The sequence below is a fragment of the Dermochelys coriacea genome, chromosome 1 (genome assembly GCF_009764565.3).
Source record: "Dermochelys coriacea isolate rDerCor1 chromosome 1, rDerCor1.pri.v4, whole genome shotgun sequence".
Lineage (NCBI taxonomy): Eukaryota > Metazoa > Chordata > Testudines > Dermochelyidae > Dermochelys > Dermochelys coriacea.
Window position 1 is genome coordinate 257,689,705 of NC_050068.2, and position 121,927 is coordinate 257,811,631.

General features: G+C 46.6%; 3 protein-coding genes across 8 annotated transcripts in view; all 3 read right to left on the bottom strand.

Annotated features, from left to right (window-relative positions):
* The window catches only part of FOXRED2 (FAD dependent oxidoreductase domain containing 2), an 11,699-nt gene extending 8,363 nt beyond the window's left edge, over positions 1-3,336 (bottom strand). Inside the window, exons 1-3 of one of the 4 annotated variants that reach the window (XM_038380520.2) lie at positions 3,102-3,336; positions 1,951-2,508; positions 656-907 (exon numbers count right to left, since the gene is read on the bottom strand). In XM_038380520.2, coding sequence (XP_038236448.1) covers positions 656-907; positions 1,951-2,489 — 791 coding nt within the window. In that variant the 5' untranslated portion in view covers positions 2,490-2,508; positions 3,102-3,336. The other 3 variants (XM_043520152.1, XM_038380528.2, XM_043520158.1) reach the window with 3 other exon arrangements.
* A 4,118-nt stretch (positions 3,337-7,454) lies between these two features.
* Positions 7,455-18,015, bottom strand: EIF3D (eukaryotic translation initiation factor 3 subunit D). 2 transcript variants are annotated; one of them, XM_038384249.2, is made up of 15 exons: positions 17,634-18,015; positions 16,470-16,603; positions 15,984-16,029; positions 15,423-15,559; positions 15,236-15,321; positions 14,688-14,760; positions 14,375-14,487; positions 14,019-14,151; positions 13,113-13,260; positions 12,737-12,867; positions 11,690-11,775; positions 11,258-11,387; positions 10,649-10,791; positions 8,713-8,993; positions 7,455-7,611 (listed from the first exon to the last, which is right to left on the bottom strand). In XM_038384249.2, exons 2-15 carry the CDS (start codon positions 16,590-16,592, stop codon positions 7,598-7,600), a joined length of 1,644 nt encoding a protein of 547 aa, XP_038240177.1. In that variant the 5' UTR covers positions 16,593-16,603; positions 17,634-18,015; the 3' UTR covers positions 7,455-7,597. The 2 variants fall into 2 exon arrangements, with proteins under 2 accessions (XP_038240177.1, XP_038240161.1); XM_038384233.2 differs by having other exon boundaries at positions 14,375-14,490; positions 17,634-17,964.
* Positions 18,016-44,757: 26,742 nt separating this feature from the next.
* CACNG2 (calcium voltage-gated channel auxiliary subunit gamma 2) lies at positions 44,758-107,155 on the bottom strand. Of its 2 annotated transcripts, XM_038422148.2 has the most exons (5): positions 105,788-107,154; positions 105,117-105,262; positions 51,566-51,649; positions 47,146-47,286; positions 45,456-46,244 (listed from the first exon to the last, which is right to left on the bottom strand). In XM_038422148.2, the coding sequence occupies exons 2-5, from the start codon at positions 105,256-105,258 to the stop codon at positions 45,709-45,711; spliced, it is 903 nt and encodes a 300-aa protein (XP_038278076.1). In that variant the 5' UTR covers positions 105,259-105,262; positions 105,788-107,154; the 3' UTR covers positions 45,456-45,708. The 2 variants fall into 2 exon arrangements, with proteins under 2 accessions (XP_038278067.1, XP_038278076.1); XM_038422139.2 differs by having other exon boundaries at positions 44,758-46,244; positions 105,117-107,155.
* Positions 107,156-121,927: the final 14,772 nt, after the last annotated feature.

Below are 121,927 nucleotides of genomic sequence, written 5' to 3' on the forward strand. Positions count from 1 at the left end.
ATGTACCACCCAAGCAGGTACAACGTAGATAGTGGCAATACACGTTTCCTCCATACTGCCTCACCAGTACACCTCACAACAGTAAAAGGAGAGCTCAGTCTCCATTCTATCTATGGTTCCCACTCCCAGAGTATCTGAGTGTTTCATGGTCATTAACGTGTTCATCGTCCCAACACCCTTGTGAAGTAGGGCAGTGATATTATCCCCATTTTACAGATGGGGAAGCGAGGCACAGACTAAACTTGCTCAAGGTCACACAGAGCATCTGTGGCAGAGCAAGAAATTGAACCCGGATCTCCTGAGCTAGGGCCCTAACCACTGGACTATACTTCCATGGTCCAGTCAATCCTGGGCCTCCCTTCTGAGATAGCAAGCAAGGGGCCAATTAGTGATTGTAATGATGACAAATTTTATGATTGTCAGAGACTCTCCCTACCAACTCATTTCACAGCCATGAAATAGACAATTTTCAGTAACTGCAAACCTGGGCTGGATTAAAACATAGGCCTACAAGGTAAAAGGGCCCATATCCCATTACTCATCCTCCAAGCCATTAGTCTGCTATACCAGTCCGGCCAGTCTCATCAGACAATGGCAATTTCACTTGGTTAATATTCAATTCACATTAAAACCATGAAGGAGAGCAGCCTCATACCTTAAATCTCCAACATAGTGGGTGGCCCAAGAGAGGCGAACACGGGAGCGGCTCACCATGTGTATGAAATTGGTGACGCCCAGAATGTTCTCGGCAGTCTCAAAGGCAGAGTTCCCCCGACCCAAGATCAACACAGTCTGGCCAGCAAAGTCCTCTGGGTTGATGGATACAGATTCATAGCCCTCAACATATTCCGAGCCAGGGAAGTTTACCACATTGGGAACCCATGTTCCAGTGGCTACCAACAATAGGCTGTAAAGAGACATGATAAAAAAAGCACCGTCAACATTAGGGAATATAGGAATTGCCACATAAGATCTCATCCACCATCCCACCTCCTGTAGTACAGGATTACACTACTGCTACTTGGTTCAGTGTAATGTTTTGCAGCCTGCCATACTGAACCAGCTGTTTAATGCATGTTCACTGCTCAGTACTACACAGCATGGGTGGAAACATCTTCCCTACTTCAGTTAGTGGTCTGCTTATTCTCCATACCAGGAGGGTCAATAACCCTTGTAATTTTATCCTAGCAAAGGCCATTGCAGATGTTATATGCAAGTGTCTAATCTTCTTCAGCTCTCCCTAAGCATTCTGTATTAAAAAAAAAGCTAACCTGTGAAATTCACTGACATTAACTATATGGTGCATGAAAAGTATTTACTTCTACACATTTTAAATGTGTTGCCTTTTAATACAGTATATGGAGTGCTCCTTGTCATTTTATTATGGGACAGAAAATATCTCAATTAAAAAAAAAGATAAGGTAAGCAGAATCATCTCACAGGCCATCTGTTCCAACTGTTATTTAATGTTAGGGCAACATCTAGGAGTTGGAAAGGAATATCAGGTAATCCTGACTGGCAACACTATCTGCTGTTCCAGTTCTGAGCTGTCCACATAACCCTATGACAGCACCTCTTCCTAACTGGCAGCACCCCATTATTCCAGTTCTGCCCAAATCCATCCTTCAGACAATGCACCTCAGACCTGACCTGCTAGTCCAGTTCTGGGCTCCTAAAGAGCATCTGGAAACATATAATAGGGTTTAGAATACAATCATCTCAGACTCAAAACTTTCATGGCTTTATGCCCAAATGGTTGTTTACTGAAACTGCTTTACCATGGGAATAGAAATAACACCCGTCAGCACTTCAAACTTCTGGAGTGTGATGTTGCTCAAGGAAGGCGGCACTTTTTCAAAAATAATGTCATGTCACCTACAACCCAACAGGTAGCTACGTACTAGGGTCGTGGAAAGCTGCATAGCCGACCAGGCTCACTTTGCTGGTTACCTGCATCTGTAGTCCTGGCTGTTATGGTCTGTAAGAATGAAGTAATGGCCATTCCATGCCTGTGAGTCCCTCTCCAGTCTCACATGGATGATGGCAGTGTTGTATTGAACCCGGAGCTCCAACATGGAAGCAAAGTCTTCAAGGTAATGCACCATGGTGTCAGCCTCAGGGAAGAAGTCATGAGAGTAGTGTCGGAAAAGCAGTCGGCTGTCATGGCTGAGAAGGGAGTTCCAGTCATGGCGAAGATTGAACTCGCTGTTGGACTTGCCAGTGTGTCGTTTGTTAATGCTGATGAGCTTGCGATGGCGTGGATAAAGGGCAAAGAAGCTGCCAGGTGCATGGCTACGCTCAAAGACCACATAGTCCCGGCCTGCACGTTGGAGGAAATAGGCCATCTGCAAGCCTGAGGGGCCAGCACCAATGATGCAATAGTCATAGAGTGGAAGGGCGGAGGCACTGTCAGTGCAGGAAGAGCCCAAGCAGAAGGCAAAGGTTAGGAGCAGGCCCCATGGACACTGGGCAGCAGGCAGGGACATCATGGGAACAGCAAGGCCAGCTCTGTTCAAAACAAAATCCAGTCACAAGATACTTGCAAGAGCCCAGTGGGGCTACAGGTAAATCACTCCAGTGCTCAGCTTTAGGGTGAATCCACCTTGGTACCAGCACTGCAGACCCACCAGGCGCTGCTGTGGATGCATCTAGTCCACCTCCTTGCCCAGTCTCTGGCGCTAAACCCTCTCTCCTCCCTGGCACTCCTCCCACTTGGTAGATCCCACATGAGTGGGGGTCACAGCCCCAAAAATAGGGAACAGGGACACAGACCCTAAGTGAACTCCCCCCAACTCAAAGGGAAAAGGGGGTGTCACACACACACACTGTCCCACTCCACCTCAGCCAGTGGGGAACAGTGATGTGAAGCCTCCAGTCAATGGGGTGAGTCACCCCCTTGCCCCATTCCATCCCAGCCAATGGGAAGTGGGGTGCCACTGCTCTGCTAAGCTCCCTCAATGGGGAAAGGTGACGTGACCCGACCCTACCCTCACCCCTGGCCAATAGACACGACCCCACTGACCCTCCCCCATTCCCACCCAATAAGGAAAGAGGCGTGACCAGCGTCTGTGTGATGCGCCACATGTGACGTATTGACGCACCCAACACGTCAGGCTGTAGCGAATCGATCCAGGCAGGTCCCGTCTGGCTGCCCCGTAAACACCAGACTTGGACTATAGAGTCCCGGTGGCTGCGGTCCTCCTGCGGCGGATAGACTATACCCCACCAACGAGAGAAGTTGCAAGAGCGCCTATTCCTCCCGAGGGAGAGGCGGGCCCTGAGATAGGATCGGCGCTATAGCTGCCCGGCGGAGCCGTGTCACGTGATGTAGGAGACGCGCTCCCTGTCAGCCGGGCTGTCACACCTGTATCACGTGTCGGGGGTGAAGCTGCCCAGCCGGAGTCTTAAAGGGACAGGCCCAGATGAATTCCCCCTGCTGGCTGGGAGCTGAGCCAGGCCAGGCAGAGCCCAGGGTGGGGGATGAGCCCCAGGGCCAGGAGGTGCCCGTGTGAGCGCCAGCCTGGGGCACTGACACCTTGGGTTTCTGTCACAGGGCTGAGCCACCCCAGGGCAGCGAGCCCCCCATGACCTTTCCCCTGAAACAGCTGCAGTTCTCAGGGCCTTTCGCTGCCACCACCCAGCGTGGTGATGGGAAACCCCCTCATCTGACAGGCTTCCGCCCCCTCTGCACGGTGGGTGGCGTGCGGGTCCCCGTACAGCTACCTAGGGCGGGGGAAGGCTCCGGCAGCTGTGCACTGTAGGGGGGAAAGGCCCCGGCAGGGGAGGCAGTGGGGCACTAAAGCACTGTCAAAAACAGCAGTGTAGACATGGGAGGCACAGCTTGGGTGTGCAGAGAGCCATTTAGGGTATATACTCTGGGGTTCAGGTGTGTAGGGCACTCTACTCTCCTAAGCCGCGCTTCACTGTCCGCAGTGCTCTTTGTATCTGTGCAAGCTGGCTGTGCAGTATCTCTACTGTACATGCCACTGTAAGCGTGAACCTACCTCTAGCTGCTGTTAGACATAAGAACATAAGAATGGCCATACTGGGTCAGACCAAAGGTCCATCAAGCCCAGTATCTGTCTGCCGACAGTGGCCAGTGCCACGTGCCCCAGTGGGAGTGAACCTAACAAGTAATGATCAACTGATCTCTTGCCTGCCATCCATTTCCACCCTCTGACACACAGAGGCTAGGGAAACCATTCCTTACCCATCCTGGCTAGTAGCCATTGATGGACTTAACCTCCATGAATTTATCTAGTTCTCTTTTAAAGCCTGTTATAGTCCTAGCCTTCACAACCTCCTCAAGCAAGGATTTCCACAGGTTGACTATGCGCTGTGTGAAGAACAACTTCCTTTCATTTGTTTTAAACCTGGTGGCCCCTAGTTCTTCTGTTATGGGAACAAGTAAATAACTTTTCCTTATTCACTTTCTCCACACCACTCATGATTTTATATACCTCTATCATGTCCCCCCTTAGTGTCCTCTTTTCCAAGCTGAAAAGTCCTAGCCTCTTTAATCTCTCCTCATATGAGACCTGTTCCAAACCCCTAATCATTTTAGTTGCCCTTCTCTGAACTTTTTCTAATGCCAATATATCTTTTTTGAGATGAGGAGACCACATCTGTAAGCAATATTCAAGATGTGAGCATACCATGGATTTATATAAGGGCAATAAGATATTCTCTATCCTCTTTTTAATGATTCCTAACATCCTGTTTGCTTTTTTGACATGGTAATAAGTGTCCTTTTTGGGGAAATGGAAAAGAGTTGAGATGAGCTGGAGCTGTTGCTGAAGTCTGATTCCGTTTCCTTTAAGACCAAATAAGACCACCGCACACATGGGGAGAATAGCAGCACAAATAAGGGAATGCAGCTTCTGTCTCTGGTGCCAACTTTCCCTTGCAACCTTACTGCTGCAGAAGAACAGGCACAGCACAGTGTCATCAACAATGGTGAGACTGGCTTTTAAGACATTGCTTTTAGTTGCCTTTCTAGTCACAGGGTTGCAACAGTGTTGCAAAAGATGGAATTGCCTCCACTGCCTAAGCCAGACTCTCTTTAGACAGAAGAAGACTGAGAAAGAGAAGAAATCAAGTGGGTAAGGAATATGATACAAGGGTGGGGGTGATAGCAAGATCCCATGTCTCACTTTCCAGTTGTTGTTTGTGATTTAGCTCTAACCAAAGTGTGTAGGGGAAGTTGTGTCATCTAGGTCCCACTCTCTGGCCCAGTCTGGAAGTACCTCAAGATCCAGAAAGCCCCATCATGTGATGGTGAAGCCTAGAAGACAATGGAATCTACAATCAAAAAGCTCATTCCTTCCAGTACTTGCATCCCCCCGCTTGCTCTCATTTACTGAACCCCAAATAAACAATGTCAAGGGAGTGGCAACCTCCTCCCATTACCACTAACCAATCAAACACATCAATGATTAAACTATAAATGTTTTCTCTAATTTCTAGACTTTGCTCATTCTCATATGACCTCAACTTGACCTCTTATCACAGTTCTTTTAATGTAAACAAGCCAGGTTGTACTCGTCTATTCACATCCAACTTTTGCTGACTTGTAAACAATTGTATGCAACAGGGAGAGTTGGACTTTTGATATCTTGGACAATTGATAGTATAGGCCTCTGCATAGCAGTGCCCCCACCCAATAAGGCTAAGGGGGCAAATGCTTCTTTCCAGGAAGAGGAGGAGTCTAGGGTAGCTTATGGAGAGCGGGCACAGCCTGATGTATCTGGAAGGGAGCTGAATTCCCTTTGCAGGATTCTGAGAAGTAATTCTTTCTGGAAGAGATTGGTGCAGGGAGAGAAGAGCAGACTAGCATTCCATCTGTATGATCTAAAGCAATGGAAATATTGTACACACACCTGGTAGCAAAGTCAGGGGAAGTAGTTTGCCCTAGGAGGTTAAAGCTGTAGCCACACTGATCAAAGTAGGACTGGTAATACATTGTATTATTAAGAGGGTGGCGGTATGGAATAGCAGAGAGTTAGGCCTCTGTGGCAGGCAAAATGAGTGCTATATATTAAATTGAAAAGCACTTTGGGATCAAAAGTGCTAATGAAATGGTATTTAGTACCTCCCTCCACTAATACACCAGTACATTGGTAGGCAGGGGAGTAGCAACCTATTGGCAGGAGCCTGGAATTAAACTCATCATGGACTAACCACAGCAGCCACACCATCAGGGGCTCATTCACCTGCATATCTACCACTGTGATGTATGTCATCATGTGCCAGCAATGCCCCTCTGCCATGTTCATTGGCCAAACTGAACAGCCTTGACGCAAAAGAATGGACACAAATCAGACGTCAAGAATTGTAACATTCAAAAAACAGTAGGAGAGCATTTCAATCTCCCTGGATGCTCAATAACGGACTTAAAAGCGGCAATTCTTCATCAAAAAACTTCAAAAACAGACTTCAACGAGAAACTGCAGAACTGGAACTAATCTGCAAACTGGACACCATCAAATTAGACCTGAATAAAGACTGGGACTGGATGGGTCACTACAAAAAGTAATTTTCCCTCTGCTGATGCATCTTCTTGTCAACAGTTGGAAATGGGCGATGTACACCTTGATTGCACTGGCCTCGTTAGCACTACAAAAGTAATTTTCCCTCTCGACATTTTCCTCTTCTTGTCAACTGTTGAGAATAGGCCACTTCCACCTTAATTGAATTGGCCTCATTAGCACTGACCCCACACTTGGTAAGGCAACTCCCATCTTTTCATGTGCTGTAATATTTATACTGCTTACTGTATTTTTCACTCCAGGCATCTGATGAAGTGGGTTTTAGTTCAAATAAATAAATTTGTTAGTCTCTATAAGGTGCCACAAGGACTCCTAGTTGTTTTTGCTGATACAGACTAATACAGCTAACCACTCTGAAACCACTCCTCATTTTCTACACTTACAACCTGAAAATTAGCATGTTCTTTCCCCTGCACCAGATAAGACATAAGGCCACAGGGGAACTGGTGGGACAGATTTCAGAGTAGCTATCTATACTCTATAGAGTATACTATACTATACTATACTAGAGTATAGAGGCTCTATACCAGCGTGCTGTCAGTCAGAAAGGGGTACCAATAGTTACACATATTTCAGATGCACTGAGATCTCTGATATCACCACTCATTGTACCCGGGAGAAAAGGAAAAACTGTTTAACCTCTATTTCCTTTACTGCAGTAGAGAAGAATACTCACCTCTTCCCAACCGGGTGAAGCAGGAAAACACTAGCACAAAATGTTGGCAGAGAAGACATACAAAATAGTTGGAGGTGGTAAACTTTTTGTAAAGCAGCATACTTTATTACAACAGCTCACTTGCCATTTCAACAGCTGCTTTCCTCCCAGGGTTTCTTTTCACACCACATTTGTAAAGTAGGTTTCTGCGTACAGCATATTTATCCATAAGACAATGGACAACAAACTCATTAAACAGAACAAAACTCTTTATTCCGTTAATTAAACTTGTAAATGAGCACGGTGCAAAGGTTCAGCTAAGATTCCACCCACAACAACACAGGGGTGGGACGAGCGTTTGGTCACTGAAGCCCCTGCTCCCTGACCACAGGGTTTAGCTCTCTTCCTCTGAAAGAGAGAAAAAAGGTTGTGGTGGAACAATATGAAGCAGCAGACACCCCCTCCCCCGAGAAAATGCAACAACAACAAAATATCTTTTACTCTTCATGGCACAATCTTGCCTGCCCTTTTCACCCAGTACAAGACTGTTCATTAGGGCCACATCTACAACAGAACACCACAACCACATAAATTGCTACAGATTATTTTTGTTGCTGTGTGATTCACTTGAGAATCTTAAATTTAATTAAAAAAAAAAAGCTATTTAGCTATTATGACTGTTCAGAAAACCTTCAAAAAGTGAACAGATCCAAGCTCAACAGATCTGCCCAAATCTACAGAAAGCTTAAAACAGCATTCAGACCCTTTTAACGTCCCATGAACATGAGCTTCAAGTCGACTTGCCTCCCACAGTGGAGATAGAACATGAGGGGCACATGCTAGGGATCAGGGATTGTTTCAGGTAGTGGGGAGGTGAGCCAGCACTTGCCCTAGGATCTTCCTTCCTCGTAGAAAGTCTCCCAGTCTGCATGACTAGTGCTCCCACACTCGCTTTCCAGTCATCCATTTGAAATGGACTCATTAGCTTAATTGGGCTAGCCACTCATTTTTTAATGTCTCACTTTGGATTTTCTCCTCTTTATCTAAATGTCATGACAGTGGCTTGATTCTCAGTAGCACTGAGCACCTGCCATTTGTGCTGAAATCAGTCACTGCCACCCCCCATGTCACAGTATTACTGAGCTGAGCTTTCCTTTCCAAGTTACTCCCCCTTCCACTCAGGGTTTCAGAATATGTTTTTCTCTCAGATGAATTAGTCCCCACCCCTCTCCGCATGTGAGACTTGTTGCAACTCTCTTCTCATGTTTTTAGATCTCTCTAGGTTCCTTTGTATTTATTTCATTAGCCTTCCAGTCTCTGGGAGTAGTTAACATGTTTACTCTGCTTTCACCACTGATCGAAAGACCCACAGTGACTGTACTCTCCACATACCACCTCTCACCTTGATAGGTAGCTTGAAAATTCTGAGATCTAATCCCCCAGTTACATTCCCCCCTTTCTCTCAGGCCTCAGTCACTGAGCACCAGAGCCACTGAGCATTCTACAGACCTTCCTCTTCCTCCTCCTCCTCCTCATCATCCTCCTCCTCATCGGAGCTGAAGGTGCCATCAGGGAGACTGTAAACCCGGATCACTTGCTTGTTGGGGTCTTTGAGGATGAGGTATTTGCCCTCATCCAATTTCATGCAGACGTCAATGACACAGCGCAGGATGCCCCATGCGTTCTCCATACTCAGGTTAATCTGGCTGGCAAACTCATTCGGCTTGAACTGCTGTGTGCCCAAGATCACGTGGCGAGCAGAATCCTTTACGTGGTAACGGGACACATACCTGGGGAGGAAAGGCAAAAAAGGTCAGGAAATTCAATGCCCCAGCCCAGACTCACAGTTAAGTCACCAAAATGAGGTGATCACATAGATTTTAACTTCTGGGCTGAGCTGCAGGAATCAACCCCCCACTTCAAAGGGGAAAATGGACAGGATTCCTTGTTGGGGAGCTATTCCTGTGTCTCAGACAGTAACTGAGGGCTTGTCTACACTACCAAATTAAGTCAAGTCAGTGAACAGCCACTGCAGTAATTAAAGCAGTGTTTCACAACACGCTATAGTCCTTCTGTCAGCGGTGTGTCCTCATCAGGAGCGCTTCCATTGACTTAACTGTGTGGGGCACTGATGGCTGAAGTCCCGCCGCCCTGTAGGCTCACAGCTTGGAGTCCCCCTGCTGCCGAGGCTCACAGCTTGGGCTGTCAGCCCCCAGCAGCAGGGGGGCTGCAGGTGTGAGCCCCAGGTGACACAAGTAACGCAGTGTCTGTATGGACACTGTCACCCTAACTACTACACTTGTCGCGGAGGTAGAGTTATTAAGTCGATGTAGTGGGGGATTTACATCACTGGGAGCTACATTGTAATGTAGATGCTTACAGAGTTAGGTCAACGTAAGATGCCTTATGTCGACCTAACTCTAATGTAGACCAGGCCAGCGTAAAACGGATAGGGTTGCTAAGCCGAAGAGGAACTACACTTCCATCGTCCAAAACAAAAGAGGTGATAAAGGAGATGATTCCCAGGTCCCACAAACAGGAAAGACAGAGATTTAACAATAGAGCCCTGAGCAGAGAGTTTTGATTCAAACAAATTAGTCTGAGGCAGCTGCACATCACGTCAGGTGGACTGAAACCAGAGATGGCAAAGAAGCTAGATTTGAAATATCAAGCATCTTATTTTAAACACCCAGTCACCAGAGATGAAAAAAGTGTTAGAGAAAGTGTGTTGCAGCAACAAAGTTGATTTAAAATGTCAATGAAAGAGAAATATACATGGTACAAACCAGCACCCACAGCTTCTGTTGTGCAACTGACTAGGTCGGCTGGTCAGCAGAGCAGGGTTCTAATTAAGAGAACTGCATCAACTCTGTGCCAACATTTTGAAATAAACAAGGAAAAAGCCACTTGGCTAAGGTGCTTTGGGGACTGGAAGAAGGAGAGGCTAATATCAGGAGTGGATTGCTCAGGAGATCAGTAATGGGACATAGGGCCATTCACTTAAGTTGCCAGGTTCAAGTCACAGACCCCCCGCCAATACATCTCTCGAGGATGTGCCAGGAGTCTCAGTCAAGATCTAAACGGGTACCGCATTAACCACTATAATTATCTCCCATGTTCAGCAGACAAGCCAAGAACTGAATGGGCCATGGAGACTGAACTCCACTGTCACATGTACAGGTGGGTCTTTCCAGGTCAGTCAGCAGGACATTGTGGGGAAGTAGCTTGTTTCAAACCACAGTCCACATTGTACCCCATTCTGCCCCAGTCACCAATGCTAAAATATATTCAAAAGAAGTTTCTGGTTTGCCAAATGGAATAAAAATGGGAGGGAATTCTGTGATTGTGCAGCTCCTAAAAACCACTCTCCCACACATATACACCACCACACGACAGCAAAAGCACTTAGAAGATACTTGACAGGCAAATCCTATATTGGTCTCACCCAAGTTTAAGATACTCCGATCCAGCCAGCAGTGCACAAGACGTCCAGCGGGCTAATTTGTAACTGTTGTTTTTCAGCTCAGTGGCAATCACAGCTCCTCTCTGAGAATCTAGCTTCTGACGCCAGTCCACTCCATTGCAATGCTGAAAAGAGAGGTCAAAGTCACAGTCAACAAGCCATGGGTGCAATTATCTCTAACTACGATGAGAAAACATAAGGATCACCTGTGAGCTACCCAATTATACTATGCAGAGAAGAGATGGGAGGCTTAAAAGACTCGGTGATTCTGGAGGGAGGGATATGTACTGGCCAGTATACAGGGTCCTGGCCAGGTAAAAGAGTCAAGGGAGAGCTCCATCAGACTGGCTATCACATGGAATGCAGGAGCCTGGAAGAGGGTTCAAACAGACTACCCAGCACTTGGGAGATGCAGAGTTAGTTTAGTTGGCACTGCTGGTCCTCCGCAGTCATTGTTTTCTGATGGGATGTAATGACATAAGAGATACATGGGGTGACGCAAGAGCCTTGTCTCATGTCTTGCCTGCTGTACCTGGTACATCAGACAGCAATGGAGGACCTAGAGAGGTTTGGTATCTGGTTCTTCCTCACCCTGGAATCCCATTCATTCAGTGTTTTGATGTTGATGAATGATACTTCTCCGCCAGCTCCTGTCATCACTCCGTCGTGTTCACAGCGGACAATCAGGTCTATGTCATCTCCCAGTTTCCACCTTCGGTACCTGCAAGCAAAGAATCTGCTGTGTTATTTTCCACTCCTGCTCCTGGATCCACTTAAGCAGTCACAAAAGCCATACCCTTCCTCCCCTATCAGCACCCCGCTCCTTTCAAACCCAGTATGAAGGTGAGAGATACCGGTCTGAAGCATAAGTCCAGAATTTCTCACATCACAGTGTGGCAATGCCCCTGGGAAATAAAGCTTCAGTCACACTACCACTAGCAAGCTGTTAACAGAAGTCAAACTCCACCCTGTTCTGAACCTCCCTCCCCAAACCTATGTGCATGCTTGAAGCAAACAACACACCGGTATGCAACAGAGGCCACTTCATTCTTATCCATGTCATCCTCCACAAACGGGTTTGGGTTGGGAAACTTGTATTTTTCCTTCCCCTGCAGAGAAAGCCAGGACAGATCACATGAAGCCCAACAACTTGAGAGAATTAAGGCAGCTGATCAGAAACACAATCACAGATACGAATAATAAAATCATAGAAATGTAGGACCAGAAGGGACCTCAATAGGTCACCTAGTCCAGTCCTCTGCTCTGAGGCAGTACTAAGTATTATCTAGATTAGACTATCCCTGACAGGTGTTTGTCTAACCAGTTCTTAAAAACCTCCAATGACGGAGATTCCACAACCTCCCTAAGTAATTTGTTGCAATGCTTAACTACCCTGACAGGAAGTTATTCTTAATGTCTAACCTTAAATCTTCCTTGCTGCAATTTAAGCCCACTACTTCTTGTCCTGTCCTCTGTGGTGAAGGAGAACAATTTATCACCTTCCTTTTTATAACAATCTGTTATGTACTTGAAAACTTACATCCCCCGTCAGTTCTCTCTTTTCCAGACTAAACAAATCCATTCCATCCCCCCCATCTTTCCTTATGGTCTGAAAAACGTGACCTATTAATCATTTTTGTGGCTCTTCTCTGGACTTTCTCTAATATGTCCACATCATCATCAGCCACTCACCTCCCATCTCCCCTTGGAACTAAAGACTCTCTCCCTCAGCCAATCAGCATCCAGCATTTCACAAAGCATTTTAATTTGCCTCAATGCTGTCACAATCCTGACTAGTTCAGTGATGGGGTGGGATTTCCTCTTCATAGAATGCTCCATGAAGAAGAAGAGGGGAGTTTTCTCTACAAACCCCCCACCTGCACAAAGTTAATCCACACATCCAGAATTGGAATGATTTATATGTAAAGTAACACTGCAAATAGAAGTGCCTCTTGCACTAATAAGAGGCTGCTCCAGCACTGATATTAATTGTAAGTTCCAGACCTGCAGACTCAGTCTTCCACAGTACTGTCTGTGTGACAGGCCTTGCTAAGCCCACTTGCTTCTTACCATTCTCAGACATTGCTGGGAGAAGTTGTGGTTGATGTAGGTTGCTTCCATGGCCAGGTTGCGAGGTGAATTAAAGGAGTTGCCCTCGTCCTGTGGTGGTTCATTAGCAGTTTCGCTCACTGTCAGCAAGTCTGGGAAAAGAGCCAAGTTCAAACGATCATCAGGAGGATAGTTACCCCTCTGAAAAGGGCACTCAAGCCTCATACTGTGCACCAAATCTGTTCAAAGCACATGCAGGTAGTGCAGCTGTTGGGTTGCTCCAGACACAGTGTGGACACTTGAGAGGTAATATTGACTTAAAGGGGATAAGGAACACTAAATGCAAAAAGCTGTAATTTGTTCCCTTGCCCAACCTTGATCCTAGCAACCTCCTCACCAAAGTCAGAATTGTCCCTCTTGTCAAAGAAGAGCTTGGATCCAACTCTCTGGACAATGATGTCCCAGGAATACACAGACCGAGTACAGCTCATCAGTGTGGCCAGGATGGCGTCTGTGGCAAACACATTCCCCTGGGTCTTCGCCAGCTGCAGACAGAGGGAAGAGTGTGAGCGAAGATAGCATACATTCTTTTCCCCACCACCCAAAAGTAAACTGCAGCCTTAGCAAACCAGACACTGATTCCCTTTTTCTAGACTCTGGAGGCTGGGCTGATACAAGACTTTGATGCACACCAATGACATCTGGACACAAACGTGTCAAATGCCACTGATCCCACCTGAACTCATTCAACAAGTTGGTCAGCCAAATGCTGCCCAGAAAATCCAGCCCTGAAAATGCCCAAACAAGTTGGGCAGAAAAGACAGAATTTATAACAGAAAAGGGATACCTGCATCTGCAAGGAAGAGAATAAGTTCTTCATCCTCCGTCCCTGATTTTAGCAACACTCTAAGAATTATCCTTTCCTCTCAAGACCAGAAATCTTGGGAATCAGATCTGTGACCCTGACATTTCTCTTCCCCTTCATCCTTCTTGCCTGTAGGTCTGCCTATCTGCCCATCCACAATAGAGCTTTCCTTTGGCTGATATCTATCCATGTGTTAATCAGTTCTGCCTTGGCCAATACCATTCCCTTTGGTATGGAGATCACAAATTTCTGCTGCCTAAAGAGCTGGGTCCTGGGATATTTCCGTTAATCTCTTCTCACTCCAGGAAGCAGGACCATCTTGGACTCCTTGGTTTAGGACAGACAGGGAACCGCAGGGTCCAAAAAAAAAAAAAAACCACACAGTAATATACACACTAGTGTATCTTGTGAGCCGATAGGCAGGAAGGACAATAATACCTTGCGAATGACTGGGTCATCAGTAGTGGTGACAGTGTGAAAGATGCGCTTGATGCTCCGCAGGGACTTTTCATTCCTTGTGGTAATGCGGTCAAAGGCTTTGTCATAATATTCCAAGGCCCCACAGCACTCTCTGCAGTCATAACAAGCGAGTAGTCATGTGACACCAGCACAAATAACCCCATCTCAGAGTGCCAGGGAACAACAGTGATTGGCAAGAGTATTTCTACTGACTTTGTGCACCTCCCCCAAAAGGAACTTCATAAAACTGGATCACAAGCCAGTACCCATCCCTTTCCACACACAGATTACATCAAAATAAATGCCCACAGGAGCCTCAGTTGTCTTGAACTCACATGTCCTGTGGCTCTGACACCTCCAGATAGCGCATCTTCATCAGCCGAGGGAAATCCATCTCCTCCTTCACCTCCCAGTCACTGCGAACTTCAACAGAGGAGTCGCGAGGCTTCTGCTGTGTGGCCAGAGGAAGGCCAGATGGAGAAAGAAAAAGAAAGAAAGACACAGCACATCAGGATTCGTGTGAGAACAGCAGAAGGAGGAGTGGGTTAGAGGAATGCTACCACAGGGAACAGGGTACACTTAAGTCTGTATAATAAGAGCAGCCAGAGGAACTGATCAAACAGTACAGTTAAAAATCAGTTACTTTACCTGTGATTTTTGGTCCCATTTCTGCCTCACCCCGAACTGCTTCTGAAATTTCTTTTGTAGACGTAGACGGTCTCTGTAAATAGAGGAATGTGACAACCTCATGAGACACAGTTCCAACAGCGTGTCCCCAGCTCTCCCATCTTCCCAAGTCACTGCTGAAACCACTGGGATCTCAGGTCCCAAGCATCTGCTGAACTGCTGGACCCCCACAGCGGGCTGAGGCACTGTATGCTCTCAATGACTCTTTGAAAATGGCAACTTCATTTGGACACCCAGCTTTTGAAGATTGTATTACAGCTCTCAGAAGGTGCACATGCTGCTTTTACAACAGTAATTTATTTTCCTGAGTTTGGCTTAGAAAATCCTGTTGGTTCCACAATCATCACATGAAACCATCACTTCAAACCACAGCAGACCCTAGCAAAAGATCTGTCTTGGAAGTCTTGGGTTTTTGTTACAATAACTCAATTGACAGAAGCCAGTTAGCAAACCGAGACACCTAATCACAGATCCAATACCAGCAGAGAGTTCAGGTTTGGGGCCCTCACCTCTCCTTCTGTTTGGCACTCTTAGGCAGGGTCTGCATGTTGAACTGAAGCATGTTCCGGCGGTCCTTGTCTCGCCGAAGGTTCCTCTGAGAATGACGAAGAGAAGGGAAGGGATGTTCAGGTTATAAATGGTATCTTTACAGCAATTCCACTGTTTCAGAAAGGGTTCAGGAAATGTGCAAGATACCTGTGCAAATCTCATACGATTCCTTTGGTATGCCGTCTTCTGTGTACGTGCTGTGTCCACAAGCTGGAAGCTGGTCTCATCCTCCTCATGAAAATATGCATACTGGCTTCCCCCACCAAACTGCGATGAGTACTTATCTGAGGACACAATGACCCAAATTACCTTACTGCTGGTTGTAAACCATTCCTCATGAGAAGAACTCAGAGTTAGCACGCCTCTCTGTCTGTTGGATCACCCGAGCTTGAAACCAGAGGTAGGGCTTTTCTCTTAGAGCAGTCCATTGTGGGAGGGTCCCCCATCCTCTCAGACAAGTTCCTTTTCACAAGGAAGCTCAAAGCCAGGAGAAACCCCTAAGGATGGAGACAGCCCCAAATGCCTCTCTCCAAGGGTAGGGCACACTTCTGAGTTCAAGGAACTTCTCTCACTTGGTGGAGATCTGTAGGTTCATAGGTTTCATAGACACTACTAAAGACAGCGATGAGGGAAGGAAGCAGCGATGATGACTGAAGAAACCTCATGTGAAGTATCTCAGACAAGAGCCGCCACCAAAATAGCACTTACTTGTGTATCTTTTGTCCTGATAAGTGGCTCCTGTCCAGTCTGCAACCTAATAAAAAATAAAAAAAAAAAAACCAGGAGAAGTTGATGAGTGTGTGTCAACCAACATTTTAAACTCTCTCTCCACAATCTCTTAATCTAGATGCCACTCATCGAGAGAAATTAGTGCTTTATGTTCCAGAGCCTACCTTACAATCATCTTATAACTATCAATATTCTTTCAAACTCCCTGCTCTGCTTACACACACTATCAAGAAGTCATGGTTCATGTACCACTTCTTGCAGCACCTGCAATAGGGGAGAAGGAAGCTATAAGTAGCAGAGCACCAATGGTATATGTGAGTGTGTGTGGAGGGGCACTGTAGGGAACAGTTCAGGACTCACACAGCCCATATGACAAGAACAGCTAACAGGAATTGCCACACAGACTAATACATGGGCATTAACCGATTGCTCCAGTGATTCATTTAGCAGCATTAGCACAGGTACCTTTCCCAAACGATCTCCTTTGCTGAAGGGCTGATATGGCATATCTTTGAACTGCTCAGGAACAGCACATGGACCCCAACCTGAGGGGTTGTCCTGGATCACAGGTGTCATGAATTTAGCCATCTTGTAAAATCCTTAAAAAAAAGGGGGGGGGTGGTCAAATGTTAGGAACATTTTAACCCTACAAGACTGAAGATGAGGCTGCTGGGAAACTTCATCTGACAGTGACTGGGCAATGATGCCTATTCAAAAGACAAGAGTAGGTAGCACCATTTTTAATGAGACCACACACAGAAAAGTTTCCAGGGTTAGGGTCATAGCCCAGAATTTCTGGGGTCAAGGAAAAGGTGAAGGTCTCAGGAGCTCTGACAGCATTGTCAGTATGTAATATAATAATTACTTTCCTGTGTAAGAATCTTATCAATTGAACTGTTAAACAAAAACAAAAAATCAATAGTCAAGTAACCTGCCTCTGCCAATAGCAATATAAAAAGCCCCAGAAAAAAAACGTTTAATATCTCTCTTTACTGTGCATAATAGCACAATTATTTTCCCTGATGGATGTTTCTTTCTGACCACAGCTGGAGATCACTTTATGCTTGGGGATCTACTGTCCTTATAGTTCTTTATTGTCCTAGCTAGTGTCAAAGAAGCAGCTATCCTTATTCACAGAAACGTCTAATCCAGTGTCACTAAGACCCAGTTGCTCAAAGGTATTTAGGCCCCTAACACTCACTCAAACCAGCGGGAGCTAAACACCTTCGAGGACCTGGGCTTACATGTTGGGCCATGGGTAGATCCCGCAGCAGCGAGTCCCGCAGGTTAGTGAGAACCGGCGAGTCAGCAGCCCCGGCACCGCACATGGTCACTCGGCTCAGCGGAGCGGCACCCCCGGCTCGGCGTGTGCGGGAGCCGTGCCCGGCAGCCCGGGTCCAGCCGAGCAGCCCAGCGGGGAGGCCGGGCCTCTGTCCCAGCCAGGGCAGAAGCCGCGCGGGCCGGTCCCACCCCGCGGGCTGAGGCCCCAGCAGGCCCGGCGAGGCCTAGACTCCCCAAGGGGAGGCGGCCTCTGGGCCGGGGGGGGGGGTCCCGTGTCCAGGGCGGATCCGGGCCCGGCAGACTCCGAGCTGCGCGTGGGGCCTCGCGCGCCCGCCCCCCCTCCCTCACCTGCGGGGGCCCGGCGGGTCCCGATGGAGGCAGATGCGCGCGGGCCGGGGGTGCCGGCTGCCGGAAAGACTGGGCTTGGGCGGCGCGCCCACAGTCACACACGTCATCACGCCGCGCTCGCCGCCGGACGAACCGTCGTAAAAGCAGACAGGGCTGTTCCGCTTCCGCTCGGTGGGGGAAGGCAAGTGTTGCCGTAAAGCAAAAAAAAAAAAAAAAAGTCCGCCCGGGCTGTCGTAAACGAAAAGAACGCGCGTCATTGTCGGACGTCAAAGAGCGCCGCGAGCTCGCTGCGAGCCAGGCTAGAAAGTCCACCCTAGTCTCGAGGCTGACTCCAAGGGGGGGGAGAGAGCGCGAGCGCAGAGTCAGCCCCTCAATTTCCCACAGTGCACCGAGCCTGCTCTGCGCCCAGCATATCCGCCAGCGTCCCACAATGCACTGCTCCCCCCCCCCCCCGGCTAGTCCTGCAATGCGGTGAAGCTGGAGTGGGTGGAGGCTGCTCCCGGCCATGCGCCCTTGGAAGGCTAAGCTAGGCCCCAAGCTGGCGGGGCGAGGGCCTGATCTAAGGCCCCAGGATGGGACCCATAAGTGTGGCACCACCACATCCTTGTGTCTCAGAGCTAGGCCTTGCCACCCGTATGCATTGTTACTGCAGGGCATTGCTCAGCATAAAAAAATCTTCCCCATGCCCCCTGTCTGCCCTGCGCTGTGGGCTCTACAGGGGGGCTGGAGACACAGAGAGTGTCAAACGAAGAAGGGGGGGGGAATGTTATTTATCTAAAACTGAACTCCGGCAGTGCATGTCTTCTGCTGGTACATGAATGGCCACAGGAATTAGTTCATTGGGGTGGGTGATGGGTGGCCTCTCACTTTTCTCATCTATAAAGTGGAGCTCTTGGTAAGACTGGCCATGCTTGGTCAGACCAATGGTCCATCTAGCCCAGTATCCTGTCATCTGCAGTGGCCAATGCCGGATGCTTCAGAGGGAATGAACAGGGCAATTTTAAGTGATCCATCCCCTGTACCCCAGTCCAGTCCCACCTTCTAGCAGTTGAACATTTAGGGATACCTGGAGCATCTTGGCTAATAGCCATTGATGGACCTATCCTCCATGAACGTATCTAATTCTTTTTTGAACCCAGTTGTACTTTTGGCCTTCACAACATCCCATGGCAATAAATTCCACAGGTTGGCTGTGCATTGTATGAAGAAGTAGTTCCTTTTGTTTGTTTTAAACCTGACACCTATTAATTTCATACCCTAGTTGTTGTGCTGTGTGAAGGGATAAATAACAACACTTCCTTATTAAATTTCTCCAGATCATTAATGATTTTATAGACCTCTATCATTTCCCACCTTAGTTGCCTCTTCTCAGCTGAACAGTCCCCGTCTTTTAAATGTCTCCTCATATGGAAACCGTTCCATATTTCTAATAATTTTGACTGTCCTTCTCTGTACCTTTTCCAATTCTAATATCTTTTTTTAGATGTGACCAGAACCGAACACAGTATTTAAGGTGTGGGCATATCATGGAATTATGTAGTGGCATTATAGTATCTTCTGTTTTATTTTCTATCCCTTTCATAATGGTTCCTAACATTAACTCTTTTGACTGCCAGGACACATTGAGCAGATATTTTCAGAGAACTATCCACAATGACTCCAAGATCTCTTTCTTGAATGGTAACAGGTAATTTAGACCCCATCATTTTGTATGTATAGTTGGGATTATTTTTTCTAATGTGCATTACTTTGCACTTATCACTGAATTTCATCTGTCATTTTGTTGCCCGGTCACCCAGTTTAGTGAGATCCCTGTGTAATGCTTTGTAGTCAGCTTTGAACTTAGCTTTCTTGAGTAATTTTGTATCATCTTCAAATTTTGGTACCTTTCTGTTCACCCTCTTTTTCAGGTCATTTACAGTTATGTTGAACAGCACTGGCCCCACTACAGATTCTTGGGGGATCCTGCTGTTTACCTCTCTCCTTTCTGAAAACTGACTATTTATTCCTACCCTTCGTTTCCTGTCTTTTAACCAGTTACTGTTCCATGAAAGTACCTTCCCTTTTATCCCATAACTGCTTAGTTTGCTTAATAGCCTTTGGTGAGAGACCTCGTCAAAGGCTTTCTGAAAATCCAAGTACACTATATACACTGGATTAGCCCTGTCCACATGCTTGTTGACACCCTCAAAAATTCTAATAGATTGGTGAGGTATGATTTCCCTTTACAAAAGGCATGTGGATGCTTTCCCAGCATACTGTGTTTAGCTATAAGAAAAGGAGTACTTGTGGCACCTTAGAGACTAACAAATTTATTAGAGCATAAGCTTTCGTGAGCTACAGCTCACTTCATCAAATGCATCCGATGAAGTGAGCTGTAGCTCACGAAAGCTTATGCTCTAATAAATTTGTTAGTCTCTAAGGTGCCACAAGTACTCCTTTTCTTTTTGCGAATACAGACTAACACGGCTGCTACTCTGAAACTTGTGTTTAGCTATGTATCTGATCATTCTGTTCTTTACAAAAGTTTCAACCAATTTGCTTGGTACTGAAGTTAGGTTTACCGGTCTGCAATAGACAGGATTGCCTCTGAAGTCTTATTAAAAAAGTTGAAGTGCTTAATAAGAGCTTTTTATCAATGACCTTTCCTCCATCATCCACACAACTTCCTGCAATATCTGGGTTTTCCTTAATTTTCTGTTTATTCTTCCTACTACCTACACTGCTGAATTCTTCAGAGCAATTCTTCCAGTACTTTAGAGGACATGTGTGGATCTCCTTTCTCCTCCCACTCTTACTTCCTGAAAAGAGGGGAGAATCCCCACTTGGTATAAAAATCCATTGTTTATATTGTGCAGGCCCTTGGGATTATGCTCTATTTTATTCTGCTATCCTTCTATCCCTGTCATAGCAATAACATTTATTTAATTTAAATCACCCTTTTCCTCTCCTCTTAGCTACTTGAAGGAAAATATGAGGGGATCTGGCTTTTGACTGGTGCTCTAGTAGTAAATTAGTCCCATATATTCTTTATTATCTCTAAGGTGTTGGGCACTCTACCTGATCAGCACTCTGATTACCCTCTGATCTCAAGAAGATTGCTTTTTGCCCTGAGGCTTTCTTGATAGTACCCAGGGGACCCTTTTCTGTCTAAAATCAAACAGAACAAAGAATGCTGATCCACCCTGCTTAATAAAATAAATATTCACACTTGTATAGAGTTCGCTATTCAATTATCTCAAAGTGCTTTTGTCAGGGTTCCCTCCCCACTCTGAACTCTAGGGTAAAGATGTGGGGACCCACATGAAAGACCCCCTAAGCTTATTTCTACCAGCTTAGGTTAAAACCTTCCCCAAGGCACAAATCCTTCCTCATCCTTGGATGAGCACTGCTGCCACCACCAAGTGAGTTAGACAAAGATTAAGAAAAAGGACACTTGGAGTTCCTGTTTCCCCAAAATATTCCCCCAAGGCCCTTCACCCCCTTTCCTGGGGAGGCTTGAGAATAATCTACCAACCAGATAGGTAAACAAGGTGAGCAAAGACCAGACCCTTGGGTTTTTAGGACACTAAAAACCAATCAGGTTAATAAAAACAGAGCTTTATTATAAAAACGAAATAAAAGAAGCAGCTCTATAAGATCAGGATGGAAGGTAATTTTACAGGGTAATCAGATTCAAAACACAGAGGATTCCCCTCTAGGCAAAACTCTAAAGTTACAAAAAAAAACAAAACAAAATCAAACCAGGAATAAACCTCCCTCTTAGCACAGGGAAAATTCACAAGTTAAACAAAAGATAATCTAACGCATTTCCTTCCTGTTACTTACAATTTGTAATCATAGATGCTTGGTTTAGATATGGCTTTAGAAGATGTATTTTCTCCGCTGAGGTTCCTCCCTAACCCAGAGAGAACACAAAGGAAACACCTTCCCTCACAGATTTGAAAGTATCTTCTCCCTTATTGGTCCTTTTGGTCAGGTGCCAACCAGGTTATTTGAGCTTCTTAACCCTTTACAGGTAAAGGAGGGATTTTATACTACCCTTAGCTGTATGTTTATGACAGCTTTACAAATAAGAATTAGGCTTCACAATGACCCTGCCAGGTGGGAAATATTATTACCATGTTACAAATAAGGAAAATCGAGGTATAGACAGGTTAGACTTCCAGCAGCTCACATAGCAAGTCTGTGGTACAGTGAGGAACATAATGCTGGTCTCCTGACTACATGTGTATCATGCAGTGTTGTAGCCCTGTTGGTCCCAGGATATTAGAGAGACTAGGTGGGAGAGGTAATATCTGTTATTGGAACAAATTCTGTTGGTGAAAGAGACAAGTTTTCAAGCTTACACAGAGCTCTTCTTCAGCCCAGACCTGAAGAAGAGCTCTGCGTAAACTTGAAAGCTTGTCTCTCTCACCAACAGAAGTTGGTCCAATAACACATATTACCTCACCCACCTTGTCTCTTTCTATGTGTATCAGGCAGGCAGCATAGCAGGATAGGAAGAATGTTTTTTCTTAACCATTTGGGGTTGATAAACCCTTATTTGAAGCCAAAAATTTCTGTGACCCTCTAACATTTACTATAAAAGATTTAAAAAATCAATAATAATGCTAATCCTATTTAGTTTATTTGTGTGTGTGTGTGTGGTGTGTGTCTTTAGAGGTTGACAGAATACTTGAAGAGTAAGCTTGTGCGAGAAGAGGAAGAACAAAATTTTCTTTGCTTTAGGATAAAATTTTAAATGCCGATGCCACTCCGATTGCCTTTCCTGACCCTCAGGTTCAGAAATATTGGTCTAGTGGATAGGACACTGACCTCAAGAGACCTGGTTTCAATTCATAGTTCAGTCACAGACTTCCTGCAGAATCTTGGGCAAGTCACTTAATCTACCTACATCCGATGAAGTGAGCTGTAGCTAAACCCTTCCAGAGCAGAGGGAACAGAAGCCACATAAAAACACAATATACCCTCATCAGCCAGCAGAAAGATTACTTCAGCACCCACTCAACCATCAGATAATATGCCTATAGAAATATACCCTATAAAACACAAGCAATCAGTAATTGTACTAGACCAACAATCAAGCAGCCTTCACAGGACAAGTGCAATGGGCAGATCCAGAGAACACATTTCAGTATGTTGGTAGTAACCCATTAACAGTTTGGTGGGAGCCTCACCAAGTCCAATTCCAGCTGTGCCATGGCAACTTTAATTACATACATTCTCTTGACTCTGCTAATGCACCCGATGAAGTCAATGGGAGTTTTGCCAACTGACTTGAGCAGGAGCAGGCCCTAAGGCTTTATGCATGTGGCCTGGTAATAATATAGCCCATAACTAAGTTTTTTATTTCTATTAAGGATGAATGAATACACTTTACCTAACTTAACACTCTGGGTTCAAGTGGAACATTATGGGGTTAACATTCTGCATAGGAGAGAGAGTGGTGAAAGGAGCAAAGGGACAAGATCCAAAGCAGAAAGATAGGGTGAGAAATGGAGCAGAGAATGAGCAAAGCAAAAAAAGAAGAATGTGAAAAAGGAGCAGAGAAGAAACAGCAATATCCTCTGTGTGGTGCTTAGGAGGGTGAAGCAATGATAATGTCTTCCAGCTCTGCCAAATAACTTATAGGTCAGGCCCAACATCACAGTATTTCTCCAGTCATGAGAACAGAATGGGTGCGTAATTTACTTCTGAAGGAATTCTGGGCCAAAAATTTAAAAATTCTGTGCACTGTATTTTAAAATTCTGCAAATTTTACTTGTCAATAAATAAATGTGGAGGCTTCGGCATGGCAGTGGGGAACACAGGCCACTGGCTGCATGAATGTGGGAGATCACCCTGCAGCTCTGCGCCCCACCCCCCGGGACACGGACTCAGTAGTGAGGCTGCACCCGACTCTTACACAGTGCAAGGGCCAGGTCTGCCCCAGAAACATCCCAGGGACCTGCCCCTCCATGCCAGGCACACCAGGTGTGGGCAGGTCGGCTCAGCCCAGAAGAATCCAAGTTTGGAGGGGCTTAGTGTGAAGGGATCCAGGTGTGGGATGAGAGGGTTCTGTATGGGGCAATCTGGGTGCAGGTGGCTCAGTGGGAGGTGCAGGGAGGATCTGGGGGAGGCTCCGGGTGCAGGTGCAATGGGACTTTGCAGGGGGTCCAGGTGAAGGTGATTGGGGCTGTGTGGGGGGCTCAGGGAGGTTTGGGTGCTGTGGGAGTGGGGCTTGGTGGGGTAGGGTCTGGGTGTTCTGGTTGAGGCTCAGTGGGCTTGGGGGGTCCAGGTGTGTGGGGCTTGTTGGGGTGACCCAGGTGCATAGGGAGTGGGGATTGCTGGGATAGGAATTCGGGTGCAGGGGGCGGTTTTCAGATGCAGGGGGGTGAGGCTGGGGCGGGGGTCTGGGGCGGGGGGAGGTCTGGATGCATGGGGGTGGGCAGATGAGGGGTGGGTGTGACCTGGCCCCAGATGTGTCTGACTCAGCACCAGCTGGTATGTCCCCAGCTCCCTGCCCCCCCCCCCAGTGATTTGCCTCTTCACTGGCTGCTCCAGGTGCCCAAAAGGATGTGCCTGCACTGCTGGGGAGGGGCACATGACTGCTCTTGTGTCTTCCCTTTGCTTCCCTGTCAGAAAGTCATTTTTCTGTGGGGAAACAAAGAAATCTGTGGGGGACATGAATTCTGTGCCCACACAGTAGTGCAGAATTCCCGCAGGAGTAATAATATAACCCAAATGAGAGAACGTGGAACTGAAAGAGTCCATTGTACGTGATGAAAGTAGCTTGGGCTCCGCTATAACCTATGCACTTCCTGCTGCCAAATCATTGTGGTTACATATCTTGCAGTACCAAGGAAATCTAAAGCCTCATCTGTTCTTGCAGAGGGTATGACTACATCACCACATGTGGTGATCTGTTTACCCAGTACTCCGTTTCTCCAAATGACTTGGGAACTCCTGATAGTCAACTTCCTCATTCAGGCTCTTTAGTCCCCTTGCAGGCCATGCCATTAATACCATGTCAATGACATCTCAGGGTTATTCAAACTACAGAGTCACTTGCAACTGACACCAAAGCAGAGGTGAGAAGAGCTAACATCGTTTGACCCTTAGCTCCAAGTATGGCCCCATTGTTTCTTCCTAGAAGATGCTTATACATTCAGCAAGATTAAACTACTCAAGGGGTTTGTTTGGTTCCTTGTGGGATGCATTCTATACTTCTCTGGTCCTGTTTCTCCATTTTTGGGGCTACAATGGCACTGGCAAAGTCAGTGAAAGTAAAAGGGATTGCTCCAGCACTCTGGGCACTCCTGCCCAATGACATCCTTGCAGCCATAGTCAGTTATTCTCTTTGAAAGGCTCTCAGTCCTCCATGAAAATTCCAGGGCTTGTACAAGAGCAACTGTTCTGCCAAACTGGCTGTACGCCAAGAGGGCGTACACCATCAGGGCTGGTGGTCTTGCTGAGCTAAGTAGAATAAGGCAATAACCATTAGAAGGTTACTTTGATTTTGTAACCAGCCTCTTGAAGTTGTAGGCAATGACTCATCTCATTCACCTGGTCCCTGACATCTTTTCAGGATCCTTACCAGCACCTAATCACCTCTGTTGGGAGGCAAATGTCAGATCTTCATCCCAGGAGGCAACTCTGGACCACAGCAGAGAAACCACCACTGGGATTCATCATCCACAAAACAGGGCTCCTGATGTAATCGCTAGACTTGTTTTTTGTCTATTTCCTTCCCATAAAGTTCCATGGTCGACAACCACAACGTAAGCAATGTAAATGCCTGAGCAGCCGCATTCCAGCTATCAGAGAAAGACTCTTCCCTTTGTGTCTTTTCTGACTCTCTGGTAGTTTCTTCCATCATTGTGGATGTACGTCGTTGAGAATCAGGTTTGAACAGAAGGACCGGAACCCAGCTTAACCCTGCCATGCCTGCAAGGCCGAATCATTTCCCTTGACCTGACTGTAGACAACCTGGAAGGTCTTGGGGTGGGGACCTGTTTCAGCCATGAGGGCCACTAGTTCTCCATGTACTCTTTCCCTTCATGGGGGAGTGCTGATCTGACAGATGGGATGGAGTTGGAAGACTAGCCATCACATTACACAACCATGTTCCAATAGGTCCTTTCCCTCTTATTTTAAAAACTACATTAATAACTGATTTTAAAAAAAGTAGACAACCCTCCTTCCTCTGCTGAACATTTTCCACCCATAGGTACTGTAATGCTGCTCATGTCCAACCTCTCATTCCTCTGCGCCTCTCTACAAGGCCCAGAAACCAAGAAAAATAATCTTGATTTTAACTCCTCATCTCACCACAACCCACCCCAAGTCCCATAACCATAGTATTTACAAAGTTATCTGGGTCATATTTCCTCCCAGCTCTCTTAAAAACAAAACTCCTGCCTCCCATGCTCCCAATCTAGCCATTCTCTCATACTTTCATGCCACAGACCATGAGCCATCTGGCTGCTCAGCTGTCCACAAGCATTATAATCCACACAAAGTGCTCTGCATCCAATACCTCTTTGTTTTGCTGTTCACGGGCCGAAGCTCCCCTCCACCAGCTTCCCAAACCAGTGCCTTCCCTGCCTCAACCCTCTGGTTGCAGCCTCTAACTGGCTACTCAGGGTGTTGTTCTGTCTGTGCTACATGCTTCCACTGCACTCTGATTTCTACTGCTGCCTGGGAGCACCTTTTCCTACACCATCCCGGAGCTGCCTGGAAGGCTGCTGATCATCCTTCAGCTCCTTGAGCCACCAGGTTGCAGCTCCAGAGTTTAGCTCTGCTGGCTGCCTCCCCAGTGCTGCTAGGACAAGGGGTCGCCCTTCCCGAGGATATGTAGCCCTGTGCAGTGTACAGGTTTCTCCTGCGGCTTATCTCAGACTTGAGCCCCTTCTGCCATCCTAGGCTTATAGTGTCTTCCTTACCTTGGCCTGTATACCCCCTCCTTCATAACAGCTAGAAAAAGGGGTGGGCAGAAAGGTCTAAGCCCCATATGGACCCGGCTGGGACATGTGGTCAACCCAACAAAACTTATCTCCTCCAGAATTAGTGCTCTCCACTTCCATTCCCCTTGCCTATTTTTATTTATAGTGGGCACCACTGTAACATCTCTCATGGGGATCTGTAACCTAAGAGGTAAGAGTCCAGACAATGTACGTTATTCAGACAAAGCTTATCTAGACTCCTTTGTTCCTCAGCTGTTGAACTCCCCCAGATTTCCAGAGCCTTCATCAGGGAACAGGGTCTGAACTCATTCACAATTCCCTGCCCACAGACTCCTTTCTAGCTACCAGGAGGATCATTATTTTCAATCTGTACTATGCACTGTATTTTATTCCAGCAACCAGCAGGCTAATTATCCACATTTATAGCACATGGTTCAATTAGAAGACCAAGATAGGGATCCATGAAGCGATGTAGGTGTTGAGATGCTGATGCATCTCTAACTTTTAGAGGCCTAGAAAATCAAAGGGAAAACACTACAATCCACAAAGCCTGAGTTAGGCACCCAGGCTCCTATACAATGAATGGGGAGAGATAGGCATCTTAGAATGTGATCCACAAGAGCTAGCCACTAAGCTAGCCAATGGGAAACACCAACGTCAGGGTTGTATGGTAGGCCCCGCCCCCTCTTGGAGATAAGGTGCATATCTTTGCTTAATGATCCTTGAATGGGATCCAGTCTTTTGGAGACAGGCAGCTTAGATACTTGAGGGAATGAGTTAGGCGCCTGCCTCACTCCACATAAAACAGCCAGAGGAGGAAGTGTCTACTTGTAGCCCAGAGGCTAGAGCACTCATCTGTGATGTGGAAGACCCAGTTACTGGGCCAGAGAGGGAAAGAGAATGGGAATGACTCTGTAGTCCAGTGGTGAGGGCACCCACCTGGCAAATGGGAGACCCAGGTCCATTTTCTCTGCTCCAGTCACTCTTTCATTATTTATCCACAGAGGAACAGCTTCAATAGGACAGACTGAGGGAGTCCCACATGAGAATATCCCATAGCTCTGTGGTTACAGCCAGAGTTGGCGCTAGCCCATTGCGGGACCTAAGCAAGAATATTTTTGGGGTCCTCCTCACAACAAAAAGTGAATGGGAACCACCTTGAGCTGCTCAAGTAAATTGCTTAGTTTCAGCCCTGTATTACAGCAGTCTTCTGAGAAGTAGGAAACCCCTGTTCAAATTTTTTCTCCTGCTCTGGCAAAGAGGGGAGAATTGAACACCTGGGTCTCTCACATCCCAGACTTACTTACATAGAATGTCCTGTACCTAGAGGCACAAGGCAAGCCATTTTCCCCAGAGCATTGTCTGTCCCGAGCAACATGTTTGATTCCATTGTAAGTTGTCTCCAAGATGACAGCATCCTTTTTGATCGTCCTGCAATAGATCATTCTTTGTCCTCCATGCTTTCTCTTCCCTCCAGGTGAAATCCAATCTAAGACATACTTTGTGCTTCTGCCACTGGGTAACCCGATGACATGGCCGTCTCTGTCTGCTTATTGAATCTGCAGTCTGCTGACCCATATGGCACAACATTTTCACATTTGTTATACAATCTCTCCAATGAATTCTCAAGAGTCTTCTTAAACGCTAGTGGTGCATCCAGCTTCCTCCTGTGTATTTCCACCAGCTGCCATGTTTCTGAGGCGTACCCTAGTGTGGAAGGACAGTAGCATTGTACAATATCATTTAACTGTATAGATGGTTCTTCTTACTCTTCCAGATGTTTGGCAAATGGGAAAATAATCCACTGGTTTATTCTTGCCTTCACTTCTTTAGTGAGCTGGCCATTAGCAGATATTTAATTTCCAAGATAGATGAAGTCATCGACTTTTTTGTACTCTTCTCCATTGTACATCTGCCAGTGTTGACAGCATTCACTCCTATCTCTATTATCTTGATCTTCTGCATACTGATACAAAGTCCCCCTTTAGCAGCTTCTCTTTTATGGTCATAAAGAGCCTTTTTATTCAGTCCAAGTTGGTATTCATTATGACTATATCATCTGCAAAAGTCTTGCAGCTTCTCTCTTGTCCAAACAATACCAATGTCCTCAGCAGCAGTTGCCACTCATCTCATCTCAAAGTCTATGACAATGTAGCAGAGAAGTGGGGAATAGTATTCAACATTGCTGTGGACCAGTAATAATTGTTAACCATGCCGTGTCTCCTCTCTCTGTCTTGATGCAGCACGCAGACTTGTCATACAAAGCTTTTATCAAATTAAAAATCTTTGCTGGAATTCCGTAGTGTCTCATGATTTTCCAGAGGGTTTCTCTGTGGACATGATCAAATACTTTCATAAAATCAAGCAAGTGAAAAGCTTTCTCAGTAAGTCTTCTTGAGGTGAAAATCGGTCTGAACATAACCTGAGCCAGTTTTTCTTCCCTGAGTACTTTATCAGCAGCAGTTTTCAACCTATTCACAATGATAATGCAAAACATTTTTTGAGGTACAGATAGGAGTGTCACCCCTCTCTGGTTATCACAAATATGCTGGTCCCCCTTTTTAGGAATTTTACAGGTGATACCTCCTCTCCAATCTTTAGGACAAATCTCCTTTTCCCAAACCCTTCTGTACAATCTGCACATGTAATTCATCAGCACTTCCACTCAAGCTTTTAACAGTTCAGTATCTATTTTTTCATAGCCGGGTGCTTTACTACTCTTCAGTTGATATAGGGCCTCAGGTACTTCCTCAGAGCCGATTACTTCTAGTGAGATAGGTAGGTCCGCTGTCTGCAGGATTCAACTGGAGTTTTGGGGATCACAGTGCAGCCAAAACTGGGATTTAGGTGCCCAAGTACTTTAGTGGATCTGAGCCCAGGGACCTGCAGTGTTTCTATTGGCTAGGAGCCTCTGAGAAAAGAGGAAGTATCGTGCAGTGGTTAGGGCCCTAGCTTGGGACTCAGGAAACCCCGGTTTAATTCCCTTCTCTGCCACAGAGTTCCTGTGTGACCTTGAGTAAGTTGATTTCAGTGGGTGTTAGGAGCCTAAATATCTTTGAGGATGTGGGCCATATCCTCTCAGTTCCCCATCTGTGAATTGGGGATAATAGCAATCCCCTACCTCACATGGGCATTGGGAGAAGAACTACATCAGAACTGTGGTGCTGTGGTAATTGGGTGGCACATAATTATGTAAGAGGAACAAGATGGTTAGTGTTTTAGCCCGCTCCTTTGTTTCATTAAGTACTCTGGAGACAGAGTTGTATAGAGAGCAGCAGCAGCAGCAGGGAGGAGAGTGGTGGAAAGGCTGGTGATGTGATCCTTGCAATACTTTCTCTGTTTTAATAGAAGTTGGCCCTTTTGCTGTGGGAATCCATCCTGGTGCTTTGTGGTTCTTCAATACACAAGTTACATTAAGTGATATCTTGACCCTGCGTAGTTTGTGAGCGCTGATGGGATCACAGCACGATGTAAAATGACTGCAGGCAATACATGTAAGGCACAGACTTTCCTGACTGAAACACCACCTGTCACAGAAGCACTCAACTGACCACACACATTTCCCCCCTTAGTATTAATCTCAGTAGTATTAATGGTAGCACCTAGAGGCCACAGTCAAAAGCCGAGTCCCATTGTGCTAGGTGCTGTACAAACACATGGTATGAGACAGCCCCTGCCACAAAGAGCTTATTCTTTAAATAGATGAGGCAGACAAAAGGTGGCATAAAGGGAACAACATCCAAGCAGAAGATTGGAAAGGGAGGCAGTGGGAGATGAAATAATTTACCTCAGGTCACACAGGGAGTCTGTGGCAAAGCCAGGGATTGAATCCACATCTCCTAGGCCAGTGCATGAACCACAAGGCCATTTTTTTGTCACCTGCTTTCTGTCTCCAGGATAATTACACAAACATAGGTGCAGGCTACAACATTAGTTGCAACACTTATCCACTGCTGCATAGTCCCAGTTGCTTCAACAGTGGTGTCCTCCTCCTCCTCTCCCCCACCCCATCCCACCTTCTGAATACCTTCCCTGCTGCCCAGTCTCATCAATCTCCTGAGAACACACAGCTACTGCAGCACTGGCTAAGCCAGAGATGGGTTCAAGAGTCTGTCTGGGGGAGGGGGAGCATCCCTCCATTTAACTCTAACCTTGCCCACCATTGCTTACCTCAGCTGGTGGTGCAGCAAGCTTGTTGGCCTGAATGAGGAAAAAGTGGAGAGAGGATACATAGAACCACACCAGCCAATGGGGCCCAGAACCCCACCCTGAGAAGTTAGAGGAAGGAGTAGCCTGCTGCTTTGGGCCTGGGGGTGTACTAAGGCTTCGATGTATGTGGTTCTCAGGGCCTACAGTGTTCTGAGCCTCAGGGTCCCTTCTCTCCTCTTGAGCAGATTTCAGCACCATCTGCTCAGTTCTGTCTTTGGAGGAGTCACCCATGTGCTTTTGTCTCTTCTGGCAAAGCCTGACTACATATGTCCTCCACTAGGCCTCACAGACCCTGAGGTAGCAGGAAAAGAGGAGGCACATTCTCAGCCTTGCACTGCAGCAGCCCAAGACGCAGCCCCCGTCTGGGCTAACACACTTCCCAAGGTCGCAGCTGATGCTAGTGATCAGATCTGCGCGTTGCCTCTGAACTGAGGCAACCAGCTGCCCTGGACTGTACAGGCAGCACCACGCAGGACAGCGCAGAGGGGGTGTCAACGGGTTTTAATATGGAGGATATAAATTAGTCTGGGATGATGGAAAGGGGAGGACTACAGCGGAACACCGCAATTCTGAGCCATTGTGAGAGAGCAGCAGGGGTGGGAAAGGCACGTGATCCCACTTATTAGCTTCTAACCAGCAGAACGGGATTTTATCAGCATACTTGAAACGTCCCCAGATTGTGTTGTGCCTCCTGAACGAACCCTTCCATCCTAGCCCCCCCCAGCCTTTGGCCTAACAAGCTCAACGTCTGCTGGGGCTTGCAGCAGCTACAGCCCTTAGCGGAGGGTGAGCTGCCTTGCGGCTGTGCTTGACTCCGCTTCTTGGGATACACCTGCCACCCAACAATTCCTCCACTGAGTTTAGCATAACAGTTTTGTGTCGGATGTACTGCTGGCCAAACAGCAAACTTTAATTACCCATCAGAGTGCCCCTGCTAAACACCTGGCCTCCATTGCTAATGCTGTACACGCTCACAAGCTGCCTGCACTCGGTCTTGCGCCGTAGTGAGCACAACAGATACTTAAATAAATAAGATTAATTATGTCCAGGATGAGACCTCTTGCTGAGGGGAAGGGAGAATGCCAACAGCGAGCAGCTCCACTGGGAGAAGCTGGAAGGGAGAGCTGGGAGCCAGGCTTAACTGGAAAACATTCTTTGCAAATCCGATGGCAAATACAGGCTTCCCTACTTCGTATGAGGTAGTGTGGTCTAGTCACTGGACAGGCACTGGGCTGGGAGTCAGGAGATCTTGGTTTATTCCCAGCTCAGCCACTGACCTGCATTGTGACACTGGGCAAGTGGCTTCCCCTCTCTGTGCCTCAGTTTCCCTTCCCCTTTGTCTTTCTTGTCTATTTAGACTGTAAGCTGTCTGAGGCAGGGACTGACTCTGACTGTGTTTGTATAGTGCCTGACACAATGGGAGCACTGAACTCAGTTGGTGCCTCTAGGTGCTACTGTAATAATAATTTTAATAAAATCAATTTCTTGCATTTCAGTTATTTATATCTCCTCTTAATGACCTAAGGGTCATCTTAGATTGGAAGCTCTTAAGGGCTGTATAGCCAGCACCTGGCACATGGTGGGTGCTAGTGAAATATTGCGATTGGAGTGAGGAGGCCTGGGTTCTATTCACAGCTTTGCTACAGGCCTCCTGAGTGACCTTGGGTAAGACAGATCCCTTCTCCGTGCCTCAGTTTCCCAGCCTGTAAAATAGGGGTAATGACACTGCACTCCTTGGTAAAGCGCTTTGAGATCTACTGTTGAAATGCTGTAAGAACTAGGTGTTACTGTTATTCCTGTATGAGAGAAGGATTGGAGATGGGGAGCCTCTTCCTGCTATGCTGAGCTTATTCCACTGGATGGCACTGCCTCCTAAGGAATTAAAAGACCCAGGGCCCCAACACTCTTTAAATCAATCAATAAATACACTTAGAGAATTAAAAAAGAATGAAGAGAATGAAATGGTGGTGAAAGGTTCCGCTTGACAGGTCCCTGGAGCGTGAAGCCCTGTACTTTATTTCCAAGACAGGTACAGAAGGGGTAGGGCCAGCCACAGAGCAAGCTTCCTACACACTGTCTCCCTTGCCAACCCCTTGCTACTGTCCTTGAGGATCCATTCCTAGGAGTGAGCTCATCTCCACAGCCACCTTAATCCTCAGCCTCTGTCCTGAAACTACCCATGCCAGGGCTAGTTAGCGCCAGTGGCCGTAGAACTTTCCGTACTACCAGCACCTAATCAGCACAGAGTGCACTGAGACCTCCTCACCCTCATTTTACAGAACAGCTGTCACTGTGATACAACATTGGCACTACAAGCTCTGGGCCTCACTGGGACTGGGGACATAGACGCTGAAGGCTCTGCACTCCACTCCCACTCCCCTGTCACCCCAGCACTGCCGGGCATAGCACGTGCATTAATAAAGACCAGCAGGCTCAGTCTGGGGTCACGCACCCTTTGGTACCCAGGAAAGAGACCAGCTCCTCCCATTGGCCTAAGAGTGAGACCTGCCAGCAGGATGACAGATCTCTGTGAACAAGGTAACTAGTATCAACTCTGTTAGTGTCAGGAAATAGCTGGGCTTCACCCTAAAACACAGACTTGGTGAGAGCACTGACCTCATGATTAAAAGACCTCAGTTCAAGCGGATACAGGTCCAACTTCAAAGGCAGAGCTAGCCCTGATGAGCATGCAACAAAAGCCCGTGCTGCAGACACACAGACATCACGATCCCCAGCAGGGGGGACAGATTCCAGATCCATCATTCTACTTCAAAACCAGAGTTCATAGCCTCTTGATGAAAGAGAATCCCCATTCACTGACAACAGTAGCGGAGCTCTTACGATGCTATATGAGGCAGTCACTAGAGGGCAACCTGGCCCTGTGTTTAGCCAGTAGATTATAAATGCACTGCCTGAAGCATCATCAAAACAGGCTTTAGGAAGTACTGCAGCAATAGCTGTGCAGTTGGCCCTTGTTGCTCACCTCCGGAAGAATGAGTTCCCTCTCTCTGTGATCTAACATCAGACATACTCAGCACAGTGGTGTTTAATGCCCTGGAATATTTTAATATCAAAGTCCCCAGGTTTCCCGCATGCCCGGCCGTTAGTGTAGATCACACAGAAATGAGAACAAACAGTGCTCCAGGCTCCTAGGACCACACTATGGAACATTCACCTAGAGGGACATCTGAGGATGAGGAGAGTTAACATTAACATCAGACCCTTTGTAGCCAGAAGCAAACTCAGGCACCACCCAGGGCAGGTCTATAGCCACTTACACTAACTTGCCTTAGTCGTGCATGCTCATATTGAAAGTGACCCTCAATTCTCAGCTGCAGCTGTCTGGCTATTCAGGGAAGGCGGTTGCTGCTGCTTTTTCCATTTGCACCCCCGCCCCAATAGAACTTGCCCTATATAACGTGGGGCATTGGAGTGGCTGCCTTTATGTGAGTCCTTCAGCTGGAAGGGCCGTCCTGTTCCATGGCCAGCTAGGAATGGTGCACAGCACTGGGACAAGTGCACATTTTTATTACATGGATTTTATTCTCTCATGGTTTTGAGAGGGGCAGTGCCCCAGTGACATAGTTCCAGCTCCTCTTCTCTCCCCCACCCTAATTCAGGAGCCCTTCCCACTTCTTCAAATTCCTCTGCCCAACCGTGACTGTACTGGGAAAGTGCGGCCTGGAGGTACTCAGGTTGTTCCCAGAGTTCCTCCTGTTAAAGTGCCAGTATGGCCCATGGCACTTAAACTGAGGAAAAGAAATCCCACCCCTCCCGTGACAGACCTTTCATATTGCAGTGCTGTGGGCATGGAGCTCTTCATGATTATGTTCCTCCTATTGGGGTCAGAGGTAGCATATCACAGCTCCACTCCTCCTGAGTTATGAATGGTCTGCTAGCTGACCCAATCCTCTTGACTCCCTGTAGAGGTGGGCCTTGAGCCCTGCTGGGCTTGCCAGCTGATACTACAGTACATTGATTGATCTCAGAGTAAGGAGCCAGGCAGATTTATCCATGCCCTGCTAGGCCAGGCATGTATCCTCAGAAGGGACTGCACCAAGCCTGCAGATGGAAGCTATCACGGGAAGAGGTGAGGAAAGCAGGGTAGATGAGGCCAATGTTTAGACAGAAAAATAAAGAGGAAGAGGAAAGCTGAGGACTCCCAGACCCATGTGAGCAGCCACAAGTCATGTCCCACAGGGCAGTGCTGTCCCCTCAGCCTGGGCACCATTAACCCCCCGGGATAGGCTGCAGGATTAGGACCCTGCAGTGGCAGGATACTTGACACAGAAGTGAGTCAGTGAGCAGCAGACAGAATAAAGTACAGCTGATTGCTGCCAGCTGGCCATCTGCTGCCAGCACAGGACCTAGAGAGGACATGCATCCTAAATCCATGGTGCCCTCCTTCCACTCCAGTACCCCTCAGATCACATCCCAACATGACCTGAGGGACAGTGGGGGCAGGCAGGCAGCATCTGGGATGCATGACTCTGATTAGGGTGGCAAAGATAACACACAGAGCCAGTGACCCAAGGATGTGGTGGTGGTGGTGGGGGCTTGGGGAGGATGGTTTTGAGGGATCAAGCCCAATATAGTCTTAATCCACCCCTGGAGACAGGGGAAATGTGATCACACCCACCCAAGAGCCATTTGCTTTCAGCTCTGCCCCTTTAAAACATTCCTTACTATGACAGATTCATTAGTTAATGTTTGGAAAGTGCTTTGAACAAACAGTACAGTGTAAGTGCTCGGTTATTTATTATTATTTTGAGCCTGCCCCTGTCTGCACCCCTTGAGGCCTGAACTAAATTCACAATGTTTGGCCCTGGAACCTTATCCCCTTCCTGTCTCTCACTCTCAGTCCCCTATACCTTAAAAACACCTCTGGGGTTTGGGTAGAATAAGTACTCCACTCCATAGTCCTAGGAGGGAACCAGTGATCCACGGACCCCAGGCAGGGAGATCTCTCCCTGGCAGAGAATCATGTATCCCTGCTGGACAGGCCACATCCCAAGGAGGAATCCACAGCTTGGTAATAATGTGGCCCCCCACCACCATAGTATGAGTGCATCACACTTTGGAATGGATTTTAGCCTCCCAACACCTTGGGAGGTAGGAAAGGATTATCTCATAATCTCATAAAGGATATCTTCATAAATGATCTGGAGGATGGTGTGGATTGCACTCTCAGCAAATTTGCGGATGATACTAAACTGGGAGGAGTGGTAGATACGCTGGAGGGGAGGGATAGGATACAGAAGGACCTAGACAAATTGGAGGATTGGGCCAAAAGAAATCTAATGAGGTTCAATAAGGATAAATGCAGGGTCCTGCACTTAGGATGGAAGAACCCAATGCACCGCTACAGACTAGGGACCGAATGGCTCGGCAGCAGTTCTGCGGAAAAGGACCTAGGGGTGACAGTGGACGAGAAGCTGGATATGAGTCAGCAGTGTGCCCTTGTTGCCAAGAAGGCCAATGGCATTTTGGGATGTATAAGTAGGGGCATAGCGAGCAGATCGAGGGACGTGATCGTTCCCCTCTATTCGACACTGGTGAGGCCTCATCTGGAGTACTGTGTCCAGTTTTGGGCCCCACACTACAGGAAGGATGTGGATAAATTGGAAAGAGTACAGCGAAGGGCAACAAAAATGATTAGGGGTCTAGAGCACATGACTTATGAGGAGAGGCTGAGGGAGCTGGGATTGTTTAGTCTGCAGAAGAGAAGAATGAGGGGGGATTTGATAGCTGCTTTCAACTACCTGAAAGGGGGTTTCAAAGAGGATGGCTCTAGACTGTTCTCAATGGTAGCAGATGACAGAACGAGGAGTAATGGTCTCAAGTTGCAATGGGGGAGGTTTAGATTGGATATTAGGAAAAACTTTTTCACTAAGAGGGTGGTGAAACACTGGAATGCGTTACCTAGGGAGGTGGTAGAATCTCCTTCCTTAGAGGTTTTTAAGGTCAGGCTTGACAAAGCCCTGGCTGGGATGATTTAACTGGGACTTGGTCCTGCTTTGAGCAGGGGGTTGGACTAGATGACCTTCTGGGGTCCCTTCCAACCCTGATATTCTATGATTCTATGATTCTATGATCTCCATTTTATAGATGGGGACTTGAGGCAGAGGGTAGATTGGCCTGCCCAAGACCACATAAGGAGTCTGTGGCTGAGCCAGGAACTGAACGCAGGTCTCGTGGGACCCCATCCAGAGCCTTATTTGCTGATCCATCCTTTCTTGCCATGATTGTCCCTTCTGGGAGCTGATCCAGGGGCTATTTCACTCCTGACTCTACTTTTGTATGACACTATTATTAATACTTAGCTCCAACCTGCTAGTGCTTTGCATAATTGCCTTCTTCTGTTCTCTGGCTCCAGGAGCATTGCTAGGCGCTCTGCTACTCTGGTGAGGGGGACCTTATAAGCCCCTAGCTCAAAGGATGGCTTTTCCAGCCAGGGAGAATTCACCCCATCCTTCTCCCAGTCTATCTCAGGCCTGGCCATGCACAGCCACCAAGGAGAGGCCAGCAACTTCCGAGAGCCGCCAAAGAACAGAGCAACAATGCAGTGGGGATGGAGATGCCACCAGCTTCTTCGGCACCTTCCAGTCCCATTCTTCAGTACTGGGCAGCTCAGGTCTCTCTGTCCTGGTGAGGCTGGCAGGAACCAGGAGCAGGAGGGGGACAATGTCTCACCCTAGAGGAGAAGCAGGTGGAGGGAAAGTAAAATGGGAAAATGGTCATGCCCCAGAAGAGTATGCCCATGTGCAGACCTGCCTTGTTCCTGGTACATGTGTGTGTGATGCCCATTGTAGTAACAGGGCCCTCAGCTCTGAGCCTGTTCTCTGTTGAATGGGCTCCTGGCCTTCTCTGGAGCTCCATCCCTGCCTCGTGCCCTCATTCTCCATGCAGGCCCCTTTGCTGCTGCTTGTGGAAGGGGTCCCTGGAGGATGAGTGGAAATGGAACACCAGGCGTCTATAATTATCTCTGTGATGAGGCATCCCACTGGCTTGTTCTGGCAGCTTGAAACACGCAGATCAAAGGCCAGTGCAGGCTTCCTCTGAGCTTTGATACCAGCCTGCAGGAGGCAGCAGTGCCTGCTGTGCACCATGCCAGTGTGGAGCAAAAAAGGGAGAAGAGCAGCGGCTGAGAGGGAAAGGAAGAAAAAAGGGAAAGAGGAAGGATGAGGTCTTGGTGCCCTGCAGTCAGCTAACTGCGCTGCCAGGCCATTTCGGATCTCTGGCTCCATCCCGCTGCCAGGGTCCAACACGAGCTGAATGAGCTTGAGATGAATGCTCCTGCTCTGCCAAGTAAGACTCAGGAGATCTAGGTTTAGATCTCCAGACCCAGCCTCTTGTTCTCTGGGCTGGTGGGGGCTGGGACTGCTATGAGGACAGCAGAGGGCACAGAAGGAAGTGAGCACCTATCTTCCATTGCTGACTCAGGAGTAGACAGCCTTGACTCCCCTAGCCTGGGGAGAGCCAACCTGCATCTGCTGGCTCTGTCCCGCATACTGAGAACCAATGAGTAATCTCTCTGCTATTCCAGCAGTGTCCTCTGCTCAGGGCATGGGGTGAGGAGCAGCACTCGGTCATACTCCCAGGCTCCCACGCCATGGGCTGCCATTTCCACCTGTCACTAGGTGAATCCCATTTGGACTTGGTAGCACCTTACACAGAAATGCCTGCTTAAGATGCAGGGCAATGGAGAGGCAAGCTCTGGAAATCTGGAGGATAATTAATTAGCAGAAGGATTCTTGCTGGGATGAAAGGACAGGACAAGTGGAAGGAGCTAGGTGGACAGTGTTGGTGGACTGCTGGGTGTCCGTTGAGAAGCAGATGTGAGGAGGTGGAAAGGTGGGAGGAGAAAAGGACAGGCCTGGATCGAGTGAGGTCCAGAGGGGAGGGAAAGCGAAAAGAGCTACAGGGAAAAGAGTAAGGGAGAGAGGACAGATCTCACTGCCTTGGGGGTGAATCCAGAGAGGGTAAACTAGAGAAATGGCAGCAGAAGCTCCGTAACCCCAGGAGCTCCAGCTTGATACAACATCTGCGACTCAATGTTGAATGAAGGGCCGTATTCTACAGCCTGGTCAGGTTCAGTCTTCCAGCAGCCCAATGCGGCACTAGGGGGAAGGAAGGGGGTTGCGGTGCTGTGTCCTTCCTAACACAGCCATGCTGCATCAACCCATGGCTTTGTGTGTGCGGTGCTCCCTGGGGAGATACAAGCCATGCTCTTTGTACTTCAGGGGAGTAAGTGATATGCAGCAGGTTGGGGGAGAGCTTGGCCCCAGGAATGGGAAGTGGATGCTAATTCAGAAGACTGTGGAGGAGGGAAGAAAAGGAGTGTAAGAGAATTGGGAGAGGGAGACAGCTTAGCTAGTGAAAGGGAGGAGAGAAGAGCATGCTGGGGCAGAGAGGTGTTTACAAGTGACCAGAGGAAATAGCTGTGGAATTTTAATGCAAGGCCCCAGTATTGATCAGTGCAAGATGCAGCAGGCGGGTGCGAGAGTCAGAGGAGAGAACTGCAGTGCTATTAATACAGAGGACATACTGTAATCTATCAGTGTCAGCCCGGGGAGAGCCAACCTGCTGCTTCAACCCCTTCATTCCCAGAGCGCCGTTCTGCCTTTGGCCCAGTTGCACAGCAGAATTAACCCTGCTGCTCCCACACATCAGTTCAAAGCGTCTCTGTCGGCAGAGGAGGGGTGGGATTCTAGCCTATCTGGAGTGGCAGGTTCCAAACCGGCCTTCTGGCGAACACTGCTACGCAAGCCAGCCAGGTTTTCCTGCCCAGACTGCTGTCCTGTGGGAGCAGGTAGGTTAGGGGCACCAGTGGTTAGTGCCCTGCGCTGCCAATGCAGGAGACCCAGGAGTCGTCACAATCTGTCTCCTCCGGGCTGGGTTAGCTGCTGAGGCTGTTCACTCAGGCTGAGGAGGAGCAATGGCTTTTGCTGTGACCTTTCCAACAGATTCAAAGACAGCTGGTTACCAGCTCCTCCTTCAATCCAGAATGGGGCAGCTACAAAACAGAAGTTCTGAGGCTGCAAGTCTGTCTTGTTTTGGAAGGTGGGGCTGGGACAAGGAAATTGGGGCTGGGGGGAAGTGTAATAGTCCCTGCAGAAACCAGGAATTAGTCACTCTGGTGGCACCTGCACTGTCAGGCACAGTGCACCGGCGACTCCAGCACGCTAACTCTTGTGTCGCCAGGTTGCGGGCACCAAAGCTCTGCAATGTCATGGCCATCCAGCCCCGAAGCCATGAGCCTCCAGGTACAAGCCATGACAAGTTCCCTTCACCCCCCCAGCATCTAGGCTAGGACTAGGAGCAAATCTAATATCCCCCTCCCCATGAGATCATCTCTGGGTTTTTCTTACTGCCACTTTCTCTTCCATTTCCCCTGCCTGCCTTGCCCCTCTTTCCCACACAGCCCACCCATGCCGCTGTCAGGATCTGTGCCTCCCAGAGTACTGTTCCTCACCACTCCCTCCACAGGCATCTGCAGCCCGCCCTCCCCCTCCCCAGCCCTTACTTGCTTTGGCTCCTCCTCACAAGCACATTTCCTCCGCCCTCCCTGTGGGATTCTGAACCCCCTGCAAAGGCTTTGTTCATATGCTGGCATCCGATGAAGTGAGCTGTAGCTCACGAAAGCTTATGCTCAAATAAATTTGTTAGTCTCTAAGGTGCCACAAGTACTCCTTTTCTTTTTTCATATGCTGGCCATCCTGTTTCTGTGAGCCAGGGGTTCAGTTCCACTCCTCCTGGTTTGGCTCTTTCACACAATATGGCCTAATGGTTAGAACAGGGGACAGGGAGTCAGGAGAGCTGGGCTCTATTTCAGGGTCTGCCACTGCCTCACTGTGTGACCTTGAGCAAGTCTCTTTCCTCATGTACTTCTGGTTCCTTCTCTGATAAGGAGGCCTACAGAGACTACAGCACAGGGAGACTGGGAGCCCACAGGTGTTATTGTTTGCAAAGTGTTTTCATGTCTTCAGATGGGAGGGGCCAGAGAAATTCAAAGTCTTCGTAGCCAGCATCATCAGTTTAATATTAGCAGGGCTCTGGACGCACACTCCCTCTCCTCCCCATTGGTGCTATTCACGTACCTGAGGGGTTTTCACTTTTCACCAGCACATCCTTACCCCTTGAACAGCAAACAGCAGGGATGCGGGCTTGCCCATGCCTGCATGGCCTCTGAAGCCTGTCCTAACCCAGCATCTCCTTCACACAACAACCACTTTTCCTTGCTGATGGACGTGCTGGATCTGCCCTCTGCTGACTTTGCTTTACCCACTCTGCCCTTTGTGTCAGAAGGGACAGGAACCCTGTGTCTCCTCCTCACACTTCTCATCTCTGTCTGTTTAATTTCTCTGGCTGGATTCTGCCCTTTACTGGGTTTTCTTCCCAGCTCTGGTATAATCAGGAGCTATCTCCCCACTATCTTTTGCTTCCATCCAGCTGCTCTCTATTTGCTTAATGCAGAGATTCTTCCTTCCTGTTTAGCTATGTTTCCCCGGCAGCCCCTGCTCAGCATCAGCCAAAGCTCCAGAAGGCTTGGTGGTAGTTCAGTCACTCAAAGCACCTCCTACTTTCCTGGCTGTGTCACGTCCAGAGCCCTCTGTCAGGCTATTTCCCCTCTCCACTACCTCCTGGTTCCAGCCAGGCCCACGTTCCATAGACAGCAACCTTTCCTTGCAGGGTTTTAGCGCTGTTGCTTTCAGCTGGAACCAGGAAGCAAACAGCTTGCAAAAGTGAAATTGAAAACAAAATGACAACTAACTAGCCCCATCAAAGTTGTGTGTGTGTGTGGCAGGGGGAGGGAGTTGTTGATGATATTGGGGGTTCCTTTGAGTTTAGGACAAAAGTTTGAGGATCCGGTTTGAGTTCTGGCTGCATATCAGGGAGCGGGGATGGGGTGAGTTTGAGTTTTGGGCACAGACTTGGTAACTCAGTTAAATTTCTGGTGAGTTGGTTCACCCCATCCTTGTTCCTCTGCCTCATTCCCCTCCAGCGTGGAGTTTCTTCTCTATAGACACTGACTGCCATAGGCATCCTCTCTCCTCCCAAATTGCCCACAAATATCTATCCCCATCTCTGCCCCAAATTTTCCAGTCATGCTTTGGACATCTGAAGGTGCCAGGATGTAACAGGCCCAGACAATTAATACAAAGGGTGTATATCTGAGGAGGCTCCCCTTGGGGTCTGGTCCCAGCCCCATTTCCTAATTCCTTGAGCCTGCTTGCAGAAGCTTTAACCCTATTGCCTCTCTGCCAGTCTAGTATTGCCAGCTTCAAGCATTCAAAGATTATGAGTCAAGCACCCCACAAATAATGAATGGTTTAAAATACATGAGTTTTTTTTAAAAGTTTTTTTTTAAATTTGCCTTCTGGTTTTGGGGCTGCTTTTGCTCCATATTTGCAGACTTTTCTCGATAGCTACAAGGGCTAGAAACTTTTTATTTTTAAATGAAAGCTGAGATTCTCAGATAATCCCTGGACTCCAGGAGCTGGGGCTTTAAAATACATTACTAACATTGCAAGATAACTGGCGTGTCATCAGGATGCTTCAGAAGAAGGCAGGAAAATTCCACAATTCACCTGGCCTAATGTCTGCTATTCCAGAAAACAAACACACCAACAACTCCAGTTTAATTGCATTTAGTTCAAACATAAGGATGGCAAAACCTATTCCCCCTCATACCCCCATGTTGTCCTTTCTTCCTGGGTCACAAACATGTGGGAAGACCAGACAAAGTGGCAACATCAGCCAGAACTCCTAACTGGACCAACGCTTCTCTTCAAACTACTCTGTGTCACTGTTCCCCCGAGAGACTTCTCTGGCAGGCCAAGAATTCTTTTCAAGACTTCCCAATAAAGCCACATAAACAAGGACCAAGTTATATAAAAAAAAAATCTTTATTTCATGTACCAGGATTTTTTTTTTTTTGTAATTTTCTGTTTTTAAAATTTTTTTCTTTTTAACAGTCTGAAAAAACCCCACAAAATAAAGAAAATGGAGGTTGGTTTCTTGAACTGGTTTGAGCTGGACATGAGCAATATCCTTAGAAAAAGCTTCCCCTCCAGTCCTAGTCCTCCCCTTTTTCTCTCCCTCTCTCACACCCAGGTGCTCACTCATCTTCTCGTTTCGCTGTGCGAATGCTCAAGAACTCTGTGGGCATCAAGTTCTCAAAAGCAGCTTTGGATTTAAACCAAAACACTGTACTCTGTCTACGCCGGAGTTTGGGAAACCAATTTTAACTCAGCGCTTGGAGGTGGAGGGATTTTTTTTTTATCTTTTGTCTATTTTTTTACATTTTAAAAGGCCTGGGGACCAGGTGGGGATGGCAGGCCTGGAAGTAACTGGAATTCAGCAGGAATCCCAGACACCCAGTTCGGACGGAGGCATGCCACCTAGATGATCAGTTTCATCTAAGCTTTCTCTATGCTTCTCCATCAGCGTCAGACCTTCCCCTTGAGACCTAGAGAGAATTCGTTTCACCTTGGACTTAAATTTCCCACATGCTGCTCCCCAACCCTGCCCTGAAAGGACCCCACTTTCCTGTGCTGAGAGGGAAAGTAGGATAAAGCAGCAATATCTAGGGCCAGGAACCATTTTAGGAACAGTGTCTACACTCCAGTGGGAGCTGAACCATTGGACTTAATGACCTTTAAAACTGGAGCAGCAGGAATTGGAACAGAGTCAAGGGTGGGGCTGAGCAGCTGAAAGGGACTACTGACCCACTCAATAAACCCACAGCCCTGGACCTGCCCCTGGATGCCACAGAAGGGATTCTGTTGTCCGTACGTCCGTGGAGCATTCTCTCAATCTGTGCTGGCCCTGGGCTGGTCTGCAGCTGACTGAGTGACACACAGAGGCATATTGATAACACTCTCCTTCTGTTTGCTTTGCCCACTCTCCCTACCATCCCTCTCTGTGTCCTGGCAGCAGCATTATTTAAGGGAGCTGAATTACTAGTGATTTCTCGGACCTCCTTGGCACATTGATTCTCCTCAGCACAAAGACTTGGTGCTAAATGTCAGGCCAAGTCCCTGGTGCATGTGATAATTCCCGGGATGGATGGGTGCTGCAGACGGGGTGAGGAGGTTTGCAGGATTTACATATTCGAAGGAAGCAGGGAAGGGTGGGCAGATGGCTGCAATGGTGTGGTGGGATGCGTGTGTGTATGAGTGGGAGACTGTAGGCCTGATTCTCCTCTCATGCTCACCAGTGTAAACCAGGATTAATGGAGTTTTCTGGGGTCAAACCAGTAGGAGAGGAGAATCAGGCCCAGTGTGTGTATGAGCAGGAAGAGGAGAGCATGTATATAGGAGTTCAAGGGCCTCACTGCCTTGCACCTGTTTTAGTCTCTACCCTGGGGCAGAATGTGTAAAACACTTCCACAGGGGCAAGCAAATGGGGACCTCTGATCTGGTAGCACTTTGCACCCGCCCTGTTGGGTGTAAACGACTACGCAGGAGCAAGGCAGTGGGGAATCAGGCGTTGTACGTGACGAGGTCTGTCCAAGACTTGGGGCCCAATCTGATGCCCATTAAGGTCAATGGACAGACTCTCGCTGGTTTCAGCGGGGGTGGGGTCAGGCTCTTGGTAATGAGGCAAAACTGACATTTGAAGATATATACAGCAGTAGGCATCCCACGTCTGCCTACCCCAGGGAGCATCCACTGCATGAATGATGGGAGTATGCGTGTGAGTGCTAGTCTCTTTATTAGTATATAGTCCTTATGCTGTCTGTCACCCATCCCCCCAATAGCAGCATCTTCCTCTCTTCAGGGAGAGATGTGTGTCTAGCACAAAGCCTTGTGGCCAGCGGGGAGCCTCTCCACTCCTGTCAGCCGGGTAAGCTCGGCCTCTCAGTGATTTTCATTTTGTTAAAAGGATTCAATTTCCGTTTTCTCTTTACAAGCCCCCCCCTCGCCTGCTAATTTGCATTTCCCTCCCTCCCTCCCCCCAGCTCCCACGTTTTCACAGTTTAAAGCTGGAGAAAACAAAAATGAAAAGAAAAATACTATCTGGTTTTCTTCAAAGTAAATCCACTTACTGTATTTACATTTATTTATAGTTGGTTTTGTTTTATTAAAAAATTGCCACTTATTTTTTAGAAACTTTTTTTTTTGCAATGTTGCTGTTAACCACAGGATCACCAGGGACTAGTGGGTCCAGGTTGGTCACCATTAACTCCCTGGGAGTCCCGGGGACCAGGGAATCAGCATTAACCCCTGGGATTCCCAAGGACAGGAAAGTCAATGTTAACCCTTCAAGGGCCCACAAGAGACACATGAATCACCTTTGATCCCAGGGTCTTGGCAAGTCTGAGCAGGTCACAAGTAACCCCAAGATCTCCAGAGTCATCATGAACCTCTAGAACTCCCACAGATACACTCATCACTGCTAATCCACCCCCCTCACCCACCACCCCCAGAGCCTGTGAGTCCACATCGGGTTAAAACTGAACAGAAAACAAACCAAAAAATGAAAGAATGAAACCTGAAAAAATCCAAAGAGCTGCCTCCTCCTCCCACTTAATTTTTCGTTGTTTTTTGTTGTTGTTGTTTCTTGGTTCCCTTTTTTAAATTTGTTTTTATTAAATGTTAAAATAATGGTACATGGGAAATCATGCATTTTCTTTTAAATTTATTTTCTATTTTTTTTAAATCTTTCTTGGTTTTTAAAGTTTTTTCTTTTTTTACCTTTTTCTTATTTTTTTATACTTTTTTTGTCATTGTCATTTCTTTTCTTTTGTTTCTTTTCTTGTTGTTGTTTTGTTTTTTGCTTTTGGAAGGTTTCCCCCATGGTTGCTTTCTCTTCTCCCTCCCCTGCCCTCCCTGTTGCCCCTGCTCCTCCTCTTCCGTTTTCTCCCCACCTCCCGCCTGCTCCTTCCCCATTTTCAGCTCCTGGTGTCGGCTTCATACCGGGGTGGTCCGGCGGTTGGCTGTGTTAGTGTGGATAGAGTCCTTGTTCTCTTTCTGGATACAGTTGTGAACCTGGAGGAAACTGTTATCCCTGTCGGAATTGTAGGTGGCAGTGGGGGTGGTAGCAGCCTTCAGGGGGTCCCTGGTCAGGGTATACATCGAGATCTCCGTTGATGGGAGGGTATTGAACCCTTTGATCCCGACGGGCGAGGCATCCCTGGAGTGTGAAGGCTCAGTGGAACGGGAGCTGGAGCGACTGCGTCTCTGATAGCGGTAGCGGTAGCTGGGGATGCGGGTGATGGCGGAGGACTGGAGGTAGTCCGTGGCACGAGCGTTGGCACGCAGCTGTTTGTGCCTGTCAATAAACATGTGGACGGCCAGCACTCCCACCATCTCAGCTATAATGAAGGACAGGGCCCCAAAGTAGAAGGACCAACCATAGGAGTAACTGTTCTTCTTGGAGTCGCTCTTTGAGGGGTCTCCAGCGTTGGCTGATATGTACACAATGATGCCAATTATATTACTCAGACCTGCAGGCGAGAATAAGAGAGAGAGAGGAAAACATTAGAGTATCCTAGAGGGAAAGGACGGCAGGAGGAGCAAGGTTAAAGCCTAGGGTCCCACCGGTCTTCCCAAGAGTAGTCCAGTGCTGGTAAGGGCCCGGCTGCCTGTCTGCTCACAGCTGCCCAAACAAGCCTCCAACCCTGCCCTTCTTGGAGCCTAGGGATTCTCAGGTAAGAGAACAATTCATTCCACATGTTCACTGAACCCTAAACTTCACCCTGCTACTGGCACCCCAGTCAGTCCTGCCTGTGTCCGTGAGACCCGCTCCCCCATCAGATGTAGAGAGGAGCTCAGTTTCCATGTACATCCAATTCTGAGATCCTGCCTTCCCAGCCCTGAACCCCAACAGCGCTCTAATCCCAGGCTGGAGAAATTTATTTCCTATATTTCTTTTACCCAAGGTGGTTGCACCCTGTTGAGAAGTCATCAGGGACTCCATGGCTCCATCTGTCTGATGTCAGAGTCTGTCCAGTGGTGGAGATAGCCATGTAACTGAAGGGAGCTGGGGCCATTGTGTTTTTGTTTACTGCGTTTGTACATGTAGAGGAATCTCTCTGCAGGGAGCAGCTGCCATTTTGTGTGTCAGTTCAGATGCAGAATGTCAGAGTGAGTCACTGTGTGCTCTCTCTCACACACACAGAGAGACTTTATATTTACTCTTTCTGGTAGAATGTCTTCATTCATCTGAAATAAAGCTCATCTAGACTGAAAAATACATGTTGCCCTTTTTGCCTGTGCAAACATACCACCTCCTTTCCCTTATGCCCCAGCTGCTCCATCACCTGGACAGCCTATCACTGAGGTATCTTCCTCTCTATTGCTCTTAGTCTTCCATCCCCCCAGCCCATTTGTCCCTCGTCCCTTTACCTGCAGACACGAAGAAGATGCCGGCACTAAGGATGATGTTGTGTCGGGTTTTGTAGAACTCGCTGGCTGCAATGCAGAGTCCACCCATGAAAAGCAGAATCACACTCAGGATCGGGAAAATACTAGAGGCCCTTACAGCCCCTGTGAAAAAGAGAGGGAGAGGGGGAGAAAGAACAGCACAGGTAGGAGACAGAGGAAAGGGAGAAGAGAAAACAACACAGGAGGCAAAGAGATGGGGCAGGGAGGGAACAGATACATAGGGAAAACAGTAGCATGTATTGTGTGGGGGAGACAGAGAGGAAACAGAGAAGGGAGAGAAACATGGAGAGGGCAGAGTGATTCAGGAAGGAATACAGAGAAAGAAGGGGAGGGCGAGAGGAGACAGAAGGAGAGAGTGGTCACAAATGGGTCACCCATGTGTTGGATTGTCATTGAGACGATCAGAAGCCAGTGGCAAACTCAGGGGGCCTAGTGGCAGAAGTTTACCTGGGAGTCGGGACTCTTTCATAACCTGAACCCCCTAAAAGCCTCTTACTCCCGCTTTTGTTCACACCGTGTGCCTGAGTAGGGCCCTTCAGCTATTATTCCCACCTATAATGCAATGCGGTGCCAGCATCCCAAATGTTTCACCCAAAAAGTCAGTCAATTGCACATCATTTGGAAAGTGAACTCGCCTCCTAAGGAGAGGTTTGTAGAGAGTTGGAAAGCAGCTACCGAGGCAGGGTGACAGACTGTGGCTATAGGCAGAGGCTGCAGCCCTCCCTGGCATTGGGAAATAAAACTCACAACCTAATCCTCCAGAAGCACAGGACTCCCAATGGCGAGCTAAAGGTGCATCTCCACAACCTCATGCATATTCCATCCAGCAGAGAATAGTGCACACACGTGTGCAAACACCCCCCTCACCCCCAGGAGGAACTCTCATTTATTTCAGCCAACAGATGGTGGTGGTGTGTGTTTGTGCACCCCTCGCCCCACCCCACCATATTCTGTCCAGCAGAGAGCAGTGCGGTGGACTGCCACATGCTGCACAATACATCACAGCAGGTACAGTCAGTATTTTTATGAGAGGTCACTCCTCTCTTCCCAGCAGAAAGAAGATGCTACAGTGTGAAATAAACACATGGCTGAGAAAGAACATGCCTCAATGCAAGAACAGCCCAATGCAAATCTTCTTTCAGCACAAAGGTGGGAGAATCAACCTGAATAAAGCAAACAAAGACAGCAGGGACAGTCAGGTCACAGGTCCCGGGGGAGAATCTACCCCTCGTATCAGGCACAGGCACTGAATTCTTGTTGGTGTCGACTCTAGCACAATCCCTCCATGCTATAAACCCAAAGGGGTGTGAGGAACCTCTTGGCTGTTCTCCAGTCCTGCCTAGCTCTATTTCAGGGAATGGGATGGGAATAACCATGCTAATGATTTGGGGAAAGTAGGGGAAGATTGAACAGTGGGGAGCCAGGTGACAACAAGCAAATGCCTAGTGGATGCCTGCTGTATGGAGGGGCCTTGTGGAGATTCTTAGCATCACATGCTGGGACAACACAAGATCACAGTGTGAAATTGGGAGCAGAGGACACTGCAAGGGGTGAAACCAGGATTCTCTGTCCTTAATCTCAGCTCGGTTGCCTTATTCATTTCAGAAGTTCCACAGAGTCAAGTGACCATGGAAGAGAGGGGCTGTCACTAAACCCACAGTGCTGACTGTTCCAGAGTCCAGTGCAGATCCTGCAGTCTGAAGGGGAGGAGAGCTGGTAATGTGTTCGGAATGGCTTCTACCCAGCCTCAGAGTCTTGTGGCAAAGAAACACACTGACATTCCCCCCGTTCCTCGTAACATCGGCTATTTGATTGCAAGGAACCTGAGCCATCTTATCTGAATGGTCAGCAAAACCAAACTGAGTCCTAATCAGGCTCCCTGCCATCCCAATCTCCTGCCCACTCTGACCCAGGCAACAACCGAATCTAAAGATCAGAAACAACATCCTAGACAGTCATGCCAACACTACCAGGCCCAGCTCAGGTGAAGCCTCAACAAGCTCCAATTTGGCAGAAGTCCTGGGAAGAACCTGTCCAAGTCAGGCCATCTCCAGTCAGGCCAAGCTTAGCATGAGGCTCCTTTTACCAGACTTGACCCAGCAAGTACCTCATTAAGTCTGACCAAACCCCAATATCCTGCTTCAGTTCACTGAACACTGCTCTTTTCTAAGAGATTCCGCCTTGGGGATTTGCTTTGAAGGGGACATTGTCAAGGATTTGACCTACACTTGTCCCCTCTTGGAGGAGACAGTGATCTGGAGCCCTCTGTAGGCTCTTTCCCCAAAACAAATGCTCCAAAGCTCTGTTTGCTAAAAAGAGACCAGTGCCAGCAAACAATTCTTCACTAGCAAACCTGTGTTCAGAGGTAACTCTACAGCAACAAACCAGCGTGCCCATCCCTCTGCTGATGAGTGTCATCCGCATTTGCAGCCCTGGCACTCAAGCTATCTGGCAAGCAATACAACAGAAATACATTTTAAGGAAAACTTCTCCATGGGATTATTTAATACCACAGCAGGTGGGCAAATATTTTAGAATTGATGATTAAGTCCTATCACAGTCTCCCTGTTTCATCCACATGAATGATCTTGAAAGAATCCCAAACCTTCCTAACTCCATTGTGCTGCTGGGCCTCCAGCATGCTCCAAACACACGAGTCATAGTTGGTGACTCCTAGAGATCCCCAGCAGATCCCTGGTGCTTAGCCCACACAATTAAAAGCCGCTTCTTTTGGACTCCTTTAGAGCAAAGATCTCCTATCTTGATGTCAACAGGAACTGTGTTCAGGGAGGGACAGCAGGACATAGAGGTGGAGATTAGCTGCGGGAACTTGTGCATCTGTTGTAAAGGAAGACCGAGCCTCTGCTTTTGCACTGAACAAAAGTGGTCTCTTTTCATCAGTGAAGGTTTTACGGACCACACAGAACTGCACAGCTTTCCAGGCCAGCTCCATCTACCCGTACATGGAAGTTGTGAACTCTGCCCTCATGTCCCAAGTTGGGCTCTGATCTTTGCTGTCTCTGCTTTCCACTTGTGTGCTCCTTCCAGAGACACACCATGCTCTAAGTGCAGCAAGTGGCCTTGGTACATGCTCTTCAGTCTTTTCTGTGCTCCAGAGAGAAGTGTTAGCTCCAGCAGGCTCTGTTCTTACCATGCAGTTCCCTTTGCCATCTGCTTTCCAACTCTTCTCCACAGCCCACTGAAGTGAATGTTCTGTCAGCAAAAGGTGTGTCTGATCAACAGCTCTGTTGACAGAAGCAGGAGCTTCTCAGAGCTTGCCCATCTAAGCACTGACCAGCACAAACCTACTCAGTTTTTGAAATCGGATATGATCACAGTATAAGAATTCGATATATGAATCCCTACCAACAGGGACAGCAGAAGCAGAAATGGTATAAGTTTTCGTGCCCCTCTCCCCCAAGCGCACACGCACACACACACATGCACGTGCGCACTATCCCAGCCTTCCCACTAGTGTGCCTTCCATCCCTCATGGAGGGGCTACTACATCTAAGGGAGGTCAGTCTTTATGGCCCATTCAATCCTCTGTTGCTCTGCTGAGACTGCTACCAAGGCTGCTAATTAGTGTCTCTCATGGTGATGGTTTCTGTGAGGTGACTACTTGCTCCAGAAATAGTCTAAGACCACTAACTCATTTTATGTGGATTGACAATTATCAGAGGGTGATGACTCCTGGTCACAAATGACCTGGCATGCATTAGATTCAGTGACTCAGAAGTGAAAGGCTTGCGACCCCATACCCAAACCCTTTAATCTCCTTGCCTAGGGACCAGATGGAACAAGTGACTTGCAGTTTATGTACAAGTCTCTAATACCTATCCTCAATCCACAGGGTTACTCAGTCCCTCCCTCCTGAGAGATGATTGCAACTGTCAGTGCTTCTGTCGTTTCCCCTTCTCCTTAGAGTCACTTTCATTGGAAGCCTATTATCTGTTTTGCTTTCCAAGCTAACAGGACACTCTCTTTGCATCTTGGAAATGCTTCCTTCTCCTTGTCAATATTTTTCTAATGTATTTAGAGTTGGGGGTGAGGCTGAGGGGCTACAGAATTTTATCATAATGAAATACCTTTAATTAAAAAAACTTTTAATTGCCAGTGCAAGTTTGACTCTAGCAGGATCCGGTAGATTTGGTCTTGTGGAGGTGGGAGTGTATTCGTTAGTGGAAGGCAGGGGACCCACTGAGACAGATATTCAGAAGCTCCTAGGATTGCCCCCCAGTCAATTCTTCCAGATTTTGCCTCATCTGGCATGTTAATCCTCAAGGGAACCAGACTTTGAACAGTGTCATCTACAGGAAGCAAAGGGCACCCAGCGCTTGCACCCACAATCAGTTCCAAGGAAAAGAGCCTGCAGACTTACGGAGGAAATATTCTGCTGTGTCAGCTTCATAATCTGTATCCTCAGGGAAGTGATCGATTTGCTTACACAGACCTTTAAAATTCCCTGCAAAACAAGAGAAGAAAGAACAAACGAGAACATCAGAAACCAGCCGAGGCAAACAACTCCCCATGGGGTCATTTTTTCTGCCCTTTCTGCCTCCTTCACAGGCAACACACACACTCACACCTACCCTCACATTAAGCTCTCGAGCATTCTCTCCTATCCTACAGAGAACCCCGCCCCCTTCACATTCCCATAGGAATATGGGAACATAGGAATTGCTGTGTCAGACCGAAGAGCCATCTAGCTCAGTAGCCCGTCTCAGGCAGTGGCCAGCACCAGATGCTTCAGAGGAAAGGGTCAGAACTACAAAGTAGGCAGGTGTGGGATAATCTCCCCCCCCCCCCGTTAGGTCTCATCCTGGTCCCTTACAGAGACTGGCTGAAACCTTGAAGCATGCGGTTTTAGACCTCTTCCATTTTTTTTATTAGTATTAACTTTGCTAACTCTGGATATTCTTAGAATCATATAAAACGTCCACACCCTTTCTGAATCTTGCTAAATTCTGGTCTCAACGACTTCCTGTGACAGTGAGTTCCACAGTCTATGTACACATTGTGTGAAAAAGTATTTCCTGTTATCAGTTTTGAGTTTGCCATTTCACGTCCCCTTGTTCTTGTGTTACAAGACAGGGAGAACAGATGCTCCGGATCCACCTTCTCTAAATCATACATTATTTAATGTATTTCTATCATGTCTGCTCCCATTTGTCCCCTTTCTAAGGTGAACGATCCCAGTCTTTTCAATCTTTTCTCATAGGAGAGTTTTTCCAGGCCTTTAGTCATTCTTGTCAATCTTCTCCGACCCCCCTCTAATTTTTCAATAGTACCTCAATTACATATAAATGGTAAGGAATCTGGGAACTACATCCAGATCTAATGGGCACTGGTTAAACTGCACACATGCAGTTTTGGAGTGTACAACATGTGACCTTCAGCTTCAAAAACCTCAGGATTTTAGCATTTGAGCTAAAGGAGAACAACTCTTAACTGTCAATAATAGTAGGGCTCTTACCCTTGCTAGGCCAGCCATGAAGCAGCAGTGGTACAAGTAAGCCCTGGCCAATACATTACAACATGCACATGCACACACAGCTATCAACATGTCCCCATATTTCCAACCCCACACTCTACATTTCAGTGGGGGATGGTGGCAGTCCAGCTCCCTGATCCCTGTTGACACCTTGGAACAGAGTGAAAGCTGGGGCAGACTAGAAGAACCGTGGTTACACAGCACTGGGATCACTCAGCCCCTGCCTCCTGGTATCAAGACATTCACCCTATTGCAAAACAAGACCATGCAGAAGACCATCTCATTAATCTCCATGGGTTCCCTGCCCCCCCAGTGCAGTGCCCTCTCTTTTCCTGGGATTTACCCTTACAGTGGTATCATCCATGTAAAACTAATGGCCCTTGACTAGCCGAGAAGGGAAGTTGCTGTGTCTGCACAGTGACTGAGGCAATTGGGCTTGGGGACACTTGTCCCTTGGGCTCCAGAGCAGGAGTTGAGCCAGTGAAGAAGCATTTGTGCAGGAGACCTGGGCCCAGATTCTTTGACTTTATGGATTAGATGCTCTTGGGGGTTACGCTCTGGGCATTGGCACCCCCAAATTGGGATGGGCTGAAGGGAGGAGAGCTTTCACAGCGATTATGGAGAGTGAGGAGTCCTGGGAGAAGCTGGGGAACTACATTGCCTTACAAGGAACAATCCTAACAGTGCCCAGAACACTGACTGGAAGCTTCAGGAATGGAGGATACGGGGTCCCTACAGCCAACGCAGTCCTAGCTGTTGCACAGGGAGAATGGTGTTGGTTGTGAGGTGCACCCAGCATACTCCAGCCCCAGCCTTTTCCAGCAGGAGGCCATGCAAGGAACAATGCAGGTTTCCTGGTTAGAAGAATGTCCTGGGAAGATTCTCTCATATTCCTGGACAGGACTTTGGGACATTTGAAGAAGAGACCAAGCACAAAGAATCCATCCCAGGTTTTACTCTGAGCCCAGACTCTGCAGGAGCAGAACTTAGGGCCTTTAATGCAAGTCCTTACCATGTAACTGTCCATGCAGTACTGATAGTTATACTCCTCACTATCACATCTCCCTGCTTTGACCCTATCTATCTTATCTGCTGATCTTCGGTATTTTTTAAGGCACCATGGTATCTAACAACCAATTCAAGCTCCCATTAAGGAGCTGGGACACAGCAGAGGTTAGTCTAAGACCTGAGTATATTAGGAGGTAGGAACAAAATATCTTTGGGTGCCTCCGAAGTTTTCGATCCTCACTAATTCATATTCAGAAAAGTTGATTCCCTTCTGCCCCACCTCTTCCTGTGGGCTGCAGGAGGGAGCCACTAAGTCCCTCTCACCACACTGAGCTTCACATTCAGGAAGTACCTGCTCTGCAGCCATGGTTCTCCTAGAAAGCATGCCTCACAGCCAAGAAAATCAGCTGCACCTCCCTCCCCATTGCACACACACCTGCATGGAAGGCAGGTAAAGCTCGAGGCACTTGAGATGCCTTTGCCCAGGTGTGTCACAAACCCTTCCCTCTTGTTTTTATGGATGCCTGGACATAGTCCGTGAATGGCCAGGGTCCGCTGACTCACCCTTTACTTCTCTCCATGTGATGTGCTCCCGTTTGCCATGGGAAGGGCGTCCTTTCCTCTCCTTGCTCCTGACTGCTTGTGATGACCAGCCATCTGTGAAAGAGGAGCATCTCTGGCCTAGAACCTGTCTGCTGGGCCCCTGGCTGGGGCTGACTGGTCTACAACTCCAATCTCCTGTTTTCCCAGACTCCAGAAAAGCAACTCTCACCCACCACAAGTGGCATAATTTTGCCCACAGAATTGCAGGGGACCAAGACTATGTTGTCCCCACTATAGTTATCTCTCTACCCCTTTCCCTTTTCCTTGGTCTTAAATTGCTCACCTTCCACGTCTCGTTAGCTTGCAGCTCTAAACCCTTTAATACGCTCAGTGGCACCTCAGCTGGCCGTCCCCTTTCACTTGACGGCACCAGAAAAGCCTCCAGCCATAGCTTTCACATTTCCCACCTGGGATGGAACTGCCTCCTCGACAGGGAATGCCCCCTCCCACCACATGCAGAGTCAGTGCCCCAGCAAACGAGGAATAACAGATGGCCAGGAATGAGCCCGAGACACTATGCTTGTGTGTGTGTGTGTGTGTGTGTGTGTGTGTGTGTGTGTGTGTGTGTGTGTGTGCGCGTGCAGAGAGAACCCTATGCTTCCTGGCACATTTAGGCAGTTATGATTCCCTGCCCCTCCTTCCCACCCAGTAACTCCTTGCTATCTTTCAGCTTGGTTAATCCCTGTGTGAAAATCAGGCTGCTTATGAATGATGCTGCATCTTGTGCATGACAGTTTTCATACGGCCTCCTTTGGGTACCCTACAGAGATTCTGGGCACTCAGAGTCTGTCTACACACTACAGTTAGATACCTGCGGCTGGCCCACGCCAGCTGGCTCGGGCTTGCGGGGCTCAGGCTAAGGGGCTGTTTAATTGTGGTGTAGATGTTCGGGCTCCAGCTGCAGCCTGAGCTCTGGGACCCTCCCACCTTGCAGGGTCCTAGAGGCTGGGCTCCAGCCCGAGCCTGAACGTCTACATCTCAATTAAACAGCCCCTTAGCCTGAGCCCCTGAGCCAGAGTCAGCCATAGGTTTTTAATTGCAGTGTAGACATACCCTCAGACAACAAGGGTAAACTTCAGTGCACCGTATGGGACAGTGCTTATTCTTTGAAAATGCACTTCCTGTAATGGGTGCCCAAGGGGTCTGGGTGCTCAGGGTCAGCAGGTGCCCCGCCACTGGGATTTTCAAACCCTCCCTGCTGGATGACACTATGCCCCCTCCAGACACTGCTGTTCACGCTTTGTCTGCACCAGGCTTTAGTCTGAAAAATGCCTATGACTGCTGCCATTGGTCTAGTTCCACCAGTGGCAGCAAAGCTGGGTGTGCTCATGCACACAAGGCTCCAGGTGTCTGCTCTCATTTCAACCACTGTGCTGTCTAACCCTGCTCAGAGCATATCGACATGCTAAGGTGGTAAGAACGCTTCTGGCCATCAGAGCTTTGTCTCCACCAGCACCCCAGCTGCTAACACATCTGGAGCCCAGCCAGATGAGAGGAAGGATATTGCAGTGGTCAGGGCACAAACTTGGAGTCAAAAGACCCAGGTTCTATTTCCTGCCCTGCTACAGACTTCCTGTGTGACCAAGTCACTTAGAGGTTGTCTACACTGCAATAAAGCCCCCGTGGCTGTCCTGGGTCAGCTGGCTTGGGCTGCGGGGCTATAAAATTTAAGTGTAGATATTCAGGCTTGGGCTGGAGCCTGGGCTGTGGGACCCTCACCCCTTGCGGAGGGCCACACCCCTAGGGTATGTCTATAATACAATGTAAACCCAGGCTTTGAACTCAGGCTCAAGCCTAATCCCCCTTCTATCTACAAACAAATTGTGCTAACCTAGAGCTTGAACTCAGGGTCTCAGAACCCCATAAGGGTGGAGGGGACACACCTGAGTCGAACTGGAATCCAGGGTTCATGCCATATTGCTTTGCAGTGTAGATGCAACCTCACTGGACTCATGCTCTAGGAGTCCACCAAAAATATTCCGACAATTCCACGGGCCAACTTTCTTAGTTCTCTGGAGAGTCAAGTTTGGTGGACAGTCAAGTTTTTCCACACTGCACTGCAAAGGGCTAAAGCAGCTACATTTTGGAAGGGTGCTAGGAAGGGTGGGCTACAGGTGGTTGGATTCAGGCCTGCATAATGCAGTGTAGATGCTCAAGCCCTAGGTAACAAACCCAGGGTTTGCTAACTCGAGTTCTACTAACTCTGTGCTTATATTGCAGTTTAGACATACACGTAGGTTATGTCTACACTGCCCACTAAGCCCAGCTCTGACTCAGGTTTGAGTCCAAGCTCCCCTTCTGTCCACACACAAATCAGTCTGACTTGGGTCAGCAAGCACTCAGGCCCTGAGTCCTAGGACCCTGCTAGGGGGTTGATCAGAGCGCAGTCCTGCTATGACTCGAGTCCAAGCCCTGTCATTTTGCAATGTGGATACACACAGCTCAAGCCACAGACCTGAGTCAGAAGGTCTGCGTCGTGCACTATGGATGTGTTAGCATGGCTGTGAGACTTGGATTCAGCAATTGTAAGCCCAGGTTTACAATCCAGTGTGGATGCTCAAGCATGGGCTTGGAAATAGCCATGACGCAAGCCAGGTCTCACAGACCTGGCTTTACAACGCAGTACAGACATACCCTTGAGGTGAGATTCACAAAGACACGTAAGTGCCTAACTCCCATTGGTTTCACTAAGAGCGAGGTGCCGACATATCTGCACGAATCCCACCCTTAGTCCCTCTGTGCCTCAGGTCCCATCGGTAAAATAGGGACCAGAGCTCTGCCCTCTCTGAGAGGGGCATTGCAAGGATCAGCACATTACAGACTGTGAGGTGCTCAGGACTATTCGAATGGGGACCAGATCGGTGCCTGAGATGGACTAGCAATGGTGGGAAACCTTTCAGAAAAAGCCTGGTGTCGAGAAGGCCTATATGTCCCCTCCATTGCTCCAAGGTCACTTAGTGATTCTCTAAGGGGGCACCGGTGGCCTACTGAGACAGGAGAATGACCTCCCCTGCACCTGCATTGATAGCAAAGCCTCCAGGACACATGGGGTGGGGGAGGGAATTGGTCACCAGTCTTCCAGAGTGCTGTTCAAACAGCCTTCCCCATTCTGCACTCAGGAGCTGCAGGAGTGGGATGTGAAGCAGTGAAGGGGCCATTTCTATAAGCTGTGGCCAACACTTTCAGAAAGTGCTAATAGCCATTTGGGTGCCCATCTATGGGCCCATGACCTGGTTAGAAGGATAAGGGCAACTTCTCCTCTAAGCCTGGCATTCCCTTGCCTACCACCTCCCTTCCCTGAGTTGTTTAATGAGAAGCAACCCTAAAGTGGGCCGGTTCTGTGCTGTCTCCCTGTTCCCCAACCCCTCAGTGACCTGCCCCTTCTGAAGCCCTGCTGTGTGAGCCACAACACTTTCCATGCCTCTCCCACACATTTCCTTTTGGTCCTGTCCCAATCCTGCCTCTGCTCATCCTTTCTAATGTGAATTCTCTACACCATCAATATATCCTGTCTGTCTCCCTCCTTCCAGCCAAAGTCTTGTTCCTAAGAGGTAAGTGGGGATCTTTACTCTGCACTGCCGGCCTTCAGGTGTGCAGGCTGTAGCACAGCCAATGAGGGGCTCCTTCAACACCTAAACCCGCCCATCTTGGGCTAATCATACTTCTGCTTTGACTTACTCTGAGGCCTTGGCTTCTCCTGTGCCCTTCTGGAAACACTCCTTGGCCCAGACAATGCCTCCATCCCTGTCCCCACTTTGCCCCCTTACAGGGTTCAAGTAACTGGGCTCTCATAAAGCTTGGGCACAATCAAACACCAGCTTGGAATATCCCCTGGGTTCCTACAGCAGCGCAAATGGCTACTTTGCGCCTGCTCAAGGTTCTGAAAATGGTGGCCTGAAGAACTAAGACTAGCATTCCAGGACACCCCCAAAATCCACGGACCAAAGGGATAGTATTTTCCAGTTGGGACAGGCAGGGTGGAGATAGTACATTAGGCTGAGATTTGCAATGCTGCCTAAGGGTTTTGGACGGCCAATTTCACATTAAAATTAATGGGAACTGGGCAGCCAACCCTCCCCCCCCGCCGATGGTTTTAAATATTCTACCCTTACTATATGGTTAGCACACAGTTTGAGCACATATAGGGCTCAACTGGTGTAAATCAGCATAGCACCACTGAAATCAACGGAGCTACACTGGTTTACACCAACTGAGAAGCTGGCCCTATGTTGTTAGTAACACAGTTTACTTCTGTATCACTTTGTATGGCCATGTATGTTTAAAAGTCCTCTGTGTCTGCGGGAGGAGACCCATTGAATTACAGTGAGTTCCTGTGAAAGAGACACCCCTTGCCTGCAGGGGAGGAGGAATTTTGAGTGGCCAGGACTGTACATCTGGCAAGAGAGAGCCTGAGGTAGAGGGAAAGACATCCGAAAGCAACAAGCAGACAGAGGTGGAGCCAGGGACGAAAGCCTCCTTTCCCAGAATGCTTTTGGATATTTCTTTCTCAGCACAGGTTTTGGGGAAGAGGGCTTCTGGGGAGATGTACAAAGGGAGCTGGATGAGACTGCTTTCTTCACCAGAGGGGAAGAATGGATGCAGTGGTTAGGGTGCCAGTCATAGTTCACTACCCTGCTCTGCAACAGATGCTCTGTGTGGTGTTGGGCAAGTCATAGAGTAAATGACTGAGTCATTTACTCAGTTCCTTATCTGTAAAATGGAGATAATAGTCCTGTCCTATCTCACAGGGGTGTTGTGAAGATAAATACATTGTGAGAATCTCAGATACTATGGTAGCAGAGGTCATAGAAGCTAAATAAATAAAACCAACCAGGTTTAGACTTCCTGTTTTATTAGTAATCCCGATCTCTGATGAAACTGGTATTTAATATTTACCCACGAGAAAGCTGCCAGAAACAGAGTGTGAAAGGGGTAGGTAAATCATGTTGTGAAAGAGAGAGACATACACATTTCTGTCTGTTCCAAGTCCCCATTTCAGAGCTGAGTCTATTTGGGACCAGCTGGCGAAGCAAGGCTTGGAGCCAAAGTCTGTGTACAGATGAAAAATAGCAGAGAGCACCATGGGAAACTAAGTGTGGAGTTCACATTTATACATATTGGTAGAGACCTTCAAAAATTGGAGACATCCATTAGCCATCACTGTCAACAGGGACTCGTGAGTTTGGGTGTCCCCTTTTTGACTGCCTAGCCCAAGACCCCTGATTGTCAGGAAGTGCTGAGCACCCTGCTTTCTGAAAATCAGGCCCCTTTAAGGAGTCTCAAATTGGGCAGCCCAGAATGAGGCACTCAAAGCCGCTAGTCACTTTTGAAAATCTTGGCTTCAGTTCCTAAATTAATATTCAGTCACCTAAACGCATGGCTGGATTTTCAAGTGCTGACTGTCCATTAGTTCTCATTGACCTTTATGGGAGCTGTTGGGTGCACTTTTGAAAATTAGGCCACTTATTTAGCTGTTTCGATGTGAATTAAAAAGCCGAACTTTAGGGTCCAATTTTGGAAAGTCTTGACCATGGTGCTGGGGGGGCTGGGCTGCAAGAAGTAATGCTGGGGATTCAGCAGTTGCGGCTTGAACATTGAGTGAGAAACAATGTCCCAGTACGGTGCAAAGGGTTGGTTGCTATACTAGTGGAGGTACCACCTTTTAGGTGAAAGGTAGGTGAGGTGCTACCCATGTACTCCACAGCTCTGCTCCTCAGGCACAATGGAACTTTCTATCATAAGGGAAAGCTCGGCTGGACAGGAGACAAAGCTTGGGGGTGAGGGTGCGGGGCGCTGAGCCAAGACTGAGAAACAAGCTCTGACAGGAATCAAGGCCTGTGACAAATTTCACCGCCTTCCACTTCCAGTGCAAGGTGCACTTCTTCAACCTGGCCTTCTCTAACATAAGCACATAGCAGTGTGTACATTCAAAACAAAACTAAACCCTACCAAACCAGGCACAAAACAATTCTCCCTCCATGGATAGGATGAAAGAAGGAATGAACCAAACATGACAGATGTTAGTCACATCACTAAATGCTGTACTGGAAGGGGCTCAGATACAACAGTGGTTAGTGCGATATAAAAGGCTATATAGGATAGAAATAGAACTTGTGATTATTTAATGCCCCCCATCCCCAATAGGATCATTAGCCTGATTCTCCTTGCCACATTACAGTTGGACAGATAACATTCTGCCAGCCTAAAATTCAGACATTCATTGGATATGGTATTCTTCTTCACTTCCTATCCTAAACTGTAGAGTTGTTAAATAGGTGATGCATTCTACCTCAGAACTGGCTACAGTTATTTCTGTATATACGAGTATATTATCCCTGGTTGCAAAACCTATCATTAACATATAGATGGAAATTTTCATATAAAAACACCTTCTTTCATAGGGTCATAACTTTCTAAAACAAAAACGCCTTCTTTTGAAATTTCCCATCATTTGTCTCAGCCAACAGATGGATTTGTCTAGAAAAGTTGAGCAAAATCTGTACACCCATTTCTGAGATTTTAACTACAAAAATAATTTAACTCAGAAATGTTTGAACTTTACAATTGCTAGTCTTCAGTCTGATTTAAAATGTTAACAAGTAGCACGACCATAGAAGCAACAGAAAAATCCACGTTATACAGGACAAACTTTTGGCTCTGTGTACGGTTGTGACACTCTTTTCTGAACTAGAGCATAATGCATTAAGCCTGAAGATGAATCTGATTTGAAAAAGCAGCGTAGAACCAAAAGGAGGAGTACGTTCACCAAAAGAAATGTAGGACTGTTGCCTTCATTCTGTACATGGTGCATTGACACAACGGTGATGGGCATTCTGGAATTAGAGCTAGATTTCAAAAGAGAGAAGAGATATTAGTTCGGTAGGTCTGCTTTTCTGCTGCTATTTCATTATGGAATTCCAAAGTTGTGACTATGCAATTGTGGAGAAAATCTTGAAGAAAAATCAGCAGAGAGCTTAGTTATTATTTCTACAGCATTATAATGTTCTCGACTTTTTACAGACATAAAAGGGAAGGCAACTAGAGAGGAGATGTAAGCAAGGGCAAAGCTATGCAAGGCCTTGAAGGTGAGACTGGAACCAGGCCAAGTATTCAAGAAGTGGGGTGGCATAGCTAGATGGAGTTTAAGGAGGATGATTTTAGCAGCAGCATGTTGAATAGACTCCAGGGAAACAACATGAGAGTTGGGGAAGCCAGGGAGCAGCTTGCAGTAGTTAAGGCAAAAGATGACCAAGGCATGGGGAAAAGTTTCAGCAGTATAGATAGAGTAAATGAAGAATTTCAGAGCTATTACAGAGGAAGTACATGCAAGATTTAGCAACAGCCTTGGTATGTGTGGGAGGGGAATCAAATGTGACACCAAAACTGTGAGGCTAGTAACTGGAAGGGTGGTGTAATTATCTGTAGTGAGAGAAATGAAGTGGGTAGGGTGTGGGGAGGAGATAAGCAGTGCTATGTTCACCATGTGTAGTTTGAGTTGGTGGCTGGACTTTCCAGGAGCAGATATCTGGGAGGGGCAGAGGGGAGATGCAAATGGCAGACTGGAGGGCAAGAGTTAGTATTGAAATGCTTTTCTTTTTCTTCTTTTTTAATTAAAAATAATAATACAATCAAGGAAACCAGATTCATGTAACCATGTTAAGGTTACAATATTCAACCTTCAGAAGTTACGAAATGCAAAAATTCTTATATGGTTATTATTAAGGCTCTGTGACTTCTGCAGCAGCCGGTGCTGGCTCAGGGGCTGCCCGAGCCAAGTATTCCCTGGGCCAACAGCAACAGCAGCAGTTTGGGTGTGTGAGAGGGGGCTCAGGGCTAGGGGCAGGGGGTTGGGGTGCAGGGCGGCACTTACCTCAGGGTGGGAGGCTTCCTGGCTCCCACCGGCATATCCCTGCAGCTCCTAGGCGGAGGGGCCAGGTGGCTCTGCCCACTGCCTGTGCCCATAGGCCCCACCCCTGCAGTTCCCTTTGGCTGCGATTCCTGGCCAATGGGAGCTGTGGAGCCGGTGCTTGTGGTGGGAGCAGCATATGGAGAGCCCCATGGCGCCCCTCCCCCAGGAGCTGCAGGGACACACGGAGCCGGGTAGGGATCTTGCCAGGCCCGCCAACCCTTCCCCCCCAGCAGCAGTGGGAATCCCAGGCCGCACATCACCACCTGCCCCCCCTCCCAGCACCAGCAGCGGTCCCGGGCTGCATGCCACCCACCTCTCCTCCAGCAGCAGCAGGGTCTCTGGCCACACCCCAGCACCCGTGATGCCCCCACACTGCCCCCCCCGAGAGCGCCATGGCCTCCCCGCCCAAATTTTAGTTATGGGTATATAGTAAAAGTTATGGATAGGTCACGGGTGGTGAATTTTTGTTTACTGCCCATGACCTGTCCATGACTTTTACTAAAAATACCTGTGACTAAAACGCAGTCTTAGTTATTATTCATCCATACTGTGATAGTTCTCAAAAGCCCCAATGAACAGAGCTGTGCTAGGCTCTGGAAAAATGCAAGTTAGAGACCCCAAAGAGTTTATACCTTAACTCACCATATTGGACTAAATTTTCTCCTCAGATCTATCTGTACATCTGGGGTGTAGATATATATTTGAGGGCAGAATTAGACCCACTCTATATAACAGGGAGTATTTGGAGGACTTCATGTCACTGTGGGTGACGGAAGGTTGCTGTGAGAACTTTAGCTTTTCTGTTTCCCAACTTTTGAGGGTTTAAATTTCCAACCCTAACATTATGGTCTTGTCACTTTTCATATGAAATCTCCTTGATTGTTTTTTAAATTTGCCAGGGAAAAAGAGATTCAAATGCTCATCTCCTCCATCCAGTCCACATCTGCATCTCTCTCTCTTTGACATATCCTTTTGGGCCTAGAGAGAGAGATTCTGGCCTCAGTTATACTGGCACCATTCTGGTGTAACTTCAGTGACATCTGTGGAGTTCCTTTACATTTACATCGGGGTAAACCAGAGCAGAATTGGGCCCATAGTAATTAGTTTATAAATTATGTAAAGTGCTTTGGGGTCTTTCAGAATGGAAGGTGCTATATTAAAGTTATTTGTTATTAATAATTAAAAAAAACCCCAGAGCCCATGGGAAATAATCCAGAGAGTGTAGCAAGCCAATTATACAAGCATCGTTCAATCAGTCCTCCCGTCCTCTTCTGAGCCACTTTACTGCTCCTCCTTCTATCCAGCCATAGTAGGAAGAGATCCTGCTCAGTGGTGTCTACTGATTTTGGGTGCACAATCTAGGATTACGCAGGACCGTCATCATGATGGTGGAGTCGACACAATTTGGGAACATCAGGCCATTTGAATTCCTAATTCCCCCCGCCCCCACCCCTTCCCCACAAGATGACCCTTCTCACATCGGATGCTGACCTCTTTCATCTCATTGCCCTCGCATCCTGGGGAAAAGGACAAAGCAGCAAGGGACTGCCTTGCTGCTCTAATGTTTTCTGGGTGGGTGTCACGGGAGTGGATGCAGGTAAGGATCAGAGTGAGATGAGGTGGCTCCTCACAGAGACTCCAAAGCTGGTCTTGCTATTGCATACAGCACGTCTGTGTCTGGATTTTATTTGGGGAAGAATCAGAATTGGGATTCCTTGAGCACTTTTCATACCCCAGGGAACTCAAAGCCCTTCATGCTACGCTAAGAAAGGCCCCCTGGTGCAGCAACTCCACAGATGAACATGGCAGCCATCATGTGTTCAGTGATCACTCACACACACTCCCCTCTGAAAACAGACCCAGGTTTACAGGAACAGGGAATATTGGTTATCCCTTACTCTGTTCAAAAAGCGCTCTGGGACCTTTGACATCCCCCTTGGCAGCCCACCAGAGATGGCCAAAAGGGAACTTGGTTTAGTATTTCTTTGCTGCCAACAGTGCAGCATTGCAGTTGAGCACAACTCCTCGGGTGGAATTTTAATCAACAGTGCACTGGCCCAGAGACAAGAGTGTGGCTTGCTAAGCCACTCTCTCTTAGTGCCCACTGCATTCCTGAGCTGGGGCCACATGGAGTGGAATATGCACAATAACATTATTTAAAATGCAATGGTATGGATTTATTTCTTTAATTTTGCAGTTACATCTAGCAACTCCTGGCATGTCTCATTCCGTGCCAGTACTCAGCAAGAACACTACACGAAACCAGCACTCCAGAGCTAGATTATATTAACACACCAAACAAGACCAGGACTCCTGAATGTCGCTACACTAAGGTCAGCATGCAACACTGGTCCACAGGAGAGACCCTAGAATAACAAACTGCAGGTACAGACCCACTGTTCAGCAAATCAGGGTGTGCAGCCCCAGCAACTGGACTGCAGTAAGCTTTTGCCCACAGCCCAGGACCAAAGAATAATAACCAGTGTACTCCCTGGATGGAACTGTATTGCTAAGGTAACAGCTGTTTCAGATGGGAGCCTTTGGGTTTGTGGATGGTGCCTACAAGAAAAGCCAGGTCGAGGTCAGTGATGGAAGGCTGGCCAGAAGGAATGAGATTTGGAGGACAGAGCTGAAGGTGAAGTCTGAGGTTTCCTGGTGCACAGGAAGAGGAAGGATATTACTTGGAATAGAGGGGCGGCCGATTACTGCCGTTGGGTAATAATAACCCCTTGGAAGTTTGATTCTAAAGTATTTTATCTCTTCAGTATATTTTTTCCATCCATTGAGCACATTGGTTTGATACTATAGAGTTGATCCAGAGGCTTGCACTGTGTGGAAAAGCTAATCACAACAGTGTTGTTTGCTGCTCTATGCACTGGTTTGTTACTGTAGGGTCACTCATGGGGATGAGGCTGCACATACTGGGGTGAAGTTTACATGAGACACTAGACTAGGGCATAGTTTTCCTCACGTGGCTTGATCCATCATCTTCTAGGCTTGCCAGCACAGCTGTGGCTGCTAAGCACACAGCTGGCCAGCTGCTCCTCAGGGACTTCTTTGCTCAGCTCTCTCAGCTGTTGCCACTCCTCTGTCTGTTTTTTCAGAATGGAACTTATAGAATCACTGCACCCTTAAGTCTGGACCTCAGGGGCCTCTTGGTAACAGCCTTGACCATGGCTGGGTCTGATTTTGGAAAGCCAAAAATAGACACAATCTCCAACCAAACCTCCAGATTCAATCAGCCCTATCTTTGGGGAGGTTGGAATCCAGTACCAAACTTTACATCTTGGGTCAATCTCTAGTGAAAACCCCATGTGAAGTTTGGCCAAACTAGAACCAAAACCACTCTTGGCTTTGTTCACCTCTCCTCCCACCTGCCATAACAGATACATGGTGCAAATGAATCTTCAGGGCTGGCTCCTGCCCCTAATGAAGTGCTCCTGTTTCAGTGAAATGCCATAACAGTCTCCAGCAGCACAGAGGCGAACACCTCAACTGAACAATGAGAGATTTTGCTTAAGCCACAGGGATTCTGAAACAAACCGAGCATTGGAAGATCTCCTGCAGGGGTCAGAGGAGAGAGCGTTGGTTGCTTCCCTGGGAGTGCTGTGTGTAGAATACCTGCCAAGACAGGCAGAGAGAGACAGAGAGCAGAGACTGGATACAGTCCAAAGTGCCAAAAGCAAAACTGAGCCACACTGTGGAGGATGCTAAATTTTAACAATGGGAGAGAGGCAGAATACACAAAGGGAGAGTAGGAGGGGAGATTGGGAGAGACTTTCCCTGCTAATGCTGTATTCTCCGAAAGTTAAGCATTATTATGCATTTCTACAATGACAGGTGTGTGCATGGCACTTTAAAGGCAGTTACAAAGATAGGAGCTTGCCATAGGGCTCTTACAATATTAGGACCCCAAATTGTGAGGTGCTGAGTACTTGAAACTCAGTAGGAATTGAGGGTGTTTTGCATTTTGCATGAGGTACTCAGCTTCTTGCAGAATCAGGCTCTTAGTTAGTCATAGAACTGAAAATGATGAGAAACAGAAGTTTGGATCTTGCTGCGATTAAAGTCAGTGGGAAAACACCAATTAACTTTAAGAGGAGCAGGATTGGGACCAAGAGGTTGGGGGCCAGGGTAAGGAACGGATAGAGGTTGTGACGGAAAAGCATCTTGAGATGAGCTATTGTAAGTTCACATCTTGTTTGTTCCTGGTTGAGTTGTGTATCTTTTCTGGCATTTTCCTCCCTTGGTATTCTACTGTTAATTTGTCTCATTAGCACTGACCCCCCACTTGGTAAGGCAACTCCTATCTTTTCATGTGCTATAATATATATTCTGCTTATGATATTTTTCACTCCATGCATCTGATGAAGTGGGTTTTAGCCCACGAAAGCTTATGCCCAAATAAATTGGTTAGTCTCTAAGGTGCCACAAGGATTCCTCGTTGTTTTTGCTGATACAGACTACCACTCTGAAACTTTTCTGGCATTGTTTCTCATTCTAAAAATACAAGATATTAAATTCACTGAAGGAGCAAAGTCTGTCAAGAGCAGAGGCGTGGCGGAGGAACATTAGGGTAGGATAGCCAGCTGAAATATGTGAGTCCTGAAGGGGGGTCTGAAAGAAGAGAAGGAGGTTGCATGGTGCACTAGGAGGCCATTCCAGAGAGAGGGTGGCAGGGAAGTCATGGCTGGAGGGAGAAGGAGCTCAGGGAAGTGCTGAGGCACGCTAGGTTAGCACAGTAAAGGAGGAGCTGTAGGGACTAACAGAGCAGTGCAGGGTCTTGAAGATGAAAATGAGGAGTTGGATATTGATGTGGAAAGAGATCAGAAGCCAGTGCAGGGATTCAAGGAGAGATGATGACACAAGTGGAACAGCAGACACGGAAGATAATTTAGCTGCAGCGTGTCAGATATATTCATGCGATCATTAAGCATACTCCAGAGTTTTAATGGGGTTTTCTATTGCTGAGCATGGCTTGTGTGATCTAGTCTATACTGCAATAAATCAATAACACATGAGGAGACTTCATTTTATACAACCGGGCCCTGCCCCAGGGAGCGGCCCACCTTACCAGTCAGTGACTGTAGTACAGGTTCCATTGTCACAGGTACAGTAACTCCACACTGAGGGGGTGACGGCTTCTTACCTGTGTCCCAGACACAGGTGCTCTGTCACAGATCCTCCCTATATGAGCGGCAAATGGTGGTGGAGCGCCTGCTGTCCCAGCACCTCGCCACAAAGGCAGTAAGGAAGGGTTCTCATTGTCACAGACAAAGGCTGTCCTCCACACTCTGCAGATTCTTGAGCAGATTATGCTACTATCAGTAGTGTTTCTGGGGCTACATCCTTCCAAAGGAACCATCCGTCAGCCTGGGGCTAGTGCTGGCTGCCAGCTAGCTTGGTGATCTATTCGCCACAAGGACTCCCTTCATCCTTCCTCACCCTCTGCCACTGGGAGAAAGCTCTAGACCTGCTGCATGGATAAGCAGCACTGAACAACTCACAGCTCTTTTTAGATATGGAAAGAGACGAAATTACAGCTCTAATGCCTGAACCAACAGAGAGCCTCTCCCTGGTGCAGAGAAGGTGACAGCCAGCTGCAGGAGTGGATCCACGGAAGGCAGGAATGGAGATTATAGTCACATGAGATCAGTGCAGGGGAAGAGCCTGACTCGGACATATAGGTTTGCAATTTAGTTCTATGCACAATTATCTCATTGTGTAAGGGAGGTCATTTTCTCAAGATGGCATCAGAACCCTTAGAATATGAAACAAGATGGACCCAGATACTGGAATTGTGACTGGATCCTTCTTTTAAATTCTCTTCTCTCTCCTTGGAGTACATCTGAATCTCTCCTCCTCCACCTTCCCTATTCTGTCAATCTTTTGCAGTCTGTGGTATTTTGCTACTTCAAGTATGACTCTCCCCTGATTAATCTCTTCTCCTTTGACTTCTCTGTGCACCTTGATGTCCTCCTTAACTTTGTCTCCTTTAACTTCCTTGACTTCTCTAATGCGGTCTAATGTTCCCCCTTTCTCATCCTTACCCATGGCTACACCACTTTATTTTAGAATCCCCCTTTCCTGTTTCCCATTCTTCTCATGATCTCACCTCCACGGACCATTCTTTGGTTGTATTAACATTCTCTCCATTGCCCCATCTATGATACCCACAATGCTATCTTACTCTCCACTCGTAGCCAACTTCCTATATTCTCCTACATGAAAATCTACCCTATTTCCATCATTTCAAGATTTTTCTTATATACAGACTAGCTATAGATCCTCAGTCACACAGGTCAGCATTTCATTAGCACTTCAGAAAACAGTGGTGCATGTCCCATCTCTATGTCCACTATGAGATCTGGGAAGCTATTCAGATACTCTTACCGAGGTACTCTTATTTCTACTCCTCCCTCATTTTGAAAGGTCCTAGTAATCTTTGCTCCCTCTTTCCATGCCATTAATTCTCTTCCAGGACACCCTGATTGTCTTTGCCTTCTGATCTTTCTCCAGACAAGCATGAGAAACTTGCTTCCTTTTTTCAATGTAAAATGGACCTAATAAGTGATAATAGTTTGTGTAGGCTCAACACCTCTCTCCACTGATCCTTTCTCATATCTCTCTTTCCACTCACTTTAAGCTTCTGAAATAAGTCTCCTCTCAAGATTTCTCTCTCACACACTGGGTGGATTGATTTAAATTGAAGCAATATAAAAATGATTTTAATCATGATTTAAATAATCAAACACAGAAACCCTTGATTTAAATAATCAATTTTGATCAAGTTTTGCATTTGTACCTTTTAGTTATTTATCTAAAAATAAGTTGATTCTCATTGGTTGGTAATCATTAAAACATATTGATTTGCAACTAAATACAGCCTTTACACTAAATTTAATGCTTCTTTGTGCTAACCAAGAGGATACACTATATCTGTACACATTTATTTAAGCAATTATATAGCTTAACTTAAATTTGTTCAGATTCTTAATTTTTACATTTTTTAAATGTTTTAGAAAATGGTGACTGATGCATTTATTTACTAAATGATTAATTTTTTACTTGTGATTTCTGTCAAATTCCATTTGGATAGAAATTCAAATTCAATTTAAAATGCAGAAACCAAGCATTTTTATTAAATAAAACTACCTTAAATGTGTTGGAAAGTATAAGGAAAAAAAGTGTATCAAAACAGGTTTTGAATTTGAAACTGATTAATTGAACAAAGGAAGTATTATCTGTAGTTAGTGAAGTCAACTGATGATTTCTGGTCACCATATCCTTCAAGATTAAACTAGTAGATCTCATCCTCTAGTTTTTATTCAGAGACTGGAAGAGGAAAACAAGCTATCCTGCTTTTTCAATTTCCAGTTGGTTTTTTAACTTTGAATGAAGTATTGATTGAACTGTACTAGTAGAATAAACTGAATTGAAAAAAAAATAGTTTCTCTCCACCTGTAGAAGAGGCTACTGTTATCAAAAACTGGTTTAGCACATCAGCCAACTTTGGTTCCAGGTGCTTAACCAGTGACTTCCACCAGTTCAATTGTCTGACTTTCTTTAAAATTTTGGTAGCAAATATGTACTACTTAATTTTTTTTTGTATTTAAGTGAAATGACTTTGATAGCTTATAATAAGTTTAGGCCTTGACATAGGTTGTCAATTTCAAATTTAATTTTAAATGGGTTTATTTTATTAAATAAACGTGTATTTAATGAACATAAAAAACTACAATTTCAAAAAAAAATTTTTTTAAAGTCATCCATTTTTATCCAGCCTGCTCACAAAGTTATCTTTGCCCCTTTTGAGTCTGTGTTCACCCTGACCATAGCACTGAAATCTCATAATCTCCTTCTATGAAGCCTCCCTACATTCTCCTGGGCTTCATGATGGAAGCCTTTGACACAGTGGATGTGGCCCCTTCCATCCTTCTGGGGTGTATCAATAGTTATGAAGGGTATCTCTGGTTTCTTAACAACCTTTCACCTGTTTAACAGTTCTCATGGTGGAGACTCCTCCTCTGTGCCAAGAGCCCATCTCCATGGAGTAAAGGTCTTTTTGACTTTTTCCAATGAAAATAATAATCACACATAGAACTTATACGGTACTTTTCATCCACAGAGCTCACAGCATCTTACAGGAGTGGATAAGTATTATTATCCCCATTGTATGGATGGGAAAATTGAGTCACAGGAGATTAAGGTCAGCATTTTCAGAATGCTCACTAATTTTGTGTGCCTCCATTTTTGGGTGCCGAACCTGAGGGGCTTGATTTTCAGTGTGCCTTCAGTTGGGTCTTCAGCACCCTTCCAAGTCAGATGCAAGGTATCTCAAGTTGGGTACCTAACAATGAAGCCACACAAAGCTAGTGAGCACTTCTGAAAATTTGGCTGTATGTGACTTGCCCAAGGCTGGTCATAGTGAGTCAGTACCATAACTGGGAACAGAATCAAGGCCTGCTCATGCTTAGTCCACTAAACCACAGGTGTCCCCTCGTCCACATCTTCTTCCTACCTTAAACCTTAGCTACCACCTTTATGTCGATAATCCTCAAGTGTAAATATTTTTAACACCTTTATTGGCTCTTCCCTGCTCACCTTTTGTCTCTCTTGCCCACGTACATTTGTGGCTGTGTCTCAACTTTATTCAGTTGGATGCTTCAAAGGCATTCTTAATCAAATATATCTCTATCTCTAATGTGTTCCTCTCCGACAAAGATCTCTTTTGCCTCCTCTATCGGTAACCTGAACATCATCCTTGACTATACATTTTCCTTCTCCTCCATCATCTCCTGTGACTCCAAATCTGCCTATCACTGCTTCTGCACAATTGCCTATGAATGTAACTGTTTTGATGTTTCCCCTGCTGAACTCCTTGTCCCTCCCTTTCTTTCCTCTTACCTTGACCTTTGCCCCTTCCTTTTATATCCTCCCAAATCCCAGATCGCCAAGCTCACATGATGTCCATCTTCTCACACATACAACAAAAAATGACAATATCATCCACTCCACCTCCATTCTCAGACACCTCTCCTGGCTTCCCATGCATTTCAAGGTCAAGTTTCAAATTCCCCTTTCATTTTTTAAACCTTACATGAACTTGTTCCAGCCTGAATTACAGACTTTACTTCAGCTCATAGCTCTGATAGTTCAACTTGCAACAGTCTCCTTACTCTCCCTTCTCATAACATTGCTACAGGTGGCAAGAGATCCTTCTCCACTGCAGCTTCCCAGGCTCAGAATAATTTTCCTGTAATCTCTGCTTCTTTGACTCCCCATATCTTTTCAAATCTTATCTGAAAACAACCGCTTTGCCAATCAATGCCCCTTAATTTATCTCAACTGCTATCTTTTTATTTAAAATTGTGACTTTGTTCCTGCACTGTTTTCTCTGTTGTGTTTTGAGCTACAGGTTGCATTAGAACTTCGACACTAAATACAGTTGTATTGTATTTTCTGTCAGTCCAACCTGGGTTCTCCAAATAGAGATGCATCAAATACCCCAGACAAGAGATTACAAGAATTAAAGTGTTGAGCAACACAGAAACATACTTTTGTGTAAGATCAACAGAAAATAAAACTTTCTGGATACTTTCAGCTAGAGATGAGGGAATTATCCACCATAAGGAATTTCTGAGTAGCAGCCGTGTTAGTCTGTATTCGCAAAAAAGAAAAGGAATTCGTGTGGCACCTTAGAGACTAACAAATTTATTTGAGCATAAGCTTTCATGAACTACAGCTCACTTCATTGGATGCATCACAAAAGCTTATGCTCAAATAAATGTGTTAGTCTCTAAGGTGCCACAAGTACTCCTTTTCCTTTTTGCATAAGGAATTTATTTGCCATATTTATCCCTTATTCCCTTCTGTTTTCAAATTGTCTACAAAGAAAAATCGCCATCTCTTCAAATTGGTTGAAATTGTTCTAAGAATGTTTTATGCAAACATAGTTGAGCATATGAATTGTTTTCAAATCATTTGCTGCTAGCATTGCTTTAAGTGTTTGAGACTTGAAATTCAGTTCTGATTTGATTGGACACATGGGTCAAATGGTATTGGAACTGGAGCTGGTCAGAAAAATGTTTATTTTTACATGGAAAATGTTGCCATTTTGTTGAAAAAAATTCTGAAAACCATGTTTTTCTATTTTCAGCAGCTGAAAACTGAAAATGTTCAGTTTCCTGAAACATTTTGATCTTCCAAAGAAATTCTGAAAATATTTGAGGAAAACTTTCCACAAACATTTTCAATATTTTAAAAAACTAATTTTTCATCAAGAAAACAAGTTTTGAAAATTTTCAGTCTGCTCTAATCATAACTGTTAGTATCAGATTTCCCAAGGAAATATCTTGTGATTATTAATTCACCCTCAGCTCTCTGCAAATATAGACACTGTAAATCTTCTGTTTCAGTGAAAATTCCAGCCAGGAGGTTTGTTTGCTAGAATATTCACAAAAAGCAAACAGAAACATGGTGTGAATACAACTGAAGTAAATATGTTGAAAAGTTAGATTGAATGCTCATGAATATTTGATGTCATATTTTCTGGAGTTTTCCCCCTTGCACATTCAATAACAGCTCACTTTTCCCACACAGCCTGATACCGCATCCTGACATCCCACCCATCTTGGTGGAACCCCACTCTTCAAATGGGAAGGATGGGGTTTAACATGTCAAGTGTGCAGGGTGACTGGCCTAGTGGATGGGGGGAGGCAGTAGATGTGATCTATCTTGATTTTAATAAGGCTTTTGACCAAAGGTGAAAGTAAGCCGGTACACCCCGGTACGGCATACCGGCAAGAGCCGGTGTGCCATACCGGGGTGGATCGGCTTCCCCAGGTGCAATTTAAAGGGCCTGTGGCTCCCAGCAGCGGCTGGAGCCCTTGGCCCTTAAATTGCTGCCAGAGCCCTGCTGCCGGAGCCCTGGGGAAGCGGCGGCGGGGCTCCGGGGATGATTTAAAGGGCCCAGGGCTCCAGCTGCTGCTACCGCCCAGGGTCCTTTAAACTGCTGCCAGAGCCCCCGGCTGCTGCTGTTACCCCGGGGAAGGGGAAGGAGGCACTTGCTGGTACAGGGTGGGCCAGGGCTGGCTTTGACCTTTCCTAGCCCTGCCCCTTCCACCCAAGGTCCTGCCCCTTCCGGGGGCCAGAGCTGGCTCCAGCCCAGCCCCGTACGGGTAAGTCCCTAGACTTACTTTCACCCCTGCTTTTGACATAGTCCCACATGATTCTCTCATCAGCAAACTGGGTAAATGTGTTCTAAATGAAATTACTATAAAGTGGTGTACAAATGGTTGAAAAACCAAACTCACAGAGTAGTGATCAATGATTTGCTGTCAAACTGGGAGGATGTTTCTAATGGGGTCCTGCAGGGGTTATACCTGGGTCTGGTACTATTCTATATTTTCATTAATGACTTGGATAATGAGGTGGAGTTAGACATAAAATTTGCTGATGACACCAAGCTGGGAGGGGTTGCAAATACTTTGGAGGGCAGGATTAGAATTCAAAGGGACCATGATAAATTGGAGAACTGGTCTGAAATCCACAAGGTGAAATTAAATTAAGACAAGTGCAAAGTACTTCACTTAGGAAGGAAAAAAAAATCAAATGCACAGATACAAAATGGAGAATAACTGGCTAGGCGGTATTACTGCTGAAAAGAAGCTGACGTTATAGTGGGGCACAAATTGAATATGAGTCAACAATATGATCCAGTTGCTAAAAAGGCAAATGGTATTCTGGGGTGTATTGACAGGAGTGTTGTATGTAAGACATTGGAGGTAATTGTCCCACTCTACTCTGCACTGGTGAGGCCTCAGCTGGGGTACTGTGTCCAGTTTCGTGCACCACACTTTGAGAAAGACGTGGACAAATTGTAGAGAATCCAGAGGAGAGCAACAAAAAATGTTAAAAAGTTTAAAAAACTCAACCTATGAAGAATAAACATCTCTGCATCTCTGCATCTAGAACCTGGGGTGGGGTGTGTCCTCTACATCACCACTGGGGAACGAGCACCCAACAACTACTGAAGTGTTAGGCATCACAGGAAGTATCACCTGAAGAGGCCAGAGTGGCAGAACCATGTGCCAACCATTTAAACCAGGAAGCTACCCCAGAGACCCTCTGAGCAACAATGCTGACTCTGGCTTGTGCCCTGCCTTGCTCCTGATTCTTGCCTTTGACCCTGGCCTGGCTTGACCTTGGTACCCGTTTTCTGACTCAGCTTGCTAACTAGTCTCGACTACTGCCTTTGACCCCCGGCACAGCAGACACTACTGGTTTGGCTGCTTATACCCTGGTCAATACAGGAGGAAAGATTTTACAAAATGGGCATGTTTAGTTTTGAGAAAAAAAGACTGAGGGGGACCTGATAGTCTTCAAATATCATAGAATCATAGGACTGGAAGGGACCTCGAGAGGTCATCTAGTCCAGTCCCCTGCTCAGGGCTGTAATAAAGAGGAGGGTGATCAATTGTTCTCCATAGCTATTAAAGGTAGGACAAGAAATAATCAGCTTAATCTTCAGCAAGGAAGATTTAGGTTAGATATCAGAAAAAAACTTTAACTATAAGGGAGGTTGTGAAATCCTCATCATGGGAGGTTTTTAAGAACAGGCTGGACAAACACCTATCGGGGTGGTCTATGTTTAGTTGGTCCTGCCACATTGCAGGGACTGAACAATATGACCTCTTGAGGTCCCTTTCAGCCCTACATTTCTATGATGCTATGATTAAAGAAGTTGTCTTCAGAACTATTCCAAAATTCAACCCTGACACATTTCACTCCAAAAAAGGTGCAGAAATTCTGCCCTAGTTTGATCGCAACCACAGAATGTTCCCCTGATGAAGCAAACCTTTCAAACTAGAAAATAAGTGTGTGGAGAATCATTACATCAGGATAACGGGGTACAGGGTGTGAATTGCTGCCCTCTATTGAAGGGAATATATCAGCTCTGGCTCACTTCTCAGTTTGTGTGTCTGACTTTCCTCTCCTGGCTGATCGAGGCATGTTACACTTTTAGATGTGGGATGGTCTTGTGTGTGTGGTGTATCTGAGCATGGCACCACTATCCTCTACAGGATAACATGGACCAGATTCAGATGGGAGTTTAAGTGCACCTCTGATGTGAATTGCATGCTGACAGAATAGAGAAAGGTGCAAATGACACCTGCTCAGATTGCCTTTGGTTCACTTAGACTCACCTCCTAATTCAGCCTGATATGTAAGACCTATTGGTATTAACATCAAATATAAAGTTCTCTCTTTCCTGACAGAGCCAGTGAAGCTGCTGTTTTATCTCCTCAGCTAAAGGCCTGGGTTTCTAGAGGAGAAGATGCTGAAGTATGATTCCCTGATGACATGTGTGTGATGAACATGATCACTGTGTAGAGACATGACCAGGGCTTATTGCAATGGTAATGAAGCCTATCTTGCAAATTTCCGGGAGAACCCTTTAACAGAAAGAGAAGACACTGTCATCACAACTAGCTACAGATCAATCAAACTACCGTATGCAATGAAATAATTAGTACACAGATCGGAAACCAGCCATGAAACGGGGAAAACCCTGAGAACCAATAACGGACCCCTAGGATCCTACACACACTTAAAATCATATTTAATCCATAAATGTTACATACTCTGCCATATGTAACAAAGCAACTATGTTCTGCCAGAGGGCATAATAGAGATTATGAGAGTACTGCTTAGCCTGCCCTGTGTGCATTGCATTGGGTATGGTTCAGGCAACTTTGGGGCCATCTGCAAAGCCATTTGACTGGGCTCCCGACTGCAAAGCTCAAGCTTGGGAGCACAGTATCACCCTCCTTCCGCATGCCAGAAATTCCTATGCCATGCCAGCTGGAACGGCTACTCAGCTCCATCAAAGCGGAACAAGTTAACAGAGAACTGGTGTATGTTTTTGAAGGGAGTATAGGGAACAGTGATGTGCCTAGGCAGGGCTGCAATAAAGGGGGAGAAGTCTTGAGCCTACAGGAAGCCTTAGCTACCACCAGAGAGCTCGGTTAGCATGAAGCCATTTGCACTCCACAACACATGGCTCTGGAGCATCAGCTCTGAAGCTCACACCAGAAGTTCAGCCTGTCCCTGGAGAAAGGGGGAACCAATGACCCAGAGGCATCCTGCAGCAGCAGGTTTTGGCAGCACTGTCTGAACTGGCCCTAAGAGGCTGGCCTGAGCTGTTTTTATCTAACACAAGCCCCTATGGGAGATAGTACTTTATGAAATATTTATTGTATATAATTACACCCTTAGATTACCCAACACAATCCAATTGGTTGATATAGGGTCATGAGACCTCAAATCCTTTAGTACTATTGCTATCGCCCCCCTAGCTGGCCAACAGACTATTGACTTGCATTGGCTGAGACTGTCACATGTCCCTGTGACTTAGAGCAACAGATCCTCAGCACATTGTAACTCTGATACCATAGCACAGTTAGGGCAAAAAGACCCTTTTACTTGAGATATCTAAGCATGTTGCTGTTGTTAACCCTTTCCAGCTCAGTAACAGTTAACATTTAAATGAATACCTTTTTATCGCTCCCCCCTCCCCCCGCCTGCACAACCTGAGTATTGCTACTGTTATGCCTGCACTCTCTTGGTTTGGAAACTGGGTGCAGATATGTATTGCATGACGGGACTAACAATTTCCAATCCCCGTTGTCCAATGGGAGCCAATCAGATCAGGCAGCATAGATCTTTCCCTCTCTCTGAAATCACCATGGAACTCCATGCTGAAGCAGGAATTCCAAACCAATATCATATGAGCTGACCTGAGACCAGGACACCAGATTCTAACACCCAGTGGGTGTTGCCTTTTCCAGTCCAACCCTTCCTAGGTTTTTTTAGGGCGTGGTGATCCCTCCAACCTAACCACGACGAGTCGGTCCTACAGGAAGCCATGGATTTCCTGCATGCTCCCAAGAGGTTACTCACTAACACCAGGTTTACTCAACACCATGTACACTTGGTGGCAGGAACCAGAGGCAGGCTGGTTGGAGCTGTCACACAAGCAGCTGAGAGCAGCACGCAAGCAGTGGTTCCCCTGGGAAAGTGCTTTGTACGTACACGGCAGCCCAAAACACCCTGCTGCTTCAACTCACGCTGCCTCTCCTCATTTTCTCATGTTCCAGCCCTGCTGGCTGCTCTCTGCCACATGTGATAAGGCTACTGAGCTGCCTCCCTGACCTTAGTCCTAAAGCCCAGAACTGAGAGGGCATCTCTCGAGCACTGTACACACCCCAGGGCTCTCTCTGGTCTCAGCCTCTTCCACTTTCTCTTTGCTCCATTATGCTGCTTTCAATAAAGCAGCTACTGTGATTGGCTTGTTACATATATACAGCCTGTGCGGTGTTTGAAAGTTATACTCATCTGAGATCTAGAACTTCCTAGCTTCAGTCACAGATCAGTACCTGCAAAACACTGCTAACGTGAGGAAACCGATGCTCAAACCACCAAAACTGAAAAATGAATTTTGTGTAAGCTATGGAAATTTGGGAATCTTTGCTCTCCAGTGACACAGAGCATTCATTTCTACTTCTGAAGGGACATATCAGACCTTACTAGCACAAAATTCTGTTGTTCCTCTTGTTTCTTTCCCAACGTCAACTTCTCTGTTTCAGTTTGAGCAAAACTGGAGCTAGAAGGCAATACTCTGCCCTCAGAAAGCGGAGAAAGCAAACTTGAAAAGTATATACCATGATGATTGGCAGACCATAAATACCACCAGAGATAGTTATAAAACAAGCAACTTTACAAATTCAGGAGACATCAGCTGCTAAATTCATGTTGCAGCTAAAATGAAAAAAGGAAAGATAGTAATCAGAATGAGATAAATCTAAGGGCAAATATCTCGTGACTTTCCACAGCTAGAGATTAGTTGCTGGAGCATTATAAATGCTTTCCTTACCAATGAAGAAAATCATCCAGATTAACCCAAATGCTCATGTAATAGGGTGGCATAACTTTGGTATTGATCCACCCCAGAGACAGAGGATAGAACCTCGCATAAAGCTGCGGAGGTTTTGCTGCCATGCTATGGCAGCAGTTGCTCATTATAATGGAGGGGAGGTGGTTTTCTGGGGAGAGAGGACTGGGGAGCCAAGACTGAAGTTCTTGGAGGGAAACCCCAGGGACAGCCTATCTTGGATGGAAGTTTATGAAGTGTTACTGTTTTTGAGTTACCAACAGAGCCATATGACAGGAAGGGGGTGAGTTTGAGCACTAACTCAGGGTCCGTGTGCTTTGTTCAAGACGTGGGGCAGGGGGACTCTGGCTGGTTCCAGAAGCCAGATTTTTCAGTAACCCTCTGACAAAGGAGGAAAATTGAATTCCTGAAAAGGCTGGTGGAACAATATTTACAGCACAGCAGACTGCCATTCTCCAGCAGCAGCAAGCAGGCAAGGCTATAACCCACTAGACCTTACAGCAATTTATAAAGAAGAAGCAAGCTCTACTTGCAGTTCAACAGGCTTGGCAGCAACAATCAAAAACTAGCTGATTCAGAAACTTACTAAACTGGTAGCACTTCCTAGGCTGCCAGTAAGTCTCAGCCTTCCCTGTCCATGCTGTGATCAGAAGCTGTCCCACAAGCAGGTAGCTCCTGCAGATCAATGGGTCTGGCTTATCGGTTTGGTACCTTTTCTGATAGCAGAGGCACAAACTGCATTCCAGGCCCTCGGTGAGGATGTTGCTACAGGCCATGAAAGTAGCTATCTTAGACCAGCTGAGGGTGTTGGGGGAAGTATTCCAGTGATGGTTTGGCGGTCAGCCCTTGGCGCCCAGGAATGTGGCTGCACACCTTCACTCTTGATTTACTAGATAACTTGTCTCAAATGCAAGACTGTCACAGGAGGGGAACTAATGGCCTTCATAATATTGGAGCAGAACACAGAACGTCTCCCTGGAAGGGGCAGACCGAGGTGCACTGGCATTGTCCTGCCACACTGGTGGAGGCTGTACAGCAAAGGGAGGAATATCTGGTGATGGAGCCACTGACGATAGAGCCACTGGCCCTAGCTGCATTCTAAATCGGAGGGACACTCCATTAGACAGGCAGAGAAGTGATCAAAAAACATTAATGGACAAGAGAAGAAACCAAAAATAGACCCTGGTCCCAAATTCATGGGGAACTAACCAGTTAGGTGATTTTGTGTCTTTCTTGTGTGGGGACACTGAGGTGCAACAAGAAATTTTGCTCTAATAATAATTGTGACTAAGGAGAGACATGGGTCTGGTTGAAGACTCAGAAACCAAGAAGTGTACTGTGCCCAGGCAGCTAGAAAATGGAGACTGTGTCCAGCCTAGTAGACTTGGGACACACCCACATGTTAGTATGTGAACGTTAAGTTAGAGATGAACTGCTACAGATGCCAAAACTTATTCTGGTAACCTATGTCCGTGAGGATTCCTGGACTTATCCCCAGGTTGCAATCTTCAAGTGAGCAAGGGGAAATGTATGCCAACTCCAGATGGGGGGCGGGGGGTCAGGCTCATTACCTGTTGAGGGACGAGACTGAGAGCACTTCCCACCATCCTAGATTCCAAAATTTGGTCATGGACCTAACCCTGTGCTGTAGCCTTGGAAAATCTGTAGGCAGCAAGGAGACCAGGTCTCCTAGGAGCTATATGATACTTTAGGAGCTGAGGCCCAGACCCACTGAATCCCAAGTGGGTTGCACAGTGCACAAAACAGGTAGGTGTTGATTGGTGGGGAGGAAAAGGGATGTACCAGGATCTCCAGCTGATACCCCCTCCTGCCGCTGCCAGTAGGTGTTAGGACCCTGCATACAGCTGTGGAAGCACTGCTGACTCGTGGCAGGGGCAGCTTGTTAACTTCACCCTGGATATAAGGGAGGTGGGAATGCTCCCCCCCACGTAAGGGAAACCAGAGAAGAGACATACAGAAGGTCTTGGAGGGACACTCTAGGAATAGCCAAGATCAGGGAGGGGGCTTAGGCTCAGATTTACACTGTGTCATAGTTTTGAGCTGCCAATAAAGCCAAACCCAAGGAAGGGCCAGGCTTTGAGCATTAGCCAAAAGTCTGTGTGCTCTGGGGAGGATGCAGCAGGGACCCATCTTATTTATATAATTGAAAAGGTTAAATTAAATAAAATGGATTCACTTGGTTCCCCCCAACCCCATGTAAGGTCTCTAAATCAACCATCTCTGAAGCCAGCCTCCCTCATCCATGCGGTCTGTGATGAGGAGACACTGTGCCCTAAATAATCATCAGGAAATATCACAAATGGAGCTGGTGGGGAGAGCACAAAGGAGCTGTGGCGGCCTTTCATCCAGACCAGAGCAGCGAAGAAAGCTAATCCCCATTTAGGACACAGCGACAGCTTCAGAATTAGACAGACAGAAGAAGATGGGATGGACTGAGTGATTGCTCGTTTGCCCACTGCAACTGAATGGGACTGATCCTGAGGAATATACCCTCCTGAACCACAATGACAGTCCCTGCTTTGTGCTTGTTGGGAAAGTAAAAAATCCCAAGGTTCTTGTCCAAATGTCTCAGGGTGAACAGATTCTTTCCCAAACTTAAACCCGGGGGTCAGTTCCACCCCATGCCTGTGAGCAAGCATCGAAGTGGTGAAGTAAAGCTGTCATCAGAAGGAGTGAGAAAAGGCTCAGGGATTGACCTTCTCATCAGATCTCTCAGGGAGAAGATCTCGAGGAAAACCAACTGTATTAATAAAAAACAACTGGAGCCTGATAGGAAAGTAACTCTTCTCTCCTCATCATGGTTTGGAACGCAGACACTTATGGAAATACTCCATCTGTGTAAGCACGTCTGGGGCATTGGGCTTTCTCCTATGAAGCATTTTAGTTATAAGTTGGGGACGCATCAATTAGAAGTAACGGAAGAGGAGAAGGACCTTGGAGTATTGGTTGATCATAGGATGACTATGAGCTGCCAATGTGATATGGCTGTGAAAAAAGCTAATGCGGTTTTGGGATGCATCAGGAGAGGCATTTCCAGTAGGAATAAGGAGGTTTTAGTACCGTTATACAAGGCACTGGTGAGACCTCACCTAGAATACTGTGTGCAGTTCTGGTCTCCCATGTTTAAAAAGGATGAATTCAAACTGGAGCAGGTACAGAGAAGGGCTACTAGGATGATCTGAGGAAAGGAAAACTTGTTTTATGAAAGGAGACTTAAGGAGCTTGGCTTGTTTAGCCTAAGTAAAAGAAGGTTGAGGGGAGATATGATTGCTCTCTATAAATATATCAGAGGGACAAATACAGGAGAGGGAGAGGAATTATTTCAGCTCAGCACCAATGTGGACACAAGAACAAATGGGTATAAACTGGCCACCAGGAAGTTTAGACTTGAAATTAGACGAAGGTTTCTAACCATCAGAGGAGTGAAGTTTTGGAATAGCCTTCCAAGGGAAGCAGTGGGGGCAAAAGATCTATCTGGTTTTAAGATTCTACTCGATAAGTTTATGGAGGAGATGGTATGATGGGATAATGTGATTTTGGTAATTAACTGATCTTTAAATATTCAGGGTAAATAGGCCTAATCCCCTGAGATGGGATATTAAATGGATGGGATCTGAGTTACCCAGGAAAGAATTTTCTGTAGAATCTGGCTGGTGAATCTTGCCCATATGCTCAGGGTTCAGCTGATCGCCATATTTGGGGTCGGGAAGGAATTTTCCTCCAAGGCAGATTGGAGAGGCCCTGGAGGTTTTTCGCCTTCCTCTGTAGCATGGGGCACGGGTCACTTGAGGGAGGATTGTCTGCTCCTTGAAGTCTTTAAACCGCAATTTGAGGACTTCAATAGCTCAGACATAGGTGAGGTTTTTCGTAGGAGTGGGTGGGTGAGATTCTGTGGCCTGCGTTGTGCAGGAGGTCGGACTAGATGATCATAATGGTCCCTTCTGACCTTAGTATCTATGAATCTATGAATCTATGAGCTGTGACATGTACACACCTTTTGAGGGTTCATGCTTCTCTCAGGGCCCAGAGTGCACTTGCCTTCTTAGATTGCTGAAGGCTGTTACTGGAAGACCAGCAAGCCCATGTTACTGGAATCTGCTATGTACTGGACAAGAACAAAAGAACACTGACACAGATCTTGTCCTCAGGCAGCAAGGGAGCCAGAGAAGTGGAAGGGAAATTCAGGTCACTAGCACTAATCACATGCACCTGTTCTAACCAAGTCACCAGCATGCTACAGAGAGTGGGGGAGGATGGACATGGAAATTTTCACAATGGGATAAACTGCCTATTCCAGAGGGTGGCATCAAGACAATCCTGGGAAAAGTCCTTCCCAAATCATTAAAACAGGCCGCACTAAATAAACAGCACCCTAGAGTATAATAATCTCCATTACATACGGTCTACTCCTCTACCCTGGGGCACAGCAGTCTAACACTCTTTTTTAATTATACACTGTATGCCCCTTGTTCCCCTGCAGAGCAGAAAAAAGGTGATTGTCAGAGCTGGGTAGGTGCTCTGGAACTGGGAGAGTAGGGAGCCCTACATTTTTTTCAGCTGAAACTTTTTTTCCTGCCAAAAAATGCAGATGTGGGTTGACTGAAACATTTTGTGGATTGGTGATGATTTGGGCAAATTGTTTCAGTTTAAAAAAAAAAAAAAGAAAGTGGAAAAATGCAAACAACCCTTTTTGATATTTCCAAAATGTCTCCTTTTGCTTTTTTGGGATAAATTCACACCCCAAAACAGAGAGGAGGTGGCTGTGCCCCCCTCATAACATTTAACCGCTTGGTTAGTGCACTCACATGGGATGTGGGAAACCACGTTTGAATCCCTGCCCAAGGACTATTCAAGTATTTCACACAAAGTGGAACGGCTTCAATGGAAGAGATTGAGAGAGGCCCATCCTGGAATACCTAATAGCCTTGGGGTTAGGGCATTTGCCTTGAAAGGGGGTGGGGGGAGAGACCTGCACACAAGTGCCTGCTCTAGAGCAGCGATATGAACTGGTAGGTCTCCCACATCATAAGGGAGTGCCCAACCACTGGGCCACAGGGCAAACTGGCAGCTTCTCTTTCTCCTCCGTTTTGTCACTCTAGCCCTTCACTCCATTTGCTTTTATTAAAAAATAGCTGAAACAAAATGTTTACAACTTTTCCAACGTAATGAAAATTCTGAACAAGGTGGGTTTCTTTATTTAAAAGCAAAAAGAGAGCAAAACTCAGCAGTAGGAGAGGATACAGAAATCAGAAACTAAGCAAATGAGGAAAGAGCTGAGGAAAGAGCAGCTATAGCATGTGGGTGTCCATCTGTTCCTAATTAGCCAGATGTCTTCCACCCACCCCAGGAAGTTCCATTGACTGGGCACTGTCCTGACAAGAAAAGGGGGGAGGGAAATGCCACTATGCAGCAGACATCCATCTAGCAACAGAAGTCCTGCCACACAGCCTTCCCTCCATTTTCCTTCCAAACTGAATCACGCTCCCTTCTCCTAAGCAGATTTTAAATAGTTACATCTTCACAGAGTTGCTTGCTTTATAATCACCATGTGCTTGACTCAGCTCTGTAAATGACATATCATTACAGCCTTATAGACCACAGTGCAGTGTTTACTTCCTGTTAGTGTGCCATCACTTCCTTCAACAACCCAATGTTTAACCAGGGGAGCTTGAATTTTTGGTTCAGAGTTATTTTTCACTTGCTAAACGTCACCATATTAAGAGCCAGAGCATTCTTGGATTCATACCACCACCCCAAGAGCAGAGGGGAGGACTTTACAGAGGATTCAACCCATGCAAGGTTATTCAGAATGGCAGGAAAAGTGACACATTTTTTGCTCGCCATTGAGAGCTAAGGATTGTTTATAATAAAACTACACCCAAACTGTCCACCTGCCAAGAGTGTATTTCATGTAGGGTGACCAGATGTCCCGATTTTATAGGGACAATCCTGATATTTGGGCCTTTTTCTTATATAGGCTCCTATTACCCCCCACCCCCACACCCTGTCCTGATTTTTCACACTTGCTGTCTGGTCACCCTAATTTCATGTGCGTGTTTGTGAGGTGGAGTTTTGTCTGGTAGCTTAAACTTGACACCAGAAACCTCTCCCTGCCTCCTATGTCTCTGATAGACCCCCAGCCCTCTATTCTCCAGCATCTACGTCAAGCTTTCACAATGCCTCAGAAACTGGAATAAGTGAATGGAACATTAACTAAGCCACAACATCGGCAGACAGTATAGTCTTCATATTTCTTTTCTTTAAATGTGCGTGTTACACGGTTCTCCAGGATCCTATATCCCCCTTGTTTCCTTGCCTGTTTGCCAGAGTAGAATCCAGTCTATGTCTCCTCTCCACTCCTCATGCCACTCCGAAAGAGTTGGGGCTGGTGAAAGAATTTCAGGCAGACAGGTGCTGGCCTCTAAAAGTAGCATATGTTCCAGTGGGCAATGCTAGCCAAGTAGCCAACAACTACTAGTGTAGTAACAGGGCTACAGGTCACTTCCCTGGGCACTATAGCTGTTAGACCTACACTGTGACTAGAATAGTGTTTGGACTGGCATGGTGCCATAGGGTAGTCCTATAGGGCTCTTATCCAGGTGTGGAGCTTTTGATCACTTGGTCCTGACCCTGCTCAGTCATATTCAGTAAGTGCCTTTTTAGCTCTACAGCTGACAATAGAAATGATCTGGGATATGCTTGGGAACTAAAGGCACCCACAGTGCATGAATTAGTAGAAAGAGAAGACATGCAGACGGAGAGAGAAATTACATAGACAAGGGACCAGGTGGGTTGTTGGTTCACTGGGTGGGAGAGAGAGAGCAGTGATCGGAGATGCTAAATCCTGTCTTCACCTAAGCTGTGCAATCCACCTAGAGCCAGACCTTTGTGGCAGGATAATCTTGACGCACTTTTGTGTCTTGCTGGTACAGCAGAAGATCACACGTGGCAGCCTCCTCATAAAGTTCACTACTGTGGAAAATTGGCATTTCATGCAAAGGAACATCTCTGGTAATTGTTCTTACCAGACACAGCAGAAATGAGTCAAGCTGAGTCACCAAAGAGTGGTGTAGTTTTGTGTTGCCAGTCAAGCCAACCCCCCCACCCATTCACCCTGGCACTGTCACCTATCTATCCTGGCAATACCTGCAAGCCAAATCCTGCTCACATCACAAAGGCCAAATGAGAGCTACTGGATCAGACCTTCAACTGGTGTAAACAGGAGTAGCTCCAGTAAAGTCCACAGCATTACACTCATTTATGCTAGCTGAGGATCTGACCCATTCTGTCAATTGCAGGCTTAACTTCTCTGCTAGTGCTAGAAACCCCAACTACCCAAGACTTCAAGAGGAAGGATTCTCTCTCTCTCTTTTCTTTTTGGCTTCTTCTAATGTGAAGTGTTTGGTGTTTTTATTACAAGAAATAAAATCTTTTTCCAGCCCCAAATATGTCTGAATTTGCAGGAAGAACAATACCCCAGTGTCCTCTCTTCCCCCTTTGGTTCTAGCAACCTCTGAGTATCAAACAGTCTTTGCTTTGGAGAGCAAAAAGATAATGAATGACTTAAAATAGCTCTGCTGAAGAAAATATGGGTTTGATTTGAATTGCAGAGGGAATAACTTCTTTCTGGCTGTTTCCTAGAGAAGGCCAGCAGTATCTGTTGTGGCTCCTACAGAGTCCTTCTATGTTCAGACAATCTAGGCGCTTGCAAGAAGTACTGTAAAACCCAAATGAGATCTAATATGCAAATGATTGTGATCCATGACATTCCTGTAGCACTTTATAGATTATCTATATACATCTCATATATCGTATTGATAGGCAGGCAATACACTGATAAACTGCAGAACCAGGAGACATAATGCAGTATAGCATGTTAGGAAGGCTGGTGCACTGGTCAGGGTGTTAGCTTGAGACTTGGCAACCTGGGTCAAGTCTTTGTTCTATTACCAGTTTCCTGTGTGACCCTGTGCAAGTCCTTTTCTCTCTCTGCGACACGTCTATAAGATGAGGATGATAAAACTTCCGTACCTCAGAGAAGTAAATAACTAAAAATGGTGAGGTGCGCAGATACCATGATAAGGAGGGCCATATAAGAAGATGGCTTTATAGCATGAGTGGCAGGCAGCTGCAGTATTCACAGAGATAATTAGCTAAAACATTTTCAATGAAATTTGTGATGCCAAATGGGCCATTTATTTCAGTCTTTGTTTTTCCTTGTTCTGACCAGGTGCATTAGAGGGATCATCCTGATTGGTGATAGTGAAACCTTTATATCCCCCTTGTCATTCTCTAGTCTGTAGATGCCACATGCATTTTGCAGAAAAAAACCCGGTTTTATCAGAGTTTTAAGAATGTTATTGGAACTCTTTTTTATCTCTCCAACAGTAAAACTAGATAGCTTAGTTCCTCTGAATCCAACCATACAGGCTTCAGAGGAAGCCATAAATACCTCTAAAAGTGTCATAACCTCGCTTTCATATACATATAAATGTCACAATTTTAAATTCTATCATCTTAAGTGGGTGCTGGGTCCTATGAGGAAGCTGGGAATCTCCAGCCTCTCAATGGTATAAAGCACTATGAGGAAGCTGGGAATCTCCAGCCTCTCAATGGTATAAAGCACCTGGCACAAATTGTCAGGTCTGGCTGAGCAGTACTTGGAACAGGACTGATGGTGTGGTGGTTTAAAGGTAGCTTTATGCTGCCTTTGTGTTTTTCTGATCATTGGGAAAGCAGAGGCTGGTTTGGTCCATGGTGCAACTTAGAGTGAACACAGGGCTGCTCTAAATTGTGCAAGGCTACTCATGACCCGAAGAAGCTGTTGCAGCAGCTAGGGATTGTTGTAGAACCATGACAGTCTGGCAACACTCTTCCCTTGCTCATGTCTCCTAAACTAGGGGAAGCCAAGTGGGTGTGGTTATGCAGTTCTATGCCACCCATGAATTCTCCTACACCAGGGCAATCTCCAGGTAGCCAGTTGAACCATCAATATACAGCAGCCTTATCAGGGGACAGATTCTGGGCCTCTGTTTTTAACTCTGTGGAGTTACATGGCAATGTAATTAACTTTAAATTCATGCCCTTTTTAGTTATAAGAAAGTCACTGGCCCAGGAATGTATTTTACCCACCCTGGGTCTTGGGAAAGTTTAATTTGCAGGGGTAGGGGAGGGACAAATTTACTCTTTGAAAAGGAAGGAGAAAATATCTCTTTGGCTGGATGATGCTTTTTTTAAAAATGGTGGCTATTTGATGTTGCCCTGGGATTTAGAGTGTTCGAATGAGAGATGTAGTGAGTGAACGGGCAGAGGCCAGATGAGACAGTCAAAGGTGCATGATAACTTCATTTATCACATACTGTTCAATCAGCATACAGCTACATAATTTGTCACATGGATATCATCTTCACGCGTGTGATGCACACACAGCAGATGCCCTTAGGACCATGCTGTTCCTACATTTACCATTATTTAGAGTACTGATAGGATTTACTATATGTAGAATGGAGAATTTTACCACAAAAACTGCAGCAGCTATTTAAACAACTAAATGAGGTAAATGCACATTTTTAAGGGTACGCAACATACAGAGATCCACAGATCCCTGAAAAGCTACCGCATGCAGGGTAGGAAGCAGCAACTGGTTTGCACTAGACATGCTACACAACATACCATTATCATTATCCCCTTGAGATAGTCCAACAAAATTCCTGACATTTTCAGTTCAGCCCTGAAGAAATAGTATCTCAGGGGAAAATGAACAGACCATCTAGATAACATAGCATGACCAAATGACCCAGCAAAAACCAAGACATGACACAACAGTACCTGATATAATCAGGGCGAAATTACCAATAAAACCCAGCATGACCCATTAGAATGACCCTGTGACAACGATTATTGCCTATGATACAGAGTTAATCATTCTCACCAAAGGATGTCAAATGACGCAGCAGAGTGTTGCTCACTATAGCTTTATTGAACTGCCCCTCTGTGATTGGCTTCTAGAAGACACCCATTAAGTGATTCAGCCAATTACAGAGCAGCTAATCCACCAAAGTGTAATTAAATAATCTCTATTTTATTGTAGTATTTTCTGTCAATCCATTTAAATTTTTCCGCTGCACTCATCACCCTGGTGTATGAGCACATCATTCTCAGTAGATTGGCTGCTCTTTGGGGGGCTGCAGCTTTTTCCTAGTTTCCTTGATTTTTTGGATCAGGATATAAATGTTCTATCCTCCAGTAACTGGACTGGCTGAGTACAGATTGGGTGTTCTCAGTTATAATTTAAGTTGACACTCTGAAGAGAGCTGTCTGATAAGACAATGATTGTAACAGTATAGTGTGAGGTTTTAGGGACCTTCTTTGTAATGTTCTGCAGAACATAGGACAGACATGCCCCACTCAAAAAATTGTCATGAGACAATTTGGCAACCCCTCCCCCCCATTAGAATCCCACAGATATTAACACAAACCAGCTGATACTCAAATTTAGTGCCAAATCCTCTGGTTCACTCCAGTTGCTCTGGGCCACTTGGTGGCACAAAGCAGCCATAAAACTGGTTTAACTGGCCACCCAAGGATTCTTCCAGTATGAGGGAATCCCTAAATGGCATAAGCCAGCCTAGCAGCTCCCTGTGCCACCCCCCACTGCAGAGGAGATGGTCAAGGAAAAGGGAAAAACAATGATCCTCTGGCGACCAGAATGGTCCCTTGGTGCCCACAGGCAGCTAGGTTACCCCCCAGCCAACTTCAGGATAAGAGGAATGTAAAGGTAGCTTAAAACTATTTCTGCTCCACCTTTTTGGTCTGGATCAAGTGCAACTCTGCTAGACCAGAGTCCATACGGTGAAGGGAATCAGAAAATTAATGGGATCTGTTGTGAACAAACCTATCTCAATACCACAATTCTAACCCATACACCTGATCTAGTTATTCTTCCTCCAGCCACTCCCGACACTTCCTTTCCAAATTCCTCTATCTTCCCTTCCATGCCCCAATACTCTGCTCATCCATCCTCTCACATATAACCTAAATCTCCCTTTATCTCCATGGCCTTGCCCGTTTTCTCTCCTTGTGCTTTTTTTAACCCAATCCTAATCCCCCATCATTCCTGCTCCTATGTGCTCTAATCCTAATTTCCCCATCATCCTCTCCCTGCCACACACCTGAACTAACTCCCACCCTCATTCTCATACACCCCCACACATATCTGAACTAACTCCTCTCTGATCTCACCCTCTTCTCCTATATACCCAACCCAGTTCTTAAGACCTAGTTTAGTATGGCCTCAGCCAGTAGCTCATGAAAAGTTGATGAGTGAACCAGGCACTGCAAATCAGTAGTCTGGGAAAAGGAGAATTATAATATTCTCAAATTAGGTCTTGAAAAGAACAGGAGGTCCCATCCTGTTAACAAGTGGAAGATCAAGGGTCACTCCAGGGAGTGCTGGCAGATAGCAAAAGTCACAACATTGAAAGCAAAGTTCCCTGTTGATCACCTAAAGTGACATAGTCACTTTATAGTTTAGTTCATAAAACACAAGCAGTGCCTTTCGCTGTTCCTTCCAAATGGCTGACCTGATGCTCCATTGTGGCCTATTCTTAGTATTTCTGATGAGTACATTATTTGGGAAAAGCTACTGCTGTGAAGGCCCAGTTCCTCACACCGAGTCCAGTGGAAGAGCAGGGCTGGAACCCACGGCCCATTCTCTGGATGAGTGCAGCACCCTCCCTGATGGAACGATATGGTGGCATCTCTATGAGGGGTTCGCCCTGGGATTTCCTCTCCTTGAGCCCCTTCCCATGGATTTCTCACTGGAGAGAGGCCAACTGGCTCATGAGTCTAGTTCCACCGTTTCTTCAAGGAAATAATTATGTCAGTGTCGGCATCAAGAGCCACAGAAGATCCAGCATGCTAAGTGAGAATGAACAAGGAGACCCAGAATAACCAACGCCGTGAACAGCTGAATAGGTGGCTGTGTCCACCTCAGCTTTTTGTTTCTTTTCACAGAAAAGCATTGCTTTGCCAGGAATTCCTGCACTGATTAGTTTTCATAAATGGAGTGAGTTTACACTGGTCAGTCGTGCTGTACTGACAACCCTAGAGACTGCAGTTCTCTGTTTATCCCCAGAGCAGCAACAGCCTGGGCAGCAGCACTGCCTCTCCAATGAGCCTCAGCCTGACCTGGAGGGACAATGTCTAGAGGCGATATGGGAGCCTGGGCTCTAAGGCTCATTCAATCCTTGGCTTCTCTCTGCTGAGATGGCAAATGAGAGATCCAGTTGTGATGGTGGATTAACATCCCATGGGGCCCAATTTTCCAAGTGCTCAGCACTCAGAAGTGGGGACAGATTTTGAAAAGCGCTCAGCTCCCTTTTAGGCTCCTCACTAAGAGACCTGTCCATTAGGCACTAAAGTGAGATCAGTCAATTCATTTCACACAGGGCACCAAACAGCTGTCAAATGGGAACAACTTTCAACACAGTCAATCTTGAGAAAGGGATCAGAGGCTAACTAGTGACCTATTATTATTTGTTCAGCTTTAAGGTAGGAAAAGACTCTGCATCCCATTCTCCACTACCACAGGAGTTGTACATATGTTGGTTGTATTCTGCTTTGACACCTGGGGTATGGTGCTTGTCATCTTAGATTGTAACTTCTTTGGGGTAGGGTTCATATCTCCCTGTATGTTTGTACAACACCTAGTACAAAGGTGTGCCGACCGCGGCTGGGGCATGATGGCACTGCTGCAATAGAGATAAAAGTAGCAAAAATAATGATACTATAATAATAATAACGAGCCCTCTGGTCCTTAAGGAGCAGCACATGAAGGGGACCATCAAGCTTTCCTTCCCCTGTTTAATTGACACTCCATGATCAAAGTCCTAAGTAGCTGTCATTGAAGTTACATCCCAGTCTCCCAGCATAAAACTATACTGAATTATACCAGAACGTATCAGGGGAGAGTGCAGGCAAGAGGTGGCTATGTTTGTATGAAGTTTGCTTACATGGACATGTATGCAAAAGGAATGATTTGGGGGCAGTTCTATGGCCTGCGTTATAGAGGAAGTCAGACTAAATGATCTAAGGGGTCCCTTCAGGCCTTGGAATCTCTGAATCCTGCAAATGTCCCTGTCCTCCGTTTCCCTGTCTGCTCCACTCTGATCTCCTCTCTTTCCTCTCCCTTCACACTCTCCCGCCCCACTTAGATATTTCTCCTTTACAAAAGGGAAGGGATGAGAAATAAAGGGTTTGCTACTTTATACTCCAGGTTCTGAGGCTGGGGATGTGTCTGGTAAATGTCTTCTAGGAAAAAGGTAGGAGGTAAATATTTTAATTTCAACTCCTGTGATTTACTTTTCCTTCCCCCTTGCCCCCCCTAGTCCTTCCTGTTCTTGTAACAGGCACCTAGGGGCAATGACAGCCCCACCCACTAGAGCACGGTCTCCAAAATCCCCTTGCCTATGGCAGACTCCAGGAAGGAGGTAGATCCTGCTGCCTTGGGCATGTTTTATAAGTCTAAATGAGGTGCCTCTCCTCTCCCCCACAGTGAACTGGACCTGAGGCACAGCCCTCTTCCCATCGTTTCTCTTTGATCATGGTGTCTTCCAGTCTCATCATGCCACCTGCCTCCTAAAGGGAAACTCTGCCAAGGTTTCCCTCCTGCTGTTTCAGCCAATCCAGGTCTAGAAAAGTCTGATCTACTCAATGTGTGGAGGTGCGGGGGGAGGGGAGGGAGAAACTCTCTCCATTTCTGGGCTTGCTTCTCCATAAACACAGTGTTCTCTGAAGCTTTGGTTCTCTTGTAACTTTCTCCCCTTGCTGTCCTTGTCATGTGCGCCTACTTATAATCACGCTGCACAAAGAAACACACCTGTCCTGTGATCTCACTCCAGCCCCTGAGATTAACTCCTAGAAAACTATGTCTATCTTCCACAATCACATATTCCTGTTGCTACAGGAACAAAGTGGCAGTTCATACAGTAGAACGGAGAGGGTGCAATGGTCAGGGCATGAGGCCATGACTTAGAAGCCTTGAGTTTAAGCCCCTGCTCCACCACAGACTTCCTGGGTGACCTTGGACAAGTCATTCAGTCTGCCTGTGCCTCAGTTCCCCATCTGTAAAATGGGGCTAATAGCACAGCCCTACCTCACAGGGCTGTTGTGAGGAGAAATCCATTAAAGACTGTGAGGTGGTCAGATACTACAGAAATGGAGGCCATAGCAATACCCCAGGCAGATAGAACAAATGGCCCTTCTTTCAGCTTCTCTAATCTTCAAATCCCACACAGATCTGTTACATGACCCTGAGCCCTTGCTCTCTCAGACACACACCCTCACTGTCTTTGCCTTCCCTCAGTTTAATCACAGTCTTTATTCTGAATGCTCACTGGTCCAGCCTGTGAAATTCCTCTTCATTTAAAGGGATAAATGCCTCCCTCTCTGGAAGACACTGGCGGAGCGAGAGGTGGACTTGGGGCACAGGGATGCTGTTAAACCCTGTCGTGTCTGGCAAACATTCAGGTGGTTGGCTCTAGTAGGTTTTTGGGGGAAGAGGTGCATCTCTCCATCTCTGACAGTCTAGGGGCCAACTTCGCAAGTGCCCTATGCCTAGCTCCCTTGGGCTAATTGTGCAGATACAGCAGGGCCACTGGACAGGCACAGCACTGGTGCAGGGGGCTTCTATGCCAAGCTGTGCTATCTCCCCAGAAGCACTAGGGTCTTCTGTGGCTAGCTTGAATAGGCTGGGGTGCGTCAAAGACAGGAGGAGACATGGCTGGACAGTCCTGTGACCAGAGCCCCTTAGTCTCTCCTGAATTTCCCCCTTTCTCAGGCTGTGTTTCCAGAGCAGAGTTTTTTTGGGGGGGATGTCTTTCCCTCACTCAGCTGCCTCCTGTCCACACCCTGTGAGCTGAGCCTCAGGTACAATCCTTGCCCCACACCCCCCACTTAGCTGTTTCTGCTAAGAGCCAAAGTCTCTTCCCAAAGGCAAGGGAACTTCCCAGTCCCACCATTGCGTCTGCCTCTTAAGGGGGCCGTCACCTAATTAGGCTTTGCCAGACTGTTTTAGCCACTTCCCATTACAATATATCCTCTCTCTAAACCACTCCTCCCATCTCCAGCTTCTTCCAGTTCTGCCACCCCTTCTTCTTTCCCCCTTTTCTCTCTCTCTTTGCCCAGGGGGACCATTATTTATGCATTCTTTTTGCCTAGGTCCCCTGACCTCCAGCATCCCCATTCCAACACCTGTCTTTGTGCTGGTGTTGGTGACACCTTAAGGGACAGAGGCAGAGGCTCGTAGAAGACGTCTGCCTCTCTTTTCTCTGCCACCTTCCCACGCAGCTCTGGCGATATACTGAACCCGGCTGAACATTTATTACCATTCATTCACTTTCCCACTGAGAAATAAGCATGGAGAAAAAATGTTTCCCACCCTCTCTCTGCTATTGACCTTCAAAAAGCCATGACAATACTAATACCCAAATTATTTCCCCTTGGACTAAGGGAAAAGGTAATGCTCAGGATCTAAATGAAGCAGCGGTAATTATTTCTGACTGACTTCTTAGAACCCACCCATGCTAGGTGAAGTTCTAGAGGGGAGTGTGCCCTAGGAAATGAGGGCAACCATCAGCCCCCAAACCTTCCACCTTAATAGCAGGGCTGTCAACTCATTTGTATTTTGGAAGAGGACACCCCCCAAATTCATGGTGTCACCCACTCATTCAGCTGCATTTGGAGGGTGAACAGGACCCTAGCTCTGACTCCCACCCCAAGAGGACCAAAGAAATGTTGGGTCAAGAGAACCAAAGTTGTGTATGTGTATGTGGGGGGAGGGGAAGGGGGAGGAGGGTATGTATCAGAGATGGTGGAGGGGGGGAAGAGTGGCACAGAGAGAACAAACAGTTACATTTAAATTAGATGTGGATTGGTGGTTGTGGTAGTGGGAGTAGAGAAAAGCTGATTTAGAAAAGAAAAAGTCTTAGGCACTTTCTTCCGTCGGAAATAGCCCTGTTTCAATGGCTGGTTCTCAGCAATTGGTTTAGCTGCACCGGGACTAGCCGCAATTTAGCTGTGAGTGTAGACAATCCATGATCAACAGTGGCTCAGCTAGCTGTGTTTTACCCCTGGTTTAGCTGAACTGGTGCTGTCCAGGGTGCATCCTTCTCTACACTCACAGCTAAACTGTGATCAATCCCAGGGTGACTAAACGCATAGCATAAACAAAGCCTTAGAAAGAGAGACGGTCTCGGAGAAAGAGCAAGTTTAGGAAGAATGAAAATGTGGAGACAAATTGGTAGGAAGAAAACACAGACCCTGAAAAAAGGCATCGGGGAATGGAGAGGAGAAAGTGGGGAATGGGAAGAGAAGAATGAAAGGACAAAACCCACCCAGGGGAGGTAGCTGGTGAGTGTTATTTTTTTATTTGACAGAGTGTTTGCTTTACACGACATTTTGAATCTTTGATTTATTGGTGGTTTGGCTGCTTCTAGCCAAAACAAACAAACCCCTAGCTTTGGACAGGAAAGACATGACACTATGGGCACAAATCTGACCCCTTTTAGATACCACACTACACAGATCATTCTCATTTTGTGTTTGAAAAGCTGGCAGGTATCAGTATATGGCCTCTAGGTTGTGAGGTTCAGGGTACAGTCCACAATGCTTCTGAGGGGTGTTTGCTGAAAAATTTGGTGGGGGGCTGGAGTATGAACTTCAGCATATTCTACTGAAATGGATTCTGACTCCTGCCTCTCCTAGACCATGCCCTGTTGTGAAAACCCGATGTGTGAGGGCTCTGCATGCATGAGATGGAAAATGAGGGGAGACTGTGGTCTAAAGAGAAAGAGTGTAACAGGAGATGGGGAGGGATGGCAGTGAAGAAGGGAGAATGAAAGAAAGAAGGCTCCAAAGGAAGGAAGGAGGCAGACAGAATGGTGGAGCGTTCGTGGTCAGAGACTCAAAGCCAGACTGTTCCATCTGCCATTTTGCATATTCTCAAAATCAAACTGCTGATCTAGTAAAGGAATCTGCACCTGGGAGAAGCCAGTTTGTTCTAGGCTCCTTCCGAATTCTCTAGACAGGGTGATGGGCATGAAGATAGAAGTAGCTCCCCAAAAGTGGTAGTGGGAGTCCAACTTACTGCTGGTATAAGGGGCTGTGCAACTCCATTGACTTTACTGGTGTTGCAGCCACTTACACCTGCACTGAATTTAGCTCTGGGTCCCTAAAGTGTGCTGGAAAGGGAAGGGCACAGAAAGACAGTGGTAGAGATCCCTGTTTCACTCACTAAACACAAGTACTGCACTGTATGGGCCTGATTCTCCTGTCACTTGCATCTGATGTAAAAAGCAATACAACTCCACTAAGTTCAGTGGAGTTACTCCAGAGTTACATCAGGGTAAGTGAGCGGAGAATCAAGCCCTTCACTGTTGGGTATGAAAACAGTACGGCATTATACGGCATTGAATGCCAGTTCAGTGATCATTCCCACAGAGGCAAGAGAAAGGAGACCACCTCATTTCTAGTTCAGTCATGATGGCATCAAAGAGGCCCAAATCCTATTGCTTTCTCTTGCAGCCAGGAGTCTGATAGGAATAATTCTTTACACTCTAGTATCTAGTATCTTCGTAGCTGACTACTCATTTATTCAATAGGGTACAAAGGAAAAGACTCTCCTTAATTCCATATACCCTCAATTGCCCTCGATTCCTGGATCCTTCCCAGGGAAATTAGATAAAAATGATCTAGTCTCACTGTCAGTTTGTGAAATTTGGGCAACCATTGACACTAGCAGAAACACAGGCTACTTCAAAGCCTATGGGTGCAATTGAGCAGGGCTAGCATTTAGAAACATAGGAATTTCCATACTGGAATAGACCTGTGGCCCACCTAGTCTAGTATCCTGCCTCTGACAGCAAGCAGCACCCATTCTTCATAGGAAGGTGTAAGAATACCATGGCAGGAAATTGTGGCATAATCTCTCTCCATAAAGGTCTCATTCTAGTTTCTAACAGTGAGAGATTGACTTAAGACTTGACGCAAGAGGTTTTAGATCCTGTGCAAAACGGTTATCATAATTAATTACCACAATTCTGGATAGTCCTGTTATCCACATAAACCTCCATTCACTCACTGAATCTTACTAGGTTCTTGGCCTCAACAACTTCCTGTGGCAGCAAATTCCACAGTCTAATTACACACTGAGTGAAAAAGTATTTCCTGTTATCTGTTTTCATTTTGCTACCTTTCAATTTCATTGCATGGCCCCTCCGTGTGTCATGACAGGGATTACAGACGCTCCCAACCTACCGTATCTAGACAAATCATTATTTCATATAATTTAATCATGTCCCCTCTCATCCATCTCCTTTCTAAGGTGAACAATCCCAATCTTTTCAATCTCTCTTCACATGGGAGGTTTTTTTCATGCCCCTAATAATTTTTGTCACCCTTCTCTAAATCCCGTCTAGTTCTGCAATAACCTTAGTGAGATGAGGTGACCAGCACTGCACAGTATTCCAGAGAAGGCCACACCATTGATTTATTTAAAAGCATTATCATTTCCATATTATTCTCCATCCTGTACTTTATGCATGCTAACATCTTGTTTGCTTTTTTTGCCTGCAACTGCGCACTGAGCAGAGGTTTTTACTGAGCTATCTGCCATGACTACCCAATCCCTTTCCTGAGCGGATGCTGTTAATTTAGAACCCTGTGAAGGTGTACGAGTGGTCCCATTTCTTTCCCTCCAAAAGGTGCATTACTTTGCATTTATCCACACTGAACTTCATTTGTCACCACGTTGTCCTTTCATCGAGCTATTCATTTGGGGCTCAAGCAGCAACCTGCAGACATTGCCCCCACCCCCAAATCCTTTAAATGTCAGTGCTCATCTCAGCTTTCATTTCCTTTCTTGCAAAGAAAACCTCCCCAATAGAAACAAATGGCTGGGAATGAATGTTTGCCCTCGCATGTCTCCCTGACAGTCACAGATTAGTCACAGCACAACAGTCACCCAGGGCTGTGGCCATGGCACCCCTTATTTTTTGGTAGGCCCCTGGACTAACTCTTGTCTGAAGGCTGCCGTGAGCTGAGCCCTATCCTCTGCCGAGCTGCCAATGAGGCTTCCAGTCACAAAGAGCTGGAGGCAGCAAAGTGGAGGAACTGGCTCAACTGCAGGCAAGTAGCGGAAGGGAGCAGCAGAAGGGGGGCCCAGGTCTCAGACTGCCCCAGTGGTGGCAGCATTCCATCTGAGGGAAGAAGAGGAGGCAATGGGGGAAGGAGGGCAGGGAAGTGGGGACTCTGGCTTCCCCTTCGCAACAGCAACAGCTGTCAAATTCCTTGGTGGAGGAAGGGAGGATAGTAACAGCTCATGAGGGTGAAAGGAAGAGGGAGGGGAGAGGGGAAAAAGAGACATTTTATAAAGCTGGGGGGAGCTGGGACAATTCAGAAGTGGAAAAGGAGGAACAGATTTCCAAAGGGTTGGGATCCTTCAATGAGGGGAGATAGAGAAGAGACAGAGATGGGAGAGGATACAGAATAAATAATGGAATAGAGGAGAGGAGAGAAAAAGGAGAATGCAGGAGCAAAGGGGACGAAGAACAGAGCAAGGAAAGCAAGAGGACAAGATCATGTAACAAGAGAGGGGACCAGGGGGATGGACAACAGAGAACCGGGAGTGAAGATGAGAGAAGAAACGAAGGGAAAGGAGAACTGCTTTTGAAAGAAAGAACAGAAGGGAGAGGAAGATGAAAAAGAAAATAAAAAGGGAAAATAATGGAGAGAAATGAGAACAAAATAAAATGGAGATGGCTAGAATGAATCAAAGATGGAGGGAAAGGAAAAAGCTGGGAACAGAGATATAGAGGTAAGGTCACATACGCAAGGAAAAACCCCTAACTTTGAGGTGCATTTTCTTTAACGTCAGTTCTACGATCCCCCTGATACACCTTAAATCGCTGAACGTTTGGGGGAAGGAAAGGGATGGGCAGCAGCTGAATTCTCTAGCAAAACACACTTTCTTCTGTGAGCCCTTTGGAATGGCAGGACCTCACGTGTGATGTGTGGGAGCACAGTTCCTGTCAACTAGCGCAATCTGGAGGGCAGAAACGGCACATAATGGAGGAGTGATGGCTTCCCCCCAGGATGGAAAGGGCATGTTCAATTGGGAACCTGTTCTTAAAACAGGGTCAGTGATAGGAGATTCTAAAGGGTTCCCTGCTCCCAGGCTTATCATTGCTTTTGGGTTCTGTTTTTAAATAGGGTGATGCTGATGTCAAACCTCACCAACACCCCTGCCTACTGCCCCCCACCCCACTGAAGAACTCTGGATTAGACTATGCCAAACTGGAATGGGTAAAGGGTGAACAGAGAAATGCATGGGTTAAAATGGAAACCTCAGACAGGAATAGCTTTCTGTATCCCTGGGAAAGAGAACATTTATGTTATCCCCCATGTAATTTCTTTATGCGTTACTGCTGCCACACTACATCTTTGTGTCCCTCCCACTACATTTCCCACCCACTCCCTTCAACAAGGCAATTCCTGGTGTACTTCAGGACAATATTAACTCACTGCTCCCTCTCTCTCAGTAGGAGGATTCATATTTTCTCTTTTAGAGCTATTTAGAAGTCAGTGCCCAGCCGTTCACCATTGTAGATGAGCACTAACCTGTCATAGCTCACAAATGAAATGAATTTGCTGGTCCCAGCCTGTTGGATATTCACCCACATCATAAAAGCTCTGCACAACTTGCACTTATTTACAGTCAGCTATGAATTAAGTCTAGAGGAGGACCAAAACCACCAAAGCTTCAGGGCTCCATAGGCAAACTTCCTGTCTGCTGTCCCTCACCCTAATGAAATGTAATCTTTCCCCAACTTTTGAATCCTTGATCTTTTTCACAACGAAGATGCAGCCAGCCAGCCCAGACCCTCCCTGTAGTAGGTGGAAAGCCAGCAGCAATCAGCTATGCGCTGGGCCATCACCTGCTGCTGTGGCTCAGGCTCAGCACTGCATCTAGGCCTCCTGTGATCCTGGACCTTGAAGGTACAAGGACCCTGAGTTAATCTGTTGCTGTTTACAGCATGTGCTCAGAGGAGGTCCAGGAGTAGAACAGCAAGGGGTACTACTAGTCAGGACTGGGGGGCACTGGCAAAGCTGTGTGAGCCAAGGACTAGAGTAACAGGCAGTTTTGCAGGGCTGAACTGAGGTGCATTGGCAGAGCTGTGTGGGGGTACTGGGACCAGGACAGGAGATTGAGGAGCAGATCATGAACAAGGTACAATGACAAAGCTGTGAGGTAGCCCAGTACTGAAACAACAGGGAGTCTACACAGGTCGAGGATGAAGTATGTTGCCAGAACTGCGTGGAAAAAGCTTACCCAATGTCTGCCTGCACCCTGCTTTATTTTGCTGTCAACCCTTCCTTTTCATGAACGCTGAAATTGCACTACACTCCTATGCACTGTTCAGATATAACAAGCTGGAAAGAGAAACAGATCAGCTCATTAATTTTCCTCAGGAAGGGTCTCTAGGCAGGAATTATTTTCTGCACCAACATCCATTCAATTACTTGTCTTCACACCAGTGAGATCTACAGGGATGTCTAACCCTACACACATCACTCATGCCTTCTCTCACTGGACTATTTTCTCCAGTATAAAAAGCCTCCAAGAGCTGTTCCTTTTCTAATAATAATGATATGACAGAGCCAATAAAAATACAGAAATATAAAATACAGTTCATTTCTATTTAAGAACATAAGAGCTGTCAGACTGGGTCAGACCAGGGTCCATCTTGCCCAGTATCTGTACCAGAGCTTCAGGGGAACTGCATAGAACAGGGCAATTATGATCCATCTGTCTTCCACTTCTGGCTTCTGATAGTCAGAGGCTTAGGGTCAGTCCAAGCATGGGATTCCATTGCTGATCATCTTGGCAAATGTATTTATCCAGTTCTTTTGTGAACCCAGTTATACTTTTAGCTATCACAACATCACATGGCAATGAGTTCCACAGGTGAGTTGTGCATTGTGTGAAAAAGTACTTCCTCTTGTTTGTATTAAACCTGCTGCCTGTTAATTTCATCAGGTGACCCCTGGTTTTTGTATAGTGGGAAAGGGTAAATAATGCTGCTCAATTCACTTTTTCCACACGACTCAGGATTTTGTGGGCCTCTATCATATCCCCCCATTCTCCGGTTCTCTCTTTTCTAAGCTGAACAACCCTACTTTTTTTTAAGTCTTTCCTGATATGGAAGCCATTCCACAGCCCTTAGCTGAACCTTTTCCAGTGCCACTATATCCCTTTTGAGATGGGGCAAGCAGACCTGCGCAAAGTATTCAAGGTGTGGTTACAATCTGGATTTATACAGTGGCAGTGTGATATTTCTGTCTTATTTTCTAGCTCTTTCCTAATAGTTCTTAACATACTGCTAGCCTTGATAAGGCCCCAATAAACTACTGTCTTTCAGGTTTTAAGATTCTATAAGAGGAGGATCAAATTAGTTCCTAGTAATGGAAATCTACAGTTAGACCAGAAGTATCATTCATAATAATAAATATACAAAAGGCTCCATGCAAAGAGGGAAATGGTTTGGAGGATTAACAACTTTCTTAAAGGCAGAAAAGGCGTAGAGTAGCAGATCTATGGGTGCAGTGAGTTTGCAGATCTCAGCTGTTTGATGGGTGGGTGAGCAATTAAAAAAGAGTGCGGTTTTTATATTAAAGGAGCTAGTCTCTGCCCTTTTAAGAAAAACAGCACAAAGATTCTTGAGTGACATGAGAAATTGCTTAGACAGTGCAGCTCTATGAGAGAGAGAGGTACCTGGAAGCAGATCAAAAAACATCGCTAGTTTGGTACTTAACATGAGCAGAGACTACATTTCTCCTCTTACCCTAGTGTAGGACTGGAACTCATTGGTGGGCTGGAGAAAGAGGGGAAAGGACCCTCTGCTATGAAAGAACATTGAGATTGGAATCTTTATTCACTCTAGCACAGAAGGTCCTCCAGTATAAGGTTGGAAGTCCACTGTGGGGAACCAAGCTACTGTCTGAAAGAAGCTGAACCCTCACACAGAAGGAACAAGGGGCCCAGATTTCCAAAAGGGACTAGTGACTTTGAGTACTTGAATATTTTGGTGCCTAACTTGAGACACCTTAAAGGGACCTGATTTTCAGAAAGTGCCCCTGAAAAACACGCTCCCTCTTCCCCCAAATAACTAATCGCTTTTGGAAATTTTGGCCGAGATACTAAGTTTCCCTCTTACCGCAGGATGAGGACTGGGGAGGTGGATTGCTGCAGGGAGCAGAATGGGTGGAGAGAGCCAAAAGCAGAATGAACATGGAGGCTGACAGGATGGTAACTGGGGCCAGATAATACCTGAGAGATAGATGGGGCCAGGGAAGGAGAGAGCTCTAGGTGATAACTGAGACTGATTGGTGAAGCAGAAGGACCCTTGAATAGAGGGATCCATGAGGATGCCCAGCAACATCGGGCCTATATAAAGGTAAATAATTACAAGAATATTTCTAAAAGAAAAGCTCAATTTGAAATGATTACTACAGTACTTATCCACCACTATCCAGCACCAGCCCAGATTTCACGGAGTCCTTGGAGGACTAAGGCAACTCCACATGCCAGTGGCCTGGACAGTGTCCTTCTGCCAGTAGGCCAAGAACAAACATTGACTACTTCCTCAGTTCTTTTCCATCAGTGTAGCTTCTCACACACCTCACCTTACAGGCCTGACCCAAAGCCCACTGAAGTTGATGGGAAAACTCCGACCTAATGGTGAGTGTGTCTCACTACAGTACACCACCACCCTGTAGATGTGGGGGATTCCAGACGGAGGGTCCTCTTTGCCATTTCCACTCATTGTACACTTCATAGTATCATGAGGTTAGAAGGGACTGCCAGGTTCATCTAGCTGAACCCCCAGGTGAGATCTCAGCCTTCTGTCCTCCCAGGTGCCAGGCCACTGGTGAACTCTGTGAAAAACAGGAACAGGTCCTGGCCCCCAAGCAGCCGGCTTTCAAATATGGTGACTGAGAGAAGTGTTTCTGATTCTCTCTCCGGAAAGGGCAGGGAAGCCAACCGCACTAATAAAAACCCCAGAGAGATGAGAGGCAAACACAAAGTTGCTTTTCATTTGCAACCCTTAGACAGCAGCTTGACAAGAAGATTTGAAATATGGTCAGCTAGGGTAGGGAATGACAAGAAACCCAACCCCACAGAAATCCCTGCGGGGAAGGCCCCTCCTAGGGAAGCATGAGGCACTGCTGGCTTGTCCCAGCAGCAAAGGCCAATTCCGCTTAGAGTTAATGCTCTAAAATCCCCCGCTTTGCACGCACCCTTGGCCAGCAAACTGTGCTGCTTCACCAGCCCTCTGTCAAAGTTTTAGTGCAAACTCTACCTGGCCTTGCGCTCGGGAAAGGCCGATTTTAGCAGCTGGGCTAGTTAATTAGCAGCAGAGCTGTAGCTGTGCGCTCCACCCTCCCTCTTTGCCTCCGCATTCCCCCGTAGTGGGATGGGAAGCCTCATCTCCCGCTGAAGGTTCACATAGCTTGGCGGCAGAGCAATTAAACAAAGCGGGGATGGGGAGGCGGGAGCTGATTATTGCCAGGGAGCGGGGCGCTGAGCCCTACCAGCGCAGGCTGAGGGGGAGAGGGTCCTGCAGGGCCAAGCCAGCTGTCTGTCTGTCTGCATCTCACACCCCCCTGTTGCAATTCCCAACCCTTGAAGCTCATTCACAGAGCGAGGGAGAGAGCCCCAGAGCCTGCTAGCGAGGGAGTGCAAGGGGCTGATGGCTCCTTGGGGGACCGGATGGCAAGTGTGAAAAATCGGGACACTTTTTCGGGGGGGGGCCGGGAAGATAGTTGCCTATAAGACAAAGCCCCTAATAACCGCAGGTCTGGTCACCCTGGGGGGGGGGCAATTATGACATTTTAATGTAAATAGTCCAGTGCTTGTAATCTAGGGGTAGTCCCAGCTCAGGACATGTCAGTTTCTGTGCCTTTAGGGGCCGGTCCAATGTGGGGGAGAAGGAATGCAACCTCTCCGATTTGTCGTGTGTCCGTCCCCCCCCCCGCCCCATTGTAGCCATAGCTACGTGCCTGTGGGTGTACACACAATCGGAATGCACAATATTCCCTACATCAATGCCCTTCCCCCCTCTTATCTCTCGCCTTCATCTCCCAGCTAGATCGCCAAGCCTAGGGACACAGATCACCGAGAGGCTGTTTGCCCCAAAGCTCCCCATCTCATTTCGCTTTTCTTTCCTTTTCCTTTGAAGGGCTCTTATATCAATGTTTAATGAAGTAGCTGTCTCTCTCCCCGATTCGGATGAAAGCTCCCTGAGCGGGTCTTAAGGACGGGTGGTGGGGGTTTGGGTTTTTGTTTTGGGGAAGGTGTGTGTGTGTGTTTAAAACCTCCCCGCTGAATTTACTGCTATTGATTTTCTGGCTTGGAGCTAGCACCAAGTATGCAGAAGAGAGCTCCTCTGCAGAATGTGTGAAAGGCGGCGGTTTGGATAGAGAAAGGGCACCAAATGCAGTATGCGTCAAACAGACCATCGCTCAATGAAGTCACTTAGCTATTCAAAACATGTCCAGCCATCACTCAACCGTTTGCACCAAGAACTGGGGAGGGGGGCGACCATTCGCGCTTCTTCCCGGACCACAACCGTTTCCAAACAGCCTGGTTTGGTGAGAGACGTTAGGACACAACACAGGTTATTCCCTCCCCGCCTCCACCCCACCCCCAAAGCTCCAGGGCTGGTTTTAGAAAACCAATTCTGCGGGATCCACTTCCCGCTCCTCATCAGAGCGACCAAGGCTAATTCGGTTAAGGTGGACCCATGGAGACATGGACATACGTGCACATTATCTGTGGATGTCCCCACCCCACCCCCAATCGACCCTCCTGCTTACAGTCTCGTCTGGAACACCGATTTTACGATGCACCGAAATGCTCTGTGTGTGTGTGTGTGTGTCCATAAACCACACATTTGCATCCGTGCTCCTCTCCTTCCAGGACGTGATTTGAAGACCCCCCCCCCATGCACACATACTCCAATAGCAATACGAAACAACACAGAATTAAAAGCAAAGTGCTCGCCTCCTCTCCCCACTCCCCCCCTTCCCCCCAACGTCTGAGTCCAGAGGTTGGCTGCATTGCTGGTTCTCCAGTGGCCATCAGACTTGTCACTGTATGTGGGAGCTGAGTTGCAGCTCAGTTTCACCACATTATACTTAGGCTGGTTTTCTGTTCAAAGACTTATTTATTTTTAGACTTTGCAGTAACCCTTTAAAGAGAACAAACAAACAGGAGGGGGGACCCCGCAAAAACAAAACCCACCCCAGCAGCGTGTGGCTGCTCAGAGACATTATGAAATGCTCTTGAACTCTGCTTGAGCTGACTGGAATCATTCGGATTTTCCAAATTAGGCTGTTTAGACAGAACAAGATCGGGGGTTAGGTGCTTTTATCCCCCCATACAGGGAACTTGATATTTACATATGAGGTGTTTTGCCGTTTTTTTTCCCAGTTCCCAGACTTATGATCATCAAAGCAATTTGCAACGGAGAGCAATTATTTTACTCTGTTATTATAGCCAACAGTGCGCCAGTTATGTAGCATTTCACTTGCTTTCCCAGGCAATAATGATCCGGAAAAAGGCGGATCACACAATTGCTTTTAACAGGGTCTCTGGATGTTTACACAGTGCATAGATTACTCTAATTAGGAGGGGGTTTATTTTGGAAGGGGGAAGAGGAAAGGATAAAGGAACAGCGTAGAGAGCATATTTTACCCCTCTTATTGGCTTTTCTTTCCTCAGCAACTAACCCAACCACCGTTTTTCCACGGTGGAAGTGAGAAAATGGTGGAATGTGGAGAGATTTATTTGGGGAGGGGGGAGGAGATCCGGAATCAAATACCTTCCAGGCAGCAGGTTCTCCATAATCCAGAATGGGTCATGACTTCCTCGTTCTTTTTGCTGGTTTCGTTCTCACTGACACTTTTAGTCTTGCAAACCCCTCTGGAGTAAAGCCAGTAGTCGGTCCCCACAGCTATGGTCATCAGGCTGAAGGCAGCGAAAGCACCAACGGTGGTTAAAAGCATCTGAACACCTCTGTCAAAGAGCCCCATAATTCTTCATTATACAAATACCCAACCGCCTTCCGATTCTTGGGGTGTGTGTGTTAATAAAATAATAATTCCACTACTAATATAATGGGTATATATATATATATATAGAGAGAGAGAGATATCAAAAAGGGAGGTAAGAAAGCCCACGGAAAATAGTGTAAATTATAAAGACCACACGGGAAGAGGCTTGCCTTTTAAATCAGAAACGTTCCAGTTGTAATATAAAAAAAGAAAGAAAAAGAAAAGAAAAAGAAAAGAACAAAAAAGACTAAAGCGAGAACCCCCCCAAAATGAGATGCCTTAATCCCTTTTTCTAAAATTCTGGTCTCCAGTTTCCATATGTAATGGCTAATTTGGAGATGGCTTCCACAGTGAACAGGGGAGCAGCAGCAGCATCCTCAACACAATCTCTCATTATCTGGACCTAGACAGTTAGAGATTGTAAGAGCAGAGATGCAACCTTCAGGCGTCTTGCTTAGCTCTGCAGCCTGCGCCATGAAAATCCTTTTTCTTCTCAGTTATCTTCCCGGGATTTTTGTGGTTGGCTTTTTGGGGGGTTCAAATTCTTCCTTCCTTTTCGTCCTTTCTTTTTTCCTACCACCAAACCAGACTTCCCAGTGTACTGTGAGCCCTTGATTTCAGCGGTACAGGTCCTGAGGTCTTGCCTTCCATGGCTTTCCCCACAGCAGCAGCAGCAGTTGTTGTTGTTGTTAAAGTGGGCAAGAGGGGGGGGGTTTCTCCCAGAGAATCGAGACGGATTTCCCTCCTCTTGGCAAAGCTTCTGAAAAGAAGGGAACCGGTGCCTTGCTGCAGGATTTGCTGCCTCTGTCTCCCTTCCCTGGTTAGTTCCTCTCCCACCTACTGCATTACCGTGGTGGTGCTGAAGTGGACAGCTCCCCTGCACCGATTTCTCCGCGGTGCTGAAGAACAGCTCCTGTGCCTCTTGCCCGGGATGCTGATGGGAAACTGGGGGGCAAGCGCTTCCTCTTCCTATATCCTCTTTTCCCCAGCGTCTGCAAATGCGATTGACCCTGCTCTGCTCGGAGGAGCAGGGAGGGATGGGGAAGGGGTTGATTAGCCTTCCCACTTGTCCTTTCCTGTTTTTACCCCTCTTCTTCCAACCCTGAAATGATAACTCCCCTGGGATCCAGGAGCTGAGAGAAAGGCGTAGCTGGATCTCGCTCGCTCGCTCTCAGCCCAGCCTCCTTCGCATTCCAGCGATACGTGCCCAGAGCTCCAAATACAACCCTCACACCACAATTAGACCAGCACAAAACTTCAATCAGCCGTTTCTCTTCCCAGGAGACGGGGGAAATGTAACGTGGAAGGGTAATTCAAAATTAAATAAAATGTTTTTTTTTAAAAGCACTTGATCTCTATTATTCTAAGGCTGGCTAAAAGTTACATAGTGGGGTTTCCCCCCTCTCTCCTCTCATTTCTTTGTCTCTTCCTAACTAATAGTGCATGAATCTCTGGGTGTCTTTCTCTCTCTTTGTAGCTTTCCTTGAAATCCCAAATGCTGTTCCAACAAGCAGACATTTTGAAAAGATTAGTAATGAAAAGGATTTTTTAAAAAAGGGTTGCTGCAAATTGAAGTGTCTCCTCTCAAAAAATAATGCTCCTTTCATGTCTCCATTTGAAACCGAAAGGTGCGTTGATTGAATCCATTCGAATCAAAGTCGGAATAGTTAATTGTATTTTTAGTTTCCTGTGTCAGACATAACTCGTTAGTACCGAATTCGAAAACATGTCTATAACATTGTACAATGCTGACATCAAAGCATGTCATAATCCTTTCCCCCTTCATTACACTAGGTTAATTGTATTATTCGCCTCGCTCGACATTCTATATGTGTAGCTGTTCTTTAATCTAACAGCAGTAAAGAGAAAAATGACTTCATCTAATTCCTGATGCTACAGATTTAATTTCTCTCTGATCAGCTTCATAGTTCATAGAACAAGAGACCAGAAGGGCTGCTTTAGGTTCACTGTTTTTCTGCGGGGGGGGGGGGGGGTGCAGGGAAGTTGAATCAGTTGGAGCGTTTGAGACACGTTGCAATTTCATAACTCTCTCTCTCCTCTCCCGCCCCCCTCCGCTGAGCTCTTGCTTATAAGACAATCTCTCAGATGTCTGCTGAACGCTAAAGAGTTTGTTAAAAAAAATTTTAAAAGTGAATTACAAACCACTTTGCACCGGGTATAAATTAATCTCTAAACGTCGCCTTCTGCTATCGAATACTGGCTGACATACAATAAAACACCCGCTTCTCAGCTTTGCAAGTAAATTACTAGACTACCTGGGTTATAGCCTAATTTTCTAGACGAACCATTTCTGCCCACACAGGCAATGACAGGTTTGCTGTAGTGTGAAGATCATACATTCTCTCTTCCTTTGTCTTCTGCTTTTTCCCTTTTCCTTTGCTTTCCCTCTTCACCGTGTGGCTCCATTGCCAACGACTTCTGGTTGTCTTCTTTGTCCCAATAAACACATTTAAACCCAGGAAAGTCTACAAACGGCGTTCAGTGCATAAAACAGCCCGGCCAAGCAAGGGGAAACAAAGTTTATTGACGGGGCAACCACGTGGCTACATTGGGGTATAGAAGGGACAAGGAGACTCCCCCTTTCCCTACCAAAAAGCCAGTGTCTCGCAGCACAACAAAACCGGTGCAGGGCAAGCTCCTTCGGACGGGGCAGGAGAACGCTCAAACCCCAGCTATGCCCAGCCCTACTCCACGAGTCTTTAGGATCCCACCCCGCCCCAATCCTATTTATTCCTGTAAATTGCTAACCTAGCCACAGCAGAGCAGCCCTCGCCCCCGAATTCCCCCCGGCCCTGCCCCTCCTCAGAGCACAGTAAAATGGCAAACACGCTCAGGAGGTTTTGTTTGTCAACAAATGAATGCTGATGTCTGGCACCATCCCTAACAGGAGCCACAGCAGCAGCTGCTCGGTTCCGCAGCCGCCGCCGTTCCTCCCGGCGGGGACAAGAGGAAGGATCGGAGGACCGAGCGTGGTTTCATGACGACGTTTAGGCCTGTCTGGTGAGACCTCGCCCCCCCCCACCCCCTCCCCGCCCCAGCCTGCCCGGTTCAGTCCCGTGCCTGACAGGCGGCAGCGCTGCAGCGGTTCCACGCACAGCTGGGCGCAGCGGGCATCTGTCTGGCACACACGTGCTGGATGTGGGATGTGCTGGGTTTGTTTGCTGGAGGTTGGGAATGACCCCGTAAAGCGAAGGAGGCGAGCCAGAGAGAGTAGTCTCTGCTCAGTCCTTAGTCTCAGCGACGGAACTGGTGACCCTGCTCTCTCCCTACAGTGGGGAGCGGAATTGCGGGTTTCTTTCTGCACAAAAGGGGGTTCCCCTGAGCAAAGGGCGTGTTTTGCTGGCTACAGGTGGTACCACCCCCCGGCTGCTTTTTCTGCACTGTCTTCAGCTGGGGATGGATGGGGCTGTTCCCCTCCCCCATGGGTGTTCTCTTGTTCTGTTACTAAATAGATACTGGAAAGGCCAATAGCCTCAGAGATCCTTTCCTCCAACCTCGAGTCCAGGAGAGTGACTAAAATCATACAGGAGAGGGACCCCTCCAGAGAGGCTGCGTCTGCCAGAAAGGGATCTTTGGAGAGGGGCTATAATTGTGAGGAAAGTCTTGGGGGGCTTGAAGATCTGAGACTAAGACTACTTAGGAGCTAGTGGGATTATCAAAGATGTTTTTCCCCTCCCCCAGGGTGCCATAACTGTGACGGGGAGGTTCTAGGAGGGGGAGGATGGGGGTGTCTCTGTCCCTGCATTCATTTTTCATTTCTTTCTCCTCCAGGGATCTCGACCCATCATGGAATGTTTTGTTACACCCAGAATCCACAATCGCTCTGTACAGGAGGTAGGAGAGAACAGAGCAGCCAGCTGTACAAAGGGTTCTGAGGCAGGAGCTCTGGTGAAGAAAAATTACTAAAGTTAAAGGTGTAGCTTAACATATAATCCCTGGGGCACTCAGATACCACAGAACATGCTCAGAGGAGAAAGTCCTACACACTTAACACACTTAAAACTGCCTTCACCAAACAAGGACACTCCATCAGAGTAGACTGTGTAATGGAACAGGCCATGCAGATACCCTGAGATAATCTACTTCAATATGGGGGAACACCCCCCACTGATAACACCCCCTATGTGTCACTACCATCCCACAGTGGAATCTATATAGGGCATCATCAAACAGTTACAACCCATACTTGATGAGGACCACATCCTGAAAGAAATCTTTACTGAACTCTCTCTTCTGGCCTTCAAACAATCCCCAGCCTCTCCAAGCTCATCATCAGAAGCAAGCTCCCCTCAGACCAGGACACACTAACTCAAAGCAGCACCAGAGCCTGCCAGAACAACAAATGCGAAACCTGCGGATATATCGCTACTGCTACAATGATCAATACCCTCCACAACACATCTTTCAAGAGCCATGGACCCTATGCATGCCTATCACAACAAGTGGTGTACCTCATCCAGTACATCAAATGCCCCAACAACGGCTATGTGGGTGAAACCAGCCAATCACTATGCTCTCAAAAGAGCTCACACAGAAAAATGATAAAAGACAATAAACACCCTATCACCTGTGGAAGAAAACTTTTCACAAAGCAATCACTCTATATCTGACGTATCAGTCTTTGTCCTCAAAGGGAACCCACATGCCTTCAAAAAATGAGCTAGGGAACTTAAATTTATAACTCTGCTAGACACTAAAAATCATGGTTGCAACACAGACACTGGTTTTATGACTCATTACAACATTTTGTAACCTAGTAAACCTTCTTTGTCCTATAATTGCAGAGGTGTTAATTGTCTACTTCATTTTAAGTGGTTTCTTGCAACCCCTTATGCTTAACAATCTGTCCCACCTTGTACTTAGCTGTGACAATCTGGCTACCTTTTTCAGATCTGAAGAAGGGCTCAGTGAAGCTTGAAAGCTTGTCTCTTCCACCAACAGCAGCTGGTCCAATAAGAGACATTACTTCACCCATCTTGTCTCTCTCATATCCTGGGACCAACTTGGTTACAACACTGAAAATCAATGGGGATATGATTCTGGAATATTAGGGAAATTAGGCAAAATTTCAAAAGCACCTAAAATGACTTTGTATTCTACATCATATTTTCAAAAATGATAGTCACTTAGGAGCCTTAAATGCCATTGACTTTCAATGAGACTTAAGTGCCTATGTCACTTGGTGCTTTTGAAAATTTTACTTCTGCTCTTTAGAAATGCTGAGCACTTGTAGCTCCAGATGAAGTCAATGGGAGCTGCAGCTGTCAGCATCTCTGCAAATTAGGCCCTCATTACAGAAAGGGGTGGTTTAATGAAGAGCAGGAAAGATCGTTTGGTGCTATGATTGTTTTCCTAGGGCCCAGTTGTATAACCCTTATTCTTTGCATGACTAGCCCTAGCAGCCCTACTCATGGACTAGGATCCCATTATGCTAGGTGCTGTACACACAGAACAAAAAGACAGGCCCCACCCCAAGGAGCTTAGGCCCAGCTCCTCAAAGGTATTTAGGTACCTAACTTCTACTCATTTCAATGGGATCTGGACCCTGTTCATACAAGTGAGCATTTGACTCGAATGCAACTATTTGGGTAAGTGCTAACCATTGTAAGTGTTGCACACTGGGACCACAGTACATAACTAGAGGACCAGAAAAAACAAAAACAAAAAAAACAAAACAAAAACCAGACACCCCACCAACCAACCATACTCAAAGCATAGATTTAAACTGAAACAGAACAATGCAGTTGAAACAACAGATTTATGTTTCTAATTATATTGATATTAGAAGAATCATAGAAGTCAGACACAGAAGAGACCTACTGGGTCATCTAGGCGAATCCCTACATCAGCAAAGGATTGTCCCCTTCATTGCATTTTCTAGTGCTTTGACCAATATAGTTTCAAATTACACAAACAATAGGAGATCCTTCCCTTGGGAGACTATTCCACAATCTACTAGAGTGCAATTCTGCAGGATAACAAGCACCTTAAGTTTCCATGGACTGCAATGGGAATTAAGAGGGCTCGGGACCTAATATAGCTTCTCACAAAGTTTTTCCTTTCCCACTATCCTAGCTATATGCCTTTGGACCATTCTGAATAATTTCTCTACCATCCGCAATGATATGATAGAGAAATGGAACCAATTGCAGCAAAGAGGCAAAGGAAACAAAATCACATACTCACTCAAAATCTTCAACGTGCATACAGCTGCTGCTGCTCATACTTTGGCGAGATACAGAGTAGAGTTCATCTTTTATACAAAGAATCATTTTAATACAAAAATGCATTACAGAATAATAACAGTCACAGATTTTTATAACAGAGCTACAATAAGATACTACTATATGCTTTAAACAGAACTATGCAATACAACTACAGATCAATGGGAGAGACAGTAATAGGCTATGGGAGAAAAAGGAGATCTGAATGCTATTTGAAATGAAATGGAGAGATAAAACAGAAAGATATAATAAATCTGTCTAAGATGGCAAAAGCAGAAGACAAGAAGGTTCTTGCACCAGAAGTGATGTGATTTGGGGAGGAGAGAGAAAGGTACCATACTTTGTCAGTGAAGGATGTGGGGAAGGTGTAAAGTAAGAGACAAAGTGCATGAAGTGGGCTGAAGCAAGTTCACAGGAGAGCATTAAAAGCAGAGAGGGCAACTCTGAATTAGATTATGAAAGAGATGAGGAGGTGTTTGAGGACTGGGTGATCCAGTGGAGCTTTTTGGTAAGTGTGAGAAGGCAGACAGTGATATTCTGCATATGCTGGAATCTAAGGATCCAGAGAAGTCATAGAGGGAGGAGTTGCCACAGCCAAAGTTGAGAGCAGATGTAAACATGGAGTAGTGGTGGAGCTGAGGCAGTTGTATTCATAGGCAATGTGGAGATGGTAGTAGGCAGCAGCACAGATATAGGAGATGTGGGAAAAGGAGAATTCAGAGTCGTGCATGATGGCAAGTGGACAGCGGAGACAAGAGGGAGATCTGAGTTTTGGAAGGGGATGAGTCCTTAAGAGGGCTCCTTTTATCCACAAGATGCAATTCAATCTGAGATATTTAGCTGGAGGTTAGGAAAAAAGCCATAAAAGGATATGCATGAGACAAGCAGAGAGGGTTAACAGAGCAGTCATTAATAGTATCAAAAGCTATCTACAATCCATAAGTAACAACACTTCATTAATGTCTTTCATCTGAAGATCCCACAGTGTTTTACAACCATCAGTCTCACAACATCTAAATGAGCTTTGGACTGTTATACACATTTTACAAATGAGTGAGCTGAGGAAAGAAAAGTTAAGTGTGCTTTTGCCAAGAGCACACTGTGAATCACTGATACAGCTGGGAGAACCCAAGAGTCCTGACTCCCAGCCTCCTTGTCTAACCATAAAAGTGACTGAAGTGATTTAAGATTAAACATACATATAAAAGGCCAAATTTGTCTGTAGTGTAACTCCATGGGCCAATATGACTTGGAGGAAGAAGGTGGGTAGGAAAGAGGTCAAGAATTAAAACTTGTAGGACTCCATAGAGGAGTGATATTGGTGCAGAAGAAGAGCCATCTCCAGAGGCAGAGGAAAAGGTAATTTGTTAGGGAAGGAGTGGAACCATGACAGAGGCAACTAGGTTCAGGTTGCTTCCCTGAGCAAAGGAAGGTGGAGTAGATAACACACTCTCTCACTAGGTTTCCATATGGCATCCATCACCATAGTATCTAAGTACCCCACACACGTTAATGCATTTATGCTCATCCCACTCTCATAAAGTATTATTATCCACATTTTGCAGATAGGGGACTGAGGTATAGAGAGATCAGGGGCCTGATGCAAAGCCCATTGATGTCCATGGGAGTCTTTCCATTGATTTCAGTGGGATTTGGATGAGGTTCTAAGTGACTAGCTCAAGGTCACACAGAAAGTCTGTGGCAGAGCTGGAACTGAAACTAGGAGCATGTCTACACTAGAAATGCTACAGTGGCACAGCTGCAGTGCTGTAGCTGCTCTGTAGTGTAGACAGTGACAGAAAGGGTTCTTCTGTTGCTGTTGTAAATTCATCGGAATTCTTCTGTCAATCTCACAGTGTCTACCCCAGGGCTTAGGTTGACTTAATTACATTGCAGGGCATGACATTTTTCACAGCTCTGAGCAATGTAGGTAAGACATGCTAACTTTGTTGTGCAGACCAGCCATCAGTTTCCTGAATCCCAACTTCCATGCTTTAACTCCAAGACCATCCTTGCTTTCCAAAGTTTAAGTGGGGTCTCACTGACCTGTGATTTTAGGATTCTATTCTCTATTTGTTCTAACAGATCAAAGAACAAAATAAATCTCCAAGGAAAGGATGAGTATTATGGTGCACAAACAGCACCTAGGGCTTCTGGATAGGATAAGGGCTGTATTGTCTTCCTCCCTTTATCTAATCACGTCCTCCCTCTCATCTTTGCCCTCATTTCACCTCCCTTGTTCTCTCCTAATCATTGTCCCTCTTCTCCATGACCATTACATCTTGAATTTTTTGCCCCCATCTGATTCTTTCCAGTCAACCCTGCCCTGTCCTGTCCTGTCTTTTCCCAGAATAAGAGGGGAATTCAGTCTCCAAATTAAATTAATTCTGGCATCCCCCCAACACACACACACAAATACATGCAAACACACACACTCCTTCTTTGGTGGATTCTCCACTTTTCTTGGAATGAGATTTAAAAAAAAACAACAGTTGGTCTAAATGGTCCCTCGGTCCTAGAATTTCCCGAAGTGCACACACACTGCTCCCCAAATAGATCTTTCTGTGTTGTATTCATTCTAACCCCTTTTTAATCACACGCTGCTAAATGTCACCTCTTGGGCCTTGTGGGTGGATTTCTTCCAGCAGGGAAATACTGTCCCTCCTTTGGGTGAGACAGGCAGCAGAGATGGACAGGGTTTCCATAGCAAATTCTCCACAGAGCTGGCTTTCTGGGATGTGAACTGTTTTACCTCTCTCCCTCTTTCCATGTTGTGGTGGGTTTTGTATGTTCAGCAACTGCCTGATCAATAGGAATAGGAAATAAATCAATGCATGTAACCCATTAGCTCTAACAGAGGGCAGGCTGCTGCTAAGTCACTCCAGCCAGAATTACTAAAGTATCCTTTCTGAGGCACACACAGATTTATTGGATGGGACTCGCAAAGAAAATCAGGGAGAACACTTTCCTCACTCCCACCAGCACATTTAACCCTTCCCACATTGTTGCACAAACAGAGCACATGCCATGAACCCCACACATATCTAATCCTCCTTATGCTTCCCCTTAGTACCCAGCTTTGCACACCTCCCTGCACAACCCCCATCTGCCTACTCTTTCACACCGATACATGTACCTAATTCCTCCACCCACATACAGACCAATACCCCATAGAAATCCACCTGTCATAACCACTCCTAGCCCCTACTCTTCTGACCAAATCCTCCATAAACACCTGCCCTTCCCCACACATGCACCCACAAGCACACAGACACATGCAACCCTGGAACCAAATTCCAGAACCAGGTGTCATGCAGAACGGCTTGGGGAGGCCACACACAAGGATGAGCTAATGTCTGAATTGCAGAGCTAGAAACAACGAAGAAGGAAAAGCCATTTGCCCATTGTCGGCAGAGGGTTTGTGAATGGGATGTGGAATTATTTCTGTGGTCAGGAACTGCTTTGAGTAGAAGGCACAAGGATGGGACCTCACTGGGGGAGCAGTGTATATGCATGTAAGGCTAGAACTAAACAACATTCAGAGACAGAAGGCTTAACCTCATTCCCACTGAAGCCAATGCCAAAACTCCCATTGATTACAGTGAGAACATTCTCTAGCCCTGGATTCTTTTCACACTTCAGGAGGCGGGCTGTTCACTGGTCTCTTCAGGTCAGATTTAGGGTCTACTGGTGAGCTAATGATTTCACAGGAAAAAATCTGTGAAACTCCGGTAGGGAAATACATTGAAGGAGTGGACTGGCTGTTAAGGAAACACAGTTCCTGTTTTCATGCAAATATACCAGTAATCAAGAGGAAGAGAAAAAAACAGAGAATATGAGCGAGGAGAGAGGGAGAGAAATCTAATTGTACCTAAATGGAAGGATTTTGAAAGGCTTCCTGGCAGCATAAGCAGGAAAATGAATGGCAAGGGAAAGTGAGGCCTACAATGGGGATTATTCACTCTGACATTGATAAATATTTTTTGGTAGCAGACCTTCTCCCTGTGTACAAGGCAGAGAAGAACAGGTTAAAGAATATTTAGATAAGTTAGAGTTATTTAAGTTAGCAGGGCAAGATTAAATTCATACTAGGGTACTTAAGGAACAAGTCATGTCCATTGAAGGTAGGACAAGGAGTAATGGGTTTAATCTGCAGCAAGCGAGATTTAGGCTAGATATTATGAAAAACTTTCTAACTATAAGGGTTGCTAACCTCTGGAACAGGCTTCCAAGGGAGGTTGTGGAATCCCCACCATTGGAAACTTTTAAAAACAAGCTGGACACACACCTGTCAGGAATGGTCTAGGTTTACTTGGTCCTGCTACAGTGCAGGGGGCAGGACCAGATGACTTTTCAAGGTCCTTTCCAGCCCTACACTTCTATGATTATATTATAGTAGTGCAGAAAAAGCCCCTGTGCAGCCTCACCCTTTTCACTTTTATCTGCCAAAGCCACGGTCCACTGTTAACATAAGCACCCTCCATTTGATCCTCTACAGAAGCATCATAGAAACTTCATCAGCTGAATCTCATAAAGAACAGACTTATTTTCCCAGTGCAGCCACTGGAAATGATGTAGGCCTCTCTGCCACAGGCCACCCACATGTTCCTTTCTCCCCCTTAGGCCATCCTCAGCCCTCTTGCCACAAAAGACTGGCTAGTTTAGAGGATCGGCAATGACATACAGATCCTCTCACATCTCTAACATCTGGCTGTGCAAGTCAGAGCTAATGATGAAGACAGGGAATTTTCTAAGAAACGTTATGTGCAAATCAAAAGTTCTGTCACAGTGCAAGATCCAAAGGGGAAAGCAGCTGACCCTCTGGAATTCATTAGTAAGCGCACGTCTGACATTGCAGAGGAACAAATCTAGAAAAATATATGACCTGAAGACAATTTAGGAACTTTGTGAGTACAGGAGCTCAGAGGGGTCAAACATATAGAAGCTCAAATCATAATGTGTGAAGCCCTGGCTCCTTTGAAATCAATGGGAGTTTTGCCATCTGTAGATACACAGCTGCTGTAGGCAACCCTGAAAATATTTCATATGACACAATCCTATATTACAAATTTTGTGAACCACAAAGTGAACCCATATAGAAGAACTTTGCTAAGCATGTCAGACACCACAGAGGCACTCAGACACTATGGTGATGGGCATAGTATAAGAACCTGTCATAGACAGAAGTCATAGATAGGACAGGACTATTATTCTGTTCTTCAGGAATGAAAACCAAGATTTAAAAAAAACAAAACAAAACTTGCTTAATCTCTTAACTTCATATTTAGGCATCTAATAAGTGGACTGATTTTCAAATGCACTAAGCAGACAGCGGCTCCAATTGTCTTTACAGAAAACTACAGAAACTCAGCACCTCTGGAAATCTGGCTACTTATTTAGGTGCCTAAATATTGATTTATGAGCTTAACTTTAAGATCCTATTTTTAAAAAATCTTAGTAGAAATTAAGCTAGGATTTCAGAGGCTGTGATTTGGGTGTATAATCAAGGGCTATTATTATCTATCATCTACTGTACACTATGATGATGTGTGTTAATGTGGCCCTGTGTAGTATCTGGGAGCTGTCTGGAGGGAGAGAGGCATCTGTTCACACATATTGTCGCAAATCTGTGGCCAGCTAGGTCACTTCTCAGTTGTCACTATGCTATACACCATGGCAGCTCAGGATTTCATGGTATCACCAGGGACAGAATTTGGTCCTTCTGCTCCAAAATTCCAGGCTCTTGCCACTTGACCTAAAGGAGAATCTCCACTAGCTGTTATGGTCTTTGACACATAGTTGGATAGTTCTGATTCCAGCTAGCAAAAGGCAGCTTGAACACACATCCTAGCCATTTCATAGCAATATCAAATATGGGGGGGGGTGTCTTTCTCCACTGAGTGTCATTAACTAGTTTACTCTGCTTGTTGATTATTTGCTGCCATTTCTTTTGAGACAACCATCAGGCAGCATGGCAAAGGACATTAGGGAGGGGTCTGCCAGCAATGCCTCTGACCTCCATACTCAGAGCACAGGACAAGGAGCTGAACAGAAGAAGCAGGATTAGAACCAGCTGCCTGGAATTTCAGGAAATTCCCATAAACTCTCCGAGCCGGGGAGATGCCTGGGAGAGGAGTAGCCAATTGTGCAGATTCAGAATCTCATCCCGCTCACTACTAGTTGCATTCTTGGATGATACGGCACTTGCCTGCTCGTGTGCACTTGTGTATCTGATCCATCCGTCATTTGGGTAAAACTCTTCAGTTGCCATCTTTCCAGTATCTAGCCCAAAGTTACAAGCCACTCCTCTTTTACACAGACCACTGGGACTCTTGTCTGCAACTGACCTATATTAGTCTAAAGCTCCATTTGCTCTGGCCTGAACTCCCCTCTCTTCCCCCACCCAGCACACATGCTGCTCCTCCCCCTCAAACACCTTTATACATCCAAGGACATTGCTAAAATAAAATGATCACAACCTGGCCCTCCGGGAACTTCAGTTTTACAGTTTGCCCTGCTCTGATGCTGATAGATTTCACAACTAGTTCAAGAGAGACAGCCAGAGAGTGAGAGAAAGGAGGCAGACAGCCAGAGACAGAAAGGGATAGAGGGGCTAAGGAGAGAAAACAAGACTTGATACAGTGTAACCAGAAGAAGTAAGCTGAAGCAAAAAGAGAAAGACCTATAATCTGGGAGGGAGAAAGTCTGGAACACAGAGGAGAAGAAGGGACAGGGAAGATGAGAGACTGAGAGAAATCTAAAAGGTGAGAAAGTCGTAGAGAAAGAAAGAGACTGAAAAAAGAGAGGAAAAAAGAACAGAAAAGAGGCGATGTAGCCAAAAGAACAAAGGGACAGTTGGAGTCAGATGGAGAAAGAGGGGAAAGATGGTGGCTAAAAGACCAGAAAAAAAAGAAAGGAGCACTAAGATGGTGGCCATGGGCTCAGACCTGGTTGGAAGAAGAGAGGGTGCATGTCCCGCCTGAGAACCCACACTGGAAGAACAGGGTGAGAAAAACCAACACAACCAAACCTGTTCTGTCATTTTAAACTCATTCAAACAACCCACCAGAAACAACTAGTCAACAGGTTGCAGTGTAATGCTCTAGGGCACCCTGAACCCTAATAAAGGGAAAGGGTTCTGTGCTAGTGCCCAGGGAATGTTTACTTTCTCTGCATCCTCAGGACTGGGAACACCTTTCTCTGTGTTGTCATTTTACCTTAACCTAGTGTGAGTGCTCTTTGCTAGTACCAGGGGGACATTGCCAGTCTCCAAATTCTGCCCTGCAGTCTCCTCTCCCAGTGTATGGTGAGGGAACCTCAAACCCCCACACATGGAAGAGCTCACACACTATTAGTCTCTCTTGTTCTTATATACGCTCAGGACCAGTAACCCCTCCCCACCACACATCCCCTCATCCTCACTTTCGTCCACACAGCCTGTTGAAGATACCATCTGCCATTCAGATGGATGTCTCCTCCTCTCTTGCCACCTCTCTCTCCTTGCTCACTTGCTGCTTCTCACAGCCCCTCTCCCTTCCACTCACACAATCTCTTTGTCACACTGTGTATCCATCTCCATCCATCCAGTCATCTATGGCCTAACGCACTCATTACTGTAGTCTTTCTCCCCACATTCTCTCTTCACGCAGTCCATCTCTCTCCCTGCTCACAACTGCCAAATTTGCCTCTCTCCCTCCTTCACAGCTCTCTCTCTCTCCCTCCTCCAGCCAGTCCTTCTCTCTTTCCCACACATAGTGCATCTGTCTGTCTCTCCCTCCATCAGTTAATTTCTCTTCCTCGCTCCCACACACTGCCCATCTGTCTGTCCCTCCTTCACACGGTTCATCTCTCTCACCCTCACCCACTGGCCCATCTCTGTCTCTCTCTCCCACCTCCACACAGTCCATCTCTCTGTGTCTCCTACCCACCCAGGCCCACGCTCTCTCTCTCCCCTACTGAGGAGACAGCGGCAAAGAATTTGCTGCTGACCGCTGCATTGCTAGGAGGCAAACACATGGCCGGCCTTGTGCAGGCCAGTTTCCGCCTGAGTGCCCCAAGTCACATATCCCCAGCATCATCTCCAGCACTGAGAAAACAGATGGTATAATAAATGAGTGCAGTCTGATGGGGGGGCAAAGGGGTGCCTGCCTGGAACCCCCCCCCAGACAGATACACACCAAGCTCAGGCACTGTCCAGATACCAGCCCAGTTTCCTGCCAGACGTAGAGCCAACCAATGCTTGAGCTCTGCGCTGGGCCCCAGGTGGACAGCGGCAGGCGTGCATGCCAAGGGATAGGATGTGAAGTGCTTCTTCCAGGCTGTGGCTTTAGACTCCAGAAAGATGGGTGTTAGGTAGGGCACAGGCATCTCCAAGGAGATAGGTAGGTGCAGGAGGTGCAGCATGGGGGTGCAGGGCACAGGCAGCACACCAGAGGTATGTTGGGACAGCCTCAGCGGCACAAAGGTGGGTGGGAATTGTGGGTAATGCTATGGGAGATGTTGGGAGGCAGCTAGATGCTGAGGCGTATATAACTGCCTGATGTCCGGTGGCTTCTTCTTCAGCCACGTGCTCTGCCCCGTCTCTCCTGCAAGCTCCTGTCACTTCTACTTAGCAGTGTCTCCTATCTCGGTAAATAGTAAAAGCAACACCACTAGGCAGACTCAGGTGACAGGGTCATCAGCAGTAGCCGTGACTCAGTCCTTGCCCAAGAGAAACATCCTGAGGGTTTCAGTGGGTGGGCAGACCACAGTGGATGGAAAGGGCTTATTTATTCCTCTGAGTTTAGGGGCTCTTCTGTGGGTCATAGCACCACTCTTTCATCCCCAGCTTTTTACCCCACTCAGCTCCATGCTTATTGCCAGACACAGTTCTCCACCCCAAGTTCCTCCACACAGATCTGAGTTCCACTCATGATGCTGGCCACAGTCCCCTAAATTCCACAGGTACCCAGCCCCAAGATCCCCATGCTGACCCATGGCCAACCTTGTTTCAGTCCACACTCCTTTTGTCCCAACAACCCATACATTTTCCTCAAGCCCGGCATAGTCACACTGACCCCAGCCTGAGTATCTTCATGCGAACATCAGCTATGAAACCCACCATCCCACTGGCTGGGCTATCTCCTCCAGACCCCATGTTCTGACATCCCCATCGGCTGGCTTTGAGCGTTATGCCCTCCAAACGGCCCCTGAGCCCCATTACTCTCAGCTACAAAATGCTCAGGTTGAAACCCCCCATCCCCACAAAAACAAGTCCTAGTAACATTGCATCAAGTCCACATGAAACTGATGAAATACAAAAAGAGGAGTCAGTGATGCTTCGCTTAGACTTAAAAGACCAAACAACTGAAGCACACACAATAAAATACGTCTTTCACATGAAGAGCTGGGTGAATTATTTATGGAAAGTAATTTGCTCATTTAATTTAGTCATTTTTTCTGTTTGCAGAATGTCCATGTGGAGATTGCAATTTTCTTGAAATTGTCAATATTTGTTATTGAGTTCTTTTGCTGTAAGACTTGATTGTGAACAGTCTTTGCTGTGAGTATGCAACACAAAATTCAGGATATTTGGGTTAGTTGTGATTGGTGACGAGTCATGTGGTTTTGTTTCTGCTCTCTGAATGGGTGAACGTAACTTCTATATTCAGGTTGCTGGGGCAAATAATTCACACATGAATTTACAATTTGCTTTCTGCAAGTGTTTGCACGACTGGATCACTGAAATCTTCGGGGAAAGAAAAATACAATAGGGCTGCAGATGTGGCCAGAGATAACTAATGTTATAATTCACTCAAATATTTTTAGGTATCTGTCTAGCTTTATTCAGGGACCTTGTATACTGCGACAATGATTTCAATCCACCTCTCCAACAAAGCTACACTGACTCTCACACAGTGTCCTCAGCCACTATCGGTGTACGCTTTGCAGCTTCAGGTCCCCAGACCCCAGCATCCTATCCTCTATGCTTTGCTCCCTCTATCCTGGTACCACTGCCTGTAGCTCCACCTTCCCCATGTTGACCTACTCTTGTTATCCCAGACCCACATTATTGTCCTTGATATGACGCAGACCTACACCCTTGAGACTACATGCATCGCCTCAGCCCCACATCACCACCAAAGTCCCAACACCGCCACGCTGACCCTTCATGGCCACCCCTTGCTCTGACCCTAGCACTGACATCTTGAGCCCAACCTGTCACTACCATATCCTTTGCAGCTATGACATCCCCAAACAGACCCTGTTCCAGACATCCCAATCTCGACCGTACCCTTGTTGAGCCTGACTCCAACATCAAAACCCCAAACCTCTGTTCTGTTTCCTGAAGCTCT

Coding starts and splice junctions, on each gene's coding strand:
- EIF3D (XM_038384233.2), bottom strand. CDS start 16,592: ATGGCTAAATTCATGACACCTGTGATCCAGGACAACCCCTCAGGTTGG. Junction 15,560..15,983: donor TCAGGACAAAAGATACACAA/GTAAGTGCTATT, acceptor TTGTGTCCTCAG/ATAAGTACTCATCGCAGTTT. Junction 14,152..14,374: donor GTGTCAGAGCCACAGGACAT/GTGAGTTCAAGA, acceptor TTATGACTGCAG/AGAGTGCTGTGGGGCCTTGG.
- CACNG2 (XM_038422139.2), bottom strand. CDS start 105,327: ATGGGGCTCTTTGACAGAGGTGTTCAGATGCTTTTAACCACCGTTGGT. Junction 47,287..51,565: donor CACAGCAGAATATTTCCTCC/GTAAGTCTGCAG, acceptor TCTTTTTCACAG/GGGCTGTAAGGGCCTCTAGT. Junction 46,245..47,145: donor CATCTTCTTCGTGTCTGCAG/GTAAAGGGACGA, acceptor TCTCGCCTGCAG/GTCTGAGTAATATAATTGGC.